At 45.2% G+C, this 143043-nt stretch overlaps 8 protein-coding genes, 2 long non-coding RNA genes and 2 pseudogenes across 19 annotated transcripts; 6 read left to right on the top strand and 6 right to left on the bottom strand.

Annotated features, from left to right (window-relative positions):
* Positions 1–29483: 29483 nt before the first annotated feature.
* Positions 29484–34762, bottom strand: LOC127311801 (uncharacterized). Of its 2 annotated transcripts, XR_007857904.2 has the most exons (4): positions 34556–34762; positions 31086–32315; positions 30087–30277; positions 29484–29788 (listed from the first exon to the last, which is right to left on the bottom strand). It is a non-coding gene; the product is annotated as an uncharacterized lncRNA (long non-coding RNA). The 2 variants fall into 2 exon arrangements; XR_007857903.2 differs by having other exon boundaries at positions 31086–34762.
* Positions 34763–35488: 726 nt separating this feature from the next.
* On the top strand, positions 35489–38159 carry LOC139833346 (uncharacterized). Its single transcript, XR_011748933.1, has 4 exons — positions 35489–36003; positions 36186–36353; positions 36507–37259; positions 37786–38159. It is a non-coding gene; the product is annotated as an uncharacterized lncRNA (long non-coding RNA).
* Positions 38160–43912: 5753 nt separating this feature from the next.
* LOC127311802 (uncharacterized) lies at positions 43913–46526 on the bottom strand. Its single transcript, XM_051342259.2, has 2 exons — positions 45156–46526; positions 43913–44230 (listed from the first exon to the last, which is right to left on the bottom strand). The coding sequence occupies exon 1, from the start codon at positions 46423–46425 to the stop codon at positions 45160–45162; it is 1266 nt and encodes a 421-aa protein (XP_051198219.1). The 5' UTR covers positions 46426–46526; the 3' UTR covers positions 43913–44230; positions 45156–45159.
* Positions 46527–50446: 3920 nt separating this feature from the next.
* Positions 50447–52133, top strand: LOC127315044 (protein FAR1-RELATED SEQUENCE 11-like). Its single transcript, XM_071824405.1, has 5 exons — positions 50447–50863; positions 50946–51014; positions 51106–51171; positions 51283–51366; positions 51453–52133. The coding sequence occupies exons 1-5, from the start codon at positions 50651–50653 to the stop codon at positions 52131–52133; spliced, it is 1113 nt and encodes a 370-aa protein (XP_071680506.1). The 5' UTR covers positions 50447–50650.
* A 572-nt stretch (positions 52134–52705) lies between these two features.
* LOC139834224 (protein FAR1-RELATED SEQUENCE 12-like) lies at positions 52706–53872 on the top strand. Its single transcript, XM_071824696.1, has 2 exons — positions 52706–53653; positions 53745–53872. The coding sequence occupies exons 1-2, from the start codon at positions 52707–52709 to the stop codon at positions 53782–53784; spliced, it is 987 nt and encodes a 328-aa protein (XP_071680797.1). The 5' UTR covers position 52706; the 3' UTR covers positions 53785–53872.
* An 11494-nt stretch (positions 53873–65366) lies between these two features.
* Positions 65367–66099, bottom strand: LOC127311805 (uncharacterized). Its single transcript, XM_051342262.2, has one exon. The coding sequence runs from the start codon at positions 65807–65809 to the stop codon at positions 65558–65560; it is 252 nt and encodes an 83-aa protein (XP_051198222.1). The 5' UTR covers positions 65810–66099; the 3' UTR covers positions 65367–65557.
* Positions 66100–67844: 1745 nt separating this feature from the next.
* On the bottom strand, positions 67845–70542 carry LOC127311804 (uncharacterized). Of its 2 annotated transcripts, none has more exons than XR_007857906.2 (4): positions 70004–70542; positions 69344–69417; positions 68666–68738; positions 67845–68211 (listed from the first exon to the last, which is right to left on the bottom strand). XR_007857906.2 is itself a non-coding variant. In XM_071824695.1 (4 exons), the coding sequence occupies exons 1-4, from the start codon at positions 70107–70109 to the stop codon at positions 68020–68022; spliced, it is 474 nt and encodes a 157-aa protein (XP_071680796.1). In that variant the 5' UTR covers positions 70110–70539; the 3' UTR covers positions 67845–68019. The 2 variants fall into 2 exon arrangements, 1 of the variants encoding a protein (XP_071680796.1); XM_071824695.1 differs by having other exon boundaries at positions 69344–69446; positions 70004–70539.
* Positions 70543–79203: 8661 nt separating this feature from the next.
* LOC127311803 (sodium/hydrogen exchanger 8) lies at positions 79204–99024 on the top strand. The gene is made up of 23 exons (XM_051342260.2): positions 79204–79475; positions 79590–79640; positions 79740–79831; positions 80212–80289; positions 80369–80526; positions 80753–80854; positions 80936–81053; positions 81850–81902; positions 81984–82049; positions 82766–82810; positions 89425–89480; positions 90775–90959; positions 91089–91139; positions 91217–91324; positions 93842–94073; positions 94369–94671; positions 95167–95264; positions 95982–96113; positions 96228–96446; positions 96561–96767; positions 97743–97998; positions 98082–98377; positions 98488–99024. The coding sequence occupies exons 1-23, from the start codon at positions 79325–79327 to the stop codon at positions 98812–98814; spliced, it is 3384 nt and encodes a 1127-aa protein (XP_051198220.1). The 5' UTR covers positions 79204–79324; the 3' UTR covers positions 98815–99024.
* Positions 99025–114600: 15576 nt separating this feature from the next.
* LOC127311806 (ubiquinone biosynthesis O-methyltransferase, mitochondrial) lies at positions 114601–121035 on the top strand. 8 transcript variants are annotated; one of them, XM_051342263.2, is made up of 10 exons: positions 114602–114920; positions 115749–116110; positions 117154–117243; positions 117493–117571; positions 118123–118200; positions 118561–118609; positions 118845–118894; positions 119485–119634; positions 120237–120317; positions 120394–121035. In XM_051342263.2, exons 2-10 carry the CDS (start codon positions 115839–115841, stop codon positions 120520–120522), a joined length of 978 nt encoding a protein of 325 aa, XP_051198223.1. In that variant the 5' UTR covers positions 114602–114920; positions 115749–115838; the 3' UTR covers positions 120523–121035. The 8 variants fall into 8 exon arrangements, with proteins under 8 accessions (XP_051198224.1, XP_051198223.1, XP_071680789.1 ...); XM_071824688.1 differs by having other exon boundaries at positions 115738–116110; XM_071824689.1 differs by having other exon boundaries at positions 114602–114940.
* Positions 121036–122743: 1708 nt separating this feature from the next.
* On the bottom strand, positions 122744–124921 carry LOC127311808 (transcription elongation factor 1 homolog; annotated as a pseudogene).
* A 12420-nt stretch (positions 124922–137341) lies between these two features.
* On the top strand, positions 137342–140747 carry LOC127311807 (ubiquitin-conjugating enzyme E2 22). Its single transcript, XM_051342265.2, has 7 exons — positions 137342–137474; positions 138761–138833; positions 138910–139054; positions 139337–139414; positions 139512–139624; positions 139788–139891; positions 140101–140747. Exons 2-7 carry the CDS (start codon positions 138822–138824, stop codon positions 140372–140374), a joined length of 726 nt encoding a protein of 241 aa, XP_051198225.1. The 5' UTR covers positions 137342–137474; positions 138761–138821; the 3' UTR covers positions 140375–140747.
* A 765-nt stretch (positions 140748–141512) lies between these two features.
* Positions 141513–142831, bottom strand: LOC127315045 (uncharacterized; annotated as a pseudogene).
* Positions 142832–143043: the final 212 nt, after the last annotated feature.

Raw genomic sequence — 143043 nt, 5'->3', positions numbered from 1 at the left:
GTAGAACTCGATGAGATTGATGAATCTATACTCGTTGATCAGAGTAGCGCCAGCATCGGAAGTTGTACCAAGATCCGCCTACACCGACAACAGAGGAAGCTAATGATAATGATCATGAAACTTCGAACGAGGAAACTACTGAACCTCGCAGATCGACAAGGGAACGTGCCACTCCTGATTGGTATGATCCTTGTCTAAATGTCATGATTGTGGATAACAATGATGAGGACCCTGTGACGTATGAAGAAGCGATGATGAGCCCAGATTCCAACAAATGGCAAGAAGCCATGAAATCCGAAATGGGATCCATGTATGATAACAAAGTATGGACTTTAGTAGACTTACCTGATAGCCGAAAGGCTGTTGAGAATAAATGGATCTTCAAGAGAAAAACAGATGCTGATGGTAATATTACTGTCTATAAAGCTCGACTTGTCGCAAAGGGTTTCCGACAAATTCAAGGAGTTGACTACGATGAGACTTTCTCACCTGTAGCGAAGCTAAAATCTGTGAGGATTTTGTTAGCAATAGCTGCATTTTTCGATTATGAGATTTGGCAGATGGATGTCAAAACGGCGTTCCTTAATGGAGACATTGAGGAAGAGTTGTATATGGTACAACCCAAAGGTTTTGTCGATCCTAAAAATGCTGACAAAGTATGCAAACTTCAGCGTTCAATTTATGGGTGAAGCAAGCATCGAGAAGTTGGAACCGACGCTTTGATAAGGTGATCAAAGACTTCGGGTTTGTACAGTGTCATGGAGAGGCCTGTATTTACAAGAAAGTGAGTGGGAGCTCTGTAGCATTCCTGATATTATATGTAGATGACATATTATTAATTGGGAATGATATAGAACTATTAAGCAGTGTAAAGGGTTATTTGAATAATAGTTTTTCAATGAAAGACCTTGGTGAAGCATCATATATATTAGGCATCAAGATTTATAGAGATAGATCAAGATGTCTAATAGGGCTATCTGAGTACATACCTGGACAAGATTCTAAAGAAGTTTAGAATGGACGAAAGTAAGAAAGGATTCTTACCTATGTTACCAGGCAAGGTCTTGAGTAAGACTCAAGGTCCGGCTACGGCAGAAGAAAGAGAAAGGATGAGTCAGATCCCCTATGCCTCGACAGTAGGCTCTATCATGTATGCCATGCTATGTACAAGACCGGATATAGCACATCTTTGTTAGTTTGACTAGCAGATATCAAAGTGATCCAGGAATGGAACACTGGACAGCGGTCAAGAATATCCTGAAGTACTTGAAAAGAACTAAGGATATGTTTCTTTGTTATGGAGGTGACCAAGAGCTCGTTGTAACAAGTTACACCGATGCAAGTTGGAACACCGATCCCGATGACTCTAAGTCACAACTGGGTACGTGTTTATATTGAATGGTGCTGCGAGAAGCTGGGCAAGCTCGAAGCAGTGCACGGTGGCGAAATCCTCAACAGAATCGGAGTACATAGCGGCTTCAGAGGCTTCATCAGAAGCGGTATGGATGAAGAGGTTCATTATAGAGCTCGGTGTGGTTCCTAGTGCATTGGACCCACTAGTCATATATTGTGACAACATGGGTGCCATCGCCAATGCACAAGAACCAAGGTCACACAAGAGGCTGAAGCATATCAAGCTGCGTTACCACTCGATTCGCGAGTACATCGAAGATGGAGAAGTAAAGATTTGCAAAGTACACACTGATCTGAATGTAGCAGATCCGTTGACTAAAGCTCTCCCTAGGGCAAAGCATGACCAACACCAGAATGCCATGGGTGTTAGGTATATTACAATGTAATCTAGATTATTGACTCTAGTGCAAGTGGGAGACTGAAGGAGATATGCCCTAGAGGCAATAATAAAGTGGTTATTATTTATATCTTTATGTTTATGATAAATGTTTATATATCATGCTATAATTGTATTAACCGAAACATTAGTACATGTGTGATATGTAGACAAACAAGAAGTCCCTAGTATGCCTCTTAAACTAGCTTGTTGATTAATGGATGATTAGTTTCATAATCATGAACATTGGATGTTATTAATAACAAGGTTATATCATTATATGAATGATGTAATGGACACACCCAATTAAGCGTAGCATAAGATCTCGTCATTAAGTTATTTGCTATAAGCTTTCGATACATAGTTACCTAGTCCTTATGACCATGAGATCATATAAATCACTTATACCGGAAAGGTACTTTGATTACACCAAACACCACTGCGTAAATGGGTGGCTATAAAGGTGGGATTAAGTATCCGGAAAGTATGAGTTGAAGCATATGGATCAACAGTGGGATTTGTCCATCCCGATGACGGATAGATATACTCTGGGCCCTCTCGGTGGAATGTCGTCTAAATGTCTTGCAAGCATATGAATAAGTTCATAAGAGACCACATACCACGGTACGAGTAAAGAGTACTTGTCAGAGACGAGGTTGAACAAGGTATAAAGTGATACCGAAGATCAAACCTCGGACAAGTAAAATATCGCGTGACAAAGGGAATTGGTATTATATGTGAATGGTTCATTCGATCACTAAAAGTCATCGTTGAATATGTGGGAGCCATTATGGATCTCCAGATCCCGCTATTGGTTATTGGTCAGAGTGAGTACTCAACCATGTCCGCATAGTTCACGAACCGTAGGGTGACACACTTAAAGTTGGATGTTGAAATGGTAGAAATTGAATATGGAATGAAGTTCGAATATTTGTTCGGAGTCCCGGATGAGATCCCGGACATCACGAGGAGTTCCGGAATGGTCCGGAGAATAAGATTCATATATAGGATGTCATTTTATGTGAATTAAAATGTCGCGGAAGGTTCTATGGAAGGTTCTAGAAGGTTCTAGAAAAGTCCGGAAGAAACCACCAAGGAAGGTGGAGTCCACATGGGACTCCACCTCCATGGCCGGCCAACCCTAGTGGGGGAGGAGTCCCAAGTGGACTCCCCCTTAGGGGGCCGGCCACCCCCCCATATGGGAGGTGGAAATCCCACCTTTGGTGGGAGTCCTAGCTTGGCTAGGTTTCCCCACCATATGGAAGGTTTTTGGTTCGGGTCTTATTCGAAGACTTGGAGACCAACTCTTGGGGATCCACCTATATAATGAGGGGCCAAGGGGAGGGGGCCGGCCACCCCAAGACCACAAGCTGGCCGCCCCATTGAAGTGGCCGGCCACCCCCTCCCAAACCCTAGCCGCCCCCCTCTCCTCCATATCTCCCGCGTAGCTTAGTGAAGCTCCGCCGGACTTCTCCACCGCCACCGACACCACGCCGTCGTGCTGTCGGATTCAAGAGGAGCTACTACTTCCGCTGCCCGCTGGAACGGGGAGGTGGACGTCGTCTTCATCAACAACCGAACGTGTGACCGAGTACGGAGGTGCTGCCCGTTCGTGGCGCCGGAACCGATCGTGATCAAGATCTTCTACGCGCTTTTGCAAGCGGCAAGTGAACATCTACCGCAGCAACAAGAGCCTCCTCTTGTAGGCTTTGGAATCTCTTCAAGGGTGAGACTCGATAATCCCCTCGTTGCTACCGTCTTCTAGATTGCATCTTGGCTTGGATTTCGTGTTCACGGTAGGAAATTTTTTGTTTTCTATGCAACGTTATCCTACAAGATACCTGCACTTCCGACGAGGTAGGAGAAGTAGAACGTGGCCATGACATGATCGAATCCCCACCCTCGCCGATGTACCCGCTACGACCAGACATTGAGGACTATTTCGTACCTGCAAACTCCAATAAATTACGGGAACCGAATCGATTAGGGGGCGGGGGAGGCAGAAGCGGAGGTCTTACCAAGCTATACCAATTGGTGCGCGGAACAAATCCCGGTCGTCGTGGGCGGCGGATCTACTTGCGGCGGACTTTCCTGCGGTGGGTACAATGCGTGCGGACGAAACAAGTGCTGGAGCCGTGGTTGACGTGCGCCGCATGATTCGTCCGACGCCGCCGGGGGACAGAGCCGGTGGCGCGACGAGGCGCCGGCGATGGCTGCTCCGTCCGACGGTGGGGAACGAGCTGCCAGCGGTTCTCCGGTCTAGCTTAAGAATAATTAATTAGCGAACTTGTTGCTTCTCTCTATGATATTCTCTAAAGACATATATCAGAGCGGCAATATGTGAGTTTTCCTGAAAAATAGACGACCCACTGGTCATTGGCTACGCAGGCCCCACAGAGCGGCAATATATGATTTTCTCTCTCTAAATAAGTAGACGATCCCACTGGTCATTGGCTGCGGCAGCCACACAGAGCGACAATATGTGTCTTTTCCTGAAAAATAGACGACCCCACTGGTCATTGTATGCGGAGGACCCACCTAGCGTCAATATATGTTTTTCTATAAATAAATAGACGACCCCACCGGTCATTGGCTGCGGCAGCCCACAGAGCGGCAATATATGTCTTTTCCTAAAAATAGACGACCCCACCGGTCATTGGCTGCGGAGGCCCCACAGAGCGGCAATATATGAGTTTCTCTAAATAAATAGACGACCCCACTGGTCATCGGCTGCGGCAGCCCCACAGAGCGGCAATATATGTCTTTTCCTGAAAAATAGACGACCCCACTGGTCATTGGCAGCGGCAGCCCTATAGAGCGGCCCCATTTGTCATTGGCAGCACCGCGTATAAAATCATGAAATAAAACGGCCCACACGTCAGCGATAGATGGATGGCTGCTCCGACGTGTCTCCTGACCCTACCCGTCAGCACGAGACGGCCAGGGAGGAGCTGCCCCTGTGCGGCCCCACCCGGTCAGACTAACGGTCAAGGCCTCTGACCTGACGGCTACCGGCCGTTCCAGCACTTGTGCGTGTTTCAAACTAGAGGAGGGGAAAACTGAGGAAAAACTAAGGGACTGGGGAAAACTGAGTACAACTAACGAACCAGGGGCTCGAAAATAGAAATCCCTTATTAATAATACAGTCCTGATATACTAGCGATATTTAGATTGCCCCTATTTTTTCTTTTTATTCACTTTATTACTTCTATTATAGACCCTATCCCTATGGTTTATCCTTATGAAATATCAGATAAAATAGAAGGTAGAAGAAAGGGATATAATGAAATTCTGATCCGGAGAGCTGATTTGCTGGCGCGGACTGTTGGAGTTCCGAGGAAGGTGTGATATGCACCCGCACTCTTCTTGACGAAGGGGTTGGGCTTGTTGTCTGCGGAACCCTCTTTGGGATCCGGCAAATCGTCATCCTCGTCCATTTCCTCGGAACTGTCCTCGTCCTTTTCCTTATTCTTGTCCTTGCCTCCTTTGCCGCGCGGGCGGTGCTTCCGGGCTCGCTTATAGCCTGCTTTCGGGTCGACCTTTAATTCATTAACCCATTTGCAGTTGTGGTTGGTGTGTGAGGATTTGCTGGTAGCCGGATCCATATGGGCCAGACACGCATGTCTCTGTATTCTTCGTAGGTTTGGGGAGCGCGGAACCCAGCAGATGTGACCTCGTCAGCGCGCTGCTAGCCCCTGCCGGCTCCGCCCCCACGTCCGCGGCCTCTTCCGCCTCCCTGACCTCCGCGTTGGAACGCCATGGCGACCTTGTTGGATCCGCTGCTCTTCTAGTCATCTGGGAATTCTTCCGCTTATTGCTGTTGATGGTGCTGCCATTATCGCGGTTTTTCTTCTGCTGATGAAGGGGTACGGCTTTAGCAGCAAGTTCTCCACTTGCGTCGTCATCAGCGGAAGAGTGAGTTCTTGCAATGTTGATCATGTCATCCAGCGTGAGTTTGTTTTCATTGATCAGGCAGGTGAGCTTGTGCCAGACCAATCCTCCTCTCTGCAGTCCACCAATGAAGGAGTGCATAGTTGTGCGATCATCCATGTTTTCGCACTTGTTCCTGGTTGCCAACCATCATGTGAGGAAGTTGCATGAAGTTTCGCCTTTCTTCTGAATACATGCTTGCAGGTCGCTTGTTGTGGCAGGTCTCTTATAGGTACCCCTGAAGTGCTTTTCAAAAGCAATTTTCAAGTCGAACCTGCAAAAGATGGTGTTCTCCGGGAGGTCACCGAGCCAGATACGAGCTGGACCAATAAAGTACAGCTGGAGCATGCGGCAGGCTATTCTTTTGGTTCCCTCCGGCGAAGCTTACTGCATTGAAGTAATCCTCGATCCAGGTGTCGGGCCTTTCACTGCCATCGTAGTGCTTCAGATTTCCGGGTAGCTTAAGGTTCAAGCCCTTTGGATAAGGCTCCTCTCGGATCATCCTGCCAAAGCATCTTGGGCCGATATATTCAAATCTACTCGTTGAGACGTTCCCTTGCATCGCGTGAGCCATTGCGGGGAGATTTTGAGCGAGAACGGGATCTCCGGCCTCCGCCTCCGCCTCCGCCTCCACCTCCTCCACTAGGTGGTGGGGAGGGAGATCTGCGAGGGGGCCTGTCAGACCTCTTGCTTCCGCCTTCGGATTCTCCACGCCCTTCCTGGTGCTGGCTCTGGCTTCGGTGGCTGCCTTCGCCATAGTGGCGGTCGCCGCCGTCGTTCCGGCTCCTGCGGGGTTCCGGCTCGCGCTCTTCATTCTGACTCCGACGGGGCTCCGGCCCGCGCTCTGCATTCCTGTTCCTCTGAGGTGCCACGTCATCGCAGATGTTAATTCCACCAGGACCATGGGGCCTAGTGTTTCCGACTGGACTACGACGGCGAGGAGGCGGAGGGGGCGGCTAGGGCCGCCGCGGAGGCGACGGGTTCCGGTACTTGTCCCTTCCAGTATACATCGGACCCTTTCCCTTCCTTGGGTCCGTCGGAGGTGTTTTCGAGGGAACTGGGATTGGGTTTGGATGTTCTCTGGTTCTCCTTCTGCGCTCCGAAGATCCGGTGTGCGATTCATCGTCACGGTGAGTCCTTCCGGAGGCGTCCTTCTGCGATGTGGATACACAGTGTTCTGGGTTGGATTCCAACCGGCGCGAAGTGTCTGCCTTGCTCTGTTGCTTCGTTGCTGATGCCACCAGAGTGCGGAGATGTGCGATGTCGATTTTTTCATCATTTTTCTCCAAGAGTTCTGCGGCCTTCTTCATGTTGTCCTTGGGAGTGCCGAGTGGCTGCTGATTTGAGGGAGTTGCGAAGTTGATCTTTCGAGGAGGAATAGCCTCTCGTCGGATTCTATCTGCCTCTTTGTCAGTGTCTGCCTTCATGGTTTCCCATTGGGCTCGGAGTTTCTTAGCCTCTTTCAAGTATTTAGTGGCTTCGCGCTCTCTCTTGAGGAATTTTTCCATTAGTTCGCTAGCTTCTTGTCGTTCCTCCAGCATTGCTGCTGCAGTATTGGCAATTACTTTTGCGGTGCTCAGCATCTCCTTCCGTGTTTCTTCTAAAACTTCAGGATCTACGGCATCGTCCGGAGTGATTGGCTTGTTGAGGATTTCTAAGTGTGCAATAGCACCTTGGCCTGCCTGCTCGACGAGCTCTTCCAGAGTTAAGTAGTGCTGGCTCCCAGAATTGTTTTCTTCTCCGGAATCCGGCGCAGTGCGGCGACGAGGTCGCTCTGCCAGAGTATCCTAAGTGGACGCTCCCAGGAGGGCTTCGCCGGTAGGAGTCTCTTCTTCGTCAGCGTCCTCTCCAAGCCCAATTATGGTTGCTAGGACCTGCTTGGGCGGAGCGGATTCTGCTTCGGCTTCCTCTTCGCCCTCCAACTCCTTCAAAGCTTTGTTGAATTCCTCCGTGTCCATGCTTGAAGCATCGTCGGAAGTTGGACTTAGGTTGCCCAGGATTGATTCTTCTACTTCTCCGGCATCCTCTTGATGTTCCAGAGCTTTGCTTTCTCCGGCAGCCTCTTGCTGATCCGGGGCATCGCTGTTTCCGGTAGCTTCAACCTGCATGGGTCCAGCTTCCTCCGAAGGAGGGGCGGTCCCTGCGGTATGTGCGAGGAAGTGCACGAAGTGACACCTTTGCTTCTCTAACACCTGGGAGACTCAGGCGGATCTGCATTGGTCTTCCACCGTAGTTTCCTGCTCAGGGGCGGATTGGGTGGGCCTTGAATTTTCCAGATCTAAGGAGGAATCTTCCTTGGGAAGCTCCTGCATCTCAGATCGGATCTTCGCGACAGCGTCCTGCTCAGCGGTGGTCGCGTCAGCGTTACTTACCGGGGCATTTCCGTAGGGATCGACGATTTCGCCGATGAAGACGTGAATGCCGCCAATTGGGACGATGGAGAGCTTGATGGGGTTGGTCCTAGCCGGAATCCAACACTCGTCTTGAGGGACGATCGGAAAGTTCCCGGCGTAAAGACATGCCCCACAGCGATGGATTCATCGTAGCTTCCCATGGCGGAACCCTCCCGGTTCCGACCTCCTGACGCCGCAGGCCCCATGGTGGGCGCCAACTGTCGTTGTCTAATCGACGATACCTCGGAGGAGGGATCCTCACGAGGGGGAGAAGAAGTAGGGGCCATAGGGCGGAGAGTCCTCGGGACGGTGGTACGCGATTTACCCAGCTTTGGAGCACCTGCTCGATGACAGGACCTACTGCTGCTTGTCTGGAATTATATGGGCGCTCTCACGTTGTTACAATGAGTTGTGGTTGTTCCTCTAGGGCTCCCAGGATCCAGCTTATCTAACCGGAACACAAGTTGCCTAACTACGGTACAATATCTTGCCGTGTACATCAATGATCCGCCTTCCATCAAGGTCGTACTGGATTCGGATACTTCATGGGCCTTCACGGATCCGATCTCCTTCGTAGGTCGGTTGGGATCCGGCTCCCTGCTCCTGGGCTGGACTTCATCCTTCATGATCTACAACAATTTGGCCGCCCGATGGGCCTCATGACACATCACCATCTGTGGGCCACCCGGGCTTGCTGGATCTAAGCTATGTCGTTGATATACCCATAAAGTATACCCTCAACACCGGGTGGCCCATAGACGGTGATGGTGGCATGTGGCCCATCGGGCGGCCCAGTTGCTGTAGATCAAGATGGATGATGTCCAGCACAGGAACAAGGAGCCGGATCTCAACCGACCCATGAAGATAGTCAGATCCGTGAAGACCCATGAAGTATCCAGATCCAATACGGCGCATAAGGAAGGCTGGATTCTTGGCGAACACGGCAATGTAATTTTCCGTAGTTAGGCATTTTGTATTTCGGCTAGGACTCTCCGTGTAACCCTAGACCCGGACGTCTTTATAAGCCGGATCCTAGGAGCCCTAGAGGCACAACCACAACTCATTGTAACAATGCGAGAGCGCCCAAATAATTCCAGACAAGCAGCAGTAGGCCCTGTCAACGAGCAGGTGTTCCGAAGCTGGGTAAATCGCGTACCACCGTCCCGAGGACTCTCCGCCCGATGGCCCCTACTTCTTCTCCCCCTCGTGAGGATCCCTCCTCCGAGGAACCGTCGAATAGGCAACGACATTGCGGGTCTAGCTTGTCGAGTCCTTGTGCTAGTCCATCTTGATAATCTGCATTGGGTATAGCAATGTCAGGTACCCGAAGGGTAATGCCTACATCAGACCCCCTTCATCTGGCGGAGGTGGGTGGGCAGCGAGGTTTTGGCTGCGTGGTTCCATGGTTCTCCGGAGGCGATCTCATTGCATACGACAGTTGTGGGGGCTCCCTCCACCCAATGGTGCCGCCCTATCTAGCTTCAGCCGAGGGTGTCTGGTCGGTGGCTACAGGCGGTGGGACGATTCGCCCTAGCTACGGAGGATGTCTGGCACCATGGTCATGGCGTAGTAGCACAGGTGATGGTGGCGGCACCAACCTCGCAGTTGGTGGTGATCTAGCCGACTATGAGTTTGGGGAGGCGTGGCTGCCAGTGAAAATCGAGCCCAGCTTCGATCATGGCGGACCATGGCACACGCTACGTGTCGCTAGCGTATTGAAGACATTGTTGCTTCAACCTTCTTCTCCTTGGGAGGAATGCTACGGCCGAAACCCTAGATTTGGGTCTCCCAGATCGGATGATGGCGATGTGCGATGATGTTCACCCCTGGGAAGGATCGTTTTTGAAGCAGATGCTAGCTAGAGGGGCTTTGAGGTGGAGCAACGTGGTTCTTACCATGTCAGCGCTGATGGGTATCAGGGGTTAGATGCCATAGAGTCTCGACGGAGGATGCATGTTAAGGTGCGCACGCAAGGAGGAGGCGATGTGTGGAGCCATTTTGGCATCATCAGCAAAATCGACGAAGTTTATGCGGATATTAACCATGAAGATTGCTCGGAGGTTCAGCGGGGGTGACGAGATCTGTAGCACGTACATGAGTTATTCGCTAAGAATCTATTAAACCGGATGAGCGCTCTCGTTTCACCTACTGGGCATCTCGGGGTACGGGACATGTTCCCATTTCCTAGTTGACCGGGGGATTTTTCAGGCATAAGACCCTCTTAACTTGATCTTCACCCAATGTCGGGTATGTAGGTGTTGTGTGGAGACTTCACGTTTTTTGTTGTATGCACTTTGTCCGTTCTTTGTTGAATAAATTAATCAAAAAAGGATGGATGTGACTTCCCAATGCAGAGGCTAGGGGTGTCATCCTCCATTTGGGGAAAATAGTGGGGTTTTCTGCTAAATAATGGAAAATATCAAAATTTGGGCATCTTATATCGGTTTAGTTGTATTTATTGTTGGTGTTGTCAAGGAGTTTCTTTTGGAACTCTGTGTTACTTTGGCCTTCTTGGGCCTTTTCTTTTTTTCCTTGATATATGACATGTGCAGCTCTCCTCCATGGTTATAAACTAAATATGTGAATATACATTATATTGCATAGATGATAATCGACAAAGGTTTCTACGTTCTGTCAAACATTACCTAAGATGATGTTCCATGTCCATCAAAGCAACTACTTCGAAAAAGAAAAAGGAAAAAAAAGAACATTAGGGGCTCTAGCTCTTGCCCAAGACAAAACTCTCTAAGTGCAAGCTGCAACGACTAAAATTGGTATCATGGGCACCGTCCAGTGCCTCTGGTGCATCTCCGCATCTCCAGCGGGAGGAATCATAGATTTGCGCCTTCGATATGTTTGTGCTCTCACGAGTGTCGCAAAAGAGCAGCTTCCTATCATCACATGACAACCTCAAAGGTATCAACCGACTAAACGAGGATGAATCCAAAGGTATCGCGTATATCTTAACCCATGTGCTCTTGTCAGGATTTGTGAGGAGCCATATGTCTGTCCATCGATCGTAGCCCTGAAACACCGGTTGAACCATACACAGGGAGTTGTTGAGCTCTCTCAACTCTGGGTCACACTTCTGAAGGTCTACACTTGGTGGGCATTTGATCCCCTTATTCCACTCCTCATTCGCAAGGTTAAAGGAGAGTACACTGTTTCCATCAAATTGTGATGTTAGCATCAGATGCAGCACACCATTTACCACGACGGGGATGGTACAATAGGAAATATTGCTAGTTGGAGGCAACTTCATTTTTCTCCACCCCGCACTATCTCCTACCGTGAGGATCTCATATGTGTCACCATTGATGTAGACCACCTTGTAGACATTGGATGGGATAGTGTGGCCGAAACCCCAAAGGCCATCTTTCCATTGCAAGGTCACAAGAACCTCTCCATTTGCAAGGTCGATCACTTTAACATCTCCAGTATGGGTCATCACACATGCGAGGTTATCACGGCTTGTGCATATAAGCTCACAAACAGAACCCACGTCACCAATCACTTTCACCACGCTGCCATCCATGTCAATTAGTCGCAGGGAACTGTCCTGACGGGAGCCGACATTGAGGAGCGGCTCGGTGCGAGACTTGTGCGCTGCGAGGAACCAAGGGTCGGCTATGAGGGCGTACAACTCTTTGGAGACGCATCGGAACCGGCAGAGGGACTTGACCGGGATCCTGGAGAGGATATCAAAGGATATCAAAGATAACATCATTTGGTAAGGACACTGGTGTCTCGATGGAAGGAGACTGTAACAGCGTTTGTGCCCAGCGAAGAAGCCCGCGTAGCGACGAGGACGTGATCCCCATATGATGATGAAACTGGCTCTCTGGATTTCGCCGCAAGTTCCACGTTGGAGCCTGACACCCTCCGGTTAAACTTTATGTTCAGCAACGTCCTTCCCGTATTTCGCGTGTCGCTTTGAGGTTTAATTAGGGAGATCGCTATAGCCCGATGATTATGTTATAAGGTTTACTCAGGCAGACGTACTACCTTATATAGGAGCAGATGGAACCTAAGGTCTTGATGGATTCGGATGGCGATGACCATATATGAAACGTACTCCAACAATGCATCCAATCGGAAAGCGGTCGATTGCATGGTAGGACACGACTTTGTTTCGTCCGTGGGATGCTTCCCACGAACGATGTGTCTGATCTATCTGGCTTCTTTCGTTCTACCGGCCGGTTTCCTTGGTTCCATGATTATGCGAAATCAATTTTGGTAGCTTCTTCAGGGCTGGTGTGGTTAGCAGCGTGCACCCGGCCGCCGCGAGCGAGCTCACTAGTAGAAAATCTCTCATCAGTACCGGTTCCAGAGGGGCATTCGTACCGGTTGAGCAACCGGTACAAATTATCCGGCACTAAAGGCCCCCCCCCTTTCGTACCGGTTGCTTACGAACCGGTATAAAAGGTCCCTCCACGTGGGCCACCAGGAGAGCTCAGGGCCAAGGAGCTTTGGTACCGGTTGGTAATACGAACCGGTACCAAAGGTTCCCAACCGCGGCAGGGAAATTGCCCAAATCTCTGCCGCGGCAGAGAATTGGATTTTTAGGGTTTTTGGAGGGGTTTAGGGATATCGGTTTGTTTCATATCGCGTCGATGCACCAGAAACGCGTTTGGGTTTAGGTAGTAAATGAAGATCAAGATGATGCATAGCAAGTTGGTGCATATAATATAACACACATGTAATTGCATAAGATCGCAAATTAAGTAGCACTATGCATGAAGATCGATCTTCATGCATAGTGGTACTCTCCGAGGCGTACTCTATATATGTCTATTACATGTAGCATAGTGGTACTCTTCGAGTCAACTATATATGTAACATGTACATCTTCATTCATAGTGGTACTCTGCGAATGGTGGTATGACGTCTCGAAGGAAAAATCCCGCCAATTCCTCGCCTATTGCTATGAAGCGGTCATCGATTGAGAGCTTGTTCCGCTTTCTTGCCAACTATAAAAGAATAAGATACAAATGAATACATGAAACAACTATTACCGAAACTCAGCACAACTTATGATAAGAAAACAAATTTGTGAAGATTGTTTTTGTACCTCTTTATTTCTTTCATTATTCGTTCTCTCGCTGACAATTCTGCGGATGTACTCGCAAACGAAGAATCCACAGAGATCGGTCCCTTGTGGTTGTTGCGGGCATTTCTTTACAAGAATATAATTCAATCAAACAATAGTCAAGTATGATAATTAAAGGTGTGTGGACCTAGGTAGTACTACTTACTTTCGCCTTCCATCGCAGCTTCGGTGTCCATTCACGGGACGTATCTTCCTTGATGAAAGTTTCCCATACGCTGCTCGACAAAAGAAAATGCATAAAAGAGTCATCAATTAGTTCATAGCAGGAAATTAACGAAACAAACCGATAAGAATTAAAATTACCTTCTGAGCATTAAATAACAAGACAAGTATAGTTCCGATTTTTTGCTTAGTGAGTCATAGACTTCAACTTCTCCAATTTCCAAATTGATGACGAGAAGAATAAAGTGAAACCTACGCACGTTTCAATATGTAGTGTCATATATACAAGTCATTAGTTAAAATTTTGACATACGGTGAGCAAAATATAATGTGTTATAAGACAGTAAGACTCACTCGAAGTTGTAAGGCCAAATTATTAGCTTTTTGTCACGTTGTCGCTTCAAAAACCTTAGCAAAGTCTCCGGTGTATCCTTGTTATAGAGAGGATCTTCTATGGTTTTAACATGCATTGTGTGCGGGTCAATGAACCCGATGTCTGTGATATCGTCCCTTTTGCATTCGAGCATCTTCGATCTGCATAATATAGCGCAGAAAAGATTATAATCTGCAGACAATGAACTAGCTGAGCTAAAGACTTCTCAAATTAAATAAATAAATCACTTACGTACAATAGCAACTGATGATTGATTTGTCGAGGGCCCGGAGATTGTATAACTGAAAGACTTCGGCGAAGTCAACGTTCACACAGTACTCCTGGAAGTAGTGCTCTTCCCTAACTCGCACCATGATAGTCTGGATCCCTTCCTTTGAGGCCTTAAGGTACCACGAATGCAAGTTACGCATACATGTTGGTACCTTCCTGAGATTCTCGACCAAATCTTTCCCTTGAACAAACTGATATGCTCGTTCAGCTAAGGCGTAATCAGTTCCGTCTTGTCGAGAACTTTGAACGGTCTTCCCGTCAAACACCTTGAGAGGGGCGACCGATTGAACGGGTTGTTGTCCGAGCTGGTAGACACTGTGTATCCCTTTTATCTCCCTGATACCCGATTGAACGGGTTTTGTCGCCTCGATCATCTTGTCATACGACCTTTCAATAGAACGCGCATAGTCAGATGGCGGCGATGGTACAGGGTCATATAGATTGTCAACGGTACGCACAACTTTCTCCCGATCTAGTGTCTTCTCGAAAGGTATCTCTGGCACTTTCGGTGCAAAAAATTTCTTCACCTCGGCCTGAACGGCCTCCGCGTTTTCCTCTGGAGTTTTTTCCCAAGGTAACTTCTCAGTAGGCGGCAGTTGTTTCTCCTTTCTAGCTTTCTTCCTAGGCGGCGTACCGTTCCGCTTAATGGACGCTGTCTTACGCGGAGGATCTCGAGATGGTGGACTCACGCTGGGGTCCCTCTCAGGTAGGTGTGGACTTGGCTGCTCACCAGGACTGCCACCAGGAGGAGTCGATGGCATTTGCTGCTCATGTGTAGGAGTCGGCGGCCTTTGCAAAAGGACGACGTACTTCTTCGGCCATAGGGCGAAACCGTGCTTGACATCCGTCAGTGTCCTCTCATCTTCACCTCTAGGAATATCAAGCTCCACTTTGTCAAAACCCGAAACAACTTCATCCACCCCGACATGAACACAACCAGGTGGAATGGGCATATGATGGTGCATTGCTCCATCTTTACTTGGGTACACATAGCCGACCGCCACCTTACCGTACGCGGTCTGATTAACATATGTAGCTCGCAATCTGTCTTCTCCGTGACATAATCCACGGGGTAGCTTCCTCCACATCCGTCAAGATGCGAGGAACCGACACTGCTTCTTCGCTGAGATGGGGCAGCATCGGCTTGTGGATCCTGTAGAAACAGCGGCTGATCAGGTGCCCTCTGATTTCTCTCAAGAGCATCCACCCTAGATAACAACTCCGTTACAATGTCGGCGTCCTTCTTCTTCTTTCACGAACGGCTTCTATAAGTGTCAGCGCTGTCCGGCCACGCTTCCTTCATGGTGAGACCTGGGCGAGCTCGTACCCGTCCAACATGTTCAGGGTTCCCCAGAGCGAGTGTCAGCTCATCATTCTCTCGATCGGGAATGTACTCTCCCTTTCTGACCTTTTCAATTGCATCTACAAGCTTCGGTACAATTCCCTCAATTTTTTCCTTCCATTTTCCCTTCGCAACGATCAACCCTGTCTTTGGGTCCAACCCTGCCCCATGAGCGAACAACCAGAACTTGGACCGTTCGGGCCAGTCCCATGTCTGTGGAGTGATTCCATGATCCATCAGTTTATTCTCAAACGCTGTCCACTTCGGAATGGCACTCTTGTAGCCACCTGACCCCAAATGATGCGGAAGTTTCTTCTTTGCAGCATTTTCGGTATTTTTCTTCGATCGGGACACAAAAGTAGACGATTTCTTATACTCCTTAAATGCGGCCCAGTGATCTTTTATCTTCACTAGATTATCATCGAATACTGGATCTTCATCCATATATTTGTCCCATAAATTTTTCTTGAAGGTCTGGAATTGTATGGCCATCTTCTTCAATGTCCATTCCTTGACTTTATTCTTCTGGCCTTCCGTCATGTCTTCCGGTAGGCTGAACTTTGTCAGTAGCGTGTCCCAAAGAAATTTTTTCATCGTGTCATTGACATAACTAGCACCACTCTCCGGGTTCTTCGGCTTATGCCACTCTTGAATGCTGATCGGTACATAGTCCCTAACAATAACTCCGGATTGACTTGTAAATTTGCGACAAAACTCCTTGGGCTGCACTGGTTCACCATTATCCTTGAATGCCGTGAGGGCTAACCTGCCCTCGCCCTTTAGCACCCGCGTCGGGCCTCGTTTTGATCTAACAGACTTGCTCGATGATCCAGAAGGCTAAAAGAAAAAATTATTCGTTAATAAGTGCAATACAAATAAATGAATGCATCTAGGGATGAACACAGACTAATTGATACATAGATATACACCTCGCCGGAGTTTGTGATGGACACTTCATTGTCTTTTCTAACTTGTTCAGACTCAAGTCCCTCGCCAAAATCATTCAAAAAGTCTTGGTACTCGTTGTCATCTCCATCGTCGGGTTCCGGACCACGGGCACTCTCATAGATCAATTTCTGCACCGCTTCTTCCCCCTCCTCATCTCGGACGAAGGTGCCGTCCTCCATATATACCTCAATGTCACTGCAAAATGAAGAAAGCAATTATATTTCATTCATCATGTAATGATCATATAACAGATTGCTAGATGGATAACAATTGAAATGAAGAAAGCAAAAAAAAACCCTAACGGACCGCCACGGCCACAGACACGGTGTTCCCCCTCCTCCTCTCGCTCTTCTCTCTATGTCGCGGCGGCACCGCCACGGACTCAGCACCGCTACAGACCCTAACCCTAACACTCGGCGCTCCTCCTCTCGCTCTTCTCTCTATGTCGCGGCGGCACCGCCACGGACTCGGCACCGCTACGGACCCTAACCCTAACACTCGGCGCTCCTCCTCTCGCTCTTCTCTCTATGTATACCGATTAATATCGAAACCATAGAGTGCCGGAACACCTAGTGATAATGCAATGGCATCATATTGCTGCTCGTCTGCGATTTGCCCATTTTCCATTCTAGTTATTTGAATAGCCATCTAGCATAAGAACAAGAAATCTTGAACAATGACTTGAAATTAATTAAGGGGCTTAAGATAATGTCAGATTCCTGCTAAAAATGTAGCAAACTAAGAACGAGAACAACATGTATAACCCATATAACCACCTAAAAATTAACTTTTTCATCAACAAATATACTGCCATCCCCCAAACCTCCCCCAAACCTCCATCCCGTCTCCCCTACCACCTCCATGCTCCATCGGCACCACTCCGCAGCCTGCTCCCCTCTGCTCCAGTGTCCAGTCCAAGCTCGATCGCGGCAGCGCCTCCTTCCCCACAGTCCACACCGGGCACCTCTGCCGTCGCCAACCCACCATGGCCGCGGCGATCCTCCGCCGTCTCAACCCCACCACCGCCACGCAACGCATGACACCGCTGCTACCCCTCGCACGAGCAGCCTCCGACTCGACCTCACCGCTCACCGTCGAGACCTCGCCGCCGACTCGCTCTACAAGGCGAAGCTCATCCGGGGCTTCTGCCACCTCTACGACGGGCAGGAGGCGGTGGCCGTGGGCATGGAGGCCGCCATCACGCGCCGCGACGCCATCATCACCGCCTACCGCGACCACTGCCTCTACCTGGCCCGCGGGGGCAGCCTCGTGGGAGCCAGGAGGACAGCGCAAGGGCGTGCTCGGGGAGGCCGTGGCGCGCGTAGCCCGCGAGCAGCGCGTTCCAGACGACGAGGTCCCTGGTCGGCATCTCGTCGAACACCTTGCGGGCACTGGCGAGGGAGGCCGCACTTGGCGTACATGTCGAGCAAGGCGGTGGCGACGACTTGGTCCCAGGCGAGGGTGGGGCGCGTGAGCACGAGCGCGTGGATGAGGCGGCCGGCGGCAGCTTCGGCGAGGTGCGCGCGGGCGCGGAGGGCAGTGGGCACGGCGGTAGGGAGGGAAAGAAGGAGGAGAGGGCCGGGGAGGTTACCTGCTGGCGGCGGCGGCTGCGTCGGCGGTGGCGGCTGCGTCGGCGGCGGCGGCTGCGTCCGACGGCGGCGTGGCTGCGTCGGCGGCGTGGGTGCGTCGGCGGCGTGGGTGCGTCGCGGCTCTGCTTTGTGCGTCGCGCGGCTAAGGAAGAACCAGGGGATTTGGGGATTTTTGGCCCGCGCGCTAAGTGTAAACGAGGAGAAGACCCTTTCGTACCGGTTGGTACCACCAACCGGTACGAAAGACCTTTCGTACCGGTTGGTGGTACCAACCGGTACCAAAGGGTTTTTTTTTATTTTCTTTTCTTTTGCTGTTTCTTTTCTATTTCTTTTTTATTTTCTGTTTTTTCTTTCTTTTGTGTTTCTTTTTCTTTTCTTTTGTGTTTCTTTTCTTTTCTTTTTATTTTCTATTTCTTTTCTTTTCTATTTGTTTTCTATTTCTTTTTCTATTTCCGTTTGTTTTCTTTTCTATTTCTTTTCTATATCCTTTTTTATATTTCTTTTATATTTCTTTTCTATTTATTTTGTTTTCTGTTTCTTCTTTCTTTTCTTTTCTGTTTTTTTCTTTTCTTTTTGTGTTTCTTTTCTTTTCTTTTTATTTTCTATTTCTTTTCTTTTCTATTTCTTTTCTATTTCTTTTTCTATTTCCGTTTGTTTTCTTTTCTATTTGTTTTCTATATCCTTTTTTATATTTCTTTTCTATATATTTTCTATATATTTTCTATATATTATCTATTTCTATTCTTTACTCTTGCCACGACGCCGTCCGCGCGGGAAACTTTCCCGCCACGTACGATGGAAAAAGGCGGGAAAGAAAGGGCGGGAATAAAATTTTATTACGATTGAACTCGAATTAAAAGTACATAGCTTAACTGAAAATTAAAGATACATGGCCAAATTCTACTGTTGGAGTCATTCAGTCATACTCGTGCCTAGCCCTGTAGTAGTCGCCACTGTAGTCGTCGTAGTCGCCGTCATCATCGTCGCTGGCATCGGGGTCGCGGTACTCTCCGGTCGGCGGGTGAGCACGCGTGGGCTGGGACTGAGGGTAGCGCAGGCGGGGGCCACGGTAGGCCATGACGCCCTGGAGAGTCCGGCCGCGCCACCACAGCCGACGGCCGGCCTCGTTGAAGTTCGAAGGAGGCGGACCGCCCTCCTCATGCCTGGAAAGCGCCCTCTCACGCCGATTGATGAAGAAGCTTTCCCAAGTCGGGCTGTAGTCGGGATGCCACTGGGGATTCCTCCGCTGCTCTGGCGTGAGCTCGAAGTAGTAGTGGTTCGTGATGGCCATCTCGCGCGCCACACCTAGAGGGACTGGAGGGACCGGTACGCCTCCGACGCTTAGCAACCAGCCGGTCGGGACGCGGTAGCCCGGCGGGCAGGGGTAGTTCGAGGCGCAAAGCGCCTCCGCCTCCCGGGGGGTTAGAGATGCGATGGAAGCCATGGGAGAGAATGATGAGGTTTGCAGATATGAGTCTAGATGTGATATGTAAATGGTGGCCAAGCCTACATATATATAGTGAAAAAATGGCGGGAAGACAAAGGCGGGAACCGGTGGAAAGCGTGGGAAGAAAATAGGCGGGAAGACAGAGGCAAACCTTTAGTACCAGTTGGTGGGTGCAACCGGTACTAAAGCTGTCGGCGGGATAAGGACGCCCTGCTCGATGAGATAAATTATGTAGCGCACGACGCCCTGTCGGTGGGATAAGGACGCGTGGGTAACCTTTAGTACCGGTTCGTGTCTGCAACCGGTACTAAAGCTGTCGGCAGGATAAGGACGCCCTGCACGATGAGATAAAGTATGTAGCGCACGACGCCCTGTCGGTGGGATAAGGATGCGTGGGTAACCTTTAGGACCGGTTCGTGTCTGCAACCGGTACTAAAGCTGTCGGCAGGATAAGGACGCTCTGCCTATAAAAGGAGCATCGATACACCATGGGAAGCAGCTCAACAAGCCAACATGGATAGAGAGTTTCATCACCATGGATGGAGGAAAGGGTTGGGAAATCTCCCGTGGCGGAACTTGTCGAAGATGCCCTTGGTGCACACGCCCTATGGCATCTTCGGAAGTTCCGCCTCGGAAAAATTTCCCTGCAAGCCCGTGGAAGACTCCATCTCCTCTAACAATGTTGGGGAAAGGGTTGGGAAATCTCCCGTGGCGGAACTTGTCGAAGATGCCCTTGGTGCACACGCCATATGGCATCTTCGGAAGTTCCGCCTCGGAATTTTTTTCCTGCAAGCCCGTGGAAGACTCCATCTCCTCTAACAATGTTGCGGAAAGGGTTGGGAAATCTCCCGTGGCGGAACTTCTCGAATATGCCCTTGGTGCACATGCCCTATATATGGCATATTCGGAAGTTCCGCCTCGGAAAAATTTCCCTACAAGCCCGTGACTTAACTAGTAAAACAAGCCAACCATCTCCATTGTTAATATCTTACATACAGTAACATCATTACACAAAAGTGATTTCCATATTGAGATACACAAGTTATGATCCCTATATGTAGCTAGCTAGTCTTCTGAGTTTTCTTCGCCCGTTTCCCTTTCTTCTTCTGCGACGCAACCATGGACAATCTTCATTGTTTAAGATGATGCTTGGGTCAATTTTTACCTTGAAGGGTGGAATATCGTCAAACTTATTATAATCTTCTGACATGTCTGTCTTGTCCTCTACTCCCACGATGTTTCTTTTTCCTGAAAGAACTATGTGCCGATTTGGCTCATCGTATGATGTGTCCTCTTGCCTTTCTTTTCTTTTTTTCGGTTTGCTAGACATATCCTTCACATAAAAAACCTGAGCCACTTCACTGGCTAGGACGAATGGTTCGGTGTCGTACCCAAGATTCTTGAAATCCACTGTAGTCATTCCGCATCGCGGGTCTACGTACCCCGTCTTTCAGGTTGAACCATTTACACCGGAACAAAGGGACCTTGAAATCAGGTCCATAGTCAAGTTCCCATATCTCCTCTATGTACCCATAATATGTGACCTTGTTCCCATTGCCATCTTCTGCATCAAAGCGGACACCACTGTTTTGGTTGGTGCTCTTTTTGTCTTGGGCGAAAGTGTAAAATGTGTTCCCATTAATCTCGTACCCTTGAAAAGTCGATATAGTAGAAGATGGTTGCTTGGCCAACAAGTACAGCTGCTCGTCATCGGTGACATTCATGAGACGTGTTTGCAACCAACCGCCGAAAGTCTTCATGTGTTCTCCATCAATCCAATCTTCACGTTGCTCCGGGTATTTAGAGCGTAAGATCTCCTTGTGTTCCTCTTTGTACGGAGCCACCAAGATGGAATTAAGTAGAACCGTGTAGTGTGCTTGAGTGAAAGAATGTCCGTCCATACACGTTGCTGATTTCTTTCCTAGCGTGCATTTTCCACGCAGTCTCCCCTCATAGCGCGATTCAGGAACACCGATCGGCTTAAGGTCAGGAATAAAGTCAACACAAAACTCAATGACCTCCTCTGTTCCATAGCCCTTGGAGATGCTTCCCTATGGCCGACCACGGTTATGAACGTACTTCTTTAAGACTCCCATGAATCTCTCAAAGGGGAACATGTTGTGTAGAAATACAGGACCGAGAACGCCAATCTCTTCGACCAGGTGAACTAGGAGATGTGTCATAATATTGAAGAAGGATGGTGGGAACACCAACTCGAAGCTGACTAGACATTGGACCACATCCTGAGGTAAATTTTGTAGAGTACGTGGAGTGATCACCTTCGAGAAATTGCATTGAGGAACGCACATAGCTTCACAATGGGTACTCGAACATTTTCCTGCGAAGCCCCTCAATGCAACCGGAAGTAATTGTGTCATAATCACGTGGCAGTCATGAGACTTTAGGTTTTGAAACTTTTTCTCCGACATGTTTATTATTCCCTTTATATTCGACGAGAAGCCGACGGGACCTTGATGCTACTCAGGGACTTCAAAAAGATCTCCTTCTCCTCTTTGGTAAGAGCATAGCTGGCAGGACCTTGATACTTCTCTGGATTCAGGTTGTTTCCTTCGTGGATACTTTGCTGGTCCTGCCGTGCATCCGGTGTATCTTTTGTCTTCCCATACACGCCCAAGAAGTTTAGCAGGTTCACGCAAAGATTTTTCGTCACGTGCATCACGTCGATTGCAGAGTGAACCTCTAAGAATTTCCAGTAGGGTAGCTCCCAAAATATCGACTTCTTCTTCCACATGGGTACGTGTCCGTCAACATCATGCGGAACAGATTGTCCGCCGGGACCCTTTCCAAAGATCACTTTTAAATCCTTGACCATATCATATATAACTTCCCCATTAGGGCGGGTAGGCTTCGTTCGGTTATCCGCCTCACCTCCGAAATGCTTTCCTCTCTTTCTTACGTGATGTTGTTTTGGAAGAAATCGACGATGCCCTGTACACATTCTTGTTTCCCAAATAATTACTATCGGTCTCACCTAAACAGTGTGTGCATGCATTGTATCCCTTGTTTGACTGCCCTGAAATGTTACCAAGAGCAGGCCAATCATTGATGGTTACAAATAACAACGCTCGTAGGTTAAATTCCTTTTGTTCGTGCTCATCCCACACAGGTACACCTTCGTCACGCCACAACTCTGAAAGTTCTTCAACCAATGGCCTCAGGTACACATCAATGTCGTTGCCGGGTTGCTTTGGGCCCTGGATGAGCACTGGCATCATAATGAACTTCCGCTTCATGCACAACCAAGGAGGAAGGTTATAGATACATAGAGTCACTGGCCAGGTGCTATGACTGGAGCTCTGCTCCCCGAAAGGATTAAAGCCATCTGTACTTAGACCAAATCTTAAGTTCCTTGCGTCATCTGAAAATGACTTGAACTCTCTGTCGATTTTTCTCCACTGCGACCCGTCAGCGGGGTGTCTCAACATCACATCTTTCTTACGGTCCTCTTTGTGCCATCGCAACAACTTGGCATGCTCTTTGTTCTGGAACAAACGTTTCAACCGTGGTATTATAGGAGCATACCACATCACCTTCGCAGGAACCCTCTTCCTGGGGTGGACTCACCCTCAACATCGCCAGGGTCATCTCGCCTGATCTTATACCTCAATGCACTACATACCGGGCATGCATTCAAATTCTCGTACTCCCCGCGGTAGAGGATGCAGTCATTGATGCATGCATGTATCTTCTGCACCTCTAATCCTAGAGGGCAGACAACCTTCTTTGCTTCGTACGTGCTAGAGGGCAACACGTTCTCCCCTGGAAGCATCTTCTTTATTATTTTCAGCAACTTTTCAAATCCCTTGTCGAAGTACCATTCTCTGCCTTCCATCGCAGCAATTCCAGCGTGGTACCCAGCTTTTTCGACCATTTTCGCAATTTGGGTACAACAGTTTGTTGTGATCCTCTAACATTTTCTCCAACTTCAACCTCTCCTTTTCATTTCCGCAGTTCATCTTCGCATCAAGAATGGCCCGACCCAAATCGTCATCCGGGTCATCAAAAATCGGCTCATCGAAAATGAGCTCTTCTTCAGCTTCGTCTTCCCCCATTCTACTACCACCGTCTTCAGTGAATAAGGGATAGTTGTCACTATCCTCTTCTTCTTCGTTGTCTTCCAATATAACCCCTCTTTCTCCGTACTTGGTCCAACAATTATAGCTGGGCATGAAACCATTCTCCAGCAGGTGGACGTGAAGGGTCTTCGAGGTAGAGTAATCCTTCATATTCTTACAGGAACTACATGGACAATACATGAAACCATTCGATTGCTGTTTGCCTCAGCCACGTTGAGAAAAGAATGCATGCCAGTAATGAACTCGGGATGGCACCGGTCACCGTACATCCATCGTCGACTCATCTGCATTTTATATGTATATCAAAAATCATTAAGTACACAACATCATGGATATATGAGTGACCAACTTAATTAATATTCAAGTTCATCACATAAAACTAAGTTTTTTTTATAAAAAAGAAGAGGCTCACCGAGGTTGTACGGTGCCGGCTAGGGGACGACGCTAGCGATCGACGGCGGTGAGGACGGGGATGATACTAATTAAAACCTACAAAATATACCATAATTTCAGCTCAAATTGATTATAAAAAAAGTAAAATCCCTAACTTAGGCATTTCATCAAACACCTTGCTAGCACTAGAAAAATAGTACGAGTTAAACTACCAAAGAAATGAGCTAAATTAGGAACGCCGGAAGAAAGGATGATATTGCTAACCCTTGGATAGATGGAGGTCGTTAATCTTGTTAAAATGGTGGAGAAAAATAAAGATTATTGGAGTGTGAGAGGTGGAGAAAAATTTAGAGTGTGAGGAAGAAGAGAAAAATGAGAGCCAGCAGGGGGCTCGGGAAGATGCAGGCGATTTGATATAGCTGGGTACCCTTTGGTACCGGTTCGTGTTACGAACCGGTACCAAAGGTCCAGCCCGGGCCCCACCACGCGTCTGAATTTTGGCAGAAGACCTTTCGTACCGGTTCCTAACACGAACCGGTACGAAAGCTCCTCACGAACCGGTACCAAATCTCCTCGCCCGCCAGAGCCATTGAACCGGTATAGATGACCCCATTGGTACCGGTTCGTAAGGGAACCGGTACCAATGGCTTAGATGGATGAGAAGTTTTCTACTAGTGGCTGGTGTATACATCTCCGGCCGGCCGCGAGAGAGCAGTCGATCGATTGCACTACATATTTGGATGACTTCACTATATATTGTTCTTAATTTTCACCATCGATTGATCCTCCTCCTTTTTCGGTAGTTTGGTATACGTAGGCGATGCTGGTTCGCTAGCTTCAATCCATCGATTTCCCCGCCAGCACATACGCTTTCCATTCATGCTTTAGTATACGGCTTCATTTGCTGAGCTAGAGAAAAACAGTACTACATTTTCTAAGTAATTTTGCAGCTTTGGAAAGTAGAGCAATATTAGTACGGTAAGCAGTAGAAGGACACAAGGTGAAATCAAAATAAATGATCCAATTGTTGACAGCCTCTGTTAAATGAGGAAACTATTTGTAGTTAATCGCATATACCAGCTCAGGTTATCTGGAGGATAACGATAACACACTAAGTCGACAATAGGTATGCAACCCTCTAATTAGTGATGCAAATGGTCCATGATTAGTACCCTCTACCCTCTTTATTAGTTCTAGAAAATGAACTAGCTTTTGTCCATGACATCATCAAGTTTGTTCACTTTTTGCACCAAACAGGGTAAAGGATACCCTAATGATGGACCACTTGCATCTATACCTCTAATGTTCGAACTCAATTTACCAAGGCCACTTGGTGTGAGCCCCTTTAAAAAAAATAAAAGGTGGTAACCAATTTGTTCGATAAATCTACATTTTCAAAGAAGTATTTCAGAGCAAAGTACCTCACTATAACATTATCGATCTCTAGATATTTCTTTAATATAAATTATTACATGAGAATTTCCCCTAACTTTAGAGTTATATCTAGCTAACTTTCATTGATCACCGTCGGAGCCTCTAGAACATTCTCAAGTATGCTTAATATGTGTATGATTATGATACTCTAATATATTGTAGAACCTTCTCACTTGAACTCTAATATATCGTAGAACCTTCTCACTTCTCTATGAGTCATATCTCTTATATCTTCAATGCCAAGTATTTAAGGCATTGATGAGTGGCCATGAATATTCTAGAATACACTCAACTATATATTGCTAATTTGTGATGAACTTATTGCATCATCTGGAATTTTCCTTGTGTGTGCAATTGCATTAATTAGGGCAAGGTTGTTTGTAGTATGTTCTAGGAGAAATTTCTTCCCACAAAAATATCCCCAGTGACACCAATTAAACATCAGGCATGTGATTTTCTCTAGTATGTACTAGGATAAATTTAGCTATGTATATCTCTGTATTGTCAGGTATGGCTAATGTTCGCGAGATATTTTATATATTTTAGACAATATTTATTTGTGTTCTTTTATATATTAAGATGTAGTATTTGACGCCCATAAAGTGGCTTATATTCTTGGTAATTTCAATTTGGTGTACCTTCTCTTATGTAATGGAACATCAGGGACTCCAGTGAACATTGGATTCCATAGTGTTAAGTAATATAGTTATAGTTCCTTCGATTTCATAACATTACAGCCTCTACATAAATACAACTTATTAAATATATCCAGAAATTTAGCGACGAATAGATACTTCTATCTTTTCAATAGAACAGAACAAATATAGAAACTAGAAAAAACAGAAATTATACAGATTATATAAGTAGCAGCAAACTTAGAAACAGATTGCACATTTCCTTTTCTTTGATTGTAGAGTAATTGAATATGATTTTGACTCAATCATTTCGAAGGAATCATTGCTTGTAGTATTCTTCTAACAAACCAATGCATATTTATAATAAGTATGTGCTAAGAATAGCCAGCTTAAATAACAACCGATCCTAAGTGTGTGGCAATGTAATGGACAAATAACTTGACCATAATTATTGAACATAATAGATTGACATAGATAGATTTAAAGGAAAACTGAAACAAATATTAAAATGGGGGAGTACATAATAAAGAGACCGAGAACCAAGTGGTCTTGTCGATTCAAAGGTCCAACAACACAATCTAGAACAGAACACCATTGCTGACTTCATTTATGGCTTCACTCTGATCCGCACTTGTGATCATGTGTTGCATCATACAACAAAAATTAGGAAAATATGTTAACATGTAAACCATGATAGCTTTGGTATTCATTAGAATTAATAAGTTTAGAATGAAAACCTTCCAAGGGCTCCTTTCACAACTTTCATAAAAGGTGTGCGACAATTCACATGGTTCAGAGCCTTGAGATGTAAATTATCAGTACAGTAAAACACGACAGATGGTCCTACATAATTGTTGTTAATCAAACTTGTATTAGGATAAAAATAAAATGAAGAGGCTCATGTAAGGACATCAAGGTAAGAGTACTATTTATTTTGAGAAAAAAATTAAAGGTCAACTATATACAAAACTTAGACAGTCACTAACATATGATGTATATTTCTCTTGGTGATGTAAAACCGAACTTATACATCACACTGGTCCAAACATGCTTCCCCAATAGGTGATCTTGACATATCCTGTGATGTAAAATTTTAACATTGTGGTGTAAATTTTGGGCCATGGGATTGTCATGGAGTTGATGGAATCGTCCGAAGGTTTATCCCGATCACGAGATTGATGTTGTTCCGTAGGCTTGTCACAATAGCCGAGATGGAGGGCATCACACTAGGGATTGAACTTTCGCTAAAGTTCTTCAATCCGGATTTTATTTGCCAACTTTGTTTAAGGACTCTCATATGTTTGTCGAAAATTGTCATGCTTGCCAAAGAATGGGAAATATTGGTAAGAGGCAAGAAATGACTATGAAGTATAATCTAGTGATAGAACCTTACGACACGACTATTTCGGTCTGATGTTGATGCTGTTCGCCATCGCTTACTCAGCATCACAGGCTTAGTCGACAGCGCAATGGAGTTCATCGGCCACGGATATCCACCGACGGAACTATTTGCTAGAACTTGTATCGTCGTAGTGCTTTTCTAGTTGTTCATGCATCTTATCACACAACTCGTTCTAAACCTGCCTAGAGGGCTGCCATGGAAGGAGAATTCGACATGCTTTTGCGTAATCACATATGGTCGCCGGTTCCTCGCCCGCCTGGGACAAACATTGTCAACAGTAAGTGGATCTTCAAATCTAAATTTTGCCTAGATTTTTATGTGGACAAGTACAAGGTTGGTTTAGTCGATCGAGACTTCACACAACAATACGGTATTGATTATCAGGACACTTTCACTCCTATGGTGAAGCCAGTCATTGTTCATCTTGTACCGTCTCTAGTTGTCTCCCTTGGATGGTCCCTTCGACATATTGATGTCAATAATGTCTTCCTTCATGGATTTTCTCGAGGAAGATGTCTATATGCAGCAACCACTTAGTTTTTAGGATTCTCGTAATCCACAATATGTCTGCAAACTTAAGTGGCTCTATATGGTTTTAAGATGCCATCATAATCTCGAACCGAGGTAGTACTAATCTTGCTACTTACAATATTGTGTCTTCAAGAAATATCACTGCACCTTAATAGCACTTACAATGGTGGCCACGTGTTCAAGCTCCGTGGCGCTAGCTAGTGAGTTCACAATGATGTCCCTTTGCGGACATTTTATGTGTTATCGGCTATCCAAAGGGCACCCCTGTCCTCGGGATGATCAACCTCACCACGATAAAAGTTCTTGTAACACACCTGAAACCACATAGAGCATGCCGGTGTAGTCATGTCATCCCATCCGCCTCTTATAAGAAGTGTGAGGTATTCACGACAAGAGATTTTTTCGATAAAGGGTGCGTTATTACTTAAAAAATAAGTATTACACCCAGCCTCTGCATAGTGAATATGCACACGGCCGTTCAAGTAATCCACGATGAAAAAATATGAAATAGAAATTCAAAATAGCTGAAACAAAGCGACATAAGGTAGACTAAACAGGGGAAGCCGCTATCCTCCGATTATGCAGCCACCCATGTTGGGTAATAAACTCCTTCTTCGTATCTTCTAGTTGTGTAGAAACCTCGGTAAAGAGGTCTCGATCTGCCATATTTACACGATATGAAAATATATTTTATGATGGTTGTAACAATATTAATTTAGGATTATAAATGTGGATACTTTTTCCTATATAGTTTGTCAAACTTTAAAATATTTAAACTTGACTAAAAGACAGAGGCATCCTATTTTGGCAGGGATTGAGTATTCAACCAAAAAATAGTTCAGCAAGCAAACCTGAAGAAACATAGGCATCAGACACCACCGAAAGACTATAAATGTAGTTGGTTTCTCTCGAAACGTTTTCTGTGTGTTTCGCCATGGCGGTGAAGTTTGTCGCTGTGCCTAATACGACACTACTGTACGGTCTATGTTTAGGGGCACTTCAAAGTGCCCCAATAGGTAGCCAAAGTGCCCCTAATTACTTTTAGGGGCACTATGAAAAGTGCCCCGGATGCTTGTGTCCCTAAATGTATTTGGGGCACTTTGAATGAAATGCCCCAAATACATTTAGGGGCACTTTGAGATTTGCCTCTAAAGGTTTTTAGGGGCACTTTGAGATTTGCCTCTAAAGGTTTTTAGGGGCACTTTGAGAACCGCCCCAAAATATATTTAGAGGCACTTTGAGAACTGCCCCCCAAAAAAATTAGGGGCACTTTGAGAACTGCCCCAAAAAGTTTTTAGGGCACTTTGGAAACTGCCCCAAAAGGTTTTTAGGGGCACTTTGAGAACCGCCCCAAAATATATTTAGGGGCACTTTGAGAACTGCCCCCCAAAAAAATTAGGGGCACTTTGAGAACTGCCCCAAAAAGTTTTTAGGGCACTTTGGAAACTGCCCCAAAATGTATTTAGGGGCATTTTGAGAATTGCCCCAAAAGGTTTTTATGGCCATTTCTCAAATTGTCCAAAACACAATTAGAGGCAACTCTAAGAACTTCCCAAAACACAATTAAAGGCAAATCTAAGAAATGCCCCTAAACACAAGCACATGTACCAGGGAAGATGAAAAGAAAAAAGGCAGTAGGTGCATCACTCAACAGCCATTCTCTCAGTTTTGGCACACAAAGAACTCAGTAGCAGTACATGGATCTCTCACCCTTCTATCAGGTTGAATATATATGATCAGCTGAATAAATTTATAATACAGTAGCAGCAGTAGATCAAACCACAAATTCCTCAATACTCATAACATACACTTTGCACAAGCAAACTGTACACAGTAGAAGACTTGTGTCTGTCTCCCAGTTACCGGACCTCCATCTCGATCAGTACATGCAAAAAAAGGTCCTTCCATCCACATAGATGCTCCTGCGACAGATAGTGAACAAAGAAAGAATGTTCACAAGGTGATGATTATTCAGACCAGCAAAACTCGGTCAGCATTACATTTGCTAAGACCATATCAAATAAACTTGGTCAGAAAGTGACTATCTGATCTAGAAGCTAAGCAACTCATCCTTTTGCAATTAAAAATCAATAAATGACATGTATAGTGGGTCATACAGAGTACACTATGCATGGCATGATCTAGAAAAAACATGTATAATTCCATAAACTAAGAACATAGCAAGGATAACATATGAGAGAGGAGGCATGTAGAACTCACCAGGAAGGAGCATGCAGCTAGTAGAGAGGCATAGGGACGAGGAGCAGAAGCTAGGGTAAGAGCATGCGCAGCCACACAAACATCTCAGGCACACGAGGCTGGTGCATCAGGAGCAGCAGAGGCCACAACCCCCACACCGACCGCCACTGCAGCAATGTCACAACCCTTTCAGTGCTACACAGGAGTAGCCCCTGAAACAACAAGTAGGAATGGTAATTAAAAAAACGGGCTAGACAGAGAATGCAGAAAAATGTAGAGTGTAGGGAAAAAATATATGTACTGCTATTTTAGGATAGACAGAAAGCACGAATCGCAATAATTAAATAAGAAGATAATTTAAGTTTGAAGAGGATAGGGCAAATAGTATTTGTCCATAGCTAGCAGCCTGCTGCAGAACATAAAAAGTGATCTTCTTATAGGCGAACTATTAGTGGACCGAGGGAAGCAAGGAAAACACACGAGTCTGTTTGTTAAACACACATCAATCAGGACTGCCTAGTCAAAAGAAGAGAGCGCAATTATCAAACACTAAACAGAATGGGAAATTTCCAATGGCTGAATATACGGATAAAATATGCCACAGTAACTTCGAGCAAGGAACAAGGAGCAAGAAACACGTGAAAATAAAACAGGGAAATATATAGCAATGTTAACTAATTGAGAATCAACTCAAAAGCTTAAATCCAAATAGGGACCATGAACCTAATGGTTATGTTTTAAACCAACATAGGTAAATTGATGCAACTCTAAGCAAACAACAATCGAAATTGACAGGCCGCGAGTGGGTTTATAGCACATTTATGGTGTTATGCACATCATGAAGTATGCTTGTGAAGAGAGTTCTTCGTACTTGGAAGGTGCTACTGCTTCCTATAAGCTGTTTAACAGATGTCTAAAACAGCACATGTCTCAAACAAGTTGATTACGCATGTTTAAGCAGAAGTTGGCTTTGAAGAACAAATGAGAATGCATATATGTAGTTAATGATGGAAGAATCACCAGGATTGTTGAACCTTCTGATATATGTCAGAAACAACCACATAGATACACGCTTGAGTAAGAAGTCGTCCCTGTCAACTTGAAGTCAGACAAAATGCAAGGGGTTCTCACTTTCATAAACATATTTGATAGGGAGAAGGAAAAAAGGACAAAGTTGAAGGAGCCTATTGTAGACAGGTAAAACAGACATTATGAGATAGTATGTAGTGTTTTTCTGGAAACCAACAATAAAAACAGTAATGGAGCTTAACGTTTTCACTAGAATCACAATTCCATATAGTACTTTAACTGTGTATGTCCGTATAGTTTTCAGAAACTTTCCCAGTTCTGAATTGATCAGAATATTTCATATATTAATTCAATGTAAGACAGAATTACAGAACAGCTTGATTAGCTACCAATTCAAATAATAATATGATATACACTAGTGGCCGGGGCGCCTCCTTGTCAGCCCTTAGCGTCCCAATCAAGGAAACACAAGTGAAGCCTTCAAATGCAGCATTTGGGCCAGACAAACCACATAGGTTGCATTCCAAGCAAATAATTTCCAAAATGAGGTATAAGCAGCTGCAACATATATCAGTGCATCAAACTAAAGAAGATTGAAACCAACTATGGCTAGTTAACCACTAACTTTGCCTACAACAAGACTGGGAAACAGGACAAGACATGAAAGGCATAGACATTATCGTGCTCGTAATTATAATCAAACAAAGTACTGTTTCATTCTTTTCCAAGGGTAACCTACTACTTCGTATAGGAAAATATTTTTCTTAAACAGATAAAAGTATGCATGTATTCCTAAGTTTTGTATATTCATGCTTAAAATATTCTAGCATGAGATATTATTCACCTAGTCTGCAAGTAAAAATTTACAAATTAGATGACATACTCAGTAACAGCAGAACACTTCCATGTACAATCATGTAATACGTATGCACAAATCTAGATTAACTGATTAGAAAAGAAAGAGAGAGGTATGGAAATTGCATAAGCATGAGAATCATATTGGAAATATCACTACAAAAATCACAAGTGGTAATATCCACTATAAACAAGAACTTCTTAATTGTGTCTATTGCATGAGTTTAGAAAGACGAACAAATTAGAGGTTATCTTCCCTGAGAAGCTTACAGTGGTTGCATGAATTTCCAAAAGATCTAAATTGTTGCACATAATGTTGAAAGTAGAGAATGACTCAATCTGATCATAATTATTCAAGACAGGGATCTGTAGGTTTCCCAAAAGGAAAAAATACTCAGAACATGAGCAGTCCAACAAATGTGAATATAACTTTGAAATGTAAGAAAACAGAATTCTACACCTGTCAGTTCAAGAAAGAAAATGAGCTACAGAGAAGTACGTTGATGAGCTCCAATAATATCATGAATCCTAAGGGTATGTATGTGTGGCTATATGTTTACCTAGACCGGCTTGTTTCCTCTAGATATCTAGTATTAGTAAGCATTTATTTGTGTGAAATAGGGGCCAACACAAGAGAAGCATCCATAACAAAAATAGTGCCCCGCTCCACCATCTGGCCAATGGTTAATTCTGCCACTACCAACTGGAACTGCAGCCTACAGTGTACACAAAAATACCTACAAACTTTGTATCTAAAATCCATGTCTCTGCAGTGATGACACAAATCAAGTATACTATATTTCTAAATAAGAGAAAGATCACTATTTGAAGAACAACCTGATTTTTCATCTTCTACGACTCTCTGATGGACGAATTCTGGAATATCAGATATCTTATATTTTGTAAAATTGACTTCTCTTAATAAAGGAAACTCCCCCTTTGGTATATGTTTTTTTAACAAAATCTTATCATGTGGCAGAACACCCTAATCTTCCAATCTTGATTATATGTTGACTCAATTCCTGTTGATAGCATAATATTAGACATCACAATCGAATAACATCTCTTATTTGAACTATCCAAATTCAGTATAACAAATTACTAAGCAAATAAATTTATTTCTCATATTTTCTACATCTTCATTGTATCTGTCTATTTAAAGCACACGTTTGATACAACCAAATCAATCTAGACAAATCCCAGCACTGCTGCCGTTGTTCATCTACACATGAAAGAGCATACATCCTTCATGAGCAGCCAACAGTAGCATCAACAAGCTAGCAGTAGTATCAACAAGCAATGGCAAGCGGCCATCAGTAGCTTGACCAAATGCTTTTTTGCTACATAATGGATTTTAATTGTTATAATATGTTTCAAATAGATTACCTTCACCAAAATATACAAATAATTATATCCTAGATATACCTAACATGTCTATTTAATAAGTAATGATAATGTTTCATCCGGTGAAGTAACTTCTTCAAAAGCTATTCATATCCGAGGTGGCCACCGTATATGTATCAAAATTTACCAAATAGAATATAAATACTTGGACTTAAATCAAATATCTCCTCCACAACCAAACAGAACCAAAAAAAACATATAGGTATAAGCACATTAACGGCAAGCCCACTAATTTACATGAAATAGTGCATGCCAACTTAAAATACAATCACACAGACCATCCACTGCAAGCACTTCACTAATGTTCAGTTCAAAACTATCCTCAGTCATATGTTTACAAACTAAATGTGAGCTTAATCCAGCTAAATAGTATCTTCTAAAGACATATTGATGATTCAAAGACAGAAACAGGGAACGTTATAAGAACTATTTCATAGGTATAATTGAATAGCACAGCATTGTAAACAATGGACGTACTAAACCGAACAGTACATTGGTCCATGGTTGCTATTCACTGTCCTCTTTCAATCGCCAAGCTAATTTGTTACTTCATTTTTGAATTTTACTCTGTCATCATGGTCTAGTATTCGCTCTAGTATTAATTTGTAGTTCCACTAAGTTCAATATGATAGCCTATGTTGTCGCTCAAACAAAATATAAAAGAAACCCAGCAGGTAGATCTTCTGATCGTACACCGAATAGGCCACGTGGAGGGTACTGAACAATACAGGTATCTCATACAAATCAGGTGGAATGATCAATGCTGGGCACTATGTGTCGAAAGAAAAGCTTTCCCTTCAGTCCTGCAAATGCGTTTCTGTTGCGGGAGCTAGGTAAGTTCGAAACATGCGTGGGAAATCACAGTTAAACTAAAAGGCATAGTAATCAGATGTGAAAGAATTAACCAATAGATCAGTGCTCAGAATGCAAGTATATTGTACAAAATCAAATAAGCTGAAAACCCATCTAACATAAAAGAATGAGTACATTCATGCCCTCACTTGAAATAGACTTCTTCATCAAAATGAATGTCAGCCTTTTAACATTATAAATTGATGAGCAGTGCAGACTGTAAGTTTTAGCGGGCAAAACTACACTAACATAAGAAAGAGAAACCATGAAATGCATATAGCTGCAAATAAGCATGAAATTTGCTTGATACATAAAGGAAGAAGCAGGACTGCAGGATACAAATTTCTTACCTCAACATGGACTAAGCAGTGGTCATCTAAACTGTAGCTCAAGCAAATTAAATAATTTGTCCATACGAAAGGGGAAAATTCAGGTCACATGTCTGGAGTGGAAAATCGCAGCACCAATATATTGTAGCATTCTGAATAGAAGAAATGGTTATCATTTATCACATCATTGAGATCCTGTGTAGCCTTTTTTTTCCACAAAGGTTTAACAATAACTGCAGGAGGAATTGGAGAAAAATGAGCGCATTGCAAGAGTATTCCATCAACTAAAGTAGCAATATCCCCAATTCTACTCAATTGAAGTCTTAAGGGAAACATGTTTTTCAAGGATCTGGCTCCAGTAAACATGCTACTAGGTCACATACAAACGGGATACGGAAACCAAGTTTGTTCTTACATCCCCGAAGTATTAGGAAACCTTAATCATATTTCCTAACCTCACAAAGATGTAAAGCAATAACAAGAGGAAGGAGCACCCACAGGCCACCACAGCATGGAGAAACTTGTGGTAAATCGCCGAGTGGAACCTCCCGTCCTTCCCCAGCTTCACGAAGTCCATAAACGCATCGAACGCAACTTCCTGCCGCGAACGAAAAAACATATATAAGTACTAAATTCACCAAATCACAGCCGCCAAGCACGCAAATGAACTGTAACAACTGCCGCAGAACTCACCCTGATTGCGTCGTCGCTGCAGGGCGGAACGCTGAGCTCGACGAGCGCCGCGACGAACTCGTCGAAGCGCTGCCGCAGCCACGCCACGAACCCTTATATATGTGGTGATCTATTTGACTGACATGTGGGGCCCCGGGTATCCGCGGATTACCCGCGGGGAATATTTGTCCCCCATCCCCGCCCCGTTAGCTTAGCGGGTACCCGCCCCGGTATACCCGCGGGGCGAATTTGCCCCCCATCACCGTCTCTTAGCCTCCACCCCCTCGCGTTTTGCCTGGCGACTCCCGTTGGAAGACTCGCCGACGACCTCGCTGCCCTTTCTCTCCGGACCCCGTCGCTCGCCGGCGCCGGCACGTCCAAGCACAGCTCCCTCCTCTACTCCACCACCAAACCCTGGGGAAGCACCAGCGGGAGGCACATGGCGTCGCCGCGTGTGCTCCTCCAACCTGTAGCCCCGCGACCATGTGCTCGCCTCCGCCTCCATTCTTCACCGGCGCGGCTGCCTCCGACGGCCTCGAGCTTCTCCACGTCGTCTGCACTGCGAAAAAGGTAGCATTTTCATCAGATTTGCCTTCTCCTAGCGGGAACGATTGCTTTGGTTCTGTTTTCATCAGATCTTGGCGGTGTTCCTGTGGTGGTGCTCCGCCTCACCTACCGGCCGGCGTCGAGGACACCATGTTTGTTCCTGGAAGCAGAATCAGGTTTGGATTCTGTACAGTGTCCCCGTTGTACACTGTCCACAGGCGTTTGGAGTTGTCTTGAGAGCCAAGGAGAAGGTGAGCCAAGGAGAAGGCGTTTGGAGTTGTATAATACTGTTGGCTGTCTAGTGTAATCTTCCAATTATTGAGCATGCTAAAGGCGTTAATCTATGCCGATAGATATTATATAATACTGTTAGCTGTGTAATCTTCCAATAAATTGAGCATGCTCTAAACTGTCTTGATTCTTGCTGCTTCAGGGCACGTTTGAGGACAGCATGAAGGATGAAGCGATCGCGAGGAATCACACCACAACAAAGGAGGCCATAGCAGTCGGCACATCGATCGGCCGGAGCGTACCGCATAATCCTGACCCACTTCACCAATCTCGGAACAAATCCATGTTTAGCAATCCCACTCAAGGATGTGTACGTATCTTGAAACTCATCTTTACCAATCCCAATATTTGATAATGATCAGAGAAATTGCCTTGCAAATTTGACAAGTAAGGCTATCAAATGTTCTGGGAAATGCCTTGCGTGCTCTTTTGATAAATATGATGATCTATATTTCAATTGCAGATGCAGTACATTCCTGAATATCTATGGTCAAGATCTTGATAATGATCAGAGATACATTCATACCTTGCATGCGAGGGAGCAGAAGCAGCAGAAGGTGTCGAGGAGTCTGCGTTTGCAGACCTCGCAGGTGTTTGTGACGCCCTTGCCAGGCCTTGGCTGCTGCCGCTCGTTCAGGAACACCACGGATGTATGTCTGGATAGCGTGGTTGTCGGCGAGGCACAGCAGCCAGCGAGGGAGCTGCTTGATGCGGGGGACGGCCGGTGGAGGAGCTTGCCGAGGACGGTAGGCGGGGGAGCACGCCTCTGCTCCCTGGAGGCTCCACCTCCTCTGCTGCTGGAGCTGTCGCGGACGGCCGGAGGGGATGTGGGCTCACCGTCGACAGAGGACCTTGCCGGGGACGGACGACGGGGGAGCTTGTCGGGGACGGCCGGCGGGGGAGCACGCCTATGCTCCCTGGAAGCCCCGCCTCCTCTGCTCCTGGAGCGGTCGCGGACGGCCGGAGGGTGTGCGGGCTCACCAGCGGGGGTCGCGGACGGACGGCGGGGGTGCGGCCGGCGGGGGTCGCGGACGGCCGGCGGGGACGGAGCTCCGGCGCGGTACGTGGACGTGGAGTCGGGAGATGGATTTGATTTGAGGACCACTGTTGAGAAGAATTGAAACTGTGGGGAGGGGGGTTTCAGAAAATTACAATTGTGCATGGGCCCAGTCAAGTAAATCGGGCCGGAGGGAGTACCATTTTCCCCAAATATCAGGTTGAATATTATAATTATTACATTGCCCATGCTTTGAAGGATTCATGTCTAATTTAAATCAAATTATTCTTTCCTCTATATTGTAAAATAATTTGCTACTACTATGGTGGTACATGCTTAGAGCTTCTTTAGTTTTCAAACTTTTTAAAAGTATAGTAAAAGCAAATTTCGAATTATATCAATGTTGCTCATCTTTTTTTTTTGTGTTGAGGAAAGCAATGTTGCTTATCTTTGTTGAGAATCCTTGCACTCATTATTTTCCAGTTTTTGCCACATATTCAGTGAACTAAATAATGAAACATGAGAAGTATGTTCAATCAACTATTGATAAATTCTCTATTTTGTACTATGTAGCTACTGACATCTTTTATATAGGAATTCAGTTAGTTGATATAATAAGTAACTAATTATAGAGGTATTCAATCATATTTGTATTGGCATGTTGCAACTTTTGGTGCCTTTGGCAGTGCACACGTACTTCACTTGTTCATTGAATGCTTGTTTTATTTTCGTCTCCCTTTTGCAGAAGGTGCACACTTTCTATTGAAAGATGCTAATGACGGTGTGCTGAACTGAGTTTTCGCGCAATGATTGCTTGCTTTAGGAGCATCATTGCTCCAGGAATCACAATCAAGTTCTTCATGTTGTACTAAAGTTATGTGTATCTTTACAACAAACCTGTTATGAGCTGGTGTTTGTTCTCATTTCTATGATGTCAATAGTCACTACTCACTAGGTTATTTTATGAAGGTTTAAGCTGTCAATCATATCTGTTGTTCAAGAGGCAGCTGCAGGGATGATAGTCTAGGAGATTTTGCAGAATATTGGTTGGCCAGTGTGTTGACTTTTTGGTTTTGGAATAGTACCGCTTGGCCGCAAGCAGGAGCATTGCCACTAGAATGTGAATTTTCATTTGGAGGTTATATGTTGAGGGTATTACCATATGGGTCACATATTTCCGTTCACTGAGATGACATTTCGTTTGGATTTTATAAAGATTTATCTGAAAGGTGGTGTTGTTTTCATGAATTTCTTCAAAGAAGCCATGTCGCCATCATCAAGTCCTGGAGGAAATAAGCCTGACTGCATGCACGTTCCGAGAAATGGTTTTAGCTATAAGAATGTACATCTTTTCCGATGATGAAGACTACATACCAGCACATGAGGAAGATGATGAGGAAGATGACTACATACCAGCAGATGAGGAAGACGATTACATCTCTGATGATGACGATGACTACATCCCTGTTGACTTTTTTTTTTTTGAAAAGGGATAAACCCGGCTTCTGCATCGTGATGATGCACACATCCCTGTTGACTATAATGATGACTTCATTCATGTCGACAGCGATGATGAGAAGAAAAAGCTAACAGTAAGAGGTTAGGTTACTGTGTACCTTTGCTTCATAGAAATATTTATAATGTTCTACAGTAAACTTGTTCAAATTATCACCTAGTTTGGCTTTCAAGTTCCATGTCATGGTTTGTAGGAATTTAAGTGTTTGAATTTTCTGTTTTTTTTTCACCAGATGTTTATGTCTGTTGTCTCGACATAATTTGTTGTTTTTAACTTTGTTTGAATTTGTAACTGAGCACTTGCATTTGTTGTTGTTTCCGTCTACAGAATTTGGGGCATTTGTGAAACTGCCCCAATAGGTATATAGCAATTGGGGCACTTCTTGAAACTGCCCCAATAGGTGTATAGCAATTGGGGCACTAGTCAAACTGCCCCAATAGGTGTATACCAATTGGGGCACTTCTCCAAACTACCCCAATAGGTGTATACCAATTGGGGCACTTCTCCAAACTGCCCCAATAGGTGTGTACCAATTGGGGCACTTCTTCAAACTGCCCCAATAGGTATATACCAATTGGGGCACTTCTCCAAACTGCTCCAATAGGTAGGGCATTAGAGGCATTTTGGCCAAAGTGCCTCTAAAGGGGGATATTTAGGGGCACTTTAAAAAGTGCCCCAGGGCAAAGTGCCCCTAAATCCCTACCGTGTAGTAGTGCGATCTCCAGGGGCTGGGACGACATCATCTCCGACCCTGCCCTCTGCACCACACATAAGTCTCGCCACACCGAGCCACTCCTCGTCCGATCCACTCTCAAGCCACCCCTCGGGCTGATTGACATGGAGTGCGGGCAACGTTCTGTCTGAGGGTGATCACTGACGCGGGTTGGTTCTTGATGTCCATCAGCACCAGCTCCGACAACCTTCGTATGTGTTACTCAACATATGCTCGAAGGTGCCCATGACACGCCTGAAAGGCAGCACTTGGGGTTTCGGCCGCGCAACTCCGTCTGATGCGTACAAGGTCATCAGCTTAGGCCGTGGCATTTGTGAGGTGCTCAGATAATGTCGGAGAGACAGAAGCAGCCACACCCAAAAATTACACTACAGGAATGGCACCGACGGCTTGGCTGTACGTCGACGGCCAAATATCGGGGCCTTCGGCATACAAGTAAAAATTTCAGCCCCTCGGTTTACCCCTTGGCGTACAGTTGCCCTCGGCGTACTCGTTGCTACGCCGACGGTGATCCTCGGCGTACACCTGGCCATCGGCATAGCCACGAGTAGCTGGTCCTGCTTGACCGTGCCCTAACGGTCCTGTGACGCCATCACGTATATGCCAAGGGTCACCGCCGGCGTAGCTATGTGTCACGTCTACGCCGAGGGTCACCGTCAGCGTAGCTATTTTCCATTTTACCACATTAATCTTCAAAAAATCATAACTAAATCATTATAATTTACAAAAATACAAATAATATATCAAAATTTTCAGAAAAATAAGATCTATCTTGGAAAAATATCAAACTTGGAATATTGCAAATATCTCAGAAAACCTTCTCAAAAATGAGCTATCGTGTCCGATGTTTCATGGCTTTCACGCCAAACAATCAATGTTATGACTAGAATTGTCGCACAGTTTGTGATAATGTACTCATATTGTGCACACATGTGCATCTTGGGATGTCTTACGATGTTGCAGAGGAAGTTTTTCTTTTTATCGCACGAAAAAAACCATTTTACATTTTTGAGGTGCATAAAACGGGGTGTTTTTTGAAGAAACCACCAAATTAAAGTTTTACATTGGTACCAACATATTTTTCAAAAATACTATACCACCTAAGATGGACAATTTCTTAACCGGTATATCTGGAACCTTTCCGTCCACCCCTCATGAAAAAAGACAAATTTCTGTCGAATCAGTAGGAGGCCGACCATATTTGAACTACAAGTACATAGTATAAAGCTCAAGATTTTTTGTAAAAATCATTTTTTAGTTCACATCATGCTATTTCATCAGAGATCCAGTGCAAGTTTACTGAGGGTCATCCCCGAGCAAAGGATCTTCATGCCCGCCATTTTGAATATAGTATGAAACGGGCATAAAAAATTCAAGAGCAATCCAAACAATGTGAAACATTTGTGTTGTGTCATATTATGTGTCATAGTTGTAAGGAAAAATATTAAACTTTGAAAATTGCAAACATCACAAAAAAGTCTTCTCAAAATGAGCTATCAAGTTCGATGTTTCAGGCATTTAGGTCAAACGATCAATGCTATGGCTAGAATTGTCGCATAGTTTGTGATAATGTGCCCATATTATGCACATATGTGTATCTTGGGATGTCATACGATGTTGCAGGAGAAATTTTTCCTTTTCATTGCACGAAAAAACTATTTTCCATTTTTTGAGGTGTCGAAAACGGGGTGTTTTGTGAAGCAACCACCAAATTAAAGTTTCACATTGGTACCAACAGATTTTACAAAAATAATGATAAGGGGTTGCCTGATCTTCCCAGTAAGCACGGTGGTGGTGATGAACACACGATGAACACCGGAGATAACACGATGAGAAGGTGGAGATAACTTGTATGACGCCGACGAAGTCTCTCGGTTGATTCTTGTCGCCAATGCAACATCTCTCAGCGCTGCAAGATATTCGCAACTCCACACACTTGCGCACGGAGCCGCCGACCACGAAGCGGTAAATTGCAATCTTCTAATCCCCAATGGAATAGCAGATCACACAAACTTTCAGTAGCAAAACACCAGATCAATACGAATTGGTGTATAGATTTAATAGAGTTGCAAAGCAATCAACTATGAACTAGGATTTATTTTAAACGTGGTCTAAAACTATTATGGGGCATCCTAGGCACTTATATAGGGGTTCAGGACGACCAGAAGTCGAAAAACAACAATAATAACCGACCCAGATAGAGATCTGGTCGAGACTGACTCGGACACGGCAGGCCTGGGGGCCAGTCGACCGGGCCAGGGACTGGGCTAGCCGGTTTGGACCGGGCCAAGGACCGGGGTGGAACCGGGCTAGGTCGCCAGAGCCCCTGGACTGTGCCCGGTTGGCTCCGGCACAGGGCCCGCGGCTGGTGCCGGACTCATCCGGTGTGGAGGCCGGTATGACTGGGCATGGGGCCGGGCCGGCCGGGCGTGGAGCCGGCCTGGACCTCCTCTTCCTCCTTCGCGCATGCCTCCCTTTTCTCCCTCGCTCGTCCATGGGATATCTTCATGTCCAGCTCCATGTCCAGCTTCATGTCCAGCTGCTCCTCTTCTCCTCGTGCGATGCTTGCCCTATCTTCGTACCTGATCATACATAAGTAAAAGGACTTAGGCAGTATAATCTCATCGATCAAAGTATTATTTAGGAGTGAATTCACCTGCTCCTTAAGTAGCTTTGCACGAGCCCTTGTAATGGGTTCAATCCTGACTTCATTGGACTTGAGCTTCACAGCAGCATCGTCTTCAACTTGCAATGATGGAGGTAGTAGTTTGGTAGGGATGTTCTCATCAAATAATAGACCACCTAAGATGGACAATTTCTCAACCGGTATATCTGGAACCTTTCCATCCACCCCTTATGAAAAAGACAAGTTCCTGCCGAATCGGCAGGATTTTATATTATATATTTTTTTAAGAAAAATTAAATTAATAATTGCATCCTCGGTAGAGATTATTATTGCTTAACCATTGATGTTTACTTAAATAATTATTAAAATTTTAAAATAATAAAGAGTTGTGATATCACGATCTAAGGGTTAATAGGATTGATATGGTAGTATCATCAGCAATGTTTCGTGAAGAAGATGAAAGTTCAACCCGAAGAAACCAAGATGTTAAGCGTGCTAGAGGTGGAATAGTTTGAGGATAAGTGACCCGTTGGGAAGTTTGCCTATGAGGGGTAATTTGGCCTAAGATTAAGTGGTGTTGGAATTAAAATGATCACTGTGAGATTAAGAAAATTTAAAAAAAATTGAATTTTTTTAAACAAAATTGAAGTTAACGAACGGGATGATGTGGCCTGCGCCGACGGTCACCGTCGGAATATCATAGCTACGCCGAGGGCGATGTCTACGCTGACAGTACACGTGGCTCTGCCGAGGCGGATCTTGCCCGGGGAGCTACGCCGACGGTGACCCTCGGCGTAGCATACGCCGACAGCCTTTTAAGGCTACGCTGAGGGCCCGCGGCCGTCGGCACCTCTGCAGATTCCTGTAGTGTTATGCCATATTACAAACGTCCCGTGGCAGTCAGGCGGTGTGTTGCATCTACTGGTGCGACCACAACTTAACAGACATTGTACTCGGATTCTACCTCGAGAGCGAGAAGTGAAAGAAGGACCTCAAAGGCCCACATGATGTGCAATTTCAAGACCGGATTAGGTGAGCAAAATGGTGCCCTGTGCATGGTTTAAGGATATGTAGGGATGGCATGCACAAACACATATGGCTTCCACTGACTCTGACAACGACATTTGGGCAAGACATACACAATTCCGCTGAGCCCAACCAAGTATTACTCGATGATGCCTTTTGAGAGTGTTATCTGACAACAAGAAGCTATTTACCTGACCCATAAGTTAGCAGGAGTCCGGTTCTGAAGATCTATGACCCCTGTTATAAAACATGCACGGACCCTCCAAAGACGTTGGACAATCAATGCTACAGCACTGGCCTTCGCAGCTTGCACTCGGAGCGTTTTATCTTGAACAAGATTTAGTCATGTTGTTAATCTTTTTTGTTTCAAAATTATTCCATTGAAGTATTGGATCCGCCATCGGCAGTTTTCAACGACTCATGTGTCCTTATAAATTTGAATATGAATCAGATTTTATTTTGGCTGTTTGCATGCATGCTTCAGGGATTGATATCGATGAACTAAGCATAAGTTCATGTTTGATATGCAAAGCTTGACTTTCCTGTGTTCAGATTGATAAATTGAGGGTATGCAATATATATGATGACTAATTTTGGTAAAAACAATGAGTATTCTTTTTAGCACAGCTCAGTGCCTAGCATCAGAGCTAGTGAATTAGTTAGTAACAATTAGTACTTCCCATTATTTTTGTTTGAAGAAAGTGCATTTGGCGTTCGAGAGCTGTCTTGAGAGTTGGTTCTCGACAGCTAGTTTAAAGTGCACTAGCCATTTGGTTCAGTCAGTTTAAAGCTTGTTGCTACCTAACTGAATTTGATACAACTCTACATAAGCAATAGTGAACAACGTAATAATTTCTATATGATGGGAGTTTTTACAAAACCAATACACATCAATGGAGTCAATTATATATCAGGGGATCACAAAACATTAATCAATGCAACAAAACATTCAGATAAGAAATTCTTGAATGGAAGAGCAAAAACCATTTGCAAACCATAAGAAAACATGCCAAAAGGCATACATGGACCTGGAGTTAAGCTAGAGCAGCATCACAATTATCTTGTTCAGCCATTTGTCCAACGCAGGGAAACATAGAGTAGATAACAAAGCACACATGAACCATAAAGTTGGTAGTTACTAGAATAAGTTTCTTACGACAAACAAAACACATCTTGCTACCAGCAGCATAGAGTAATGCAGCTCACCAATCATCTTTAATGGTACCCATTGCAAGAACAAACATACTGTCCAAGAACTCGGTGATATCCTTTTTCTCCACATGGCAATTCTGGTTCATGTCAGAAGGAAAGCAAGAATGATCAGCACCCAGTAACTGAAACAGGACAACTAGGTACTACAACAGTTGACAAACAATAATGTGTCTTTCTAACTGAAAACAAAATAATTCTTCTGAAAAACTGTCTTCATATCCCAAACAGAGACATACTTCACTACAGTTTGTGTTCCAGTACAATCAAACAACTCACAGGCTAAGAATGTAGATAAGCTCACTATGATATTTTTTGGGTTATATTACGAGTGCTCATGAACTTATATAAGAGCAAAATCTTCATTATGGTGAATATGTATATATAATAGGGAAACATGCATACACTCAAGCATGCTGATTCTAAATTGTAAGATCGAGCATTGAAAGTCACATAAGCAATAGTGTGCTTCCGTGTAAAGATATTCATTTCATTATGCAGCAATGTAGTTAAGCAGACTGTTAAAATACTTAAGCACACTGAAATCTCGTGGGTTATGGGGTGATAGTGAACTTGTAAAAGAGGAAATCGTAATTATGATATAGAAAAAGAAAAACATGCATAAGCTCAAGCATGCTGGTTGTAAAATATAAGATCGAGAAACAAACTTCACATAAGCAATAGCATTCTTCAGAGTACAGCCATAATATTACTCAAGTATGCAACAACATTCTGAAAATACTAAACAGTCTCATGTAGAGTAGCTTGATGTTCAAAGTTAAAAGGGGGCTAACTCATGATGTATGATCATACAATGCAACTAAACAGAAATAAAATAATAATAGCCTGCTTAATTAGAGCAGTGAAAGGAAGAGTCAAACAAAGAAAGACCATATTAAACCAGAATTACACTTACAATAATCCACTATCAGGCATGAGACAAGTTATGAGGTAACTATAATGACCGGATATAACTAGGTAGGGCGCAATGAAAGTGGGGTATACCAATTCATACTGTCCTTGACGACAATGATGGTGGAAAGTTGGTATAAATTGGCCCACATGAGACATCAGATTTCTCACACACCCTCTCAAGCTGAAATGTCTTGACGTCTAGTGAGAAACATTCAGATTTCTCAAACAACCTCTCAAGCTGAAATGTCCTGAAGTCCATCCTCAAATCTGACCTTCGCAGTAGCAAGTACCTCTGTGTTGCACGTACAATAGCATGATCACCCTCACCCAATGGGATTGTTTTCTCCAAATGCCAGTCGTTGGAAGTCTCGCCTGCTTTTCCCCTAACATGGAAATGAACTTGGCCCTTTGACAAAGTAAGCAATCCAAGCCTAGCATCCCCTGCCTCCACGACGCCAATCTGTCGATTCCTCCATCTTCCAGGTGGGTAATCAGCGACGGTGAACTCCATCGTCATGGTGTCAAGGACAAGCATAACTTCCCTCGGATAATCCTTGAGGCCGCATTCCCTCCCTTTCATCGGCCAGTACAAACATCCATGGGCATAGTGAGATTGGCAGAACAAAGCAGAGTTCAACTGCACAGCTGGCACGCCAGGTAGCAAATCGCTCCAACCCTTGGATGCAATGCTTTGCCAGTTCCCTGTGTTTGAAGAATAGACGAATGCCACCACATTGGTCTTGCACTGTGACATCCAGATTACACGAAATGAAGTCTCATAGTCTTCCTTTTGCTCATCCACTTCCTTGCCAGGGGGGACGAGGATGACCTCGCAGGAGCGCTTGTAAATCAGCTCGAGCGGGTCCTTGACCGACGCGGTTAGATCTTTAGGAATTGGAGGAATCAGGCGGTAGTGCCGGTGCAAGGGGTCGCACACGACGAGCAGCGGAAAGACGACCAAACCCTGCTCGCTCTTGGGGCCGCGGTCAAGGAGGATGCGACCGTTGAGGATGCTCCTGACGCTCCAGAGGCCGGGGTCCGGCAGCAGGGAGTAGGGGGTGGGGCTGGGGAGGAAGGAGAAGGTGAAGTCGGCGGCGCGGACGATTGCGCTGGCGGCGGGCGCAGAGGTGTGAGGCGGGAGGGCCCGGCTGAAGCTGTGCCAGTCCATGAAACCGACGAAGGGCGGAGGGTGGCTTCTGCGGAAACGTCGTAGAAAGGAGCCGCCGGTGGCGACCTGGCGGAAGGGGACGCAGGCGGCGGAGGCGCGGACGAGGTCGGCTGCGGTGGGCAGCCGGAGGAAGATCTCCTCCAGGAGGACGGCCAGCCGGTCGTCCGTGATCGAGGTGCCAGGCGAGGCCATCTCCCGGCGGTGGTTCAGACTTGGGAGGAGCGTAAGGGGTTAGGGTTTACGAGGATGGGGATGGGGATGGGTGTTGGATGAAGAGATCTAGACTGTTTTTCCCCTTCGGCCAATGTAGGAGGTTTTATCACTTAGCACCACTAGTTTGAGGAAATTTTATCGTAAAACCACAGCTTTAGAAACTTTTTTCACGGAACACCAACATTTAGAGTAATTGCATCACAAAACACATAAATATCTACTGGTCCGGTCTGACAAGTAATTAGTTGACAGTAGTTATATAGAGTGACACCCAATTATTTTATACTCTCTCTCTCCGGAGCATGTTTGTGTGACAATATGATAATATTTGTTACACAATAATATTTGCTACACACCTGCTGTTGTTCGAGCCCCCTCCTCCTCTTCCCCTCACCTCGCCGCTGCCAGAGAGAGCCACCGGGAAAGTCTACGCGGTTCCCAAGGATGGAGGCGGCGGGGATCTCTCTAGTGTTGCTCGTTTGGCCGACGGGTGGCACACCCATGTCCGATATCTGGAGCTGCAGTCCCTGATCTGGCTCCGGCGGCGGTGATGGTCCGGCGAACCCCGGCAGTGGAGGCACCCATGGGCTTCAGCGGAAGGGATCGGGGACTGCAGCTCCAGATATCGGACATGGGTGTGCCACCCGTCGGCCAAACGTGGCGGCACTGGTGAGATCCCCGCCGTCGCCGTCCTTGGGAACAACGCAGGCTTTCCCGGTGGCTCTCTCTGGCTGCGGCGAGGTGAGGGGAAGAGGAGGAGGGGGCTCGGACAACAGAAGGTGTGTAGCAAATTTTATTGTGTAACAAATATTGTCATATTGTCACACAAACATGCTCAGAAAAGAGAGAGCGTACAGATAATTGGGTGCCACTCTAGATAACTACTATCAACTAATTACTTGTCAAGTCGGATCAGTAGAGATTTATGTGTTTTGTGATACAATTACTCCAAATGTTGGTGTTCTGTGAAAAAAGTTTCTAGAGTTGTGGTTTTGCGATAAAATTTCCTCAACTAGTGGTGCTAAGTGATAAAACCTCCCAATGTAGGGATCCGTCTAGCCTGCCCTATTCCACTCTACAACAGCGTCTCCACTCCGTGGCATTTTGGAGGCGGAGCTCTATCGTTAAACACTTAAAATCTGCATTTTAAAGTTTTAAAAAAATAAAAAACTAAAATTCTAGAGGTAGCTAATGATGTATGCTACAATGATGTAAAATCACAATGCAAAAAAAAATTATAGTATAGCCTGCATCAAATTGACAAAATCTAAAATATTTTATAGTCTTTAAAATATACTTTCTCCTGTTCATAATAATTGACTCTAATATGGATGTATCGGATGAAGTACAATATTCACTATACATTTGTCAGATTTTGTTATTTTTGTGTAGTCTAGAATATGAGGTATTTTATATTGAGAGTTTACACCATTATAGTATACATCATTAGCTATCTGTAAAATTTGATTTGGATTTTTTGAAACTTTGAATCAAAAAAATTGAGTGTTTACAAATAAAGAGCTACATGTAGCTCGGTCACTATTTGAAATTTTTTTCCTTCACTTGTTCACTAAATACGGCGTCTGGTGAAGCCCTTTGTTGCCCTTTTTTTTAGCCCGTATGGGTGTGGGGTGGGTGGGAGGAAACGCTGGTGTGGACACGAAAATGGGGGATGACTGGCCCCCCAGCCGTTCATCCTGTACGCCTCTAATACGATACACGAAAATGGAAAATTTGAGTACTTTTTTAAATAAAAATTAAAATATTAAAGAAAATAAAAATAATTTATTACAAATTTAGCAAATCATAGAAATAATTCAGTAAGTTCAACATAGTAAACAAATAGTTTAAGTTCAACAAAACACATAAAAATTAAACAAATAAAGAAACTAGGATGGAATTTTGTGCATTCACAGATTCTCCACCGGATCATCTTGGAGTTAACAGTGAGTATTTGTCTTCAACTTCTTGACGTTTGGTGACAATAGCAGCAAAAGCACGTGGAAATGGTGAATGGAACCTGGGTGCGCGCGCACCCATTTACGAAAAGTTAAAAAAATGCTATTTAAAAGTTTCAAAAAAATGTGAAGTAAATTTTTGCGTGTATATATTATGTTGATACTTACTCATGTGTGTTTTCACGGAAAAATACCATTATGTGTGACCTACACAAAAATGATAAAGATGTAACTGCACACGGGGTGGGATAAGTTCGCCTGTGACCTGTGCAGAGAGAGGAAGAACAGAGGGAGGAAGAAAGAAGAAGGGTCGGGCTGGGGGGGCGCGCGCGGCCGAAACTTAAGTGGATGTGTGGCGCCACACGGTCTGCCACGTCGGATCGGCTAGCCAGCTCAGCGTCGACGAGCCACGTCGGATGGGTTTGCGGTGCCGGCAGCAGGGGCGCCTGGGCGCCACACAAAAGGGTTAGATGAGTGAAATAGTTTCGCCGGAGGGTCAGTTTGTGCTTTTCTTTCACTTTTGGGTTATTTTTGTGCAAATCGCCCCATGGGTTATGCACGGCTCATTTCCCCACAACTCTGGAAGCCCGTGCAGCCCGCGCGCGTGCAGTCGATTCCGCAGCTCGTGAAACTATAAAGCAATGAACTCAATCGATTTCACGTGTTTCAGGTGAGTAGTAGTAGCTACTGATCAGTCGAACAGGCTAGCTAGCTCACGGTAGTGATAGTGGTAGTGGTGGAGGGCTGCAGCTGTTGCGGTGGCCGGGAGGCTTTCTCGATGCGGCGGTGGTGGAGGCGTGCTCAATGCAGCGGCGGCCTAGAGGCTTTCTCGATGCGGTGGCAACCGGGGGTTCGTCGTGCACATCCCCATCGCGCTCCACTTTGTGCAGAACGCCAGCATCCTCTACGAACACCTGCTCCTGAAGGGACGCCACTCTTCTAGGCCACGGGCCTCGTCGGCCGACACGTCTACGAGCACCACCGTCGCGCGTGCTCGGGACGCCGAGTCAGCGTCACGCCGCAGCGTGAAGATGAGTGTGTCGACGAGCGCCATGTCGTCCTTGTCAAGCAGTTGAGCAAGGAGATGCCATCGAGTACTTCGTCGGGGCTTGCCTGCGCCGACTAGGATGGCGAATAGTGAGTTGAGACATGCGTGGCAGTTGGCTCCGGTAGCATGCATAGTCGGAGACTTTTGTTGTTACCATATTTAATAGTTTGGGTCTTTTCGCAAAATAAATTATCTGCAGAGACCGGTCAACACACTGCCAGCTCATCGAATACAACTCCAATGACCATAGATAAACCTCCGAGTGTATTCAGTTACCGTAAATTGGTATTTCGTGAGTACGATCACCTATGTATATTTTACTCTTGCATGTATATTTTACTCTTGCATATATATATACGTTGGGTGTTCCTCTGGGATGCTCGGTGCAGTCGTCGCTGCCTTGACTGGAACTGATGCTGACACTGTCGTCGATGGGGTGTGCTCCGGTGTCCCCCCCCTGGTGAACGACGTTCAGGTGGGATACCCGTTGGAGACGGTGGGGCCGTATTAGTCGCGTATAATTATACTCCACGTCATTTTCCACATAGATGATCGGATGCCACGTAGATATTGTACGTATCTTAGGTGAAGACGGTTTCCGCCGGCCCCACGTCATTAGAATTGGAGTTGGACCCGATAATTACGTCGATCAGGTGGAGTTGATGCCGGCGATAGGCGGTGGTTACGGGGAAAGATTCGAATCCTTGCGTGTGCGCCATTGCTGGTTCTCCTTAGGGTTTGAGAGGTTGTATCGGGAGTGAGACGGCAGGGACGACGACGTTGGGAACGGCAAGGCGTAGCGGTTTCCTTCGTGTGCGCCATAGCTCGTCCTCGTTTGGGTTTGGAAGGTTCTGTCCATCGGGAGGGAGACGGCAGGGAGGACGACGTTGGGGCGGCAAGGCGTAGCGCACGGCGACGAGGAGTCTGGGCAAGGTCGGACGTGGAGGCGGGAGGCGGATCCGGCGACGAGGAGTCTGGGGCAAGGTCGGACGTGGAGCGGGAAGCGGATCCTGCGACGAGGAGGCTGTGCAAGGTCGGACGTGGAGGCGGGAGGTGGATCCGGCGACGAGGAGGCTGGGCAAGGATCGCACGCGGGTTGTTCCTGCTGCTAGAGGCGGCGTTAGGGTTTGGCGGATCATTGTTCGTTCGTGGTAGGTAATTGATTGTACAAAGTAATTGCATGTTCATGATTTGGTAGATGTTAGGGTTTGGGTTTGGAGCTCCTTTTTTGAGATGTACTTATTTTGGTTGTTACTTTGAACAGGCGATGGACGTTTCAGATTTGAGTGCAAGTTCAATGGAGTACGAAAGCGGAAATACAGATGAAGAGGAATTCAATATTTCGTCTGCCAACTATAATGCACCTCGTGAAGATGAACAAAGTTGGGGAGACGATGATGTCGACGAAAGTGTGAGTGAAACGGAAGTACTAGTTTTATTTAGTAGTTCCATGTAAGTTGTTAAATACTGATTGTGCTTATTTTTGCTAATAGATGGATGCAGATGGTGTTGATGTAGAAGATGATAATGTAGAGCAAGAAGAAGATGTTGACACTGATAATGTGAGTTTTGTAGTAATAATTGTGTGATTGCATAAAAATATGGAATGTGTGATAATGTGAATTGATGTTGACATGTTTTAAAATGAATTAGATTCAGAGTGATGTTGTGGAGGAGGCAACTGATGACGAGAGATTGGACTGTGGTTTTGTTGATGAGGTATGCATTTAAATATTATTAGGTGATATGTATGTTTAATTTATATTTAATAAGTCAACAATGCATTTTATATAGTCGTGACATGGCCGTTAATATTTCTTGTTTGGTCAGGTCTTAGTTGGCGATAATTCTTCTTACGACTATTACGGTGATTCAGACTTGGAGACTATAGAAGAACCTGTTAGAAGAAGACATGTAAGATTTATGAATTCATTCGTTGTATGACTCGCGGCCATGGCGTTAAAAAAATTGTTTTAAATGTTATCCAATTGTGCATGCAGGTGAAATCAGTTGGTAAGAAAAAGAATGGATCAGAGGATGAAGATGAGAGTGATACAGAAGATAAGAGGAAGTTTTACTGGGAAGTAATGGAGAAGACCTTTGTGTCTGAGGCAGCTGCTTATACTTTTTATAATGGATATGCTCGACAAGAGGGATTCAGTGTAAGAAAGTTCAAGTTCAAAGAGACTAAGGGTGCTAACAAAATAGTTCGCAGAAGGCGGTTTGTGTGTTCTCGGGAAGGAAAACGTAATGACAAGTTTACGACTATGGACAACCGCACTCGTAGGTTGAGACCTTTGTCACGTTGCAATTGTAAAGCGGAGTTGGATGTGAAGCTTGATAGAGGTTCGGGGGTTTGGCGAGTTGCAAAATTTGTTTACAAGCACAGTCATAAGTGTGCAGAACCGAGCGAGAGCCCTTTTTTATGGTCACATAGGAGGATAAAAGATTTCCAGAAAGCGGAGATATTAGCATTGGCAGCAGCTGGGGTTAGGAAGCATGTGATCATGGATACCTTCCTCAGCAAGTATGGTCGGTACACCACTGTTGGGTTTACGAGGAAGGACTTGTACAACATGTGCTGCAGGGAGAAGAGAAAGTTACTTGCAGGTGGTGATGCTAGCTCAGCCATTGCCATGATGGAGAACCGGAGGAAGAAGTTTGCTGATTTTTTTTTTTGAGTACGACGTTGATAGTAAAGGTCGTTTGAAAAGCTTGTTCTGGTGTGATGCTCAGTCCCGGCAGGATTACAATGATTATGGAGACGTACTTGTGTTTGATAGTACATATAAGATGAACCGATATGGTATGCCATTTGTTCCGTTTGTTGGAATTAACAATCACCGGAGGACGACAGTTTTTGCGTGTGCCATCTTATCAGATGAGAAGGAAAGCACGTATGTATGGTTACTGAAGACTTTTTTGAAAGCTATGTTGCAGCAGAAACCCAAGTCAATAATCACCGATGCCGATAGTGCGATGATTAGAGCTGTTCGAAGTGTGTTTCCGGAGCAGTCGCACCGTATTTGTTCATGGCACATTGAAAAGAACATGGCTCGGCACCTAAGTTTCAAGTCGTTGAGTGAGTTTCGGGCTCTGTTGTATTACACGACCACACCGGATATATTCGAGGAAAGATGGCACGCTTTTATCCAGAAATGGCAGACGGAGAAAACACAGACGTGGCTGAAAAGAATGTACAAGAAGAGGAGATTATGGGCAGCGGCGTACCTATACGAGGGGTTCGGCTTGGTATGAAAAGCAATCAGCGAAGTGAAAGTCTTAACTCATGTCTTCACCTACACCTAGACTACGGTATGACACTAGTGGATTTGATTTTGCACTACGAGAATGCTATAGTGCGCATTAGAGAGACGGAGGCAAAAGATGACTGCATCAGTTCACAGACATCACCTGTACCAGTAACCAATTTGAGGAGAATTGAGAGAGCTGCTGCAAAGGTATTCACTCCGGCAAACTTTTATATATTGCAGCAAGAGATATACAAAATAGAAGGCATTGAGGTTATAGATCAGTATAAGGGAACAGAAGGTGAGATGCAGTTTGTTGTTGCTTGGAAAAAGAGAAAGCATGCAAAGTTTTATGTTGACTATAAACCGGCCAACTCGGATAAATTAGTAGAGTGCAGCTGTCGAAGGATGATCCGGAGGGGACTTCCTTGCAAGCATATTCTGCATGTACTTGATGTGCTGGATTTGGATGAAATACCGGGTTGTTTAGTTCTTCTGCGATTCTCTAAACAAGCTAGGGGTGGCTTGCCAGCGAGGCGCACGAGCGATCTACATGATTGGGGTTTTCCCGTAGCGGAGGAGCGACAAAGATTTACGGAGTTGAATGTGTTACAAGCTGAAGCATTGCAAGTTGCATACAAAGATCCACTGTTGTTCGAGCGGACCAAGGCATTTTATGCTGACATTATTTCAAACAAGATGGAGTATGATAATGTACCCAACCGTCTCACAAACTCGGTGAATACTAATGTAAATGAATTGGGTGACCCTGCTCAAGTTGCTGCTCGAGGTGCGCCTAAGAAACGAAAGCGTAGAGATGATGGACAAGGACCCGTGACAATGAATGGAAGGCCATTATCGTATGACGAGCGGGGTAGGGGGATTCGATGTACCAGATGCAAAAAGGCTGGACACACCAAACGTAGCTTGAAGTGTGACCTGAATCCTAGGTGAGAGTATAAATTTTTCCTGGCGATCAATTATTTATGAATCCTTTTAAACTTTAGTTATTTACTTTATCATCTGTTTTGTTAATTGCAGGCATGTTGCGCATATTATAGGAGGTCAGGATGATGAATGACTTATTTTGAAGGACGAACTTGGCACGACATTATGAAGCTTGAGTTGGCATGCCGATATGTTTTATGTAGTCATTGGCTATATGAAGCTGTAGTCATTGCTCATTATGTGTTGTATTACGTCACTATACCCTCGGGTTTAATTACGTCATAACAGTTTTGAACATCATGCGACAGGAGATTCGAACTTCACGTGATAACAGATTTGAACTTCATGTCATATCATATATGAACTTCCTGTGAAAACACATCTGTACTTCGTCTGCTAACATGTATGAACTTCATGTGATAACAATGAAGTATTCCGTGTGGTAACATATATGAAGTGCAAGCTAGCAACATGAATCAAGTCGTAAGTACCTGAGGCTGGCTAAATACAAATAAATTAACGACTCAGTTACATAGACAAACATGCATGATTTCGTGGAGATACATGACTATGGGGATCGTTCATTTGTGTTGCATGTGATGACGACTATCTATACCGCATGTGCTGAGGAAATTACAAAAACCCACCACAATTGCGGCTATGGTTTAAAAAAAGCACCGCCTTTCATATTTTTGACAGAAAACCAACAGTTTGATCTAACAGCGTGACAGATACCCACCACTTCGCGAAATGAGCTCGGTTAAGCGGGTTAAGCATCAAACTGACAGGTGGGGTCCATAGTCAAGCTGACGTGGCAACGGAGACAGGTCAAAACGACCCGGCCAGGCCCGTGCGTTGGGGTCATTCTGTTCTTTTCTCCCCTTCTCCCGTCCGCCGCCGTCGCACGTCCGCCGCCGCAGGAACGCCGCCCCTGCCATGCCGTCGTGGAACGACGATGAGAGCAGCAGCCAAGACAGTCTGCTCTCTGAGTTCGCACATGGGGCCGATCTGAGCCCAACGTCTCGGGTACGTGTTGAGCTAGGGTTAGGGTTTGGTAAAATTTGGGAATTAGTTGATTTACTCTGTTCTATTCGAATTGGTTGCATTTTATCTTGTGATTTAGGTCCCAGAGAGCATGTATGACCCGGATTACGCCGGTGTTCATGTTGGGCCGGAGCGCTGCCACCATCACTTGCCGTGCCACAAGTATGTGGCATTCGAGGGGACGAACACGGGCCGGAGGTTCTTGGGATGTGGATGCAAGGTACGAACATCTCTTCAATATCTTGTGCATTTAGAAATCCTTGTGCATTTAGAAAATGTTGTGACAGTTCTAGTGCATTTAGAAAATGTAGCAAAAGAAAACCTTGTGTCATATTTAGCACCATATTTTTGAGCTACATTGGTTTATGAAAACTTGTACTAAATTTTGGAATAAGCCGAGATTGACACAAGCTGGGAAACCTTCTACGGGACTAAAACCCAACCTATGATCACTGCAGCTTTATCTACTTAGTAAATCTCTTGGAGATCCGGACAACCTTCGTTTTCACCGTCTCTAACAGATTTGAAGTTGCTAGAACTATCTGTGCGTTAATGAGGTTCCTTGATCCGTTTATCATCTCCTGCAAACAATAGGCATCGGTTATTCATTTTATGTACCATGGAACAAAGGTGTTTGGTCACCATGTAGAATATCAGTACCTGTGATATTTCTTTATTCCATTTATCTCCATCCCAATGTTCCATGCATTGAAGAACAAATAAGCCACATGAATTGCTGCACAATTAATTCAGTTCATTGAGTTAGTACATGCAATAGTAGCGTAATATGTATTTAGTTGTAGTTTGCATGTACTGACCCATCTTTTTGCTGCGGCATATCGTATGATTTTATATCCCAAGATATCACATCAGGGAAAAATCCAGATGTAGATTTGTTGTACTCTTGGATGTCAGCAGAAATTTGTTGTCTCTATACAAATATAGATAATTAGATGTTTCTGTACGCATGCAATTTGAAGACAGTATGTAGTAGAAGAAACATTGCAGAGCCACGATGGTGTCTATGGTCACACTTAATGGAAATAATGAGTCAAGAACTTGGAATTCTTGCTTGGGTGTGTGCATGATCACGGTAGTCCAGTGATTGTTCGATATGTTAACTGGAAAATATGCCTGTGTGACAGGAAAAATTGTGAGTACATGCAATGTAAATTAGTATTACTACTAAATTTTGTCATATTGATGGATTACTTTACCTTCTCCCGCCTAAAATATTCGTCGATAACTCGTTGAATGGTTCCAGTTCTTACAGCTAGGAGATCATTGTTCTTATTATTATTTTTTGTTTTGTGGCCCTTGCGATGTGCTTCTAGCAGGAATGATGACCTCCACGCTGCACATAAGTACCGATCATCCCCAACACGACGAGACAAATCTCCAATGTAAGCATCGATAACCTGAAAAACAAAGGTTTCGTGTAGTTAACACACAAACATACATGTGCATAATTCATACATTAAAAGTATGTGCACAGTTGAAGCGTCAGCAATATACTTACATCATCTGTACACCATTTATGGTCTAGAACCACTTTAAGTCGTTGTGATGTCAACGTGACGCCAATATCATTTTTGTAGATAATTTTTTTCCCATTTACCTCACTCTTGCAACATAGTTGAACAAAAAGCTCGCTTCTGCAATGTGTTCATTGTTAAGGCAGTAGAGTCTTGCGGAATTTCAACATCATTGGTGGACGGAGTAGCTGTACACAAAAAATGCATTGTGTTTAGTATCACATTACTAATCAAATATTTAAGTACATATCTTCCGTTGCGTACCTATTGCGGGAGTTGGCTTTTTTCGAGGTTGTCGTTTCGTTCGATTCTCAATGATGTAAGGATACTGCAGTTTAAGAGGGAGCTTTCGCTTCCTCTTTCCATTTACATCTTCATTCTTGCCGGTTGCACTGTTGACGCTTTTTGATCCTTCTGAGGCAGCCTCTTTGTGTTCGTCTTCTTTGTTCATATTTTTGAGGGCAGGTTCAAAAATATGTGATGGCACCTCCGATGAAGAGGCCTCCTTAAAATCTTCAGCAACTTGCCATGGATTGTCTGGCGTGCCATCCCCTATGAAGTCACACTTGGTCCTTGCAGGTGTTATGTAATCCTCTTCTTTATTGTCCTCTTTCGACACCTACGGAAAGGAAACATACAAGCACGTGACGCAGGTGAAAGCATGTTAATCTGCATTATTCACAATAGTGGAAGCATGTTAATCTGCATTATTTGTTGTGAAACTAACCTTGTGAACATCTTCTTTAGGTAATGACACACTCCGGGTGTCACTTTTTTTGTCGTAAACAAATTCTTTCCGTTCAAGTACTCCGTTGAGGTAAGATCCGCAGCCTTCGTCATAACAGTACTGATCTGAAACGTGTTTCCGCGGATGGCTTGTACCTAACACCTGATTTGTTTAATAATTTGACAACATCCTGCAACAAGGAAACAAATTTTAGGATGTCAATAATAATTAAATACATGGTGAACTTTGTTGTTCATAATTATTTACGCCTAATCACCTTCGCGCATCTCTCTGGTAGTTCTTCCATCATATCCCTCTTAAAATCCTGCATCATCCTCTTCATGGTGGTTTCCATCTTTATTTCCCACGACGGGCCGGGTTTTCTCGAGCTACTAGCCTTCCCAGTGCTCCTTCCATTGCCCTTTCCATTGCTCCTTCCAGTACCCGGTTTTTTAATTTCTGCACCCATGTTTTTTCCATCTGTTTTCTTCCCATACTGTCGCCTATATGCCTCTGTGATGTTATCTTCAATCTAAAATTAACAAATTTAATATGTCAGTACGATATTTGACAGTACATAGTTATATGCAAAACAACTATAATAAATGAAATGGCCGGTATATGTATGCTTACCTTAAGGATACCTTTGCCCCGGCCATTATCTTGATCATAGCTATCTCTCAAGGCTACAGCAGCTTCTGTCCAGTTGATCATAAGTGGGCGTGAAGAGATGCGAGCATATAGTGCTATCTCATCAAGAGGTTGCACTTTCTCCCAATACAAGTACTACATGCAAAAAAAATATAAAGGATAGTTAGTATATGTTGCAACATAATTAAAAAAAACCATTAAAGGACATGTACCTCTAAAATTGCAACATTGCCTTTCGGCCACTGCCTAACATATATTCCTCTCCGACAAGGGCTGATCTGGTCCATGACATATGCAAGTGTGAATTGGTTCCAATTCAAGTTGTGTAACTTGTACATTGTTTCCACAAATGCATAGAACGGCTTGTAAACCGTAGCTGTCGAAGTAGGAGCTAGAACAAGCCCTATAAGAATTAAGACAGCTCTTCGAAGGAAGTCGTCATTTGTGGCTTTTGATGTAATGATTTCATCAATCATATCTTTCATGACTAAATTGCCAGTTTTTTTACTAAGAAATCTAGTAGGTATGTTTGTTTTCCATTCTTCTCCTTCCTCTTCCAAAATATCAGCAGACGACAAGCCTTCATCCTGTAATCCTAGCAAGCATTCCACATCCTCATTTGTTGCCGATATTTCACCCACCCTAGGTTCAATGATGAACCTACCCTTTTCCTCGTCATAAACCTGCATCATGTATTTGACCAATAGTGGCCGTATCTTTCTGGATGGAATTTGCATCATGCATCGGCCAACAGCACAAGTGCGTAATTTGTCTCGTTGCTCGTCTGTCATTGCTGCTACGACTTTCTGCCACCTAATTATGTCACAGAAAATCTCCCCATCCGGGTCTTGCATCCTGCAGACCAATTGAACAACATCAAATTAATAGGAGGTAGGAAATAAAATTGTACAACTGCATCACATGAAACTAATACACTATACCCTCGGGTTTAATTACGTCATAACAGATTTCAACATCATGCAACAGCAGATTCGAACTTCACGTGATAACAGATTTGAACTTCATGTCATATCATATATGAACTTCCTGTGAAAACACATCTGTACTTCGTCTGCTAACATGTATGAACTTCATGTGATAACAATGAAGTATTCCGTGTGCTAACATATATGAAGTGCAAGCTAGCAATATGAATCAAGTCGTAAGTACCTGAGGCTGGCTACATACAAATAAATTAACGACTCAGTTACATAGACAAACATGCATGATTTCGTGGAGATACATGACTATGGGGATCGTTCATTTGTGTTGCATGTGATGACGACTATCTATACCGCATGTGGTGAGGAAATTAGGGTTGAGGGAGGAGGATGCGACCGTGAGAGAGAGTATGGTCGCGTCACAGATGATGGTGGCCGCGGCATACCTGCGTTTGTCGAGGCAGAGAAGGTGGCCGCCCTAGATACGAGGATGTCCGCGGCAGAGACGATGATGGCGGCAGCAGACACCCACGGTGGCCGCGGGAGAGATCTTGATGTCGATGCACAGACGACGGTGGCCGCCACAGAGATGTGCGTCCGAGGGTCGGTGATGTGCGGGGTGCCGGACGGTGCTTCAGCTCGGGGGCGGCGGACGGTGGTTCAGGTGGGGGGCGGCGGCGGACGTGGGAAGATGGAGGTTAGGTCAATGAGTCCACGACCTGCACTATTTCAACCCAATCACCCCGCACTACTCGCACGTAATGTACCAGTCAGCGCATTCATTAATCATTAAATGGGCCGAAAGCCCATTAAGTTGTCCCAACTCATAATAATGCAATTTAAGTCCCATATTTGTAATTATTATTTTCAATGCAAAGTTTCAAATTGCATTCTGGTTTTTACAAATAATAATTTCCAAATTTTACTTCATGCACATTACATCTATGTCTGTAAACTAAGATCTATCAAATATGAATAAAGTTACAATTTTATTGTTTCATACAAATTATGAAAAATATTATGATTTTTTTTTTTACCCAGCCTTAAATGGTGCCAACTCCAAAATGGTGGTTTGGTCATTTTTGACAGCACAAGGTTTCACATCACAAGGTTCACAATTGTGCCAAATCTTGGCCAATTCCATGTTGGTTTGGTCATTTTTCATGAATTACCCCCTCATTTCCTCCGAAAACCCCTCTATCGACACATCTACACCATGGGGCCACCATGGTGCCAACTCCAAAATGGGAAAACAATGAGCAACCAAGGTTTCACATCACAAGGTTCACAAGTGTGCCAAATCTTGGCCCAATCCATGGTGGTTTGGTCATTTTTCATGAATTACCCCCTCATTTCCTCCGAAAACCCCTCTATCGACACATCTACACCATGGGGCCACCATGGTGCCAACTCCAAAATGGGAAAACAATGAGCAACCAAGGTTTCACATCACAAGGTTCACAAGTGTGCCAAATCTTGGCCAATTCCATGTTGGTTTGGTCATTTTTCATGAATTTCCCCCTCATTTCCTCCGGAAACCCCTCTATCGACACATCTACACCATGGGGCCACCATGGTGCCAACTCCAAAATGGGAAAACAATGAGCAACCAAGGTTTCACATCACAAGGTTCACAAGTGTGCCAAATCTTGGCCAATTCCATGTTGGTTTGGTCATTTTTCATGAATTTCCCCCTCATTTCCTCCGGAAACCCCTCTATCGACACATCTACACCATGGGGCCACCATGGTGCCAACTCCAAAATGGGAAAACAATGAGCAACCAAGGTTTCACATCGCAAGGTTCACAAGTGTGCCAAATCTTGGCCCAATCCATGGTGGTTTGGTCATTTTTCATGAATTACCCCCTCATTTCCTCCGAAAACCCCTCTATCGACACATCTACACCATGGGGCCACCATGGTGCCAACTCCAAAATGGGAAAACAATGAGCAACCAAGGTTTCACATCACAAGGTTCACAAGTGTGCCAAATCTTGGCCAATTCCATGTTGGTTTGGTCATTTTTCATGAATTTCCCCCTCATTTCCTCCGGAAACCCCTCTATCGACACATCTACACCATGGGGCCACCATGGTGCCAACTCCAAAATGGGAAAACAATGAGCAACCAAGGTTTCACATCACAAGGTTCACAAGTGTGCCAAATCTTGGCCCAATCCATGGTGGTTTGGTCATTTTTCATGAATTACCCCCTCATTTCCTCCGAAAACCCCTCTATCGACACATCTACACCATGGGGCCACCATGGTGCCAACTCCAAAATGGGAAAACAATGAGCAACCAAGGTTTCACATCACAAGGTTCACAAGTGTGCCAAATCTTGGCCAATTCCATGTTGGTTTGGTCATTTTTCATGAATTTCCCCCTCATTTCCTCCGGAAACCCCTCTATCGACACATCTACACCATGGGGCCACCATGGTGCCAACTCCAAAATGGGAAAACAATGAGCAACCAAGGTTTCACATCACAAGGTTCACAAGTGTGCCAAATCTTGGCCCAATCCATGGTGGTTTGGTCATTTTTCATGAATTACCCCCTCATTTCCTCCGAAAACCCCTCTATCGACACATCTACACCATGGGGCCACCATGGTGCCAACTCCAAAATGGGAAAACAGTGAGCAACCAAGGTTTCACATCACAAGGTTCACAAGTGTGCCAAATCTTGGCCAATTCCATGGTGGTTTGGTCATTTTTCATGAATTACCCCCTCATTTCCTCCGAAAACCCCTCTATCGACACATCTACACCATGGGGCCACCATGGTGCCAACTCCAAAATGGGAAAACAATGAGCAACCAAGGTTTCACATCACAAGCTTCACAATTGTGCCAAATCTTGGCCAATTCCATGGTGGTTTTGTCATTTTTCATGAATTACCCCCTCTTTTCCTCCGAAAACCCCTCCGTCCAAACACTTCCCTTTGCTCTACTATATTTACAGCCAAGGACTGTTGCTGATCTGCTCTAATATTTGGATGATTTGTTGCTGATGTGCTCCTATATTTCGATGATTTGTTGTAATATTTAACTTGGATTAAATTTAAATTTGCATTACTCATAGTGTGCTAGTATATCAGCTGATGTGCTCCTATATTTCGATGATTTGTTGTAATATTTAACTTGGATTAAATTTAAATTTGCATTACTCATAGTGTGCTAGTATATCAGTAAATCCACAGCCATGTTACCTAACCATCTAGATGCAAATTTGTCACTACTAATACACTAGGATTCAGGAAACGCCCTCATCATGTTAATGAAAGACATGCATATTTTTGTTTTCAATTACGGATTACGTTTTTTTGTTTATGTTTCAAACTTGTGCTAAACTTGAGCTGTGCTTCCATTCACAAATAAATGCAACATGCAACCACCATCATTCCAAATGAAACACAGAGCTAAGCATCATAACCTACATAATAATTCAACACACAACATAGATCCACACAGATTCAGTAATTAAGACCATCACTATAGTAGATGGTCTGACAACTCAGTTCAAAAGCATAACAAACATTGTTCAACACCACAAGCAGCAGTAGTTCCAACATCATAAACCTAAAGCATATCAACAAAAGCAACCAGAGCAACCACCATCCACAGGAGCTAGGCTTCAAGCATCCTCCATAGCAAGCACCAACGAAGCCCATGATGCTCGCCTAATCTGCTTGGAGGTGCCGATGCGGGATAGCTCCTCGCAGTGCTGCCTCGAGCTATTAAGCTTCCCATCCCTGGGCTTCACCTTGTGCCATGGACCAGTACTTCCCCCTCTTCTTGAAAGGGAAGGCCCCAAAGATCCAGCCTGCAGCGGCTTGGTCTTGAAGGATCCAATGTTCCTGTTGTCCACGGACTCGGCTGAATCTGGGAGTCATACCGCACAACAACAAAATGTACAAGTTATGATTAAAGATACAAACCAAACACAATGAAATACAAGCAATGCTACAGAACAACTTGTATAGCTCACCTCCAGGGAGCCATCCGAATCTGTAACTCCTCATATGGAGCAGGACAGGTGGAGCGCACCGCCTTGGAGCGAGCACGGGTGGAGCAGGACAGGTGGAGCCGGCACCGGTGGAGCCGGCACCTTCGGGGCACTGGTGGAGCTGGAACCGGTGGAGCCGGCACCGGTGGAGCCGGCTGTGGAGCTGGCACAGGTTCTTCCTCCTCCTGGATTGGAGGAGGGACAGGCTCTAGCTCCTGGATTGGAGGAGGCACATGCTGCTCCTCCTCGCGCTTCCGCTTCCTGGAACCTTCACCAGCCTGCATAGAAATAACATAAGTCACCACAGTAATCACCTTAAGGAAAATAACATCCAAATACTATGCATACCAAATAGATCATCTTAATTATTCTTCCATTATATCTTATGTATACTCCAAACTACCTGATCATGCATACAAGGGAATTATATTTATAGTTACATTATGCTAGCACCTAGCCTGATCATGATTTGACAAGGGAATTATATTGTCTGCTGATCATGCATAGTTATCATTGACAAGGGAATTATATTGTGCCTTTCTGTTAAGCAATGCATCGAACTACACGATCATGCAAAGTTACATTATACTACAAACTACATGATCATGCAAAGTTATCATTGACAAGGGAATTATCATGCAAAGCAATGCATCACAACTGCAATAAGTCAACAAGCTTCATTTTGCTAATTGGTAGTGCCCCATCAGTGCTACAATTTCCCTTGTCAAATAAGAAAGGAAGAACAAAATTCATTTTGTTATTATTGGTAATCTTGGCCCATCGGTGCTAAAATTTGCTACTGAGAGTTGCATCACTTTGTCAATGCTAACTTTGCAAACATGTATGCTCATACAAGCAAGTTATCTATCACTAATTTTTCTAATTTCAAGCTATTTGTACCAGGCAACATATGAATATCAAGCTTTTAAATGTAGTTAATGATATCTTAATCTAGATAGGAGTTCACAAAGCATTGAATAGATCAATTTAATATTTCTGTCTCAATAATTGTGAGTCTACTAAAATTTAAATTAATTCTTATGTCACCAAATGTTACTTCTAACCCACATTGCAACTCATAACTAGCATAAATCATGAAACAAATCAACAATACTGGTTTTTTTCTCACTTACAACCCATATTGCAATTCATATCCACCATCAATCACGAATCAATACAACGGGCTAGGTTATTTATTGCATTCACAACCCAATATAAACCTACAAAAATCTCTGTTGCAACAAAAATCCGATCATATTAACCGGCATAGCAAGATATCTCTACAAAGAAAATGACTACGCCCAAGATCCATCGATGTCCAGCATTTAAAAAACATAAAAATCAATCGTTCTTCCTAGGTCATTCTCATCTCCAAGGCACTCCCCCCATGCATCTGTAGACCCGCTTAATCGAAAGCAAAAACAAGGGACAGAGAACTTACCTCCATCTGCATGTCCGCCTGCACCTCACTGACGTCGCCGGCAGCCGGCGCAGCCACCAGATCAGCCACCGTCTTCACCGCCGCGGAGGATGAAGCCTCCTCCACAAGATCCGACGCCACCTTCACGGCTGCGGCAGCATCTCCGCCCGCATCCACATCTCCGCCCGCATCCACATCGGCCGTTGCCGCCACCACCGTGCCGACGACCACCGACCGGATGATGGAGGACTCCACGGCGGTGGTCCTCGCAGCGACCGCCGACCCTCCAGCAGCGCTTTCCCCTCCAACCGCCTGCGCCGATGGATCAACTTCCACCACCGCCACCGTCTTCACATCCTCCGCCGCAGCTCCCCCAGCATCCATCGCGTACGGATCTACTGGATCGCCGACGATCTAATACCTAATCTACCGGCGGGCGGAGTGAGGGAGAGGGAGGCGGGTTTTTTGGCGGAGTGAGCGAGAGGGAGAAGATGGGGAACGGGGGGAAATGGCAGCGGGCGTGCCAAAAGGAAGGCTTTTATATTCCCCGACGATTACGCTCCCTAGCCACGTCTGACTACACGTCACCGACGCCTCCTCTTCCTTACCACGTTGCTGGCCACGTCGCAAACCGTATACGTACAGAATACCGTACAACCGCATCCGCGCGCCCCGCTATACACAAGGCCGAAGGGGTATCGGGTAATCTTGACCGTCAATGTGTTTTTCACCCCAACGTCGTTCGCCAGGGGGGGGACACCGGAGCACAGGCGGTCGTCGATCTGTTGCCTACGCATTTAACACTGTTGCTGAATCATAAGCAATCCGGCCGGCCGGTCGATTCCCTTGTGTGATACTCGTACAAATATTCCAGTTTCTTTGTTGATTCATACAGGTAGATAGGAATTCGAGTTGTTTGATGGGGACACTGGCACGAGCAAGGGTGGACGTACGGTAGATTCCGCACGCGCTACGGTCGGTCGGAGATCTCGATCAGGTGCCGTGCCGTGCGTGCTCCCTACCACATCGGCGGTCGGTCGGAGTATGCTAGCTAGCTCGATCGTGTGAGACGATGTTACCGTGAGCGTCGATCGATCGCTCGACGGCCGGCCATGTCGGTCTACCGCGCGCGTGATCGCCGGCCAACCGCTGGGTGATAATTCGGGGATCTTATCGACGACAGGTAAGGTACGTACGTACGTTCGTTCGACGGGGATGGATGACGACGTGACGCCACATCGATAAAGCCATGCGGCACGTAGTGGGCATCCGCGCGAGGCGAGCTGGAAGAAAAGCAGCGGCGCACGGCAAAGCAGTTTCATGGTATTGTCATTGATCGGCAGCGGTAAAACTGTAGCGGAGGACACACGACCAAAAGGAGCAACAGATAAAGGTCAATTAATCCACTGAATTTAATCCCACTCGTCTGGTAGCTAAGAAACTGAGTAACAACAGCGCGCGATCCAGTCCCGGAAACGGAAAGTAAATCGCTCGATTCTGGCCAGGATATCTATGACAAATCGATCTCCAAGCAATGGAACCAGACCAACAACGGGGAGAAGAAAGCTAGCTCTGGAGCCTAGTCATGGAGGATGGCGGGGTAGGTGACGAGGCGCCTGTTGCATGCGGTGCAGGAGAACCTGCGCTTGTTCTTGAGGCAGAGCGGGAGGAAGCAGAGCACCCACTTGGCCTCCACGTCGGTGGCCGTGACGACGCCGCCGCAGTAGGGGCAGCTCCCCGGCGCCTTCTGCTCCCCGACCACCTTCTCCTCCTTCCCGCACACCTTAGCTCCCGCCCTCGCCACCCTCGCCGCCGCCGACGACCCCTCCATAAGGACCTCCCGTGGTGAGTGGAGATGAGGACAGGCAGACGAGTAGGAGCGAGGAGCGATGAGTGCTGTGGTTTCTATAGGCTGCAAAATGGATGGAGATTGAAGAGGGAGGCGGTGGCGTGGGGGCTAGCTCTGGCCTCTGGGTAATAAACTCCGGCGGGCGCGGGCGGCGACAATGAATGCGCTCCGGCTTTTGTTGGTGGCGCGGCAGCTAATGCGGTTGGTGCTGGTCACTGCCGTGCCGTTGCAGTGGCCGCTGGTGCGGTTCGTACGTTGGCAGCAGCAGATGCTGTCGTCTCTCACATCACACAGGACAAGAGCTGGACCCGAAGCTGCCTGGTTTTATTTGGATCTCGTTCGTGGCAGCGACCGACGAGACCGACCGGTCACCGGCGATTTTGAGTGCGCCGTGACAAAGCTCCATCGGCTGGCAATGGCTAGTGAGTGCCTCAGGTAGGTCGCCTGGTTAATCTACAGCTCACGACCGCCGCCGTAGCTTTTAATTGTCTAGCTAGCCGCCGTCGTACTAGGATGCAGGCTGTAATTAGCTACTAGGCTCGGCCGGATACGCGCGTACCACCAGGAAGAGGAAAGCTTTTGGATTCTTCCTCGGCGCGGCGCCTGCCGTCGCCGCGTGCACGCGCGGAAACGGACGCTCCAGGGGTCTCGTATAGTCGTATGTCGTATCTCGATCTGGACGCTGCTACTACGTCGGTTCTGTGCAAGCACACGTAGGTATAGTAGTACACCGTTCCGAGCTTATCTCAGTGCCTACGTACACGGCTCCACATCATCCATGCGTGCGTCTACGGTGTGCCGTCACGTCACTCGTCACAAACAACTCTTCCCTCAAGTTTATTTGGAATGTATGAGCCGGCCAGGCCCAACAAGAAAAACAAACTTCTAAGGGCGCGTTTGGTTGCCTGCATTCAATTCATGCACCCATCCACATCTCGTTCCGGACGGGCCATGGGCCATAAAAGCCCCGTTGTTTGGTGGCCTGCATAAAGTATTTTCGGTCCCGTGGAGATTTGGGCTCTGGCCGTTTGGTAGGTCGGTTTTCAGGCCTTGTAGCAGCCAAGAACGTCGCCGCTGTTGTTTGGTTGCAACCCAGAAACTGCTTCTGCTTACCTTTTACCTTCGGTGGTGATGTTACCAGTGATGAACAGCATAAGAAAGAACACAATTCAGAGTTCAGACAAAGTAAAGCAGTGATAAAAGTTCAAACACCTTCATAGTTCAACACACAGGAGGATCATAGTTCAGGACACAAGACGACCATAGTTCATGACACACATAGTTGAACAGACGAGTGGAACAGCAACACAGACCAGGAGCTTCAGACATGGCTTTGGAAGATGACACACCTGGTCGCGTCGCCATGGTAACCGCACATGGTCATCACCTCAGTGCAGGTGTAGTCGAAGATGACCACATTGAACTGGAAGGTGGACACCTTCTTGAAGACTAGGAACTGGCCTATCTGCACCCGATGAGCGACAACGAAGGCCGCCCACCCCTGGTTGATGTACACGTCATCGCCTTCTCTCACCGTAGTCATCCTCCAGTAGTAGCCTGTGTTGGTGGTGACGACGATGTTCGAAGGGACTTCCACTACACCACAGCGTAAGAACCCCAACAGACAAGTTGGTCGGGAAAACGACCTTCACCAACAGAAAGTCGGTCGGGGATTAGTATTGCCGACCAACACTGTCGGTCACCGTAAGTCCGGTCGGCAAAGGCCTTTCCCGACCGACTTTTGTTTACCGACCAACAGTTAGACGCCACACCTAGAGCTTTGCCGACCAACATTTTCTTTGCCGACCGTCCATTCTTTCCCGACCAACATTTCTATTGGCCCATGACGCTGAGAATTCCATCTAATAGTTGATCGGGGATTAGTATTGCCGACCAACAATTAAGCATTTTAAGTTTTTGAATTTTAAATTTCATCTGATTTGAGACAAGTATACATACATATCACACAAGAAGAGCAATACGATAGCAGAACATGCATCATGACAGCAGAAGAGAATGAACATAAAACACAGCCGATAATAGTGCATTAGTCTCACACATACTCGCTCCATTACAAAGTATAAGACGTTGGAGAAAATTCCAACAACCCCTGAAATACAGCGAAAGTACATGTGTACCCTGATTGTTATGTTTGAATTTCAACTTCTATCGTTCTGTCTGAATTTCAACTTCTACCGTTCTTCCCCAGATTGACGCCCTTCTCTTCTGCTCGGGGGGTGGGCGGAGATCTCGTCAGCTGGGGGCACCCGACCATCTCTTCTGCTGGGGGCGGCGATTTCGTACTCGGCTGTCAGCTCCCGGCCAAGTACACCGGCAAGGCACCTACGCCCATATCTCCGTGATTGTGCTCTTCTCCTCGGGCCCTGAAACAATTGGTGACCCACATCAGTACCATACTTCCGGGTCTCAATTGTACTCCACCCGCAGATGAACAAGGTGAAGACGTGTATGAAAAAGATGTTGAAGACATGGATGAACAAGTTCTCATATATGAGCAAGATGCAGAGTTGATGAACACAAAGTCTGATACAGAAACTCGAAAATTGGCAGGCACAATTCAGAAAGGGGAGGCAAACTCAGATGCGGTACATCATATTGACATAGGATGAAATAGTATTCCATACTGCAGAGTGAAAGATGTCTTGCTAAATTGAGTGGGACAAAGAATAAACACTGCAATAACCAATGGAGTATATAATTGACAGTCAACGTGAGAAAATTAAACAAGTCACTGGAAGTTCGAATAAAATGCAGCAAGTTCATGTATAGGAATTTTAGCAGTATCGTCATAACACAAGGATGGACTAAATAAAATACCTGACAGATGTGTTCGGTTGAACAAACCAGTGCCCTTTCCATCAATAATTTTAAGCTGCTCCAGTGCCTTTTCCTGAAATTTTCAACGTTTCAGATCCAGCGTAAGACAACCACCTCACCAGCAAAATCAGTATGCAACTGTAAAGCATACACGTATGCAACCCAGTAGAATTAACAAGTAAAGATGGTGCTGGAAAGGGTGCATTTGTGATGAGAAAACTGCATACAAGCCACACGAGATGGTTCAATAACAGCATCTTTGATTACATGAGACAACGTTCTGATACATCATAGATGTAGACTGTTTCCCAATATTAGAAGTACCAGTTTCTCTAATAATGAAGCAAGGAGTAATTCTTAATGACACTTCTTGATTTTCTTATATGCATATCGTGTACTGATGATTATATACTCCTTGTGGGAAGAAGATCTATTCAATGAATGTTAACTGAGAAGATGTAACCCTTGTCGGAAGAAGGAGCAGGCAATCTAAACCCATTAAAGAAGAAACTGACAGAGAAATGAAACAAAAACTTAACCAACATGGATATTGCAAGCCTCAGTACAGCATTTGGGAAATTCCCAAGATCAATTATTCGAAAAGAAATGTTCATGTTGGAGTAAACCGTGAGCAATAGAACCAATATTGACAAGATTTTGATGGTGCAGTAAACTGACCACATCAGAACCACCACCAAAAATTCTTTGTTTCCTTGGTTACCATCCCTATTGAGTTGCTTTATAGCAATAACCTGCAACATATGCTTTAAACATTTCAGCCCTGAAAGTAGGAGAATCAGAATGAAAAGATATGCTCAGCGGACATCAAATGTTACAAAGAATTGAAAGAACGGAAATGACTTTTAATATTTCCATCACTCAGCAGCTCTGACTATATACATGGATGTAATATTTCCCAATCGGAATGAAACTGCAATCAGCAGAACTTGATTTCAAAACTTGACTTGCCAGGTTCATATAAAATTACATGGAGCATTTGCAAAAAAACATTTAACCTTAAATCTGCAATTGAGAGGGCATGGGCAACGCTATTTTCAAGCATCTAGAGCAGCTCGCAGTAACTAAATGTTCACATGACGAGTCAATCTTTACAACAAACTTAGTAGACTGAAACGTATTTGGAGTAGCACACACGGAAATAGACACCCAAAATTAATCTTAACTTATGCGGTAACATTCTCTACTGACGTTCGTGTGGCTAGCACACACGGGATGCAAATCAAGAAACGAGATGCCAGCTCTTGGCAGATCCACGGCGAGCCCAAACCAGGAACACGCGGGGGGTGGGGTGGGGGGGGGGGGGGGGGGGATCCTCACCTGAAGGGGGACGAGGTCGCTGGCGGAGATGTACGCAGAACTCCGCGCTGGATCTCTCACTTGTCGCCTCAGGTTGCCTCACCTCGGCGCCTTGTGAGGTCAACATATCGAAGCCAGGTCGGAGGCTGCGACGGTCGCCGAAGCTTGCACCAGACCTGTGTGCGTCCCTTGGTTGGCTCGCATCTGAGACTTACTGAGCTGTGAACTAGCACGTGTTCCAGACCTAGAGTTTGGCCTCGTCGTCGATTCGTACGGCGTCGTCCTCCTCCGTTGCCACAGTCTCGCCCACCTGGGCGAATCTGAGTAGGAAGATGGGCGACGAATCTGAGTAGGTGGGAACAAGGGGAGACGGCTGATTTGGGAACGAGGAGAGGCCGCTCGTTGGTTGCGTGAGAGGAGAGGTTCGTGGTCTGGCGGGAGGGCGTCGTCCGGCAGCCCGGAGCACGACGGCTGGGGGTGGTAGGGTGCGTCCGGCGGCGGATCCAGCGAACTAGGATTCTTCTAGGTTTCTGGTAGTGTGTGGTCGGGGCGAGATAAGGATAATGTTTCTATCGGTTTGGGCTTGGCGGGCGGCAGCAAAAACATTTGGGCCAAAATTTTCGCGGTAGTATTTTCGATTTGCCGCGCACAGCAGGCCAGCCCACTTAGTGACAGACAGTTGGTCGGTATTAATCCCCGACCGATGGTTAGATGGGATTCACGTTATTGCCGACCAACAATTTGACGCTACTTATTATCACTTTCCCGACCGACTGTCTGACGATAGATATTATCATTGCCGACCAACAGTCTGTTAGAACTATTTCCGACCAACTGTTTGTTGCCATACATGACTTTTGCCGACCGACGTCAGTCGGGAATCTAGTGCTGTGGTGTAGTGTTCTCCGAACCACCTGACGAAATCACGAGGGATCTGTAGCCGCTCGAAGGTAGGCTTGAAGACGATGCGCAGGAACTGGTCCGGCGCAACATCCGGCTGGAAGTGGCCGACCTTAGCCGCCCTTCGCTTCTTGGACGGTCCCTCGTCGGGGGTCTGAGGTGACCCAAGCTTGAGCTTCTCAGTCTGCGAGAAGAACACATGGCATTAGAGGTGTGCCTGCTCACAAATATATAGATGGAAACATGTGATGCCTCATACATTGGATCACACGGTAGCTCAAGGGACTGCCCTCAAACTAAGTCTAGTGTGCAAGATATCACACACCCACGACTAAGTTTGAGGGCAGCATCTTGCCTTCCAGTGTGCCAGTGTTAAATCATTGGCCAATGCACTAGACAAACCAAAACGAGGCCTCATATCTGTAGGATCACATGGCAGGCAAAGGGACCGCCCACAAACTAAGTCTAGTGTGCAAGTCATATGGCACACACGACTAAGTTTGAAGGCAGCACCTTGCCTTCCAGTCTGCCATTGTTGAATCATTGGCCAATGCAGTACACAAACAAAAAGGAGGCCTCATATGTAGGATCACATGGAAGGCAAAGGGACTTTCCGCAAACTAAGTCTAGTGTGCAAGTCATATGGCACACACGACTAAGTTTGAAGGCAGCACCTTGCCTTCCAGTGTGCCATTGTTGAATCATTGGCCAATGCAGTACATAAACATGGAAAGCAAGATGCATAGGCCTCATAGAATGAGCATGTATGGAGGAGATGTTTGACCTGAACCAATGGCATGGTGAAGTTCAGTCATGCCATAGGTTCTGATCAATCATGTCCTCACACTACGATTACCGGTTACAATCATCGGCCTAGTTCAATCTGAAACTACACAATGTACAAATAACTATTCAATCTACAACAAACTACCGCGACTGATTCCGCACCGCAATCTCAACAAGCTAAACCCCAGCACAAAAAACCCTTCCCCTCTTTGCATGCACAGTAATATCTACCAGTTTCACCAATCCAAACCCCGATCTACGAAGGATCTACCGCAATCCAACACTATAGTAACAGATCTAAGCAAGTCGTGACCGTGAAATGCAAGAACTGGACAAGAACTGCAAGAAATGGGGACGAACACCATCGTTAATCCGACCGCTATCCTAACGAAAACCCTAGCAGATCTACTGTGCATGTCGTCGGAAATGCCCCAGAACGGCATGTTTGAACAGAACGAGTAAGAATGTGAGAAGGAGGGGTCGCTACCGCCCTTCTTCCGGCCGAGGACGAGCTCGAGATCGCGGGCGAAGACGAGATGCCGAAGAGGACTGCAGACCTGATTGCGGCCGATGTCGAGGTCCTCGTTGCCGACGTCTCCTCCTCCGGTAGCGGTGGTCCTCTGTGCGGCGGTGCGGCGGATTGGTCAGCGGGAGGGGAACCGTCCGGTGATGTGACAGTTTGGGGGGAGGTGAGAGTGCGGTCGTGACTGTGAGGAAGGATAGGGGAGCGGTGAGCCTAATTATGGCGCGTGTTCCCGAAGGGACGCGGCTCCGACTCCCTTCTCCACGCGTGCAGGATTCTGGCCGCAACGGGCCTGGCCCCGGAGAAACTGCCATTCCGGGCGTTCCTCTAGGGCCCGTCCCGGGGTGCTTTAAAAACCGGTTCATGCAACAACGCAGTGGGCTGCAACCATCCAAACGAACCGAAAATTGCTCCCCCATGCGAGCCAAAGGGAATGCAGGCTACCAAACGCGCCCTAAAAATCTTAAGGGGTATATCTTCTACGTAGTATATGTAAATAGGAGATGGCCAAAGTTGCTAATGTATATGCAAAACCTTGAACAGCAATGGGAAGTAGCACAATGGGAAGTAGCAAGGAATCCCACATGAACTCGATGCTTCCATCCAAGACTCCCAAAGGTGCTTTAAAATAGGTGACCCAGTGCTCGATTTTCCTGCCTCTCGTGCTGCCATGTCACCCTATTTGTCACACATCTGCGATGTCCCATTGGCGAACCTTAAGGGCTGACCTGGTCGGTCCATTTCACGTTTTTTTATTTTTTCTGTTTTCTGGTTTCTTTTCTTTCTTGAAGATTTCAAAAAATATTTAAAATTAAAAAATGTGCATCTTAAAAAATAAAAATATTTAAATTTAAACGTTTAAATTAAAATATGTTAAAATCTAAAAAAATTAAAATGTTCAAAAGTGAAAAAATCTTTAACCTATTTAAAAAAGTTCTGATTTAGAAATATTTAACTTAAAAATGTTCAGTTTTTAAAAAATGTTCAAATTTGAAAATCATTCAGACTTGAAAACCGTTCAAATTTAAAATTCATTCAAAAATTAAAATTATTAAAATTTGAAAACGGTTCTAATTTTTATAAAACTATTAAAAAATATTCGTATTTTAAAAATGTTCATGTTTGCGAAAAATAGAATTTTTCCGGAAAAATCAGATTATGGAAAGTAAAAAAGAAACAGCAGAAAAGAAAAGGAAACGAAACAAAAAAACAAATACCTTATAGTGGGCCACACATGCTAAATTAATGTTTCATGTATCGACTCCCGCACGAAACCCCCTTTGTGGGCTGGCCGACCCAAGTAAGTTCCCGCATGCATATCCTTGTACTTGTACTTCCCACTCTGGCCTCGCGGAGCTATATCCTCAGTTCCTGAGTGTTACTCCTGGGTAAAAATAGGAGAGAATTCCTTATATGACACTACTTTTAAATATGGTTCCTTATTTGACACTCAAAATTTTTCTCTTCCCTATATGACACCAAGTGTAAATGTTTTGCCTTATATGACACTCTAGTGCATTTTGAGTACTAACGGTGTCAGTTAGGGACCTGAAAAGACCCTTTTGCCCCTGGTGCATAACGTGACAAATCTTTTGGGCTTCTCATATTTTCGGGGAAAGGAGCAGCGCGACCAAGGTAAAATCGTGATGAAAGTCCATAGAACCCTCAGTAATTATCTTCTTTCCACTTTCCTCAGGGCAATTAATTATGCCATGCCAATAGTCGGAGGAGGTCCAAGTAAAAAGCTCCTTTCTGTTTTGCATGCCCACGAGATACCCAATCTAGTCCTAGTAAATGGGGCATGCATTGATCGATACTGTATTAATCACCAGAATAATTTGTCGCCACGTTAATTTCTTTTCCGATTCCAGGTACTCCCTCCGTCCTAGTTCGCAAGGCAAAATTCCAAAAAATATTTGTCCCAAAATGCCTCACCTCCTAGACACATTTGTATTTAATGTGGGAGTAAAACTGATTCATTACTGCATGCAAAAGACTCCTCCTTTCGTATCCCACCAATTAAAGGGTAGAAAATAAAGTTCCTTTTAATTTTCCAATTAATTGCACCGCGGATGTTAACGTTTTTACGTGGAAATTTAGAGCCAATAAGAATTCACCTTGGGCCAAGATATTTGAAAACTTTGCCTTGCGAACTGGGACGGAGAGAGTACGTGTGGATAGATGACGCGGACGAGAGCCAATGCTGCCTAATTAATCACAAGAATTGCGGTGAATGGGGAGATAATCATGGGCTTAACTGTGCAGCACGTAGGGCTACCGATCCTACAGACCGGGAAACGCTCTAGACTAGGAAGGTTCGGTTACATGGTAAATAACGTTACAAGGCGATGCATCGTGTCAACATGTTCCGCATATGTAGTTTAGTCTAGGGGTATTTTGGTCCAGTCGGGAAAAATTTGACGGAACAATATAACAGACCCAACGGCAGTGTCATATAAGGCAAAAAAAATTACACTTGGTGTCATGTTGGGAAGAGAAAAATTTTGAGTGTCAAATAAGGAATCATATTTAGAAGTAGTGTCATATAAGGAACTAGGTGATACCCGCGCGTTGCGGCGGGAATTTAGAAGAAATATCTTTAGGAACATTTGAAGCATGATTTACTTTGCATTACTGCATACAAAAATGCAACATGATTGATGCAAATTCTTTTATACATGGCGCAAACATCAATAACACAAAGACATGTAAATTTATATAAAAATTTACAATTGCCTTAAAAGTAAATTTGACCGGCATTTCCACCTAAAACCCCTTGTCATGATACTTTGTGATGGTCACGCTTTTGAAATAGCATGAAGATCATCCCGTCAAATTTAAGTTATGCACTCATGCTAATATGTGGTGTCCATCTCGGAGTTTCGGTTAAGAAATCCCAGAAATTGATGGGATTGTTGTTCGTCAACCCATTCATGATTCATGGAAAAGGTGTGTCATCAGCAGAAATTTGGAAAATCTATTGGTCAAACAACACGTACGTGCGACAGAATTAGATAAAATAAATAACTTATCTAGTTATCTTAGTACCATTACGCTGTTGACTTTCATCCAAATAGTGATACGTATAACTATTTACTTCTAAATGCACACATGGATAAAAATGATCAGTGGAATAATTCTCAACCATCAAATCTAAATAACCATTTGCACGCACCTTCTGCAAATAATTTCGAAGTATTGAAATGCATATGAAACTCACTGACGGAATCACCCATGCTTAGAACCACCGATGACTGAAATTACACTTCTTATAATTAAATATACTTGGTATAACCAAACCTGTATACTGATGTGAATATGTGGTTAAATGAAGAGAAATATTCACATCTACAAAACAAAAGAGAAATATTCACAAATCTCAAGAAACATCATTCCAATAATGAGTATATCTGATATGTATGGGTAAGCCTCAGAAGCAAAACTGAACGTATAGCCATATTAAGCACATTTCCTTAGTATAGAGAAGCTAGCGCTTAATTACCAGTATGGAATCCCACCAAAGAAAATAGAACATTACTACGAAGGAAACTGAAGTGGCTAGATGGCCGGAGGGAACACATCCATGGGCACCACATGCATCGTGGCATCATGCTTTCTGATTGGAAGTTGCTACCACCGCGATTGAAATGGTTTGTATGGTGGCCGTGGAGACTGTCGTCATGCCAGGGTGAATCGAGCAATGCCATAGGAAGATACACGACATCAACCATGTAAAAACATCTCCTGCCAACAGAAGCAGCTGATAGACCAATGGAAAAAGAAGCGGAGAGAATCAAATCTTCTGGATGCCCAATATATAAGGTGAGTAGGGAAGGAGGTGAAGAGATAACGTAAAGGGAGGAGAAGAGACACAGACTTCTAGCAAAGAGTGCGGTCATTTACTATGGTTTGGTGACGATGGGGTGCAGGGCAGAAAACATAGAATAACGATCGTTAGTCAGGTTTGTCTATACCATTATGATAGACAACTAAGACCGTATATCTTAAATCCAATGGATAGAAACAATTAGGATGATGTGGCTGCACCAAATTTCAGCTTGCAAACATTAAATGATTTTTAGTGGGGATGAACTTTATAGATATTATAGATTCTCTCTAAAAATAGAGAGTGGCTTGGCGGACGTGCACGATTGGAACCTGGGTGCAGGCGCACCCAGTTTTGCAAAAAATGAAAAAAAAACGCTATTTAAAAGATTCAAAAAAATGTGAAGTAAAAAATTTGTATGTACATATTATGTTGATACTTGCTCGTGTGCGTTTTCGCGAAAAAATATTATTGTATGTGGCCTACACAAAAATGACAAAATGCATTTTTGTGTAGGCCACGTACAATGATATTTTTTCGTGAAAACGTGCACGAGTCATTTTGGGCATTTTGTCATTTTTGTGTAGGCCACATACAATAATATTTTTTCGCTAAAACGCACACGAGCAAGTATCAACATAATATGTACATGCAAAATTTTACTTCACATTTTTTGGAACTTTTAAAATAGCATTTTTTGAATTTCTCATAACTGGGTGCGCGCGCATACCCAGGTTCCGTTTGGCATTTCCGATGGCTTGCCACTCATCTTTCCCAGCACTAACTCCTACACCACCGCGACACATGGCCTTGTCTAATGCATCCCAACATTTATCTAGTAAAAATTGCTCGATTGAGCTGAGCTACCGCATGTACGATAAAAACATATCCGGGCAGCCACCGACTTCAAGCTCGCCAGCCTGCTTACGCCGCCAACTCTTACACCTGTCTCATTGCTGGTAGCTTCCCGCTCTTGATTATCTCGATTTAATTTTCCCTTTCTATTTTTGAATCCCCAAGTTTTTTTGATAAATGATGTTTTATTACTTATTAAAGGTTTAAGAATCACATCTGGCCTTTGCATAACTGAGATGCACATAGCCGCTCAACATCTAACATATCAACTTTTAATAAATAATAATAAAAGGTGTAATACAAATAATCAGAGTGAATAGGCGCCTACCAAGATGGAGGACCAATCCTAAGATCACATTATCATCCATGTTGGATAAAAAAATCCCTCGTCGTCTACTTAAACCGCATAGACACCTTCGTAAATAGGTCGTGATTCTCCACGCGTTGAAGCGATGACCATGAACGGAGCAAAGCGATGCACCGGTAGATAACTTGCACGAGACAAGAATTTTTATCATTCAATACCTTGTCATTGCTACATAGCCAAAGCAACCAGATACAACAAGATCTCCCATCCTAATAAGTAGTTTAAACCTATGATTCATCTCATTTATCCAATTACCCAAAAAATATTAGCAATTCTACCGTGGCGAGTAGAAGATATAACCTATTTAGATGATTGATCATATAGATCTAGCAAATTTATACTGCATGAATAAGTGCATGATAGTCTCATTATAATGACAGAAGACACATCCATGTACTTTCATGCCAATTACATTTTGTAAGGTTATGTTTAGCAAGGATTACCCCGCTATGTAAGATACCACACAAAAACCTTAGTTTTTAGTGAAATCTATATTCCATATTTTCTTTTATTATCAAGTGGCATGTCAGGTTGGGTCATAGCCTTGTACATGGAATTAGCTGAGAATTTTCCACTATCAGGAGATTCCATTGAACTCGACATACCTGTGTGTCAACTGGAACAAAACTAACCTTTTAGTAAAGCATTTCAAGATGCTATCCTAGGACCAACAAGATCTTTTCCGGACGGCACATTCGGTGGTAAAGATTCCATTTTTTTTCCATGATCTAGTGAAGTGACTCCATGATCTCTTCATTGCCAATTTTTCTACATTGGTTTCTCTTGGATTGGTGGACCGGTCGATAAGATGATTTAGTTTCATTAGTACTTGATTGGACTGGTAGTCAGATTCAAAGGCGACACCGTTGGGTATTTTTTGTTGAGTTCATTCCTTTTGTGGGTTTTAAGTTATCCCTTTTCTTTGCATTAGAATTTCACCCTTTGCTTTGTGTTTTCCCCTTCGTTTCTGCTCATTATTCCGCGTGTTCCTCGCAACTACCCTCGTTGATCCCTAACTATTAGGTTACATCATCCGTCCAACCCGTTTAGCAAAAAGGCTGATTGGACTTTTATTTCAACACAATTCAATAGTTGAAGTGCCGAGGTGACAAAGTAATTATGAATATCAGTACGAAAATGGCTTTTAGAACGCTTCTCGAGGAATTGCATAAAATTCAGTGATCCTCATATCGCTGAAATACTTCACCCTTTCCAAAAATAGGATGCATATAGTTTTCGGTCAAAGTCAAACATTTTGAAGTTTAACTAACTATATAGAGAAACACATAAAAACATATATAATACTCAAATGCTCACAACATAAAAGTATATATATGTATATATATATTTCAATATGGTTCTAACAATATTGGTTTAAAGATTATAAATGTTAATATTTTGTTTATAGGTTTTTTTCGGGAATATATTTTCCTTTATAGTTGATCAAATTTTAAACATTGTTTGACTTCAGCCGAAAACTATATAACCCTATTCTTGAAAGGATGAAGTACAAAATATATAAACTCGTTTAGACACAACACCTAACAAAGTCAATGCATTAGGAGTAGTGAAGCACACTTATATTATAAATTTGATTTGCGGACATATCTACCGACGGCAGCAAAGTTGACTCAGTTACACAAAAAGCCAGGGCGCGCGATCCCGATCTCTATTGTCATGTGAAGGGTGACATGTTGTACTTTGCCCTGTCGTTAGATGCGATCGGATGATAAGTAGTAAATAATACCCACTCTATAACCAGCTTGTAGTACAGTTACGAGTTTACGACTCAATTAGCTTTCGATCATGCTTTTCAAGTAAAAAAAAAAAGCTTTCGATCATGCCTGTGACTCGTTCCCGTTATCTGTGGTTAGAAAATGATGATCAAAAGTAAACTAACACATCCATGTACAATGGAGGGTCCACGGGCATTGGGTTTTAGTTCACTACCAGCCTCTCATCTGGTTTCATCAGAGAGAGACGAAAGAGAAGCGGCAGTCCTCCTCCCCTCTCTCCTGAGTCTGTCTCTTCATCCTCCACGACGACGACGACGACGACGGCCGCCGGCGCCGCCTCGCCCGCTCGATGGAGGAGTCCGGCTCCAGCCCCGACGACGCCGTGCTCTTCTTCGGGGTCGCCCTCGTGCTCGGCATCGGCTCCCGCCACCTCCTCCGCGGCACCCGCGTCCCCTACACCGTCGCGCTACTCGTCCTCGGCGTCGCCCTCGGTGGGCTCGGTCCGTCTCTACCTCTCTCCCTCCCCCCGCGCCTCTCCTCAATCAATTCATCGTTCATTCCTTAGAAGCAAATTTGTGATCTTTCTTGTTTTCTTTCTTCTCCTCGACGCTCAGAGTACGGGACCAAGCACGGCCTAGGCAAGCTCGGAGCTGGCATCCGTATATGTGAGTCAACCTAGGATGCATATATATGGATCTTCTGTTAACGAATCGCGATTCGATTCCGGTACTCTGCATCATATTCTTATGGTTCCGATACTGCAGGGGCCGGCATTAATCCTGATCTTCTCTTGGCGGTTTTCCTCCCCGCCCTTCTCTTCGAGAGCTCATTCTCCATGGAAGTACACCAGATAAAGGTATCTTTTTTTTTTGGCGAGATCTCGGTGGAAATTTAGATTCAAGTAGATAGTTATGCTTCAGTCACCCACTGTTTTCTTCTCTTGTTTAATTATTATTAAGAGTGCTTCACCTGTTGGACTCTTACATACAGGGTCACACTTATTAGTTCCACTTTTCAGCCTCGATACCAGTCATCATGGATCGTTTTCCCATCCAGTCCAGTTATAATTCATAAGCTGATGCTTAATGCAAATATAAATTAGCAGGATCTCAAATATATGTACTGCTTTGGGTAGTACTGTAGTACCGTATACTGATGTCTGTTCCGGACTGCAATATACTGCTACAGTTCCATATGTGTTTGCTCGGTGTTATACTAAAAAGGTCCACTTTGCAGAAATGCATGGCCCAGATGGTGTTACTGGCTGTTCCAGGTGTGGTGATCTCAACGGTTCTGCTTGGAGCTGCTGTAAAGGTATGTTCTTAAATTAGTATATAAGGGCCTTTGATGTCAATGTTCTGAATTCTGATACTAGCTACTTCATTTGCCCCAGCTTACTTTTCCATACGACTGGAACTGGAAAACATCCTTCTTGTTTAGTGGACTGCTTAGTGCGACCGATCCTGTCGCTGTGGTTGCACTCCTAAAAGACCTCGGAGCGAGTAAAAAGCTCAGCACAATAATTGAAGGAGAATCTTTAATGAATGACGGGTATCCTACTGTGACCTTCGATTTTTTTCATCTCTTGATTCTTAGAAATTAGAATGCATGCTCTCTTTTATTTGCCTGTCTGTCTTTTTCTCTGTGTTTTATTGGAAGAGATTCCATTTATGAGAATGGTTGCGAATTCACCACTGGGTTATTGCATAGTTACACCATGTACAGTTACAGGATTATCTTGGACTCTATTCATACTAAATGTCGTTGCATTCTACAGGACTGCTATTGTCGTCTATCAGTTGTTCTATCGAATGGTGCTCGGGACAACTTTCGATGCAGGCTCCATAATAAAGTTCTTGTCAGAAGTTTCACTTGGAGCGTATGTGGAATAGCTTATAACTCCCAACTGGATGATACAAAACCATCATACTAACGCTAATCAGTATCTTCTTTTGACCAGTGTTGCTTTGGGCCTTGCATTTGGAATTGCATCAGTACTATGGCTGGGCTTTATTTTCAATGATACGATCATAGAGATTTCACTTACTCTCGCTGTCAGCTATATTGCTTTCTTCACTGTAAGATAATCAGACAACAAACAGATCAAAGCTTACATATTTCTGTTTTTTCCTTTAGAAAGGCATGATTTGCTCAGTTTTTGAAATAGTTCACCGCCTGGAACAATTCATGGTTCCAGTCATACAATGATTTGTTCAAGCAGCCCCGTTTTGGACCACTGGGATGCTGTTTACTGTTAAAACCGAGATAGCTTCTTGTTTTCTAGATATGCACATAGCTAACTGCCTACGTGGTTTTGAAGTCACAAAACTGAACAGAGCTTCTTGAATTTTCTCAGATATTAATTGTGATGTTTAAACAAGCAATTCCGGTTTGAGGGTATATCAGAGGATTCTTGTTGAAATAAAAAACCTATTACTAGTTGTATTTCTGATTCTTACTTTGCGTAACTGAGTATATGTTGTGAGAAAGAACTGTGCCTTCCCTGAAAATCTTGAGAATCAGGATTCAAGATTTCTTGATATACCATGAAATGGTTCAGTTGTCTTTCTTAACTTAGTCCAGTCAATTTACTTCCCTTCAAGCTTTTAGATCTATTGATGTGTACTACTATGTATTGAACTGAAATTATCATCCTTAAATCCATATGAGCTGTCAATTTTGATTATGATAAATACATATAGGTATTCATGATTGGAGTTTATCATTGCTTGTGCAGTTGTGCTTCATGGCTTATTTTTTTGTCTGTTGCAAGACATATATCAGCCACGACTGAATATAACTTGCCATTCATGACGTGATCATTCCTGTAGTTTTTTGGGGGCTATTTATGTTACTAATATTGTTCGTTGTCAGGCGCAAGATGCATTGGAGGTCTCTGGTGTTTTGGCCGTCATGACCTTGGGGATGTCAGTAGAGCTTATGTTCACTTTCTGATTTGCATATTCCTTACTATTTTCTTTCCAATGTTAACTTTGCCATGTCGGCAGGTTCTATGCTGCTTTTGCAAAAACTGCTTTTAAGGGAGACAGCCAAGAAAGTTTACATCATTTCTGGTAAGTTCAAGCAATATATGTCAAGTTTCTGTTGTCAGAAAAGATTCTCAGCATATGATTGACCTTAGTATTCCTAGTCAAATACGCTTTTGTTCGCTGTCCTCATGTATCCTGTCAGTCTCATGATGCTGGTGCTACTCCATTTCTGTGACCATTGCCTGAAATTCAGTATATTACATTTACACCTATGTGCTCTCACAAATATAGTACATGTAAGTGGAGAAGTATTTAACAGCCACTTATTTGTGTACCTGTTGTTGAACTCCATTTTGTATACAATTTTGTTAATGACCCTGTAGCTTCATCATCAATGCCCTTAAATGGCATCTATTAGCTTATATCAGAGTCTCTAAATTCCAAAATAATTTGCATGAAAAAAGGGCATTCGTAGCTTATCATTTGGTGATGCTGGCATCACCCATACAGTGTAGTTGCGTTCTTATCTCTTTCTTTTCATAGGAAATTGGATTATAGAAAGTACATTTGTGACATCTTTCAGTTCACGGTGAATTAGGATTATTACTGATTCTGTTGGTTGTCTTTCTTATCGTAACTTGTATGAGGGCCTAAGTGCAACTGTGGTAATAAAGATGTGTTGTCCTTTTTGGAGATACACACAATTTCCCCAATTCACATCATATATATTTTTACATTTGATGAGATTTGTATATTTTTGTTTGAACTTCATGTCTGATTGTTTTTTTACTTGTATCCAGGGAAATGATTGCTTACATTGCAAACACACTTATTTTCATACTGAGGTATCAACTTCTTTGAACCTTTCTAAATGTCATGAGAACAATTTCTGACATTTTTTGCTTTTTTTTTTTCGAGAAAACGCAAAAAGCCTTTTCGTTTCATTTCATTGGATAGGTAGAAGGTTTGCGGTTACATGCCCCCAAAGAGGCGATACAACACGGAAGGAACAAAAAAGGAAAAAAAAACTAGTGTACATCCCAGGTCTGGGGAAGGATCAGGCGTAGCCCCTGCGCTCCAGCCCTTGCCCATAGAGCGGCCTCCTCCTTGATGTTGTTGACGACGGTGCTGATGGAGGGTTGAGCTCCATTGAACACGCAATCGTTGTGGTGCTTCCATAGCATCCAAGGGATGAGCAGGGTAATGGAGGCCAGGCCCTTGTGGCTGAGAGAAGGGGAGGTCCGACGTGCCCTGTGCCACCAAGTCTGGAGCGAGTCACCACGTTACGGGGTTGCAGGTGGCGCGCAGCCAGGCCAAGACCTCGAACCAAACCTGCTGGGTGAAGCAGCATCCTGTCAGGAGGTGCTTCATGGACTCCATCTCCTGATCACAAAGGAGGCAGCGCGGGTGGTGTTGGAGTCCCCGGCGTTGTAGGCGTGCGGCTGTCCAGCATCGGTCCAGGTTAGCTAACCAATGGAAGAACTTGACGCGCTGAGGGGCCAGGTGCGCCAGGTGAGCTTCCAAGCGCCGCAGAGGGTTGATCCTTGGAACATGGCGTTGTAACAGGACTTGGCGGAGTAGGTTCCGGTGTCGCTCCACTTCCAAGTGAGGGTATCGGCCTGGTTGGACAGTTCCACGGGCTCAAGCTGTCGCCAGAGCAGGAGGTACTCGCCAATCTCTGGGATCCCAATCGAGCCGTGAATGTCGCGCGCCCAGGAGTGGTCACGCATGCCATCCGCGATCGTCCTGATGCGGCGTCTGCGCTTGGGGATGCACGCGTACAGGTGGGGAGCAATCTCGCTGATGGAGCGTCCGCCCAGCCAGCGGTCTTCCTGCACAGCGCCGTGCGCCCGTCGCCGAGGACCATGGTCGTCGAGGCGAAGAACAGCCGCGCGTTCTACGGCCGAGAATTGCAGGTCAAGGCCCCGCTGTGCTCGCTGATCTGTTCGACTGAACCAAAGCCAGCGGAGGCGAAGAGCGATGCCAGCCTTGTCTAGGTTTAGGACGCCGAGGCCGCCACGGTCGATGGGGCGACAAACCTGGCCCCAGTTGACGTGGCAGTTGCCACCATGGGCCTCCTTGCGCCCGGCCTAGAGGAAACCTCGCTGTATCTTCTCGATGAGGTGCAACGTCTTCTTGTCCGGGGCATAGACGAGGAGCTGGTGGATGGGGATCGCACTGAGCACAGACCTTATCAGTTTCGGCCGCCCGGCCTTGTCCATCAGATGCGCCTTCCAGGTGGGGAGCTTGGCCGCAACACGGTCGATCACGGGCTGCATCTGAGCTCTCGTGGGGCGCCTGATGGTGAGGGGAATGCCCAGGTAGGTGATGGGCAACTCCACAACGGGGCATCCCAGGCCCGTGGTAACTGTGGCTATGTCGTCGTTGGCGCAGTTGATGTGGGCCGCCGAGCTCTTGCCGTAGTTGACGTGGAGGCCAGAGGCCTGTCCGAAGAGGTGTAAGAGTTAACGGATGGCGGTGGTGTCGCTGCGGGATGGGTGGCAGAAGAGCACCACGTCGTCCGCGTAGAGGGACATGACGGGGACATGGCGACGAGGGTGTAGCTGCTGGAGGATGCCGAGTGTCGCAGCGTGGCTGATCAGGCGGCCGAGCACGTCGACAGCGAGCACGAAGAGCTGCGGGGACAGAGGATCGCCCTGGCGCAGCCCACGTCGATGCCATATAGGTGGGCCGGGCTCTCCGTTGATCAGCACACGGGTGCTAGCAGAGCTGAGCAGGATGGCTAACCAATCAAGGAACCTGTCGCTGAACCCGACCTCGAAGAGAAAAGGCCATGAGATGGAGTCGAAGGCGCGTGCGAGGTCTAGTTTCAGCAGTACCCTGGGTTCTTTGAGCTGGTGAAGCAGCCGCGCAGATTGGCGAGCAAGAACGAAGTTGTCGTGCAAGCTGCGCCCCGGGATGAAGGCATTTTGGTTCTTGCTCACCAGGTCGTCCAATTTGGGGGCGAGGCGCAGAGACAGCATCTTGGCGAAGAGCTTGGCCACGAGGTGGATCAAACTGATGGGCCTGTAGTCGCCAAGGGTGGTGGCATCGGGCTTCTTGGGGAGCAGGGTGAGCAACGCTTGGTTTAGCCTGTGAAAGCCACGGCCACGGAGTGCGTGGAGCTGCGCGAAAGCCTCGATGAAGTCCTCCTTCACCGTGCCCCAACATGCCCGCAGAAACTCGGCGGTGAAGCCGTCGGGGCCAGGGGCTTTCCGCGCAGGAAGGCGCTTGATGGTGTTCCATATCTCCTCTTCACCGAACGGGGCGTCGAGGTCGGAGAGAGCTTCGGAGGGCGTGATCAGGTGCTGCAGCTCGAGGGTGAGGTCGCGGGTGGCCTCGGTGCCGAGCAGGTCATCGAAGTGCGCGAAGGCAGCTTCGGCCATGTCCGCGTGGTCCGTCAGGAAGTGGCCTCCGGCGCTGATGCTGCGTATCTTGTTCTTCTGGCGGCGGTAGGAGCAGTGCTGGTGGAAGTAGGTGGTGTTGGCGTCCCCGTCCTGGAGGGAGGCTAGCCGTGAGCGTTGCCTGGCGATCGTGCGCTCGAGCGAGGCGAGGCCCAGATAGGCGATCTTCAAGTCCTTGTGCAGCCCGGTCTCTTCCGCGGAGAGCCGCCGGTCCTCCCTTGCCTTGTCGAATTTCGAGATGAGCTCTTGGCATATGGCCATCTTGTTGCGGACGCTGCCGACGGTGCGAGCGCTCCAGTTAGTGAGCCTCCTAGCGGTTGCTTGCAGCCTTAGCCAGAGCCGGCGGAAGGGGTCGGCGTCGTGGACGGACAGCCAGGCCTCGGAGACGACGTCGTGGAAGCCGTCCATGCGCAGCCAAAACTCCTCAAACCGGAAGCGCCGGTGGGTGGTGGGTGATGGCGTGCAATCCAACATCAAGGGGCTGTGGTCAGATGTGACGGAGGCTAAGCAGTGAAGGTGGTACTCGCCCACCATGGCTTCCCAATCCGAGGTGCAGAGCACGCGGTCGAGCAGGACGGGGGTCGGGGGATCTTGGCCATTGGACCAAGTGTAACGCCGGCCATAGAGGTAAATCTCCTTTAGCGCTAGGTCATTGATGCAACGGCGGAACTTGCCCATAAGATGCCGGTTGACATTGCCGTTGTTCTTGTCCTCGTCACGATAGATAAGGTTGAAATCACCGCAAATCATCCAAGGGCCAGGGCAGTCGGCACGCACGGTGCGAAGCTCATTCAAGAAAGCCACCTTTTCCTCGTCATCCTGCGGTCCGTAGACGACGCTTAGCCACCAAGAGGGGGAGGTGGGTGAGGAAACCTTTGCCGTGAGCGCGTTTGTGGTGAACAATGGGTCGGTGATAGACACCACCCTGCTCTTCCACGCAAGGAGGATACCGCCGCGAGTGCCCTCGGCAGGGAGATACACATAATCGTCAAACTCGGCACCAAGGGCCTCAAGCACAATGTACGAGAGAATCAGTTCCATTTTGGTTTCTTGGAAGCAAACAATGGACGCTCCAGAGGAGAGGACAAGCGAACGGATAGCGGCCCGGCGTGCGCGTGCGTTGAGGCCTCGCATGTTCCAGATTAAGATCTTGAGGTTGCTAAACATTGGCAACGACTTCGACGTGATGCGACGCGGTGTCCGCCGCGGGGAGCTGGCGGTCGACGAGCGCGGCAATGGCGGCGAGCACCGGGCGGGACAGGGGTGCGGCGAAGATGTTGTCGTAGGCGCGCATCTCGGCGGCGGTGATCGTTGATCTCCAGAGTACGCAGGATTTGGACACGCGTGCGTCGCTCGGCGGCGGTGATCGTTGATCTCCAGAGTACGCAGGATTTGGACACGCGCGCGTCGCTCGGCGGTCGGAGGCGCAGAGGAGGAGGGTGCCGCCCTAGCAGATCGGCCTCGACGAGGCGAGAAGTTTAGGGTGTGCCGGCGAGGGCGGCGGCCTGGGCAGGGCAGGGAGGCGCAGATGCTCTTGGTGGCGGCCTTGAGGAAGTCGTCTAGCGTGCAGAGGGGAGCTTCCTGGGCGGGGGCGCGCTGCCGGATGCGGCGGAGCGTGATCGGCGGCGAGGCAAACTGGCCGGGAGGGCGGATGATGGCTGGTGAGGTGGGCGGCGTCGGTTGAGCCACGCCATCCTGGGCCACGCACGCATCTGCCACAGTATTGGGCTCAGGGCCAAGAGGCGGCATCTCAGAAGCGGCCCAAGAGAGCGGGCGGGAATCAGGCGGTGTTTGAATCGCCTGCATGCCGGCTTCCTCCAGAACCGTCTCCTGGGCGGGTCCCGCAGCGGCCATGGATGGTGGTGGGGGCGGAGCTTGCCCCGACAACGGATCCTCCTCGGGTGCCACACAGGGACTAGTAGGCAACGAATCAGGAACTTCGCTGGCGGCAAAGACACTTTGCTCTGCCGTAGGGGTGGGCTCCTGATGCAGCAGCACTTGGACAGGAGTGGCAGGCTCCGGATTGGACAGGCCATGCGTGGTGGAAGGCGACGAAGAGGTGGATGGGGCGCGCTCGCTTTGTGAGGGGGACCGCGGTCAGCGGCATCGGTTTCCAGTTCGGGATTGCCTCCAGCGGGCCCAGGGTCGGTGGCGGTCGGGGGATCAACCAATGTGGTTGCGCCAGGCGTGGTTAGACCAGGTCCTTGACCAGGCCCTGTCGGGGGAGCTGTCGTGGCGGGGTCCGCGCTGCAGCTTTGGACGCTTTTGCGACGCCAGACGCGGTTGCCTCTTTTGGCTCCACGACGAGGAAGTGCGGGCCCATGCAGATGTGGCCACGGCGCCACCGTCCTCTCAGCAGTGGCGTGGGCCGGTGGCAGCGGCGCGCGTCCCCGGCAAGCAGCGGCGGAGCGCCAGGCGGCGTCGACGGCCAAGCCATCAGCGCGGGCGTTGAGACTGGCAGTGGGCCAGCCAAGCGAGTCCACGGCCATGCTGTCTGCCCGACCGACCGGGGAGCTAGGGTTTGGGCGGCGGCGCTTACGTCCCCTGCGGCGAGCGGCATTCCTGCCGTGGTTCCCGCCGCCATCGGCCTCGCTGTGTCCATCATGTCTCGCGGGGACCCCTGGGTTGCAGGAGGAGGCCCGTCAGCAGCCTCGACGTGCACCAGCGCGATGGCGACGGGGTAGGTCAGGCGAGTGACGACCGGAGCCTGGGATGGGATGCGGGCGGACGAAACCTCGACGACCTCCAGGATTGCGCGGGGGCGAATGGCGCACAGGTCGTTCGTGCGAGCGTCCAGCCGGAAAACTGCCATGTCCGTCCGGGAGCGGGTGGCAGGATGGAGACGCTCGATCCAGCAGCTGGAGTCCAGGAGATGCTCCGCGGTGGAGAGGTTCCAGGCCTGCGGCGGGATGCCACGGAGTTCCAGCTGGACGTTGTACGCGAAGGAGCCCGAGCCCGCATGGGCAAGCTTGCACCATGGCCGGAGGGAGAGGGAGAAGCCGAAGCGGGGGCCGCCTAGGTAGTGGTCACCGGAGAGCCTTTCCTTGAGCTCTATGGAGCGGAAGATGAGGAGGAAGTCCTCAGGATGGTGGAGGTGCACGGAGAAGTCGCCGGGACGAAGCTCGAACTGCTCGTAGAGCGCGGCGGCCACAGCGTCTGCGGAGACCGCGGGGCGAGTGCCCGTGATGCTGGCGACCATGGCGCGGCGCAGGGTGTCCTCCGCCTGCTCAACTTCAACGGAGCGCGAGACTATGACGCGCACCGGATCCGAAGGATCGACGGTAGGTCTGGCCGCGGTCGTCATCAGAGCTGGGGGCGGGGGCGGCGCGCGGGCCTGTGCGTGGCGGCGTGATGCGGCACAGCGGCGACGCGCGGGTGCGCGTGAGGTGGCGGGGTGGCGTCGGAGCGGTGGGTCTCGCGGTTCTTGGACGCGTGTCCGGAGACGGCGAGCCGGCAAGATGCGTCGTTGGTGCAGCCACGTACCCGGTGGTGCGGCGACAGTACGGCGGAAGCGCAGGCCATCCTCCTCCGGCGTAGGGCTGCGCGGGCGCACGTCGCGGGCCTGGGCGAGGGCACGGCGCGGCGACGGCTGTCGGTGCCGGCGGCGCGGGTGTTGGAACCCATCGGCATCCACCCGGACGCCGTTCTCGACGCGGAGCACCACGGAGCGCGGCCCGAGGCGAGCCTGCGCGCGCACCGGGGGCGGGCGGCGGCCGGCGGTGGTGGCGGCGGCGTCGGGGTGGGGTTTGAGCGGCGCGGAGAGGTCGAGGCGCAGCTCAGGACCTCGCGGTAGGAGCGCGAGGAGGAGGAGCCGTCGACAGATCTGAGCCAGCGGCTGGCGCCGGAGCCGGAGCAGGCGTCGGAGGCCGACATGGCGCGGCGGGGGAGGGCCGGAGGGGCGTCGACCGATATGATACCATGCGAATGGTAGCCGGTGCAATTCACATTTTTTGCTTTTACCTGCCTAAACCAGACCATGCTTGCTTTTGTTTGGTACAACTAATGCCTCAAACATTGATGCTATTACAATTCTCATACATCTGAATTCTCTTCAGCGGGGTTGTTATTGCAGATGGTGTACTACAGGATAATATCCATTTTGAGAGACATGGTATGCATTTTCATATATCTATATTTATTATTCAGTTTTAAATAAATATTGCTTGTAAGCATTTCTACTGGTCTTCCAAACCATTTATCTTTGTTTGCCTGCTGTTATGTGTGAAGTCGTTTCACCATTGATCTGAGCACTTCAGCTTATGTGCTAGGGGACAATATAAAGTTGGTTGAATGTGTGAACTCCGTGAAATCCCATTTATTTGATGTCAGGATGCATAAAGACATTAAGCAGACCTTTATTGCAGGAATAAAGCTAGACCTTTGACCTTAGAACACTAACAGGTCAGAGTCTAAAGATTACTTTAAAAAGTTAAAGTAGTCACATAAGTCATTCAGGTTATATGTGTACCATTTAGGCTTTCTGGATTTCTTGATTTCTAGGGTATTTGTGGGGATTTTCCACTTGTTGCCGTGATGATAATTTTTTGATAGTAGAGACTACTACTTTTAAAATTAGTGCCAAAGACCTAATATTGCAACTTAATACATTTTTTCTTATTACTGTGTGGAACCCCTATTCATCTGCTTCAGTAAAATACTAAAATTTGGATTTTGTTCTTGAATCTTGTTGAAGAGTTATTAAAGAGAAACCATTATTATTTTTCATGAATTTGCATAAACCAGCTCACATATACACTTAGTTCGGTCGTTGTTAACATGTTTACATCCAATCTGATCTACTTAACGTTATAGCAGTTTACCTCAGACAGTTAGCAATTCTTTTTGTACAAAAATCTACCAACTATTTCCTTCGTTGATTACGGTGCACTCCATTTTCTATCATGTGGTGTGAAATTTTTATTCATCACGGGCATGAGTAGTCAACACAGTAATTGGAGCAAATCCTCTTACAGCACACTCAGCTGAGCTGTCGATAGATTTTACTGCCACATGGTTCATCTACTAACTGCTGAGTAATGTATTATCTCTTAGGACTTAGGGTGTTCCCTTGATCCCATCCTTCAGAAAATGGTGTAAATAGTCATGGAAAATTCTGAAACAATTTATTTAGATAATGATACAATTTAGCGTCCTATGGAGAAAGCAAAGAAGAAAAGTTCTTCTGCGAATGGTAGCAACTATTATTTCAGCAGAGAACTATCTTCTTTTTTCTCAATGTATAGATAAAATCTAGATACTGTATTCAACATGTTTATTCTGAATCAAAGTGTCCATTTTTTGGATTGGAATGTTCTCATCCTAGTTCGGGATGGTGACAACAGTCAGCTTGGCTCTAAACTATCTTTGTATCGTGTTTATGATTCTTTTATCTGTTGCTATTTTAGGTGCTTCCTGGGGGTTCCTTCTTCTGCTCTATGTGTTTGTGCAACTATCGCGGGCTGTAGTTGTCATTGTTTTGTATCCATTGTTGCGTCACTTTGGGTATGGTATGGACGTCAAAGAAGCCACAGTTCTTGTTTGGTCAGGGCTGCGAGGGGCTGTTGCTCTATCACTCTCTCTGTCTGTTAAAGTAAGTTATTTTTCTTGTGCCAATGCCATCGACTCCCGTTTGTCTGTGGTTGCCATTATGTGCAGTCTACTTTTTTCTAAGTAATCTTTATATAGTTTTCTGAGATATTTACTGAAATAGTTTTACTAGCGTGCTAGTGATGCAGTTCAACTTTATCTGAAACCAGAAGTCGGAACAATGGTATGTTTTTTCCTTTCTTCAGAAAAAGTATGAAATACTTAATTTGAGCTTTTGCTGATCTTGTAAATCGTTTGCAGTTTGTGTTCTTCACTGGTGGCATCGTCTTTCTGACATTGATTGTGAATGGTTCTACGACACAATTTTTGTTGCACCTACTTGGTCTGGGGAAACTTTCAGCAACGAAGGTTAGCTTTACAATGTATTATCTGTGCTTTTTTTTTTCTTGCACTAAAGGTCTTGCTTAACTGTATGTTTGCATGCTTTAGTAAACTTTTGAGCTTTGAGTCTTTGGACTCACACCCACTCAAATAGGTGTTAAATGCTGCAAATATTTTGTTCCAGTTACAGTATCTATGAGCTCAAGGATATAGTGAATCAGTTCATTGTACATTAATAATGCGACCAAGATTACTACCACCACTGACACATTATTAAGAATACAGCAAGATACACAGGTTTATGCACCCCACACAATAAATCAGCATGATTAATCCGCTCCACTAGGTCAAATCCAGGTTGGCACAAATATACCACTGTTCTCAAGATGTTGGTTCTCTCTATCCTTTTTCTTGACAGTGTATCTAGTTATTGACCTGAAGATTGCTCAGAATATCCAGTCTCCATTTGTGAACTTAACATCCATTTTGAGTAAATAAATAATATTCTCTATTGGTTGAACCCCCATGACTCCTTGTAGCTTCAGAAGTTGTTCACATAGTTTCATTACTATTTTTTGTTAAGAATTTTCTTTCATCCACTCCAGGGTGCATAGGTTTGCTGTGCTTGTTACCTGCAACCAGAAACAACAGTAGTTTGGTTTCGCATGTGATTGATGAATATGAAGTTAGTGTTAGCTCCTACCCATACTAAATGTTGGGTGCAGCCTTCTCTCAATCTCTCAGCTCATTCTTAGTGGACACACACATGAGCAAGGAGAACAGGGGAGAAACTTGCTTGAGCAACAAATGCTCTTCCACTATTATATAGCAACATATGCTACATCTTGGCTTACAACTTCTTTCTCCATATGGGGTGCCTCTCCTTATATAGAGGCTTTAGGTCGGTGCTACAGTAACCGACCTAGACAACTAATGTCTAGTTGGCTTCTACTAAGCAAAACCAATCTTGGAGATGGCTGGTCAAATCCAACTTGGAGACTGCTAGTCAAAGCCAACTTGGAGATTGCTGCACACAACTCATGTGCCCTGTTCTCACACACAGCAAGCACACAACCTATGTGTGCTATTCACACTACAGCCTGCACTCAACCTACGTATGCAGGTCACACCATGACAAGATTATATTTAGGCTAACAATCACCCCCCTAATCTTGTCATCTTCTTCCTCGTCTTCATCTTGAGACGCGCACTTGGCTGCTTGATCCGCACATACCGGCCGCACGCACAACACGCTCCAACGCGCACAACGCCGCAGGCCTTCAACAGATCACCAACGCTCTCTGACGCACGACAAGCTGGGCACTCCCGCCACGGCCACGTACAACCTAGACGCGCACGAACACGCTGGTCGTCGACACCGCACGAAGTGGCTTATTTCCCCCCAAGCCGTGACCTGCCGTCGCCGGAGATGTTGCAGCTCCCGTCATCGTCCTCGCCGCCGTGGCCGCCGTCGTGGCCTCACGGACGTGAACATCGCTGCATGCCTCATCTCCGCACGAACAAGGCCACCTTCTTCCTCGGCAACACACACCGAGCTCCTTCTCCGCCGGCGACACACGCCTGATGTTTCGGCGACATACGCCGTTGATGCCGTCACACTCAAACGCGAACCTTCTTCACGATCGTCCCGCGCACGCACGCATGGCGATCCGATCTTCTCATACGGGAGCCACCTGCTCATCCGTGAGACATGTGCGCCGATAAGCACATCACACCCGGTCATGGAGCCGAGCCTCTCCGGCCGTTGCGCCCGCGCAAATGTTCAGGCTGGTCTCCGGCGACACACGCCGAACCAACACTCCAACGACGAACGCCGGAAGGATGTAGCCGAACTCGAGCACGAACTCGAGCACAACGGCGACATACGCCTCGGCGACAAATGCCTCCGCCGGACGTCAACTGCCCGCGTCTTCGCGCAGCTCCGCCTCCACGTCCGCGGGCTCGCCACGGACTCACCGCTCGCCATGGCCCCGAACCATGAGGCTCTGATACCAATTGTTAGCTCCTACCCATACTAAATGTTGGGTGCAGCCTTCTCTCAATCTCTCAGCTCATTCTTAGTGGACACACACATGAGCAAGGAGAACAGGGGAGAAACTTGCTTGAGCAACAAATGCTCTTCCACTATTATATAGCAACATATGCTACATCTTGGCTTACAACTTCTTTCTCCATATGGGGTGCCTCTCCTTATATAGAGGCTTTAGGTCGGTGCTACAGTAACCGACCTAGACAACTAATGTCTAGTTGGCTTCTACTAAGCAAAACCAATCTTGGAGATGGCTGGTCAAATCCAACTTGGAGACTGCTAGTCAAAGCCAACTTGGAGATTGCTGCACACAACTCATGTGCCCTGTTCTCACACACAGCAAGCACACAACCTATGTGTGCTATTCACACTACAGCCTGCACTCAACCTACGTATGCAGGTCACACCATGACAAGATTATATTTAGGCTAACAGTTAGCATATTTATGCTCTCTCCATGCTCTAGTTGCTAACCTGATTTCCTGCAACTGCAGCTTCGTGTATTGAAGTATACAAGATATGAAATGCTAAACAAGGCATTAGAGGCTTTTGGTGATCTCAGGGATGATGAGGAACTTGGGCCTGCTGATTGGATCACTGTGAAGAAATATATCACATGTTTGAATAACTTGGAAGATGAACAAGCACATCCTCATGATGTTCCTGACAAAGATGAAAGCGTGCATACCATGAATTTGAAGGATACTCGAGTGCGCCTTTTGAATGGTATGGATGCAATCTAATTACATGATAATGTGCAGCCAAGTTGCGTTTGTTAAGGAGGTGCATACTAAAATGCACTATGGCCTCTGTGTCCTAAACTTTCGACTGTGGAACTAGTACCGTTAATTCTTCAAGCCTATCTAGGCCACTGAGGTTCACATAGAAGACGGTGGCTAGTGTATACAGTAACGTAGACAGTAAAATTACTGCTATGACTGCACACTTACTTTATGAATAGAAGATTTTGATAGTTCTGAGGATTCATTTAAAAAGATCTTTGACTGTAAATATTTGTCAGGTGTACAAGCTGCTTACTGGGGAATGCTTGAAGAGGGACGGATAACTCAATCCACAGCAAATATTTTAATGAGATCAGTTGATGAAGCTATGGATCTTGTTTCTGGCCAATCATTGTGCGATTGGAAGGGTTTGCGGTCCAATGTTCATTTCCCGAATTACTATAGGTTCCTTCAGATGAGCAGATTGCCACGAAGACTTGTTACATACTTCACAGTAGAAAGATTGCAGTTAGGATGTTACATCTGTGCTGCATTTCTTCGTGCTCATCGAATTGCAAGGAGACAACTACATGATTTTCTTGGTAATGTCCTTAACACTATAAATATTTGTTTGGCTTATGATGTCCAGAAAATGAAAAACTATGTCTTAATAGTTTGTGCCTGTATGAGAAATGCTATGTGCGAGAACAGTCTTAGTATAGGTATTGTTTTAGTTCATAATTGGGAAGGGACAGTGCCACAGTGGTACTTACCTTAAGCAGTGTTTGCATTCCTGTGGAATCAGTCAGCTACAGCATTTAGTTCTCAAACTGGCGAGGTCTGGACGATGTGATATACTGATATATCCTTCACTGCTAAACTACATGGTATAGCAAGATCTGGCTTATTAAGGTTGAACCTGAGCACCTTTACATTATTTTTCAGTTAGCATGAAAAGCCTGTCTGAAGCCACCTTTCTCTCAACATCTTTTTATTCTCTGTTTTCTCCTTTTCAGACTGTTTTGTGGACACTGGAAATCAAAATCCTAATCCACCCACTAGTTTTAATTTCCTATTAAGTTTTGCTTCTTCTTCAGGTGATAGTGAGGTTGCAAGAATTGTCGTTGATGAAAGTACTGCTGCGGGGGAGGAAGCTAAAAAGTTTCTGGAAGATGTCCGTGTTACATTCCCTCAGGTTGTGGTTACAATGTTCTTCTGTCATTTAAGTCAGATTATTATGGATTCATTAGCCTCGCAAAATCTTTGTAAATTTGTTCAATTAGAATTTTTCTCTGCAAAAGTTGAGGACAAAAGCACATTTCCTGAACTAAAATGGGAGTAGTTCTGCTTCATGTGGGTCGCCTTGACCAGCTGCCCTGATCTACAGCTTTGTGTTTTCAATTTTTTTTTTCTTACCCTTTATAGTATTCTTTTTTGATTTCAGCTTTCCTGTTGTTACTTTTTGTTCTTTGCTTTTCTTTACTTGGCTGTAAGACCTCCGTCTTCTTGGTGGATTCTTCTAATATACAAAATAGGGCACTGATGTGCGTGTTCTAGAAGAAAAGAAAGGGTCTAGTTTGGCCTTTACACAGACATGTTCTCGCATGACATTGAATCATTAGGTTTAGATTTGAAATGGAGAGATTTGGTAGTACTTTTTTGATTTTGATTTTTTTTGTTGCAAAATTCATGTGAAGTTCTTCTGGAACTGACGTTCTAAAGTAGCCCTAAGTTCATAAGGCTTCAGAATACTTGTATTCAAACAGTAGTAGTTCTGTAATAATTAAGAATGCACTAGATAAATAAACTAAGGAATGTTCACTGTTATGATGATATCTAGTCTCTGTTATTCTTTTCTTTTTTGGCGGGGGTACTGCTGTCTAGATTCTGAATCTGTTTCAATACTTTTCAGGTGCTCCGTGCATTAAAGACTCGACAAGTAACATATGCAGTATTGACACACCTGAGCGAGTATATTCAAGACCTTGGAAAGACTGGGTTGCTTGAGGAAAAGGAAATGGCCCATCTCGATGATGCTTTGCAGGTAGTTAGAATATATAATGTCATTTCTTGTTGCAAAGTGAAAGTAAATTAGTCCATCTGGTTTCAGTTCGCACATTGCAATATACTAACCCTGGAAAGTCAATTCACTTGGCAGACAGACTTGAAGAAGCTTAAAAGGAATCCACCACTGGTGAAAATGCCAAGAGTTAGCGAACTTTTGAACACTCATCCTTTAGTTGGTGCACTGCCTGCTGCTGTTCGTGATCCGTTGTTAAGTAATACAAAAGAAACAATAAAAGTACACGGAACAGTCCTTTATACGGAAGGCTCCAGGCCGACTGGTATATGGCTTGTTTCGACTGGAATAGTAAAGGTATGAGTCTGCCTGAAGACCACATTATTTGTTTGAAGTATACACTGTATGCTTTCCTACTCTGGCTGGTTCAATAATGAGCATATACCACCCCATGTCTCCTTCTTTTGACAGTGGACAAGTCAGAGACTAAGCACCAGACATTCATTGGATCCAATTTTCTCACATGGGAGCACGTTGGGTCTATATGAGGCTTTAGTTGGAAAGCCTTATATTTGTGACATTATTACAGAATCGGTGGTGCATTGTTTCTTCATTGAAGCAGAAAAAATTGAACAATTGCGCCAGTCTGATCCCTCCATTGAGGATTTTATGTGGCAGGTATCGTTTCATAATGCTGCCTACATGTGTGCTCAGTAACGTTTTTTACTCTTAGACTTTTCCTGCATTCATTTTTCTTCTTTTTTTCCTTCTTGATTATGTGAGTTCGAGTGAAGTAGATTTTTCTGTGAATCTCAATGCGGTTAAAAATCCTGCCGGTTACTGACTGAGCCCATCATGGTATGCCATAGCCCACATGTATCCATCTTTTTTTTAACCTAATTTTTGTTCCCATTGTTAACTCCGAAGGTGGCCTATGAGGAATATATGACCAGATCTTCATCTTCACGTGACAAAATCATAAACAGAGATGTACTCAACAAGGCCTGTGAAGTGACAGCTTTATCTAGTTTGATTGCTCATGGTTTTTTATTTATTTGTCAATACAAATAATACTTCGTAAATAGGGTTAGAAAGCAGCGACATAAACTTGAATATAAGTAAAGTAAGTACCATCATACCAATCATATTTATCATTTCGTAGGTTCTATCTGCCTATATTAGCTAGATGTTGCCCATTAGTTTTAATCAGTTCTCATGGTTCCCACGCAACCGCACATCCCCAAAAGAACTTGAAGCTTTAAGTATAATCAAGTGTGGGTATGTGGCCTTACTTTCCAATACACTTGTAACACTCAAGCGGCAGGCAGAATGTGTATGGACTTATACAACAATCATCACAACTTGTTTGGGATTTTGCTTCTCTTCGCGCAAATCCAATCATCGCAACTTGCTTGGGCTTTCATGTTACTTTACCGAAATTGCTATCAAGTATTATTACTAACATTGAACTTCCAGTGTGGGGCTAACCCACCACTACTACTCCAATTGGCTTGATGTCTTTTGTCACATAACTAATACCTGAAAGAAATATTCTCCCTTAAGGCCTTAACCATTCATAGATGGGGCTAACCCACCAGCACTACACTACTGTACTCCCTTGAGGGCTCAACCATTCTTATGTGGAAATTACAGGAAAGTGCTCTAGTCATTGCGAGGATTTTTCTCCCTCAGATATTTGAGAAAATGGCAATGCATGAGATGAGGGTTCTCATTTCTGAAAGATCTATGTTGAACATCTACATTAAGGGGGAAGACATTGAACTCGGTCATAATTATGTAGGCATCTTACTAGAAGGATTTCTGAAGATGAACAACCATTTGATCACACCTCCAGCCGTGCTGCTGCCGTCAAACACTGATTTGAATGTATTTGGCCTGCAGTCTTCAGGTTCTACACATTTTCATCGATCGAGAAGCCATTTATTTTATTATAAAAGAAATTCAATGACTCAAGTACTCTCTTGTTTACAGTCATGAACCATATAGACTATTGCTATACTGCAACCAGTTATCAGGTGGAAGCCAGAGCGAGGGCTATCTTATTTGAAATACGGAGGCCAGAGGCAGAGAGCGATCTGCAAAGAAGTGCATCGTTGCTGTCTCCAACCCTCGGACCATCGCGAACGCAGAGCAAAGAGCATGTCGGTCTGGTAAGGTGGCCGGAGAGTTTCCGGAGGTCCAGAGGGCCTGGAAACCCAAGCTTGGTTGATATCGGAAGCCAGAGCTTCTCTGCTAGAGCCCTGCAAGTCAGCATGTATGGCAGCATGGTACGTATGAGTCTCTTCTATTTTATCTATCGCATAGCTGGTTATTACATACAGGATTTAAGTTTGTTTGTGATAAACTCGCCTAAACAACTGCATCAATGGATTCGCAGATGGATGATATGCACCCTGCTCAGCGGCGACAAAGGCTTCATCCTGTGAAAGCAAACCAGGAGCACAGCGCGTCCTATCCAAAGGTGCCTTCAAGGGCGATGTCCAACTCGCGGCCTCTGCTATCCGTGCAGTCAGAGGGTTCCAATCTGATGAACAGAAAGTCTGCTCCTGCTGCTCCTGCCATTGCTCCTTTTCCGCCCCGCCGGCAACGCAGGGCCATAGCGGAAGAAGACAACTCAAGCGACGAGTCCGTGGAAGAAGAGATTATTGTTAGAGTGGACTCTCCCAGCATGCTCACTTTCCATCCGCCGTCACAAGGCAGCTGATGGATGCGGCCTGTACCTGTTGCATAATATTTTTTTTGGTTGGTTTCTGGTTGTTTATCATGTGTACCACGTAATTTGTTGCATAATAGTTGTTGTGAACATTGGCACCACGCTGTATGTGTATATCGCTACATGTTCAAAATGTACAATAATAGGATCAATAAGAAAACCAACCGAGATCATTTGGTAATGAAATTATATATTCCTTTACGCTTGGCTTCTGAGCTGAACCTTCAGACTGCTTGTACTGTTATTCAACAGCATTCATGTATGTTAACTATTTAGATGAACTTCATTACCATTTACCTTTAATCTTGACCTTATTTTAGATTAGATGGATCAGAAATATCTTACAAATTTGTGTTTATATATATCATCCAGGTCCGTCACAATTATTGCAGGCGGCTCTTGCTAGGTTGAACTGAGTGTACGGCAGCTCAAAGGTTGCCAAGTCTGGAATTAAGAACACAACTTAGCTATAGAACACAGTGAGCTCGTTTTCGTTGAGGTGCCCCTTAGTTGGCGCTCCAGTTTCCAGCGTCTGTTCCAACAGTTCTCACTCTTTAGTGAGTCCCTTGGAATTAGAAGGATGCATTTGTACCCGTTCTCTCCGTGCATGAATATTTTTTCCATAAGTTTTCAAGACTACTCAAAGAAAACGACATTTTACCATGATTCAAACAGTGGGCTCATTTTAATCTGATAATGATATTGTTGCGCTACACCCTGACCGCTGAAACTTTAATAACCGTGCGTACACCCTAAATAGTAAGCCGTTGAAAGTTACAACCTGTATTTCCTTTTGTAAGACGTTTTGGCAAACTTAATGAAGGGAGTACTTTCTAAGTTACAATGGTAAAAACTACTCCAAGCTACAAAGCAGGTTCAGTGGTTAACCTCCAAACCTCATATCTGCACACGACCTTTTACACCTCCCCTGTAGTGACTCGTCATAGCTGATGTGTGTGGTACTCGAGTGATATTAGTTATGCGAATTTATATTCCAATCAGTTTGGCGAGGAGTGAATTCTTAAGGCTTCTCTTCCTCTATATCAATAGAGAAGCAAACCTCTTGCCTGGTTTCAAAAAGTTCTTAAGCCTACCCAAATTCTTAGACCCCAGGTTGCTAATTAAGTCTGATATCAAGAACAGGCAGCCGACAAAGCCGTAAAATACATTAAGTTCTCTTTTGTTGAGGTGTCTCTTGAAGCTCCAGTCTGTTCCAACACGTACCCTTGGACTGTTTTTTATGGTGCTGGAGAATGATACTCCCTCCATCCCAAAATGTAAGACGTCTAAGGATTGGTCAAAAGTCAAACCTTACAAATTTTGACCAAATATTTAGAAAAAAATATTTACATCTACAATATCAAATTGACATATTAAGAAAATATACTTTAAAGTGAATCTATTGATAATAATTTAGTATTGTAAATATTTATATTTTTGTGTATAAACTTCATCAAACTTTAAAAACATTGACTTTTAACTAATCCTTAGATATCTTATATTTTGGGACGGAGGGAGTATGTTTTAGCGCTGTAGCTTGCGTAGTTTGGGTACCTTTAAGAGAACTCACTTTGGGAGTTATGTTTTCTGGCGGCGACTTTGCTTGGGTATGGCAAGGTGCTTAAAACTGGCAGCTGGCTATTGGAGCTAGGCGTGTCGCAGTTAGTTTTCCTTCTTATTTTGTTTCCTGTCGCCTCTAAGGCGTGTGGCAAAATTACTTTGTTCCGTTATCTTGAACAGTGGAACGCCGATCTTCTCCGTGTGGGCAAAAAACCTTGGAATTTAGAAGAATACCTTTCTACGTGTTCTCTACGCATGATTTTATCTTCAAAACTTGAAGAAAAGACTTTTGCAATGAACCAAACAATGAGCTCATATTTATTGGGTAATGAACAACATCTTGTTAAACCCTTGCATGCACATTATGTACTCTAGAATTTTCTGTTTGCTTCATTGAGATGGACAACTATAAACTAGATATTTCTTAAGCCAAAATACTTAGAGTTCTATCCTAGGAGAGGAGAGCTAAGGATAGTAAAATAGATTAGAACACATATATAAACACACATTATAACTCATCTAAGTGGCCCAAAATAATATGTCATGAGAAACAAATCTATCCAATTAATTCAATTTTCTATCCAAAAGGATTTGATTTAACATGAGGTTATTTTAAATAGCTGGCACCATGAGGTGGTGGTCCGACTAGCCACGCTCAAACCTCACTTCTACATAGTTAGATTTGGTCCCTTGTTCTTCTTAGGACAAACTTGTGTCTTTTTAGTATATTTTAAAATTATAGGCAGTCAAATGTATAACAGATAAAATTGTATCAAATAGTATATTATGATATTATCTATTTTTCGCGTAATACGATCAATTGTGGTAAGTGTAGTAGATTTTAAAAAAAAAATTGTATGTTCATAGAACAATCTACATATAAGTAAAAATAATTGGTATAAATAAGTGAACAAGTTAGCCCCTTCAAGGTGACCTCGTGTAGCTATTTCTTAGTTTTGATGCTACTTTAGTTGTTACTAGCAAGAGATGGCGCGGCAGCACGCCGCGCCCATATTGTGGTTGCAAGTTGAAGAATTGAAGGTAGATCTTTTTCTAGATGCGTTGCATAGTTTTCCTAAATGTTAATTCATTTTCATTACTATTTGGATATGATTGCCAGCGAAATCATCTGCCAAGCAAAAGTGTAGATTGTATGGGTATATTGACATGCAGAATAGCTGCCTCTTGAATGTTAATTCGTCCTTCTCCATATCATCCAGATGTGATTGTCAGAGAAATCATTCTACCAATTTAAAACCAAAGAGGCCCTGCAATATTACTTATGAATTGCCCTTGTCAAGAGAACGATACACCAAAGGGATGAGAAATGTGATAAATCAATGCAGCCGTGAAAATACTGCCCTCTATGCATGCGCGTGTAAAGCAGAGCAGAAATACCATGCATCCAACTCCTAAGGAAACATACAGCAGCAAGTTATAAAGACTGTAGCAAAGTTCCAATACTTCCATGCTAAGCCGTTGTAAAAGAATGCCATGCACCAGATTGTCAAGCTAAACAGCTAGGTCACCTACCAATATAGGTGATTTGAGTTTTCGGCCATCAGAGTTCATAAACTTTGCAAATTCTCAAGTGCTCTTTGTTTCCTCAAAGTAGTAGGCAACGATCTAAACACATCAACCGTAGGTTCATTTCTCGATATTCAGCAACACCATGCTGCCAAACCGGTAGGTTCATTTCTAGATATTCAGCAACACCATGCTGCCAAACCGGTGGTCAGACAAACGGTATGGCATAGGAAGGAAAAGTGACTAAATATACCAACAGGAGTGACATCGCTTTGCTTTGTTGAATTGGCTCATGGGATGTGGCTGATTTCTTAGATATATGATATACATATACGATTTATGCAGTTATTCTTTATATAGGAGGACTAAAAGTTTTCTAGAAGAACATAAATTGTTCACTTGCTTCCTTGCACAGACCCTTAGAAAACATACGACCTCACTACATCCCGGAAGGGAAGTAAAGCTGACTTTTCATCGTACTACAAACTATAGTATATCATACTTTGCCTTCATTGAGGAAAGAGTGCAGAAGCACAATGCATTTGAATTTAAATAACCTCTGTCCAGTCAAACAGGTAGTAGTATTTACAATGAAAATCTGTAGCATCTGATTCGTACAACCAAAGTGCTTCAACAATCTCCAGCCATCGACGCTCTGTGACAAAAAAAAGAAACACTGAAACTTCTCACATAACTGACCGAGTTCTGATACCTACTGACTAATCTTCATCATCCAAAGAGTCACCCTGCACCTCTCGTACTAACTTTTTTCAGTATAACAATGTATAATCTTGGCGTGGTAATACCCTCATCTACAACTAAGACTAAGCTGCTTAATTCTGATTCAGCTGACCAAGGAGTTTATGCACCAACATTGGTGATAGCTTCTTCCCTGGCAAGAATATCTAGTATAGATAGAAATGTTGTCTTCCTTGCTTTCCATATTGCAGAGTAATTCCAAAGCAGGGTAGCCAACTAAAGACCAAGAAATCTCTCACCAATTCCATCCCATGGCACACACGTGCAAATGATCTCTGGCGATGGCAACGACAAGGACGGTCGACAGGATGTCCCAGTCACTTTTTCTTGCTCTGTTTAGGTTGCTAGATAACTTCTTCCAAGAAGATAGAATTACACTAAACAGGGAGGGTTGTTGCCTGAATTGTTGGTGTTGTCATCAGCCATAGTCTTCATGGACTCCATTTCGTAAAAAATAAGTCTTCATGGCCAATTGCAACTTCGTACAAAAAGGACATAATAGTTCAGATTAAAATGATCTTGAGCATTGTTAGAAGGAAACCCATGCTAGGTTATAAAACACAGGCTTTATAACTGAGAGAATGAAGCAAAAAAAACATGCAGATCAGGTTATTTGATGAAATAGATAATATCCTACTGCAAACTGAGTTCAGTGGTTAAATGCACCTGAATTTAAATAACTTCTCATCGCAGTGAGCATGAGAGGGACGCTAAGCTTCTGCCGCTGCGTGTCAACCTAGCCCAATTTCTCGTCTGCAATATTTATTTAATTGTATAGACTAATAGAATGAGCCACAATAAAAAGTTTAAGCAAAACAGTTATGTTGCATAGTACACACAAGCGCCTATAACTTCCAAAATATGGCATGGTTCAGATCAAAGAAGCCCTATCCTTCCACAGAATAACAGACCTTTATGCACCTAATGCGAGAACCTTTTACTCATAAAAACATTGAAAATCGAAGTATTTGTGATATCCCGTGCCCCAGATTTGATTGGTCTCAAGATTCATTAAACAAAGGAAAATATCATGGCATGAACCAATATAAGATCTCAGCATGTATCATAATATCTTGGAGCATTGATAAATGGAAAGAATATACATAGACACACTTTTCAGACCCTGACATGCAAACTGCATGTACCCAATGCTAGAAACTATAAATGGAAATGGTTGAGGTTTGATCTTGAAGTTCCCACCTCTCTTCTCCCAGTTAACTGTACCAAAGGCTGAGATTAAAATGTAAAAATGGATGGGAAGGTGTAAACAGGCAAGTCAGACAGTTTTTTAGAGAGTAAAGATCCGACACAATCAGAGATATTCAAGTTAAATCTTCATCTTGTGCATAAGCTACAATATATTTGAAGCCTCTAATTAAAGTTGACCTATATAAGGTACAAAGCAACAAATATAAGCATCTATGACAATACAGGAATCATCTATCAGAAAAAAAAAGTATTCTCGGAGCATCCCCCGCAAATTTAAATATGTGTGATGTCCCAGGTTTAGAGGCGATCGAGGGGTAGATTTTAGAAAGGGATGTGCATTGCATTGTAAATTCCGGGGAAATTTCGCGCTTTTAAAACAAAACTGCATCGAAGGGGGACAGGTTTCTCTCTCGACATCCTACAGGGTTAGGGTTTCGAGAGTGCGATGAACTTGTTCTTACTTAACTAGATTAGGGTTTTGAGAAGAGGGGAGAGATATTGCATCACAATGCTAAGTTACATGATTGAATTATAAGTTAAGTTGTATGATTGAATTCAAACCAAATTTGAATTTGAATTTCAAATTCAAACATCAAATGGTTATCACATAATTCAAACTTGAGATAATTTAATAAACAATTATCATTAATCAAGATTATAAGTAATACAACAAATACATAAAGATCATTAAGGAAAACTTGAGCTTTATTGATAATCACACACATAATACAATGTCATTACAATATCCAGAATAGATATATGAATTTACAACACATTACAAGAATTAAAGAAATAGAAAAAGAAAAAGGAAAATTACAAGTCAATTAAATGTCCTAAACTACATTGTTGATCATCATGTAATTCTTGCTCAAGAAGATCTTGATCTTCATCTTGATCATCACATTGTCCCTGCACACATACACAAAGACCAAACAAGGATTAAGCCAAGTGGCAAAGCCACTTGGCAGGTTAGCAAAATATTGCATTGAGTGGATATGACCAAGCTGCCGAGCTGATCCACTCTCACATCCAAGTGCAGAGCATCAGCAGACACACACACACAGCCTGCTCACATGGCTGTGTGCATGCAGCACACACACACAATGAGTCATCAAGGTGTTATGTGGTGCTGTCGACCAGGGAAGCAATGGCTGGCCATATATAAGCTTTTCACAGCCAAAACCCTAGACATTTGCTTCATCCATCGACAGGCATCAGAGTAAGTAACTAGCTAGCAAGAACAGCAAATCAAGAACTCAAGAACAGGAAGAACAGCTTCACTGTTCAACCTGCTCAATAACACCACAGAATCAAATCAAGCATCACAAGCCAGCAGGAGGAGCAGGGCAAGCTTCACACATCATCCAGAAGCAAACCCACTACACCAACACATTTCTAGGAGCTGGAGTGAGGTATACACAGATGATCATGGTCAAGCAATAGTTTTGCTCATAAATAAGCATAAGCATCAATCATAGAAGAAATGAAGGGTAGAAATCTTGTTTGTATCATCATTTGGCTACTAACCTTTTAGTGCAAGCAAATTAGAGAACAGAAAGAGGGATAATTACCAAGGGAACATTGGCATGTCAACAAGATGACATATCAGAGAAATCCAACCTGGATTAATCCCTAACTAGCCATTCTAAATCATCTAGCACCTAAAGCCTAGCAAGCCATCAGACAGATAGACAGTTATGTCTATTCTTGTTATCAACAGCAAAGGAAACTGGAAAAACCACAAGGATTATTCCAGTGAGATATTTCCCAAATCACAGCAAGCCAACACAGGTGGGAGCCACCCTAACAGCAAGGATTTACTGTCAGGGCTACCTCAACCACTTCACAAAATCCCACATATAAGCCATGCACAATTATCATTACCCAGATGGGTTCAAAAAGGAGCTAGGGTACCGAACTGATGTTGGCATCCCTCTAGCTCTACTAAATCAACTCATATGATCATCACTGCAAGGCAGTTCACATCATTTATCTATTTAGCCAAGCAAGGAATTACAGATAAATGAAACAGACAAGTAACCAAGCACTAACATCCTGCCAGTGAACCAATGGCTCACTGCAAGCATCAGTTGATGCTTGAGCAAGCAGTAACCCTCACTAGCACAAGTGCATGTGTCACACAGACACCAGGATGAGCACCAGATAGGCAAGCAATGAGTAAACCTGAAAGCCACAAGCAAGTGGTGATCAATTGATCACCAGAGCTTGCTAGAGCCTACCAAAGCATGCTAGAATCAATTACTAGCATCACACAGTACTTGTATGAGTTAACAGCCACAGTAAGCAAGAGTTGCTTCACAGATAATCAATTAATAACCTTATGATTGTATCCAGAAGCACATCAAAGGTTTGATGAACCACTGGATCATGATAAACAAGTAAAGCACTTAGCACTTATCACTGAATCATATTGATAAGCCAACAGCAATGCTCAGATGAGCATGCTCATGAATTTGAGCACAAGAAACAGTACATCAGTGCACTGGCACTTGCAAATTGCAAGGAATACACATAGTAATCAAGCCAGTGCAGCCTAATTGAATACACTTGAGTGTCTAGCAAGAATAGTAACTAGAACAGAGGCACAGGGAAGGATTCAAGCAAGAAATGCAAGATTAATCAAGCACATGGTTTAGGAACATTGCACAGAAACGTGCACAACCAAGATAGCAGGAATCAAGCATAGCCATTATGCAGAATAGGGCAGCACAGTAGCTAGGATTCATGGCAGTAGCACAAGCAAAGACAAAGAAGAAGACAAACGAAAAGCAAGAAGACAACAAATGCCTAAGCACGGCCAGCACCTCTACGAGGACCAGCAGGCCAGTGGCCAAGCTAGATGAAGAAGAGGAGGAGGAGAAGAAGTAGAACGGGTAGGAGAAGTACATACCAGGGAGGAGATGGCCGACACGGTCATGGCGGCGCACGCCGGAGCACGGCGGCACCAGGCCTGGCCAAGCCAAGCCCTGGCGACCACCACAGCACCCCGGCGCTGCACCACGCGCAGGGGAAGCGCCTGGAAGAAGGGCCACGGCCTCTCCAACGCACGGCGGCGGCGGACGCCGAAGGCCTGGCGCACTGGAAGGTCGATGGCGAACGAACCGCGACGCCAGCGGCAGATCGACGCGGACCATCAGGTCCGCCGTCGAGAGGCGGTCCAGATCCACATCATCTCGTCGCCGGCGACGGTCTGAGGCGGCGAAGATAAAGCGGCGACGGCGGAGGCGATTTTTGTCGCGGGAGCCCGAAGAGGATTAGGGTTAGAGAGTGAGGGAGGAAGACGACGCGACTGGGTCGGTTGGACCGAGCCCACTGGGCTGGTCCAACCTAACCAGCTCGGCCGCCTGACAGGTGGGCCCGAGGGGTATTTTGGACATTTCCAAAATACCCATTTAAGTGAGTATTTCTAAGAATTGTATAAAATTGAATATAGCTCTAAAAAAATAATAAAAAATATGAAAAATGCTCAGCATAAAATTCTCTATTAGAATAAAATATCAAATGGAATTTTTGAAGACAACTAAGAATAAGTCCTAATTTGATGATTATAATAATCATTTAAATCACACTTTATATTTTCAATAATGAAAATAAGTCCATAAATTCTTTTGGACTTGAAAAACACCTTGACAACATTTAAATGTTGTATTTTACCCTAAACTGAGTACTCCTAAATTGTTCTTAGTAATTACCTCTCACATAAAATGATAAGACATCGGAAAGGGGGGGGAACAAACCCTAAAAATGGAAAGCATGCATAATTGCTTCTTTAACCATTGCCCTTATCGGACAATGATGCTATTTTTCAGCAACAGAGGACAAGGGTCAGTCCACACCATCCAACTGCAACACTTTGCAGTGTTCAGGCAAGTTCATCACTTGCTCATATCATTTGTGTATTTCTATCAAATTACTTGCAAAGTACTATGGTTATCACTATTGCATAAAAACCAAAACCACTATTTTCATAACTATGAATATGACTATGTGGTTGGCAATGGAACCATGGATTGTGTTGATATGGTGGAGGTTCCATTGCAAGGGTTTATATCCAGCTAGGATTAAACAACAAATGTCGCCAGTGATTCTTGTGCCGTAATAACCGTGTTAACCATAAGATCTGAAATGGGACGGACTAGTCAATCGTATTTCCACCTCTTGTACATCAACGGATGCGCTTACCGTAGCAGTTGTATTTGCGGAGCAACTTGTGGGTGGGGATCCCACTCTAAGTCCCCACGGTTATGCTGTACATACCGTAGCGGTTGCGGCTTGCGGAACAACTTGAGGGTGGGGATCCCACTCTAATTCCCCACGGTAATGTGGTCTATGATGGGTTGCAGCTACCGGCGAAGGAGTTTGGTTCGATCCTGCATCGTTGTCGTGGTCGGGGTCCGTCCTTAAATGGTGTAAGTGGACCGACGAGGACCCAGGGTCGGGGTTTGCAACAAAGGGTGGGTGTATGAGGTAGCGGAGGAATATGGTTGGCTATGACCTTATACCGGGCCTCACACCGAAGGAAGTGTGGACGGGAAAGCTGCCCGGTTGGCACCAAGGTTAAGATCTCTTATGAGTAAAGCAACACACCTCTGCAGAGTGTAAAGAACCGTGACCTGTCACTCCCTGTTCCGGGATATGGAACTGCGAACGCGGCCGGAAAGGAGCTCCATGAAGTTCTAGTAAACCGGTGAAGGCTGACGGACATAGCTCTTTGGAATAAAAGCAATCTCTTGAAGAAATGTTTATCAAAACCTGCATTGGTATTAGATTTTCTGGTCTAATATCGTAGCTAGTGCATTAAACACCTCTTATCTATAATGAACTTGTTGAGTACGCTCGTACTCATCCCACTCTTATCTATAATGAACTTGTTGAGTACGCTCATACTCATCCCACTCTTAAATCCCTTGCTTAGATTGTCTGAATCGTCTGGAGGAGGACTACGACAACACTGAAGGAGCCGAGATCATCGGCTATGAAGAACCAGACCTCTCTGGAGGTATTGAAGGCGTAGACTACCTCATAGTCTACGGAACTGGGGAGGCTTCCGGAGGAGATCAAGCCTAGGAACATCAAGTAGTAGTAGTAGTAGCCGAGCAGCCCGAACTCTTAGTACTTAGCTGCTCGAGAGAATAAATGTATAACTTAATAAGACTTCTATATTGTAAGCTAAGTTGGGTTCGCCTAGAACCCAGGAGTATTCCTCTTAGGACCCAAGAGGAGCTCCGAGACGATATGTGTATTATGTTTGTAATAATAAATGAATGAGTTATGGACCTGCTATGTTCTGTTCTACTACTCTGAGGGATGTAATATTTGCGGAATGGTACTTCGTGAATGTTATATCAACGACTGGCATACTACAACATGCAGTGGTATGCAGGGTCACCACAATATGTTAACCTTCTTTTCAAAAAAATGCAAAGGGTAGCACATGTCCGGTACAGATTTTATGTCCTACATTAGGTTCAGATTCCAAAAAACAGCTGCTAATTTTAACAGTTCTATTAATTCTGGAAACACAAGATATCAACAGTGCACTGCTTTCACCCTTTTTCCTGTTTTACCACATCGAGGGGCAGAGCATGCACAAGAGAAAAACCAAGCCTGATCGCAAGCCTTTTCTTTTCCATCAATATAGATAAACTGTTTAAAGGCCAAATGAAACTCACACCAGGACATTAGGCCGGATGAAATACTTCGTTGAAGATGTCGTATTAACCTGAAAAGGAATGAACACATTTTGATCAAACCTGAACCTCAGTACCAAGTTTTCAGCAAGATGCGGAGCAAAAAAAAGTCCAAAGTTGTGCACCAGTAGATAGAAATCCCACGAACCTTGAACACAAAATGATGCTGGCTGCTGCTCGCCACCTTGCGACCAGAACAATATGGCCAATCCAGCTCAATTACCCATAAGGATTTAACACACATGAAAACCACACAAGTTCAATGGACCATTTATTTCCGCAGAAATGCGGAGAAAATTGAATTAATCAGTAGACTGCAAAAGGAAGTCATCAAATTTTTAATATGCGGGAGATGTCATTTCAGATTAGAAAAACAGAACTCATATGTGAACACTAAAGGTAAACAAGATTTGATTGCTATCTGGCAAAATTAAACTAACTGAGGTAAAGATATGAGACTGGCTACTGTAATCTCAACCATACGACCAAAGGGCTAAATAAAATTCGTTTGAAGCAATTGTGCCCAGGAAATTGGAGAAAGCTTGTGCCGACACATTAACAGTACAATCTACAAAATATTAAATTGATTTAGGTGCATTAGTCCCGATTTACACATCAGTATTGTACTAAAATCAGCCCGTTGATGTGACTGTCATAGGCATATACATGATATTAACTTTCTGAGATCACATATATGAGCTGTCTAGAATTTGATCCTGGAATCTGAATTACAATTCCTTATTACCTTAGCTACTATCCAATGCTACAGTGGCTGGGGCTCCTAGGGGGATGAAAGATCCTAGTGGGAACATGTGAAGGGATCTTGTTGACAACAAATATGACATTCATGTCCTATGCAAAATACATCTAAAACAACCATGATTCTTCCCTCATTGTGTGCAAGTAAGAAGGCATGCAAGAAACCATGACACCATATAGATAACTGATACTAAATGGCAGCTCGACATCTAGTGTAAATCAATAGTCACCACAAGATTGTAGTATATCAGAATAGGAAACTATTTTTTAATAAATATTTGAGTGCAAAGTTTTCTGTACATGTCGCAATCCATAAAACCACACCCGAAATAAAAAAAATAGCATTAATCTATCCAGCATACAAACCTAATTAAAATCAACCACCTCCAATGACTTTCTAGCGAAGTGATGCGAAGTTGATCTTCGGCGACAATTCTGTCACAAGGACAAGATATACCGAGTTACTGCCAGATGCTAGGAGAAAACCTGCAAGGCTGTAACAAAACAAAAACTTCAACTAAGAGACATGGGGCAAACATAAATTCACTGGGCAAATATACATGCCAAATTTGTTGATTCATTCGAACGAACATGTGGTGGGCAAGACCTTTCTTTGGATAGAGGGAGTCTAATCAAGCAAACGGCAGGGGAAGAAGAGAATCCCCTCCGGCTGCAGCAGAAGAAGAAGTGCATCATGCCGGGCAGTAAGGACCGGCCTGAATCCATAGCAGATTGCCGACGCCCCCAGCCGCAGAGGACGACGCCGCTCGCGAACTCGCCGAACCTGCACTACCTCTAGCGGCCGATACGCGCCGACGCGGAGGAGATGATGAGATCGGATCTCCATAGCGAGACAACTGCGTCTTCCATCTGTGGAAAGGTGCCAGAGCCCGCGTTGAATCCTTGTACAGGACATTCCACCGCAGGATCAGAAGAACAAACAAACAATTTAGACAGAAGAAAAGAGCAAATAAATCAACAGAGGAAGAAGGAGCCAAAGTTAGCCTAGCAAAGTAACAAAAAGTACCAGGCAAGGCAGTGGCCACCGCAGGAGGGGACAGTGGACAACAGATCGACCGACAACAACAGGCCGACATCCATCAGTGGACTCAGGCGCATCCACAGATGGTTGTTGAGAACTGCCCGGCGGCGGGGCACATGAACGCTGGCAGTGGACTCAGCGACATCCGCAAATGCTGAATGAGGAGGGCCCCGGCCGTGTGGCGCACGAACGCCGCGGGTGCAGCCGGAAAAAGTAGCACCGATCCGCCGACGGCCGCGAGCCGGAGCAGCGACGTGCGGAGGACCAGCGGCCGACGGTCCTGGAGCAAACTTTCCAGTAGCAAAGACAGCAGGACTGCTAGGGTACGGCGGGCGCGCCGATCCGCACGCCGATTCCCTCGCCATTGGAGGCAAAATGCATCAGACGGAGCACTCGGAGGCAGAGCTGAGAACGAAAGGAAAGAGGAGCGGAAGAGAAATAAGGTAGGAAAAAAATAAAAGGGAAGAGAAGCGCGGCCAGAAAAGCGGTCAAGCGGTGGCCGCACCTGTCGACCTCCCAGGCGGGGCCCAACCGGTGTCAGCAGCACAGTAACAAACAATTACTGCACCCACCTGAGAACACACAGGAAAGGAAGAACTGAGAGGACAAAAAATATTGAGAAATAGTAACGTGTCCCCCGAAATACACACGGAGGCTGAATTTAACAGCAAATGACACGTGGAAGCACACTAGGTAGGGTAAAAAAAATCCTGAAAATTGTGAAAAAACATTGTTGTTAAGGTTTAATATAGTAGTTATTATCATTAACGTCATATCTAGGCTCCGGCGTTGTATCCCTACATCCATGTCACATAGACATTTTGCAGTAGGGGTTGAAACTATCATCACCTGCGGTACATCCATTGACGCTCATCTGCTGTTTCCTAGTACATCCATTGATGGAGGTCATTAGTGCTACCCGAGAGCGGAGCCATGATTAAAGGGAATATTATTGATCTGATGAGCCGCGATTTTGCTTGAAACATGTTAATCTAAACAATTACCTTATATTTAATCACCTTTCTAATTATATACATGTAGTCATCAGAATGTATCGATTTTTATTGTGTTTTTTGTTTTATAGGGTTGATCAGAGCATATAAGCTCATTGCACAGGGGTCTCAAATATGAGGGCGTAAGTTGGTACTCGTTAGGTTTTGTTAGATTACTAAAATCGTGTCCATTAAAATACGCAAACACGATGGGTGATATGAATAATTTTCCCGTTAGTTTGATTGCGATTGTCCCAAAATAAATTTGGTTTATCTCGATAAAATGAAAAGCTTTCGTGCAGAAAAATTCTTCATTTTACGTAATCTTGAGTGCATGTCCACTTAAATACCCAAATATGATGATTGTCTCTCTTTCATTAAATCCATGCTGGTACCCATACAGAACTCCATTTAGTCACAATAATCATATATGATATTAAGTTAGGTCACAAGAATATAAATCTATCATTTTAAATTCAAATACAGAAGCGAGATTTTGAATGATCAAATAATGTCAACTGTGAGTGATTCGAATAATTTCACCATCAATTTTGCGTATGCCAAAGGAAAAAAGGGCACATGCACTGAACAACGAAAGAAAACCGTGGAAACTCTACGCCGTGAGCATGACACTATTTTTCTGCAGAAGGTACTCTTGTTTTGTAAAGGAGAAGATTCTCTGGTTGACTAGCATATAAATGGTCATTTGTTTGAGGTGATATTTTGTTTTGGATTTTCGGTCGCTATTCACTTAAAACCCACCAATTAATCTAAATAAACAGTGGGTGCTTGTCATCTGACTTTCTAGAATACCACCACAGCCAAGTGTACTCGGGCGGGGTGTATATCATATTGACACTTTATATTATTATGACTATTCATATCAAAACCGCCGCCAAAGCAAGATGCACTCAACATATGTAATAGATTATTTTTGGCAGCTTATGGGTAGCAAAATCCAACTGTAGTTATGCAATGGATTATGTTTTTTTTTTCTACTTTGGCTTTGCATATTCTATTTATCTAATATTATAATTGTATGGTTCAGTCAATGTCCTTGGTTAGAAATGCCGGTTGAGACCCCGTCTTGAAATATGTTAATTTGCGCAGAAAACGACATCACAATCCCTGAGTATGGATGAAATTGTAACAACGTTGGGGAAATCAAGAAAAGGGGAGGACCCCAAATCACTTTTGATTATTCTTACAATGTGGACACCTTCTATATTACGGAGTACTACTAGTAGTATAGACTCTGTTATCACCAATTTTGACCTTCACTTTAATGAGTATCTTCGGAGTTGCATGCTTAAGAACTCCTCTTATCTTGACTCAAAAGACTCATTTCCTAGGTTCAACGTGAATAAGCTTGCTCGTCTTAAATAGATTTATCATGGATTATTTCTCTGATTATGAGCATGAACTAACCTTCGGGATTTTCATTATTTATATATGCGTAGAGAATTGAAACTTTGGAGACTTTGTTGCAAAAAATCGTTCGGCGTACGACCCACCCGCCGCGTCGGCAGAGACGGGCCGGGCCCCGCACGCGCCGCTGGGCCCAGCCCAGGCACACGTCAACGGTCGGATCATCTCCGTATGGATCTCGGGCGGCTCCGGAGTCGAGTCTAGGGATGTAAACGGATCGGATCGGATCGGATATTGCTCTTACCATATCCTTTACCATATTTTTGTAACGGATTCGGATCGGAGCGGATAATGGTCGGATGCGGATTCGGATGCGGATTATATCGGATTACGGATATGGAGCGGATTCGGACCGGACTCGGATCGGAAGCGGATTATTAAGAAAATATACACATAAAAAATAAAAGTATGTTTTTTTATGTAAAATACGTTTGTAATTATAGACTATAGTTAAATGTACATACGTATTCGTACAACAAAGCAAATTGCGTCCTAATAGCATACATATTTTGGCTGATGAACTAACTATATTGTCTCAATATTTAGGGTTGGGCTAATTTTCTCGGATTATCCTCTTTGTGGATCTCGGATAATCCGCAAAAAATGGCGGATAATCCTTATCCGTCGGATAGTATCAATACCATATCCTCTACCGTATTCGCCGGATATCCTCTTGATCACTATCCGCATCCGTATCCATATCCGGCGGATTTCTAAAAATGCATACCATATCCTCAAAAACGGATACGGATGCGGATTCGGAGCGGAAATTATCCGTACCATTTACATCCCTAGTCGAGTCCCTCTCAAATCGCAATCGCTGCTCCCCCTTTTTCCCCCAAACCTGTCTGCCCCAAAATTGGAATCGCCCGGCGCTAGGGTTTCCCCCCGCCGACGACGAGCCCTCCCCAGCCAGCCGCCGGCCGCCTTCCCCACGCTGCACTCCGTCCCAATTGCGCCTTCCATTCTGCCACCCTGACCTACCTACCTAGCCAGCCAGCCAGCCAGCCATCCACCCAATCGATAGATCGCCGGCTGCAGCTTCGCGAGTCGCCGGGGCCGGAGCAGCGACAGCGAGCGGTCTTTCTCGCGTCGCGCCGGTGGTACTTGGTAAGGGTAAATATGGATGAGTAAGTGACAAATAAATGGTTTATTTATATGGTTCTGTATGAACTACTTCAAATGTTTCCTTGAATGTTTTATAAATTGATTTTCCTTGATTTGTGGTCCGACTTTAAACAATTTGATGCAAATGCTTGAAGATTGTCTGTACGGGTATGCCTTGTTAGTTGCCTCATGATGCCATGGGCGGGGGATTGGAGTGCAGTCGCTCCGGCAATGGGATGAGAATGAATCCAGCGCTTTGCTCATGGCGTGAATGTACTCCCTCCGTCTCACGAAAGTTATCTAAAATTTGTTTAAATTTAAATGTATCTAGACACTAAAAATATATAGACACATTTAAATTTTAGCAAATCTCAGATAAGTTTGGTGGGACGGAGGGAGTATTAGGGATGATTATTTTTGGTGTGTGTGATACGAGGGCGTCGATATAGCTATAGCGTTTTGTTCGTTGGCCTTGACTATGTTTGTCACAACCCAATCACAGAGATGGGGGAACAACCAGATATTGCAGGATAATGATTGTATGTGGTTACAATCAACACATGGATACAAGAGAAATCTTGTTCAAAAAAAAAAGATACAAGACATCCTCTGTTCAAGTCCGCCAGCTGCAAGTGGTACAGTCTCAGGTGCTGCGCTTTGAGGTCTTCGAGGAGCTGCGGTGAAGACGACATACTTGATTGTTTTTTTCCTACATGTTTAACATCTTGTTTGCAAAGTGTGAGGATTTGACTGTAATGTTTCTTTTCTTTAGGGTCCTTAGTGTTAATCCTCTACTCACCGTTTACATAACAGTTTGCAGTCTCTTGGCAGGCATCCTCTGTTCAAAAAAAGAAAAAAGTCCACCACCGTGTCGCCTCCGGCTCCGCTGGCAATCCCTGACCGGAGCTAGCAAAGCAAAAGATGCTCCACCGCGTCGCTCCGTCGCTCCGCCGAGCCCTCGCCTCGTCCACGGCTCCCCTCCGCGGCGCGCGCCTCCCGGACCCTCTACTCCCGTCTCCGCACGCCCAATGGCGTCGCTGTGCTTCCGCCGCCGCGTCCGCATCCTCCTCGTCGCTCCCGCCGCCTCCCCCGTCCCCGCCTCAAGGCCCGTCGCGGCACGGGGGCGGAGGATCCTCCACCTCGTCGCTGAACCCCGCTGAGGTGGCCAAATTCGCCTCCATCGCCGAGACCTGGTGAGATCCGTCCCCTCCCTCCCAGGCTTGACCAGGCCCCCCTTTTGCTGATTTCTTGCTTATAATGTTTTGGAACAGAGTAAACCCGAAATATATTAGAAATTCAATTCGGCTCCCGGGTGCATATTCTCCCTCCACAAAAAAATTATATATCGAAATGTCAAAAAGAAAATTGGCAAAAAATTCTACATGTACATCTCCATGATATACTTGGGTTCGTCAAGTTACGTGAGGAACCAATATATTTTATGGTCTATGTAAAAAAGAAAAAAATATTTTCTGAAAAGGCTTATTTTTAGCATTGAATTTTGTCTTTTTACACACGCTACACGACAAGTCGATTTTTCACGAAACGACTTTGTGAGCATGTAGGAAGTGAAGATGTACGTGCCAATTTTTCGTTTCATTATTTTTTGAAATTTTAAAATGTGTGTAACGTGCATTTTAAAATAAAGGGAGCATATGCTCCCATATGCCAAAACACCACTCTCCGAATATATGCGAATTTTCTGTGCCCATTTTTGGATTCGATGAGCGACGTGACGTTCCCTCTTTCGGAAGTAGGTCTACCACAACTCACAGTGATGAACAGTGGGCATAGGGGATGTGTGGGCATAGAGGACTTCAGAATTAGATACCAGTTCTGATGGGATAAGTTGCAACATCTAGTGTAGTTTGTTGAAACATTCCCGTGAATTGGCATGCATTTCTGTATTAGATATGTTAAGGGAAGTGCGCAAAAAGTAGTTTGGTGTATGGGCTACTGTGCATGGAGAATGCCTACTTAGTTGTCTTTTTCGTTGATGACCAATGGTTATCAAAACCAAATCTGTCTATTGGGTATTTGTATCATATCCTCCCTGTTCTTTGTAGAAGTATTCGCCTATCATGCTCTTTGCAGTGTATGGGCTACTGTGTGCAACACTTCGTAGTAGTATGTATATGTTTTAAGATGCGCAAAATAAAGGGCACAACATGTTTTTTTGCTTTGCATATGATTGCTTACTGGTGATGACTGATGGCACTGTTTCTGTTATAAATAGGTGGGATTCTCAAGGTCCATTCAAACCATTGCACTTGATGAATCCAGCACGGCTATCTTTTATCCGCTCCACACTCTGTAGACATTTCAGGTACGTTTACTGTATCCTGCATTTTATTTTCTATGGAGCATTGCTATGGTGTTTTTTAGTTTTTCTTTTCCTGAAGAGCAAGCAGCTATTGGATAGCTAATTGCAGCCATCTTTATTCCGTATTCTGATCATTTACCATTCCTCAGTTCTCGTGATCAATATTGTTACCTTTTGCTATATTTGGCCTAAGTGGTCCCTAAGGGTTCCACATTTGCTCTAGTTCTTCCCCCCTAAAGTTCACTCTTCCAGGAGGGATCCATATTCAGCTAAGCCACTTGAAGGTCTTAAACTTATCGATGTCGGATGTGGAGGTGGCATTCTCTCAGAGGTATCAAGCTTTAACAACCAATCATTTTAAGAAAACCTTCTGTTGTTTAACATACGAAATAATAAATATATCTTGAGGGTCTTACATCTGTGTGAAAGGGAGAACTAAGTCAGGTTCTCTGGTATAGAAATGGATACTGGACATGTAGTAATTGGCCTCTTACTTATCATATTCTTTTTTATATGAGGTGTCACATTGTACAGTGTACCCACTTTGATCTTTTAGAGTGGAAATTCGTGTTCACATCTATAACCATCTTCCAGCATTTCAACTTATAGTCTCTATAGCCTATAAAGAAACATTGAACTATCCAAGCTCTTCACTGTGTTCCTTTGCCTATATTTGAGTCAGCTTATTAATGTAGAGTTAGTGCATCTGTAGTCCAGACATGCCATAACTAGTTGGTTTGAAATAGTCAGTTTTTGTCTTAGATCAATTTCCTTGTGGTGTTACAGTGCAATCAGGACTAACATCTGTTCTCTTTTTATGTGTGATTGAACCGACGAATAAAATATATGTTTTTTTTTTGGATTCTTGGTGTTGGGTGACAGCCTCTTGCTCGAATGGGAGCTACAGTTACTGGGATTGATGCTGGTGACGAGAATATAAAGATTGCACATATTCATGCCGTATGTATTACTCATCTTCATGCCAATTATTACTTAGATTTAGACAAGAAATGTATACTGCTAAGTTTTATTAGCTTACTGCTGATGCCTACGAAACATATAATGCTAATATACGGTCTGACTCATACGTTGCCTGATGGTATATTGGTATTAGAACATGATCAGTATGCATCCATATTAAGCTTCTGGGGACTGATAATTCCTTGTTCTTTTCATCAACCTTTAGTCATTTACTCATGTAGACATTAAATTCCCCTACAAGTGCATCGATTGGTCATGATTTTGTAATGCAGGAATTGCCAGAGAAATGATGAATTTATTGTATTTTTAGCCAACAGTTTTTGGTTCTTGCCTTCGCAGGCATCTGATCCAACAACTGCTTCCATTGAGTATTGCTGCACAACAGCTGGTAATGTTGCTTCACTATGTAGTTAAAACATTTGCTATCTTGATTAAATATATTTTACTCTCAACAATTAACTGGACTGTAAAGGAACATCAGCATCTTTCAAATTTAAACTAGTTGAGGTTAATTTTTTTTTGAGCAAAGAGTCGAGGTTAAATTTACATATACAAGTGATTATCCCTGCTATTTCTTATGGCTGAAGACAGCATAACATATGTGTATTATTGTTCATATGCAGAGGATTTGGTAAAAGAGAACAGGCAATTTGATGCTGTAATTTCCCTTGAGGTATGGACTTTTTTCATCCCGTCTTACATCCATGTTGTTCTCCAGAGAAGGTGTTTGATCAAGAATAGAGTGCATCCATAGCTTATTTTTCATAGGATAGTGTATCGTGAGGTGTTTTGGTTATTATTGATGTGGGATCCTTTTTTTTACCCTCAAATGGTATTGGAAAATGATTTGATTAATATGTATTTGTTTTGCACATAGCTTCTGTTAGAGTCGCGTTGGGAGGGGAAGATGGCTCTAGCCACTCAAATAAAGACATCATTAGGCTAGTTAGGACTGTATTGATTAGTGGCATCTAAATAAAGAGGAGAGCTACCCACACCATCCAAACAATCAAGCCAGAAGAAGTTCATTAATCTATTCTGCCTCTGTGTGCATCTGTGTCCAACGAAAACAAGTCATCAAGTGAGAAATATCTGGAGAACTCGCATAATTTATAACAGAATATCGTAACACACCATATAAGCTCGTTGTGATAGCTATGTTCCCACCAGTCAGTGCAGATTTTAGCCTGTTGCATGTGTAGCTTTCTTGACGAAAACTAATGTAGTGGATCATAAATATGAATTATCTTAATTTGCGTGCAGGTGATTGAGCACGTTGATAATCCTCTGGAGTTCTGCAAATCTCTATCGGCCTTGACAGTTCCCAATGGCGCCACTGTTCTTTCTACCATTAATCGGTCAATGAGAGCATATGCGACTGCCATCATTGGTGCTGAATATATTCTCAGATTGGTTAGTCCAATTGTCCATCTTATATTTTATTTATTTCATTTCCTATCGAAGATTGATTCACTTTCTCGGCAGTGTATTATGTTGGAGAAATATGGCATTCCATGGTGGTTAGCTTAGTGAAATCTTGACTCATCTGTTGATTGTAAGCTCTTAGCACTTTTGCTAATGTCATGAGTAATCTCGATCCAAACAAAATAGGTCATTGAATTTATCAGGTACATAAGTTTTGTGAAAGGAAATCGGTCGTTGAATTCATGGTAAAAATTGAAATGTCTATCCTCTCTAACATGTCTTTCGGTACATACTGGTTGGAAGTGCGGTCTTATGTTGAGTTCATGACTATGCCAGGTTGCACAGGTGACAGATAAATAAATGCATAGGGATATATTGATCAGGTAGTCAGCTGTGTTTACTGGGTTATAACACTAGAATTCAGTAACAACTCAGATCCTCCGACGAAACACTCATATGCTATATGCTCATCTGCACAATTACCAACATGCTGTTTCAACATATGCTAATTCGAACTTAACATGATGCTCCGCTGAATGAGCATCAAATATGACACTGTACTCTAAATTATTTTCTTTGTACTTTTACAGCTTCCTATAGGCACGCATGAGTGGTCCAAACTAGTCACCCCAGAGGAGCTAGTCCTAGCGCTGCAAAGAGCCTCGATCTCTGTAAACTACTAATCACTGCCACATGATGATTTTGCTGCCAGTTTATTTTACTTATAGCTTGACATCTTCTCTCCAGGTAGAAGAAATGTCAGGGTTTGTCTATAATCCGTTTACTCAAGGGTGGTCTCTGTCTGATGATATTAGTATAAATTACATTGCTTACGGCGTAAAAAGAAGCGAAACACCGTCAACGATTTCACAGTAGCAAGATAATGGGTGGAGAAAGGATCGTCTGTGCACCTTTGGAACATTTCTTGGAAGCAAAACTTATGCAACTCCATATTTTATCAGGGATCTCACAATCAAGTAGCACCAAGAAGAGATTGTCCTTTTGCGTTATCCCCAGGAACAGGAAACACGGAGTAGTCTTGTTTTCTTTGAGAAGTTGATGGGAGAGAACAGCTACCATGTAGGGCTGCTTAAGTTTCCACAGTTTGATTGTCCTTTTGCGTTATCCCCAGGAACAGGAAACACGGAGTAGTCTTGTTTTCTTTGAGAAGTTGATGGGAGAGAACAGCTACCATGTAGGGCTGCTTAAGTTTCCACAGTTTGTAATAAAAGTATGTTTCAGGCAAGTTTATCGAGTTCAGGGTAATACCTTGCATCTAATCTACATCAAGGAGAGCAGGAAGTTAAGCAAGGAATATTGTTTTTGGCTGTCTTTATGTCAACAGGTAGTATACACAATTATATTTGTATATTTTTTACACTTGGCTAAGCTGATAATTTGGTAGTGTATTTATTGCTTCCGATGCCACTTTTATGTGATCGGGAAGAATACATTAGTCAAATGATATTACTCAATCTGCAAGGCAGGTCAAAACAATCAAGATCAGCCAAACGAAATGCCAACATGACACCACAAATAGCAGTCCCCAGGGTAGCTACAATGCATTAACATACGCTGCCAGAAGCATTTCTCCTAACTAAATTACCAGAAGATTTCTCATTCCCAGAAGCAGGCTTGCACATCCCAGAAATGGCGAACACTTCTTCTACTTAGGGCATCTCCAGCGGCGCGACGCAAACGGACGCTGAGCGACCGTTTTCGTCCGCCGTGATCGAAAATGCGTCTAGCACCACCTCCAGCGGGGCGACGCAAAGTGACCGGACCGTCCGCGGAGACGCAAACCTGGCCCAAATATGCGCCTGGGATGCGTCTCTGGCGGACGCTCGGCTGACACGGAAAGTGTCCGCTCGCGTCAAGCGGACGTTTCGTCGGGCCCGCCTGGCAGCGACCCTGCGTCGATGCGTCTTCTCCGCCAGTACTGGCAGCGAGGCGTCGTTTCGGCAGTCTGCGGCCGCGTAAATGTCGATGCCTCGCGTGGCGCGGCCGTCGCCTACCTCTGCGCACGTAGTAATGGCGATGTCACGCGTGGCGCGGTCGTCGCCCTGCCTCCGACCTATATATACAGGGGCGCGAGCATCTCATCTCCTCCCCACTAAACCCTAGCCACCGCTGCCGTAGCGCCGCTTCCTCTCAGCCTCCAGCAGATCCACCATGAGTAGCGCCGGACGCGGCCAGGCTGCCGCGTCTCCACCTCCCACTCCACCTCCTCCGGCCTCGAGCTCCTCCGAGGAGTTCGACTCCGAAGATAGCACGGGCGACCTCCTCGACCCGGTCAGGGACGCCGCGGCCCTGGCACTCGCGGCGCAGGAAGCAGAGGAGGAGCTGGCGGGCCACGCGGCGTTGGATGCCGAGCTGGAACAGCGCAGGTTGGCGACCGCCGCTGCAGCAGAGGACTCCGACTCGGAGATATCTTGGTCCTCTGATGACCCTGATGCGCCGACGCTGGAGGAGAAGGCGGCGGAGCAGAGGGCTCTCGTCGAGTCTTTCGAGACGCTCAAGGACGACGCCGCCAACGCGAGGCTGGAGCAGTGCCTGCAAGAGGACGCGGCGGCGCACCGAGCCATAGCGGCCGCGTAGGAGGCGGCGGACGCAACGACGGTGCTTGCCCATCAGGAAGCAAGTAGTCTAGCCTATAGATCTACTTTGTATAGTTTTTATGCATTTTTATGTACTACTTTAAATGTTTTTAACTATGTTGCAATTCAAAAAATGGGTCGCCCCGGTGGGTGTGCTCCCAGACGTAAACAGACGAGTAAACAGACAAGCGGACAAAATATGTCCGCGGGGCGACGCAAACGGATGCTCGCGACCACTTTTGGGCGTGAAAAATGCGGATGCCCTTATGCTACAATGTAAACAATCCTACAGCACATACAGAAACTACTTCACTTCAAACTTTACAGCACACCTTCTGGCCCCCCCCCGCCCACCCCACCCCACCCCCCTCCCCCCGCCAAAAAAAAAGAACCTCAGGCTTGCGAACTTACAACATAGCATAGCATTAGTAATGGTACTGAAATAGTAAGGCGTAATACCAACCATGATATCCGTAGAGAACCAACCTTACATAACATACTGATAGAGAACCAACCTTACATAATCTCATATATTATGGATCCATACACATCAGATACGCAGACTACTATTAAAGGTTGAAATATAAGTGCACAATATCATCGGTTGTTTATTAAGCGAGGGATAAGCTGCCTACTAAAGTTTGATCAGCCAGTACATCTTAGAGCAGGTCTAACAGACCCCTTAAAAGGCCCAACCCCGTAAAATAACCGTCGAATACAGGGCCAAACCCTCACTCGGCCGTCTAGCAGACCCCGTAAAACAGGCCCCCGCATCGATTTTTTACAGTTTCGGCTACGGGTGGCTTCTGGCCCCTTATTTGTACGGGGCGGGAGGCCGAATACAGGGCCAAACCCTCACTCTGGCGCGCTGAATTTTCAGGAAATAGTAACTGCAATTCATCTCGCTGCTGGCATGGGGCAACCGGCGCGGCGTGGTGGTCGGGTGGAGGAGCAAGGGCGGCGAGGGCGAGCACACGTCGCCAGCGCAGGTGTCCCGGGACGGCGCGGCCGCGTTCAACGAGACGGCGCGGCGCGGAGCTTCGCCGTGTGGGCGGCGCCGTGGCGGACACGACGACCGGCGGGCAGAGGAGCGGCGGCCGGGGCAGGGAGCGGCGGGCGTGGACGGGGCGGGCGGGGGTCGCCGACGGGGCCGTCCGTGCCTTCACGACGGACGCGATGCGTGGCGGGCGGCGGCGAGGACGGGCGGGCAGAAGCGGCGGCGGCAGCGGGCAGGGCGGCGGGGCGGCGGCAGCGGGCAGAAGCGCGGCGGGCGGCGGCCGGCCGGGGCGGGGCAGGACCTGGGGCAGGGTAGTGGCTGGAGGTAGAAGAAGAGAAAAAAAGAAAAAAATTATTGATTTGGCATATTCCTAGAATATGCCCTTTTACAGTTTAGCGATACGGGGACTGCTAGCTCGGATGAGTTTTTGGCCGATCGAAATGGAATACAGGGCCATTTTTTCGTGTTATACGGGGCGAAAATTTAAGGAGTCTGTTAGACATGCTCTTACAATGCTACTACAGACATGGCTGACAGTGGCAGTCAATAACACCAACGCGTTACGGCCACGATAGTAAACAGTCTGTTCACATCTGGGCATGCTCATGCACCATCATCATCTTCGACAGTGTTGACGCGCTCACACTCATCGATCCATTCACTGTATCTGTAGAAAAAACAATTCCATCTTCAGTTAAGCCTGACTTATTTGCACCCACTCGATGCAGTAAAGAGTTATTAGTTGGACTTCACTTACATATCAATAGCTTCAGTCAGCGCTGCAGCAAAGAGAACAGAGAATTAATACAATCTTGAAATTTGGCCCAACAAAGGTTAACCTCTACTTAACACTGTATTTCCTTTACACGATATTATATACAAACTTGAAAATATGTTTTGCTCAACCAAGTTTAACCTCTACTTGACTCTGTATTTCCTTCACACAAAATTATTATACGGGTTGAGTTCTGGTGAATGAAGATTTGTTACAAGCATTTTAGTTCACTCGGACTTGGACATGATAATACAGGAAGCCACATGGCTGTCTTACAGACATGACGGTGTGCTGTTTTAATGTCAAAAGCGATTACATATATAACTACTCCCTCGGCTCTGTTCCATTATGGCCTAGAATGACAAAACTCCCAGACTGCATGAAATGTGCTTGGCAATATGACATTTATAGATAAGCTATACCCTGTTCCCAGAGTTGTAACAATAAGTTTGAGAATGAACAAAACTAATAGATGATTGGAGCGGAATTTTGTAGCTGAGGTCCAATCAGCACGGCATCTACATTAGGAGGCACAATTTGCAGTTCCATGTATAATTTGGACATACCGTTAGCAGTGGTGCTGAAGCTTTCCTGGCAGATTCTACAATTAGCCTCACCAATCAGATTCTTCATGTCGCTGGAGAGAAAAAATGGGAGAAAACCCAGTCACAATGTTGAATGGACAGCCAAGACCAGTAAGGATGAACCGATTAATAAGAAGGCATGTGAAGATAGTACTAACATTCGGCACTCAACACTACTCCCATGGTGTTGCAGAATGGGCAGGAAAAGACCGTATCCAGCTTGTCCATCCGCTTCTTGGGAGGTGGCTTGGCAGCTGCCTTTCGCTTCCCCATGGTTCAACTTCTCTTCTTCCTTCAGAATCTGTCAAGTGCAGTGGTTACAATCTACCAAATGATGATATGGCGTACAACAACACATTAATGGAGTTGGCAGTCGCGAAGAACATGCCAGAAGAGAGCATTGGATAACATATTTTGATCGAGACGGCAATTATACACATGGTAATCCAGTTCGATTTGCAGGATGCACACAGTACTAATTACAATAAAAGCATTCGAGGGATTTTAGCCAATACCCCAAGCTACCACACACCATTTCTTGTAAAAACAAGCAGCATGTGTAACCACACAAGATATAGCAAACCAACATACGCATATCATCCTCAAAACGGAGGTAACAGTGGGTTGTTCAGGTGGAGGTGTAGGCGAGGACGTGCCCTTGCCGGAATCGCCTTTGCCGGATTCGGCAGTTGGTTCCTCCGGGACATCAGCAAGGTTGATAACATCCTTGGGATCCGGCTTGGCGGAGGAAGAGGCCTTAGGCGGAACCTCCACTTCCGGTGTAACAGGCACATAAGCCAGAGATGGCTTGGCTTTTTTCTTGGGGTTCCTGGAGAGCTTGCTTCCGGAAGTTTTGCTGCATACACGTAAAGGTCTAACACTTAGCAAAAGCCTGGTTAAATGCTAGCAAAGGAATTTTGGACGGAAATCAAGTACTCACGAAGACGTCAAGCTGGTGTCGATCTGCTTGAGGCGCTGCTTTTCCTTTTCCGCCTTCCGGGTAGCCGCGGCACTTGGTGTCTCGCGGGCGCGTTTCGAGGCGGGGCCGGAAGGAGCAGCTCTTTTCCGCTTGGCGGGGCCCAATGTTTCAGGAATTTCCGCATCGAAAGCAGCCTCGGGGTCGTTGGTGCCGGAGTGAGGGATCCGGATTAGAGTTCCGAGATCTTTTTCCTCGAGCTCCTCCAGCTGAGCGCATAAATACTTAGATGATTTTGCAGAGAATGGCAAAGGAGTTGGCACTAAAGCAAGAAACGTACCGCGATCCTGGATCCATTGACGTGGATGTCCTTGTTGCACACGTGAATCCGAATATCACGCGGAATCTTGATCAGGAGCCGGATCCGTTTGTCGATGGCGTCGGCGGAAAGGTTGTCCTTGAAGGCACGCTTAAGATCGCCGTGAAGGAGATATGCCCTAGAGGCAATAATAAAGTGGTTATTATTTATATCTTTATGTTTATGATAAATGTTTATATATCATGCTATAATTGTATTAACTGAAACATTAGTACATGTGTGATATGTAGACAAACAAGAAGTCCCTAGTATGCCTCTTAAACTAGCTTGTTGATTAATGGATGATTAGTTTCATAATCATGAACATTGGATGTTATTAATAACAAGGTTATGTCATTGTATGAATGATGTAATGGACACACCCAATTAAGCGTAGCATAAGATCTCGTCATTAAGTTATTTGCTATAAGCTTTCGATACATAGTTACCTAGTCCTTATGACCATGAGATCATGTAAATCACTTATACCGGAAAGGTACTTTGATTACACCAAACACCACTGCGTAAATGGGTGGCTATAAAGGTGGGATTAAGTATCCGGAAAGTATGAGTTGAGGCATATGGATCAACAGTGGGATTTGTCCATCCCGATGACGGATAGATATACTCTGGGCCCTCTCGGTGGAATGTCGTCTAATGTCTTGCAAGCATATGAATGAGTTCATAAGAGACCACATACCACGGTACGAGTAAAGAGTACTTGTCAGGAGACGAGATTGAACAAGGTATAGAGTGATACCGAAGATCAAACCTCGGACAAGTAAAATATCGCGAGACAAAGGGAATTGGTATTATATGTAAATGGTTCATTCGATCACTAAAGTCATCGTTGAATATGTGGGAGCCATTATGGATCTCCAGATCCCGCTATTGGTTATTGGTCGGAGTGAGTACTCGACCATGTCCGCATAGTTCACGAACCGTAGGGTGACACACTTAAAGTTGGATGTTGAAATGGTAGTACTTGAATATGGAATGGAGTTTGAATATTTGTTCGGAGTCCCGGATAAGATCCCGGACATCACGAGGAGTTCCGGAATGGTCCGGAGAATAAGATTCATATATAGGATGTCATTTTATGTGAATTAAAATGTCGCGGAAGGTTCTATGGAAGGTTCTAGAAGGTTCTAGAAAAGTCCGGAAGAAACCACCAAGGAAGGTGGAGTCCACATGGGACTCCACCTCCATGGCCGGCCAGCCCTAGGTGGGGAGGAGTCCCAAGTGGACTCCCCTTAGGGGCCGGCCACCCCCACATGGGAGGTGGAAATCCCACCTTTTGGTGGGAGTCCTAGTTGGGCTAGGTTTCCCCCTCTTATGGAAGGTTTTTGGTTCGGGTCTTATTCGAAGACTTGGACACCAACACTTGGGGATCCACCTATATAATGAGGGGCCAAGGGAGGGGGCCGGCCAACCCCAAGACCACAAGCTGGCCGCCCCCCTTGAAGTGGCCGGCCACCCCCTCCCAAACCCTAGCCGCCCCCTTCTCCTCCATATAGCCCGCGTAGCTTAGCGAAGCTCCGCCGGACTTCTTCACCGCCACCGACACCACGCCGTCGTGCTGTCGGATTCAAGAGGAGCTACTACTTCCGCTGCCCGCTGGAACGGGAGGTGGACGTCGTCTTCATCAACAACCGAACGTGTGACCGAGTACGGAGGTGCTGCCCGTTCGTAGCACCGGAACCGATCGTGATCAAGATCTTCTACGCGCTTTTGCAAGCGGCAAGTGATCGTCTACCGCAGCAACAAGAGCCTCATCTTGTAGGCTTTGGAATCTCTTCAAGGGTGAGACTCGATACCCCCTCGTTGCTACCGTCTTCTAGATTGCATCTTGGCTTGGATTGCGTGTTCGCCGTAGGAAATTTTTTGTTTTCTATGCAACGTTATCCTACAGTGGTATCAGAGCCGTGTCTATGCATAGATGGTTGCACGAGTAGAACACAATGGTTTGTGGGCGTTGATGCTCTTGTTATCTTTAGTTTGAGTACTTTGCATCTTTATGGCATAGTGGGATGAAGCGGCTCGGACTAACTTTACATGACCGCGTTCATGAGACTTGTTCCTCGTTCGACATGCAACTTGTATTGCATAAGAGGCTTTGCGGGTGTCTGTCTCTCCTACTATAGTAAAGATTCAATTTACTCTTCTATTGAAAACATTAGTATCAACGTTGTGGTTCATGTTCGTAGGTAGATTAGATCTCTCTCGAAAACCCTAAACCACGTAAAATATGCAAACCAAATTAGAGACGTCTAACTTGTTTTTGCAGGGTTTGGTGATGTGATATGGCCATAATGTGATGATGAATATGTATGAGATGATCATTATTGTATTGTGGCAACCGGCAGGAGCCTTATGGTTGTCTTTAAATTTCATGTTGAGTAGTATTTCAAAGTAGTTGTTATAGTTGCTACATGGAGAACAATCATGAAGACGGCGTCATTGATCTTGACGCTACGCCGACGATGATGGAGATCATGCCCGAAGATGATGGAGATCATGTCCGTGCTTTGGAGATGAAGATCAAATGCGCAAAGACAAAAGGGCCATATCATATCACATATGAACTGCATGTGATGTTAATCCTTTTATGCATCTTATTTTGCTTAGATCGCGACGGTAGCATTATAAGATGATCCCTCACTAAAATCTCAAGATAATAAAGTGTTCATCCTTAGTAGCACCGTTACCAAGTCTTGTCGTTTGAAGCACCTCGTGATGATCGGGTGTGATAGATTCAATAAGTACATATGACGGGTGCAAGACAGTTTTGCACATGCGGATACTAAGGTGGCCTTGACGAGCCTAGCATGTACAGACATGGTCTCGGAACACGTGATACCGAAAGGTAGAGCATGAATCATATGGTTGATATGATGAACACTTTGAGTGTTCGCCATTGAAATCACACCTTTTCTCGTGATGATCGGGTTTAGGTGCGGTGGTTTTGGTTCGTGTGATCACTAAGACAATGCGAGGGATATTGTTTTGAGTGGGAGTTCACTTAGGTTTTTAATTATGTTGAATTAAAATTTGAACTCAATTTGTCATAAACTTAGTCTAAACTATTGCAAATATATGTTGTAGAGATGGCGTCCCCAATCAATTTTAATCAGTTCCTAGAGAAAGAGAAACTTAAGAGAAACGGTAGCAACTTCACCGATTGGTTCCGTCATGTGAGGATCTTCCTCTACGGCGGAAATCTGCAATTTGTGCTTGATGCACCGCTAGGTGACCCTCCTGCAGAAGATGAAACCGATGAAGTAAAAGCTGTTTACGCGACTCGGAAAACTCGGTACTCTCAAGTTCGGTGTGCCATCTGTGCAGTCTGGAATCCGATCTTCAAAAACGTTTTGAGCACCATGATCCTCATGAGTTGATGAATGAGCTGAAAGCTATATTCGAGACTCATGCGTCCGTGGAATGCTATGAAGCATCGAAACATTTCTTCAGCTGTATGATGGAAGAAGGCAGCTCCGTTAGTGAGCACATGCTCGCCATGACCGGGCATGCGAAGAAACTCGATGACTTGGGAATAGTGATTCCTAACAGATCGGGGATTAATCGTGTCCTTCAATCACCGCCACCAAGTTACAAGAACTTTGTGATGAACTACAATATGCGTAACATGAACACGGAGTTACCTGAACTTTTTGGCATGCTAAAAGCTGCTGAGATTGAGATCAAGAAAGAGCACCAAGTGTTGATGGTCAACAAGACCACCGGTTTCAAGAAACAGGGGCAAGTCTAAGGGAAAATTCAAGAAGGGTGGCAAGAAAGCTGCCACGCCTCCTATGAAACCTAAGAACGGCCCTAAGCCCGATCTGAGTGCTATTACGCAAGGAGAAGGGACACCGGAAGCGTAATTGCTCCAAGTATCCGGCAGATCCGAAGAGCGGCCTTGTCAAGAAGAAGAAAGAAGGTATATCCGATATACATGTTATAGATGTTCATTTCACCGGTTCTCGTTCTAGTACCTGGGTATTTGATACCGGTTCGGTTGCTCATATTTGTAACTCGAAACAGGAACTAAAGAATAAACGACAAGCTGAAAGATGAAGTGACGATGCGCGTTGGAAACGGATCCAAGGTCAATGTGATCGCAGTCGGCACACTTCCTCTACATCTACCTTCGGGATTAGTTTTAAGCCTAAATAATTGCTATTATGTACCTGCGTTGAGCATGAACATTATATCTGGATCTTGTTTAATGCAAGACGGTTATTCATTCAAGTCTGAGAATAATGGTTGTTCTATTTTTATGAATAATATCTTTTATGGTCGAGCATCACAAAAGAATGGCTTATTTCTGTTAGATCTCGATAGTAGTGATACGCATATACATAACATTGATGCTAAGCGAATTAAATTGAATGATAATTCTACTTATATGTGTATTGTCGTCTTGGTCATATTGGAGTGAAACGCATGAAGAAACTCCATACTGATGGATTACTTGAATCACTTGACTTTGAGTCACTTGATAGATGCGAAGCATGTCTAATGGGAAAAATGACAAAGACTCCATTTTCTGGTATGATGGAGCGAGCTACTGACTTATTGGAAATCATACATACCGATGTATGTGGACCAATGAGCGTAGCATCGCGCGGTGGTTATCGTTATGTTCTAACCTTCACAGATGATCTGAGTAGATATGGGTATATCTATTTCATGAAACATAAATCCGAAACTTTCGAGAAGTTTAAGGAATTTCAAAGTGAAGTAGAAAATCAACGTAACAAGAAGATTAAATTTCTACGATCTGATCGTGGAGGTGAATATCTGAGTTATGAGTTTGGCATGCATTTAAAGAAATACGGAATACTTTCACAATTGACACCGCCGGGAACACCTCAACGAAACGGTGTGTCCGAACGTCGTAATCGAACTCTCTTAGATATGGTTCGTAGTATGATGTCTCTTACTGATTTGCCGTTATCATTTTGGAGTTATGCATTAGAGACAGCCGCATTCACTTTAAATAGAGCACCATCAAAATCCGTAGAAACGACACCGTATGAATTATGGTTTAATAAGAAACCTAAGTCATCGTTCCTGAAAGTTTGGGGTTGCGAAGCCTATGTAAAGAAGTTACAACCGGACAAGCTAGAACCCAAAGCGGAGAAATGCGTCTTCATAGGATACCCTAAGGAAACTATATGGTACACTTTCTATCACAGATCCGAAGGCAAAATCTTTATTGCTAAGAACGGAACCTTTCTTGAGAAAGAATTTCTCACTAAAGAAGTGACTAGAAGAAAAGTAGAACTCGATGAGATTGATGAATCTATACTCGTTGATCAGAGTAGCGCGATGGGAAGTTGTACATGCATCGCCTACACCGGCAACAGAGGAAGCTAATGATAATGATCATGAAACTTCGAACGAGGAAACTACTGAACCTCGCAGATCGACAAGGGAACGTGCCACTCCTGATTGGTATGATCCTTGTCTAAATGTCATGATTGTGGATAACAATAATGAGGACCCTGCGACGTATGAAGAAGCGATGATGAGCCCAGATTCCAACAAATGGCAAGAAGCCATGAAATCCGAAATGGGATCCATGTATGATAACAAAGTATGGACTTTGGTAGACTTACCTGATAGCCGAAAGGCTGTCGAAAATAAATGGATCTTCAAGAGAAAAACAGATGCTGATGGTAATATTACTGTCTATAAAGCTCGACTTGTCGCAAAGGGTTTCCGACAAATTCAAGGAGTTGACTACGATGAGACATTCTCACCTGTAGCGAAGCTAAAATCTGTGAGGATTTTGTTAGCAATAGCTGCATTTTTCGATTATGAGATTTGGCAGATGGATGTCAAAACGGCGTTCCTTAATGGAGACATTGAGGAAGAGTTGTATATGGTACAACCCAAAGGTTTTGTCGATCCTAAAAATGCTGACAAAGTATGCAAACTTCAGCGTTCAATCTATGGACTGAAGCAAGCATCAAGAAGTTGGAACCGACGCTTTGATAAGGTGATCAAAGACTTCGGGTTTATACGGTGTCATGGAGAGGCTGTATTTACAAGAAAGTGAGTGGGAGCTCGTAGCATTCCCGATATTATATGTAGATGACATATTATTGATCGGGAATGATATAGAACTATTAAGCGATGTTAAAGGTTATTTGAATAATAGTTTTTCAATGAAAGACCTTGGTGAAGCATCATATATATTAGGAATCAAGATCTATAGAGATAGATCAAGACGCCTAATAGGGCTATCCTGAGTACATATCTGGACAAGATTCTAAAGAAGTTTAGAATGGACGAAAGTAAGAAAGGGTTCTTACCTATGTTACTGTGCAAGGTATTGAGTAAAACTCAAGGACCGGCTACGGCAGAAGAAAGAGAAAGGATGAGTAATATCCCCTATGCCTTGGCAGTAGGATCTATCATGTATGCCATGCTATGTACTAGACCGGATATAGCACATGCTGTTAGTTTGACTAGCAGATATCAAAATGATCCAGGTATGGAGCACTGGACAGCGGTCAAGAATATCCTGAAGTACTTGAAAAGAACTAAGGATATGTTTCTTTGTTATGGAGGTGACCAAGAGCTCGTTGTAAACGGTTACACCGATGCAAGTTGGAACACTGATCCTGATGACTCTAAGTCACAATGCAGGTACGTGTTTATATTGAACGGTCTTTGCGATGGCTGGGCAAGCTCGAAGCGGTGCACGGTGGCGAAGTCTTCAACAGAATCAGAGTACATAGCGGCTTCGGAGGCTTCATCGAAGCGGTATGGATGAAGAGGTTCATTGTAGAGCTCGGTGTGGTTCCTAGTGCTTTGGACCCATTAATCATTCTTTGTGATAACATGGGTGCCATCGCCAATGCACAAGAACCAAGGTCACACAAGAGGCTGAAGCATATCAAGCTGCGTTACCACTCGATTCGCGAGTACATCGAAGATGGAGAAGTAAAGATTTGCAAAGTACACACTGATCTGAATGTAGCAGATCCGTTGACTAAAGCTCTCCCTAGGGCAAAGCATGACCAACACCAGAATGCCATGGGTGTTAGGTATATTACAATGTAATCTAGATTATTGACTCTAGTGCAAGTGGGAGACTGAAGGAGATATGCCCTAGAGGCAATAATAATGTGGTTATTATTTATATCTTTATGTTTATGATAAATGTTTATATATCATGCTATAATTGTATTAACTGAAACATTAGTACATGTGTGATATGTAGACAAACAAGAAGTCCCTAGTATGCCTCTTAAACTAGCTTGTTGATTAATGGATGATTAGTTTCATAATCATGAACATTGGATGTTATTAATAACAAGGTTATGTCATTGTATGAATGATGTAATGGACACACCCAATTAAGCGTAGCATAAGATCTCGTCATTAAGTTATTTGCTATAAGCTTTCGATACATAGTTACCTAGTCCTTATGACCATGAGATCATGTAAATCACTTATACCGGAAAGGTACTTTGATTACACCAAACACCACTGCGTAAATGGGTGGCTATAAAGGTGGGATTAAGTATCCGGAAAGTATGAGTTGAGGCATATGGATCAACAGTGGGATTTGTCCATCCCGATGACGGATAGATATACTCTGGGCCCTCTCGGTGGAATGTCGTCTAATGTCTTGCAAGCATATGAATGAGTTCATAAGAGACCACATACCACGGTACGAGTAAAGAGTACTTGTCAGGAGACGAGGTTGAACAAGGTATAGAGTGATACAGAAGATCAAACCTCGGACAAGTAAAATATCGCGAGACAAAGGGAATTGGTATTATATGTAAATGGTTCATTCGATCACTAAAGTCATCGTTGAATATGTGGGAGCCATTATGGATCTCCAGATCCCGCTATTGGTTATTGGTCGGAGTGAGTACTCGACCATGTCCGCATAGTTCACGAACCGTAGGGTGACACACTTAAAGTTGGATGTTGAAATGGTAGTACTTGAATATGGAATGGAGTTCGAATATTTGTTCGGAGTCCCGGATAAGATCCCGGACATCACGAGGAGTTCCGGAATGGTCCGGAGAATAAGATTCATATATAGGATGTCATTTTATGTGAATTAAAATGTCGCGGAAGGTTCTATGGAAGGTTCTAGAAGGTTCTAGAAAAGTCCGGAAGAAACCACCAAGGAAGGTGGAGTCCACATGGGACTCCACCTCCATGGCCGGCCAGCCCTAGGTGGGGAGGAGTCCCAAGTGGACTCCCCCTTAGGGGGCCGGCCACCCCCCACATGGGAGGTGGAAATCCCACCTTTTGGTGGGAGTCCTAGTTGGGCTAGGTTTCCCCCTCTTATGGAAGGTTTTTGGTTCGGGTCTTATTCGAAGACTTGGACACCAACACTTGGGGATCCACCTATATAATGAGGGGCCAAGGGAGGGGGCCGGCCAACCCCAAGACCACAAGCTGGCCGCCCCCCTTGAAGTGGTCGGCCACCCCCTCCCAAACCCTAGCCGCCCCCTTCTCCTCCATATAGCCCGCGTAGCTTAGCGAAGCTCCGCCGGACTTCTTCACCGCCACCGACACCACGCCGTCGTGCTGTCGGATTCAAGAGGAGCTACTACTTCCGCTGCCCGCTAGAACGGGAGGTGGATGTCGTCTTCATCAACAACCGAACGTGTGACCGAGTACGGAGGTGCTGCCCGTTCGTAGCACCGGAACCGATCGTGATCAAGATCTTCTACGCGCTTTTGCAAGCGGCAAGTGATCGTCTACCGCAGCAACAAGAGCCTCATCTTGTAGGCTTTGGAATCTCTTCAAGGGTGAGACTCGATACCCCCTCGTTGCTACCGTCTTCTAGATTGCATCTTGGCTTGGATTGCGTGTTCGCCGTAGGAAATTTTTTGTTTTCTATGCAACGTTATCCTACACGCCGCGCCCCGTGTACTGGAACATCAAGCGGTCCCGATGCTGAAGAGGCTAGATCCGCTTTGTAAACCAGGACATTGTGAGGTCCTTCCCCGACAGGCCGTCCTCCGTCAGCTTGCAGATCCGCCTAACTGCACGAGTCAACAGAGGCGACTCGGAAAGATGTGGACACTGCGTCTAGGTCGGAGTCTCGCTGGCGGGGCTATTCTTGAAGGCTGGCAGCACCCTCGCGCTGGCCGGGTCGGAAACGTCTTTCAGATAAAAGAAGCCTCCGGACCAGTACCGCGCGGATTCGTGGCGGTCGGTGGGAGGATAGACACGGCCAGGGCGGAGCTTGAAGGTGATCGATCCGCATGTGGCCAGCTCTGAAGTTTGTGGAACTTTCTCCTTCTTGACGGAGAAAAAGTATTGAAAGAGGGAGAGCTCTGGGTTACCCGGAGGTGGCCTTCGCACAACGTCACATGGTTGCTGATGGCCAGTATGCTGTTCGACAAGATGTTGTGCGGCTGCAGCCCGTACGCCTTTAGAATTTCGGAGAAGAAATCGCTAGGCAAAAAGGAGAAGCCACGCTCGATGAGCGCCTTGGTCACCACCATTTCTCCGGCTTCGGGGGTTGGAGTCAATGAACCCGGAAGTGTCCGCCAGGACCCGGGCTTCAGGAATCCTTCCGCCTCAAGGTTGCGGAGCTCGGTTTCCGTGGTGGTGCAGGGCCACCACTTTCCCTTGGCTTCGCTGTCTCTCGCGCGAGCATTGGATTTTTTGGCGGCTGCTTCCTCCACCTTCTTCTCCATTTGTTCTGCCCCCGCGGTTTCTTCTGGTTTGGCAGATGTCCCCTCGATGTTTTTGCCGGAATCCTTTGAGGGCTCCAGCTGAATTGGGACGAAAGGAGGAGGGGCGGAAGAGATAGGCGTCGCCATGATCGGCTCGGAGGAGGGAGGCAGAGTTGAAGAAGACATCTGAAACAGAATGCGAAGATATCTAAGCTTAGCCGGATCCAACGTTGATACCCTATTCATCCCTACCAACTACGGCGAGAAAGCAAAGCTTTAAGGGCTTACCGTAATGGATTCCGCGGTGGTCGGAGTCGCCGGCGGTGAGGTTTTGCTGCGGCGGCTCGCTGAACTTAAGAACATGAAGAACAACTCACGGCGGCGACTCGGCTCCGGCGAACTACCGGTGAACTCCGGTGCGGCGGAGGAGGAGCTTGGAGGCGGCGCTGTGCGAGAGGTGAAAAGGGGGGCGAATGAGGTGATTAGGGTTGAACGGCGGATATTTATAGGCCGAGGGGAGGAGATTCGTGCTCCACATCCTGTGGTCGGAACGCAAGCGTCGCGCCGTTGGATGATCGACACGTGTCAAAAACCCTAAGCGGTAAAAATGGCTAAGGATAAGTTACCGCTCAAATTGCGCGAAAATGACGCCAAGATTGGCGGAACCGTTTAAACTTTTCAAGGTTCCGGGTAGCAGTTTGAAAATATGTAAACTCTTGTCCAGAGCAGGGGAGTAACCCGAAGACGTGTTGTAACGATACTGTCGATGGATGAAGTCCCGCGGGATAAAGGTATTTTCCGACTAAAAGTTGGGAAAGGAAATGATATGAAGTTGGAGTTCTTCAAGTTTCCCCATGTTGCCAAGATTGTTGGAGGTTGTTAAGCTTTAGCAAGGCGGAAACAAGAAGTGAATCTCGGAGAACTCTGGGGGCTACTGTTGTGGGTATACTTCATGGGTGTACCATCGATATTGCCTAGATCCGGCAAGCCCGGGTGGCCCACAGACGGTGGTGTGGCATGTGACCCATCGGGCGGCCCAGTTGCTATTGATCATGAAGGATGAAGTCCAGCCCAGGATCGGGAAGCCGGATCCTAACCGACCTTCGGAGGAGGCCGGATCCGTGAAGGCCCATGAGTAACCCGGATCCAGTACGACGTAGATAGAAGGCGGATCCTTAACGTACACGGCAAGATATTGTACCGTAGCTAGGCAATCTGTAATCCGGCTAGGACTCTCCATGTAAACCTAGATCCGTGCGCCTTTATAAGCCGGATCCCGGGAGCCCTAGAGGCACAACCACAACCATTGTAACAACGCGAAAGCGCCCAGATAATTTCAGACAAGCAGCAGTAGGCCCTGTCTTCGAGCAGGTGTTCCGAAGCTGGGTAAATCGCGTATCACCGTCCCGAGTGCTCCTATGGCCCCTACTTCTTTTCCCCCTCGTGAGAATCTCTCCTCCGAGATATTGCCGAATAGGCAACGACACCACCACAGCCTAGTGTACCCGCCGCGTCGGCAGAGACGGGCCGGGCCCACGCGCTGCTGGGCCCAGCCCGAACGGGGCCAGGCACACGTCAACGGTCGGATCATATCCGTATGGATCTCGGGCGGGGCGGCTCCCGAGTCCCTCTCAAATCGCAATCACTGCTTTCCCTTTTTCCCCCAAACCTGCGCCCCAAAATTGGAATCGCCCGGCGCTAGGGTTTCCACCCGCCGACGACGAGCCCTCCCCAGCCAGCCGCCGGCCGCCTCCTTAAATCCTCCCCCCACGCTGCCCTCCGTCCAAATTGCGCCCTCTCCTCTCCATTCTGCCACCCCGACCCATCTAGCCACCCAATCCATCGCCGGCTGCAGCGTCGATCCCTTCGCGAGTCGCCGGGGCCGGGGCAGCGACAGCGAGCGGTCTTCCCCGCGTTGCGTCCGTGGTGCTTGGTAAGTGGGGAACACTCGATTTGTTGTCCCATGGAATGGAGATCGTTTACTCCGCGCGCGCTGCTGTTTTCACTCCTCGTCTTGGTAAGGCAGGGGAAGTTGCTTCTCCGGCCGGATCGACTGTTCTTGTAGTTTCCATCATATTAGATATGGGACTGCGTTGTCCCCTGGGTAAGTCAGTAAGTGAGGATCGGCCGATTTGTTCTACAGGGTGGAGATCGTTTGGTCCATGGAGGTGTGTCACTTATTGTCTTGGCAGTGCCCTAGTGGTAGGGTAGGAGTACGATTGGTCTTGTATTTCGCCAGATGGTTTAGGGGCAGACAACTCTGAGAGAATTCTGAATTCTGATAGGGGGATTCAGTTCTCATCTTGATCCTTTGCGTCAAGAGAAACACGCCTGCATATATCCATCGGGGGGTGTGCATTGGGAGGTCCCGTAATCATGCAGGATTCAAGGTGGTAGCAGCCACTGGATGCAATGCTCTTTGTGTGTGCTTGCGCCTGTAGGGGTGTGCAGGATAGCGCATTGCGGGGAGGGAGGGTGTGGCGCACCGTGCATGGAAGGCGCGAAAGAGATGGAGGGGACAGTAGGCACAAGTTGATAGGTTTTTGCATTGTATAACGTTATTTTTGTCTTTACGTAATCACCTTAGCAGTTAATTTCCCCGCGTAAATATCTCTGTACGGAATTAACACAATTATGACAGCACGCGTACTTGCCGTGCATGGAAGGCGCGAAAGAACTGAAGGGGAGAGTAGGCAGAATTTGACAGGTTTTTGTGTTGTATGACATTGTTTTTGTCTTTACGTAATCAACTTTGCAATTAATTTTCCCGCGTAAATATCTCTGTACGGAATTTACACAATTATGACGGCACACATACTTGCCATACTTAAGGAATAAACCGTACGAAGCTCCACATCGCCAATAATTCTTATTGCTGAAATGCTCCATCACAGCATTATTGGTTTCTTTATTCTGCACGTGTTCTCTGTATTAGCTGGTTGCTGGTAGTACTCGATGCAGCACCGTTGTTTAGCAGCATTAATTTTTTGATGTATGATTCATGTGTGCATAGCGTGCCGAGCACGCTTACTTGCATGTGTAAGGTGACATGAGAGGACATATTTTTGTATGGACATATTGGAGAGAATGTTCGACATTTTTTTGTGTGTACAGCAGTTTTTTGTTAGGTGTAAATTGTGTGCTACTCCATTGTGAAATTCCAGACGTATGCCTGCTAATCTGTCTTATCGTGTCTAACATCGTAATAATTTTTTGTAGGCTGAAGTTTGGTGGTCACGCTCTTCACAGTGTTAGCAACCACTTAAAGCTGTCTGCAGTTATGGCTTCCATGGTGAGCATAACTTTTTTTAGGATTTGAGTTTTATGCTGGCTTCCATGACTCTAATGGTCTATACATGTCACTGAAGGCAACCAACGAGAACCTCCCACCAACTGTCATCAGGCAATTGGCTAAAGAACTGAAGAATCTTGATGACTCTCCTCCAGAAGGGATCAAAGTTATTGTTAATGACGAAGACTTCACCACTATTTTTGCTGATATTGAGGGCCCTGGTAAGATTCTGTCGGATGCATTGCTTTGCACCTTACATCATTTTGTGCTTTGTAGTAATATATAAATTTTGTGCTTATCGCCCTGTCATGCTCTGGTACTTTCTTAATGCTGTCCTTATTCATTCTTGTCTTTCTGTCACCTTTTATTCGGAGCAAACTATTTGATGACCCTTGCTGCTTCTGGATTTTTGCATTGTAACATGAAGTTATGAAGCCACTTTTCTTTCCTGTTACACTACTTTCTGATATTGCATTCTTAAACCTGAACCTGGCCATGTGCAGCTGGAACTCCATATGAGAATGGAATATTTCGGATGAAGCTTATATTATCTCGTGACTTCCCTCACTCTCCTCCAAAAGGTAGCCATCTTGTCAGACACCCATAATCGTTCATACTTTAGCTTAGTTCTTGAAGTAGAACTTTAGTTGAAAGTCTTGGGCCCTCTTTGATTTGCAGGATTCTTCACAACTAAAATTTTCCATCCAAACATAGCAACAAGTGGTGAGATATGTGTTAACACACTGAAGAAAGACTGGAATCCTAGCCTTGGATTAAGGCATGTTCTGCTGGTAAGCTCGAAGTTCAACACACATCAACTTATGCTGTTGGTAGTGAACTTTTATAGGGCATGATTTGTTTCGTAAGCATTTCCTAGTATATTAGATTGTTAGAAAAAGGTTTAAACTGACTGCATAAAATGTGGGGGGCTTACGATGCATTGCTGGATGACAGGTAGTGAGATGCCTCCTGATCGAGCCATTTCCTGAATCTGCCCTCAATGAACAGGCTGGGAAGTTGCTGCTTGAGAACTATGAGGACTTTGCACGCCATGCAAGGTCAGTAATCTTCAACTTCATTTTGCCATAGAACTTTTCTAATCGTTCTCAACTACTACATTGCTAGGATTACATTTGCATATTCAAAACAATTTAAACACCTAGAATGTCATTTCTACCATTTCTAGCAAATTAGACCAGACCTCTGGCTGAAACATCTGGTGCAGCTGTAGCTAGATATTAATGATGCCATTGTGCTCCATATGCAGGCTGTACACTAGCATCCATGCGCTCAGGCCCAAGAATAAGTCCAAGTCCAGCGCAGCTCTGAATAAAGATCAGCCTCACACTATCCTCGCACCCATATCTACCTCTACTGCTACAAAAGCATTTGGCCTGAACTCACAGGACCAGAATGCTGCTCCTTCTACTGTTCTTGGAGGAGCATCAGCAGCACCCAAGAAGGACGGGCCACTGAGCGTGAAAGTTCCGGTCGATAAGAAGAAGATGGACGCAAGGAAGAAGAGTCTGAAGAGATTATAGGGAAAGCAGCAAACTGTCAAGATTCCTGTGCCAAAAAATACTGCGAAGTTACCTGTTGTTTGCTTAGTCCTAGTCATTGATTTATAGTAGTTCAGCGGTGCCAGACTCGGCAGATGCATGCCCAGAAATAACGAGTGTGGCACCCTGTATTTGGGAGAGAAGAAGCTGATGCTTCTCTTCTGCTCGGACCCAATAGTTGGGCCCGTTGGATTAAAATAAACTGTGTATGGAGAATATTGTGCCGTTGGTTCCGTCCTGTATTAGTGCTGTTGTTGTTCCTGCATTTGTTTGTGATTCCATGGTACAATGTAAACTTGAGTTGCGGAGAACATTGCCCTCATAAAAGTTGGTTAGAGAGATTTTCTTTCTGAAACTGTAGACTGTAGTTAGTGTGCCTCTGCAATTCTTAATATTATGACATAGCCAAAGTCACTAACACTGTATTCCATCGAATGAAGTGGTTTAAATCCTTAAATTTTAGATAGTCCTGTGTGTGGCTTGTCCTTTAACTAGTACACCACTAACTCTGGCTAGTTTGCTGTCGTCGGACGGGGCTTAAGGGCACAGTCATCCGTCAGTGGAGCCAGCAGTAGCAGTCGTTGCCCGTTGGTATTTACAGTCTCTTGTTGGTCTACAATTGCTTGTATCTCATGATTTCAATGTAATCCGAATGGAGTCTAATTCTCCACCAAAGTCTTAGGCAATTTGAAGGGCTGAGATTCTTTATACTTTTCTGATGACTTGTTTGCATTATATTTGTAGGGAATTTTTTTATCCAATCAGATCTCTTCGAAGTATTTCTTTGTTCTCATGTATCTATGGGTTAATAAAACAAGCTTTGGTTTGTTCAAAAAAAAAAGAAGCTTTGGTGCAAACACAATACAAAGCAATCAAAGTGAGCATGGCAGTCATGGGCTGCATTTTTCATGAATTCGAGAATGTTTTTCAATGAGTTTTTTTTTTCATAACTAAAACTATAAGCAATCACCATTTTTCAAAATACTTGCGGTTACTAACATCGAGGCTCCAGATTTACATCGTGAGTTACAAAAAGGATCCCCAGTAAAAGTAGAAACACAAACAGGCCCTTAGCCAGTACATAGCATCGCATCGAACATCACATCTCCACCAACATTCTTTAGGCTCTTACACTCGGGAAGTGAATCCTTAAAAGAGGGTGTAAATCCATGTTGAAACAGTTGATAAGTGAGACCCTTTGCTTCTTTGTCCACGGGTATCTGTCCTTTCGCTTCTTGCACTTATATGTCTCACATATTGGCCTCCCATGAAGGTATATGTCCTGGAGATTGAGAGCTGATTCCATGACGCCGCTGACATAGTTCACAAACTTTTCTTCTAACTGAAACCCAAAAATCCTGAGCACGGCCAGATTGTGGTGCTTGGAAGCAGATCCTTCCCACTCCACGCCCGCGTCCTTCTTCTCCTCGCTAAACAAATACTCCTTCCTTTCCTCCTCATCCCTTCTCATTGTACATCTATTCCAGATTTGTAAGCATAGCTCCTTTAGGGAAGGGGCACCTTCCAGAATGAACAATGTCCATGCCAGATCACATTCTTCCGAAATGTCAGCCAAATTCAAAAACCTCAGCTTGTGGAACACTGGCCATAACTCTCTAGGTTCTTCGGGTTTAACCCAAATCTTTTCGCTTTCGAAGTTCAAATGCAGGTCGCTTACGGTGGCTTTGCCAAGAACTTCACTCAACCTCAGCATCTTGTGCCATGAAAGAGCAGTATTACTCATGGTCACGGTCTGGAGCAGCGGCGCATAACCAACATACAAAGGATCATGCGTAGATTCCCAATATGAAAGTCAGAGTTGTGAGTTTTGGCAGCCAGTTGAGATCAACCCTCTCAAAACTACACTTGGCAATCTCAAGTTCACGGAGTTGTGGGTGTTGCACTTCAAGCAAAGACGGAACTCCCATCTCAATGTTGAACAAGTGGAGAAAATCCAGTCTCTTGCATATAGTGCAAATTTTGGTGAAAACTGATGGAAAAAGCACCAAGCTCTCTAGCTTGAGCCGCGTGAGACAGCTGAATGTGTCTAGCCAAGCATCAACAAATGACCTGAGCTGCCTCCCATTGGCGAGCAAGTCGTCATCGGTGCATCCTCTGTAATCCTGGTTGCCTCAAGTACGTTTGCGTTGGCCCGAGCTACATCGTCACAGGTCACCAACCTATCATGCTCAGGATCATAGGAACCGACCGTCAAACAAATCTTTGAGAGCATAGCAGGGATCTGCCTCCATCGTCTGGAGAGGACGCTGGTTCTTGCAGCGTCGGCTGTATCAAGTCGCTCGGCGATGTTGAGCAATATGCCATCGGGCAATTTGCTGAGCCAATCATCTTGGTCGCCTTCCTCCGGTTCCGCCATGGCTAGGGCGGACCATCGGTTCGAACTGGCGAGGCCCTTGACGGAAGGTTTGCCCATCGATCTGGCAGCGGCCGGTCGCCGGAGAAGAGAGGTCACCATTGCCGGATAGGGTTTTCTGCTGTCTCGTAAGTTGCTCCACTCCTCCGAAATCTGATGATTGCCTGGGCGTACGGCCCCTGGCAGATAAATAGCGGCTTTGGATGGGAAACCTGGAGACCAAAACGTGAGGCATTTTGATTTTATTCTATGATGAAACTGGACAGTAAAGACTCCT

This window comes from Lolium perenne, chromosome 7, assembly GCF_019359855.2.
Source record: "Lolium perenne isolate Kyuss_39 chromosome 7, Kyuss_2.0, whole genome shotgun sequence".
In the NCBI taxonomy this organism is placed as follows: Eukaryota; Viridiplantae; Streptophyta; class Magnoliopsida; order Poales; family Poaceae; genus Lolium; species Lolium perenne.
Note: the sequence above shows the minus strand (reverse complement) of the source record. Positions and strands in the feature narration are given on the sequence as shown.

Excerpts from the sequence above, each read along its gene's own strand:
- LOC127311804 (XM_071824695.1), bottom strand. The coding sequence starts at position 70,109 with ATGTTGACCTCACAAGGCGCCGAGGTGAGGCAACCTGAGGCGACAAGT. Across the intron at positions 69,447-70,003 it reads GCGACCTCGTCCCCCTTCAG|GGCTGAAATGTTTAAAGCAT; the intron begins GTGAGGATCCCC and ends TCCTACTTTCAG. Across the intron at positions 68,739-69,343 it reads TTGGTGGTGGTTCTGATGTG|GAAAAGGCACTGGAGCAGCT; the intron begins GTCAGTTTACTG and ends TGAAAATTTCAG.
- LOC139834224 (XM_071824696.1), top strand. The coding sequence starts at position 52,707 with ATGAAAAGCAATCAGCGAAGTGAAAGTCTTAACTCATGTCTTCACCTA. Across the intron at positions 53,654-53,744 it reads AAGTGTGACCTGAATCCTAG|GCATGTTGCGCATATTATAG; the intron begins GTGAGAGTATAA and ends TGTTAATTGCAG.
- LOC127315044 (XM_071824405.1), top strand. The coding sequence starts at position 50,651 with ATGTTAGGGTTTGGGTTTGGAGCTCCTTTTTTGAGATGTACTTATTTT. Across the intron at positions 51,172-51,282 it reads ACTGTGGTTTTGTTGATGAG|GTCTTAGTTGGCGATAATTC; the intron begins GTATGCATTTAA and ends TTGTTTGGTCAG. Across the intron at positions 51,367-51,452 it reads AACCTGTTAGAAGAAGACAT|GTGAAATCAGTTGGTAAGAA; the intron begins GTAAGATTTATG and ends TTGTGCATGCAG.
- LOC127311805 (XM_051342262.2), bottom strand. The coding sequence starts at position 65,809 with ATGGAGGGGTCGTCGGCGGCGGCGAGGGTGGCGAGGGCGGGAGCTAAG.
- LOC127311807 (XM_051342265.2), top strand. Across the intron at positions 139,415-139,511 it reads CCCTCACTCTCCTCCAAAAG|GATTCTTCACAACTAAAATT; the intron begins GTAGCCATCTTG and ends TTTGATTTGCAG. Across the intron at positions 139,625-139,787 it reads GATTAAGGCATGTTCTGCTG|GTAGTGAGATGCCTCCTGAT; the intron begins GTAAGCTCGAAG and ends GCTGGATGACAG.
- LOC127311802 (XM_051342259.2), bottom strand. The coding sequence starts at position 46,425 with ATGGCCTCGCCTGGCACCTCGATCACGGACGACCGGCTGGCCGTCCTC.
- LOC127311806 (XM_051342263.2), top strand. The coding sequence starts at position 115,839 with ATGCTCCACCGCGTCGCTCCGTCGCTCCGCCGAGCCCTCGCCTCGTCC. Across the intron at positions 118,895-119,484 it reads ATGCTGTAATTTCCCTTGAG|GTGATTGAGCACGTTGATAA; the intron begins GTATGGACTTTT and ends ATTTGCGTGCAG. Across the intron at positions 120,318-120,393 it reads TGCAAAGAGCCTCGATCTCT|GTAGAAGAAATGTCAGGGTT; the intron begins GTAAACTACTAA and ends TCTTCTCTCCAG.
- LOC127311803 (XM_051342260.2), top strand. The coding sequence starts at position 79,325 with ATGGAGGAGTCCGGCTCCAGCCCCGACGACGCCGTGCTCTTCTTCGGG. Across the intron at positions 94,672-95,166 it reads ACAACTACATGATTTTCTTG|GTGATAGTGAGGTTGCAAGA; the intron begins GTAATGTCCTTA and ends CTTCTTCTTCAG. Across the intron at positions 98,378-98,487 it reads TCAGCATGTATGGCAGCATG|ATGGATGATATGCACCCTGC; the intron begins GTACGTATGAGT and ends ATGGATTCGCAG.